This window comes from Engystomops pustulosus, chromosome 1 (assembly GCF_040894005.1).
Source record: "Engystomops pustulosus chromosome 1, aEngPut4.maternal, whole genome shotgun sequence".
In the NCBI taxonomy this organism is placed as follows: domain Eukaryota; kingdom Metazoa; phylum Chordata; class Amphibia; order Anura; family Leptodactylidae; genus Engystomops; species Engystomops pustulosus.
The window spans coordinates 260,233,425-260,377,603 of NC_092411.1; the positions used below are offsets into that span (position 1 = coordinate 260,233,425).

General features: G+C 41.8%; 2 protein-coding genes across 2 annotated transcripts in view; one reads left to right on the forward strand and one right to left on the reverse strand.

Annotated features, from left to right (window-relative positions):
- Positions 1–16,300: 16,300 nt before the first annotated feature.
- On the reverse strand, positions 16,301–95,454 carry TBC1D19 (TBC1 domain family member 19). The gene is made up of 21 exons (XM_072125984.1): positions 95,233–95,454; positions 80,258–80,330; positions 77,200–77,245; positions 75,540–75,615; positions 73,657–73,731; positions 72,980–73,043; positions 72,278–72,324; positions 66,789–66,899; positions 61,529–61,601; positions 60,140–60,178; positions 59,154–59,266; positions 45,239–45,313; positions 41,474–41,536; positions 35,601–35,685; positions 33,500–33,544; positions 31,276–31,308; positions 27,208–27,317; positions 26,366–26,457; positions 24,418–24,533; positions 19,780–19,850; positions 16,301–17,067 (listed from the first exon to the last, which is right to left on the reverse strand). Exons 1-21 carry the CDS (start codon positions 95,329–95,331, stop codon positions 16,993–16,995), a joined length of 1,581 nt encoding a protein of 526 aa, XP_071982085.1. The 5' UTR covers positions 95,332–95,454; the 3' UTR covers positions 16,301–16,992.
- A 27,255-nt stretch (positions 95,455–122,709) lies between these two features.
- CCKAR (cholecystokinin A receptor) overlaps positions 122,710–144,179 on the forward strand; it is a 59,428-nt gene continuing 37,958 nt past the window's right edge. Inside the window, exons 1-2 of the mRNA XM_072125985.1 lie at positions 122,710–122,979; positions 124,107–124,358. Of these exons, the coding sequence (XP_071982086.1) occupies positions 122,847–122,979; positions 124,107–124,358 (385 nt within the window). The 5' untranslated portion in view covers positions 122,710–122,846. The remainder of the gene's footprint in view (positions 122,980–124,106; positions 124,359–144,179) is intronic.

Consider the following 144,179-nt stretch of genomic DNA (forward strand, 5'->3'; position numbering starts at 1 on the left):
CTTATATATAATACATGATAGGGGGCTCCTGATATCTGAAGCCCCCCACATAGGAGGGCACCACACTTATATATCATACATGATAGGGGGCTCCTGATATCTGAAGCCCCCCCACATAGGAGGGCACCACACTTATATATAATACATGATAGGGGGCTCCTGATATCTGAAGCCCCCCACATAGGAGGGCACCACACTTATATATCATACATGATAGGGGGCTCCGGATATCTGAAGCCCCCCACATAGGAGGGCACCACACATATATCATACATGATAGGGGGCTCCTGATATCTGAAGCCCCCCACATAGGAGGGCACCACACTTATATATCATACATGATAGGGGGCTCCGGATATCTGAAGCCCCCCACATAGGAGGGCACCACACTTATATATCATACATGATAGGGGGCTCCTGATGTGCGATTTTCAAAAGTGACTTACAATAACATTAGAGAAATTCTCGGCATGAAGTTTCAGCAGTTCTTAATTCTCGCCCTCAATCCCACATAAAACTTTGGATTTATGGCGGTGGTTGTAGATCAGCTCGTCATAATAATTATGCACATTTACTAACCTTGCATAAAACCTCAGATTTACGGAGCCACAATCCTATTTATGTGCATAAATTGAAGTAACATCTGTTCCCTCTATAAATCTAGAAGAATCTGCGATGGACCTGAGCTCCGCGCCTCTTGTGCACTCGCTGTAATCTTGGCACCTGATGGTGACAAACTGCTGCCACCTGCTGACCACCGGGAAGCCTCACCCGGCCGGCTGAGTGTAACGCTGCCCCATGTCCTGGTACACACTGGGCACATGTACATCGCCCCAATTATAGGACTGGAATATACACAGTATTATCATGTGGGTCATAAGCACAAAGCAACTTTGTGTGGTAAGAGGTCACAGGTTAGAGAAGCAGCGGATCTGGAGCAGAGGATCTGTATCAGTAGTAACATAAGGCCATGTTCACACGGCAGGGTATGAAATACAGCAGGTAGTTCCAATTTGGCAGTTTGTAACGACACAGAGCAGAACGAACATTTTCCTCACTGTCTCAACAAGGCAAATATTCAATTTTTTCCGGAAAAAAATGAGAAGGTTGGTTATTTGCACTCTCAGAGGTCGCACTAACATTTTTCCAGAAGGGTATTAATACTCCTCTCACATTTTTTGAGGAGTATTTTTAACCCAGAAGGAGTACGAAATTTTCACTAATAAATGTATAACTCCTAGCGTATATATATAGTGTTAAGAGACTTCTATTAATACAAAGAAAAAGTTACAGCTCCTGTTTTCTGTGATTAAAACGGTTTTCCCACAAATTAAAGTTAGGCCCTATCCACGGGATAGGGTCTAATCTGAATTCTCGGGGAAACCCCTTTAGGGAGCATTCACACCTTTTTTTATGTGTTTTTGACATGTTTCACATGTTGAAGTAACATTGCGTTTCAGCATATGCAATGGAAACAGAATGTGACATCAACATGTGATCAAGGCTGAAGCCTTTGTTATGTAATAACCTCACCCTTAGGCTACATTCACACTACCATATGGGGGACGTATGTACGGCCGCAAGCTTGTGGCTGTACATATGTCCCCAATAGATGGCAAAGGCCGATCGGATACCGCTCCTTACACGGGAAAATGACATGTCTTTCCCTGTGTTACGGCTAGTACCCAATGCATTTCAATGGAGAGGGGTGGGGTGACCCCCTCCTCCTCTCCATGGCACCGAACGCATGCCTGCACGGCTACGGCCTGGCGGGCATACGTTTGTGTGAATGGAGCCTTATTGTCTACAGAGCGGACTGTGGCTGATGGCGGCCCCCAGACCAGTCTGGGGCTGATGCTGCTGAAATTTTATTTAATTCATTTTCAGCGGTTTGGGAACATAACTCTTTTTTGTTTTTTATTTTTTGTTTACAGATGCACATTTAGGGAGGAACACATAATATATGTGTTCCTTGCTTTACTCAAATATAGATGACAGATAACAGTGATCTAATGGTAAGAGCCCATTGGATCACTGTCATCAGTTATCTGTATACAGAGACATGCGGAGAGGGTGCATACAGCACCTTCCCTGCAGCCTCTCACTGTATACAGGGGCTGCTGTGACAGGAGACTGATAATAATCGGGCCCCTGTCACATAGACAGCACGATCCTATTACTGGCTGTGTGCACGATCGCACACAGATCAGGAGCACAGCCCCGGCAACAGATATGCCTCTCCGCCCCAACCCCTCGCTCGGCTCCACCCCCACCCCTAGCTCGGTTCCGCCCCCACCCTAGCTCGTCTCCGCCCCCACCCTCGCTCGGCCCCGCCCCCACCCCTCGTGATTTTTTGGGGGAGTAAATCAGCCTCTAAACGCGTCTATGACGCGTGTAGAGGCGTTATCGCGACCTCTGTGCACTCTGATTTTATGGTGGCCACTATGTAAATATATGACACAAAGTATAATCTGCTCAGCTCCTCCTGCTCTATAACATGCTGCCTGCAGATAGGACACTATGTACAATCTGCTCAGCTCCTCCTGATCTATAACATGCTGCCTGCAGATAGGACACCATGTACAATCTGCCCAGGTCCTTCTGCTCTATAACATGTTACATGCAGATAGGACACTATGTACAATCTGCTCAGCTCTTCCTGCTCTATAACATGCTGCCTGCAGATAGGACACTATGTACAATCTGCTCAGCTCTTCCTGCTCTATAACATGCTGCCTGCAGATAGGACACTATGTACAATCTGCTCAGCTCTTCCTGCTCTATAACATGCTGCCTGCAGATAGGACACTATGTGCCATCTGCAGAGTGCCGGCGCTGTCCCGTCTGTGTCCCAGTTTGTCCCACCTCCTTGTCCCAGTCCTGAAATACTACAGAGGCCTCGGGACCAAGAGCAGGAAGTGGGAGCAGCTCCTTCTGCCTCTAGAGATCTCACCGAAGACGTGTGGGAACAAGGGATAAGTAAATAAAGGGGTTTTTTTGTTTAATACCCAGGAACACGGGCTACAAAAGGAGGGGAGGGGCCACAATATTAGAAAGGACAGGTGGCCACAATATGAGGGTAGTAGGCCACAATATGACAGAGGACAAGGGGCCACAATATGCATGAAGGAGGCCACATTAAGAGGTGGATGGAGGACAAGAGGCCACAGTATCATTTGTCCCAAATCGCATAGAGAAGGGGCTGGGGACTGTAGGGGATTTACGGTGATGGGTGATGGTGCAGAAGGTGGCTAAAAAGGCGATTGGCCCCTTCTTTAGGCGGTCCCAAAAAGGGGCTGGATTGGGGTCCGTTGTTTTAAAAGCTATGGGGGCACGTGGAGGGGCCCCTTTCCTTCTCCCACCCTTGCCCTCAGGTTAATTTTCGTTTACAGGTGGTTTTCCGGTTTCTGGCTGTTCTTTCTGTCTTCCTTTCAGATGTCACAGCATTGGCAGATTTTTCACCTGCCCGAAGGCAAGATGAAGGTGCCCACATGACGTCTGACGCCATTCGGGTGAAAGGTTTTTGCTCAGAAGAAGCGTTGGGCCCGGATAGGCATAAATTTTGTTCCAACTATTTTGCAATTTTTCTATTTGTTATTTAATTAATTGTTTCTCCAAAAATAAATGCTGTCCATGTTTTAGTCCATGTTGTCTGATCCATTTTCCTAGAACATTACATTATTATTACATCATGAGACATTTCAGCTTTCTATTGTGTTCCTCCAGGACAATTTCTTCCATCTTCCATTACACATTGCAGGGCTGCAGAAGGGATAAGTTTACAGGTTGCAGACAGGTTCTAATTTTACATCCTGTAAGAAAATTCATTTCTCTCAGAAACATGAAATATTGATTCCCCTCATGAATCCCGCTCTGTCCTGGCCTCTCATTTCTCACCGACATCCATCTGCTGTCAGAGAACTGTACAATGTGACTGCAGATCTGTCTCCTCGGTGATGGGGTAAATACGGGATGTGATAATACATACAATTCTCTCCCCATATCATTAAAGAAATTACTGTTCTGGACTCAGAACTCAGGGCTTGATAATGTATATATCATGTTGACCGGTGACGGCTCCCGCTGATTTACATTTGAGGGAAATTCTATCAATTTGAACCCATCATAACTTCAATTAATTTACTGCACCAGTGTATCTAAAATTATTGAAATATTCCTGATAAAATATTGACCGCTGTGACCTACATGACAACCCTGAGTGAGAATGGCCAAACTGTCCCCAAAGTGTCTTTGCTGGATGTAGCCATCATTTTCCAGCACTGTCTTACTTCTCTTGGGCTTGGAGGCCACTAGAATCCTCTCCTTCTCCCATGACATCATGGAGCTGGTGGGATTAGAGACCTTGTTCTCCTCCACTTTCCATTTGAGAAGGCCCTACAGCTGCTAAATAAGGTTGAGGTCTGGAAACATGCTTGGCCAGTCCAGTAATTTTACCCTTTGGTTCTTTAGCAAGGCAGGCGTGGGCTTGGAGGTGTTTTTGGGATTGTTGTCTTGATAGATACTGCCCTACAGCCCAGATTCCAAAGAGAGGGGATCATGTTCTGCTTCAGAATGTCACAGAACATGTAGACATTCATGGTACCCTAAATAAACTGTAGATACCCACAGCTGGCAGCACTCATGGAGCACCGAACCATGACACTCCATGCGTGACAGTAGACAAGAGGCACCATACATGCTTGACACCACCTGAGCCAAATGAGTTTATCTTCGCCTCATCAGACAACAGGACATGGTTCCGGTAAGCCATATCCTTAGGCTACATTCACACACATGTATGGGGGCATCGTACTGCTCGGTAGCCCGGGAAAAGATAGGACATGTTTTCCCGTGATACGACGAATTGTGCTGTATCTTCCTATGGAGAGGGGTGGGGGTGAGCAGTGCTCATCCCCTGCTCCTCTCCGCAGCGCCGATGTATGCCCGCCGTACTACGGTCCGGTGGGCATACATTGTGTGAATGTAACCTTAGTCTGCTCGTCAGGAAAATGTTTGCTGGCTTTCTTGTGTATCTATCGTCTTCTTCATTCATTGTTCTTTTGGGGCGACTGCCACTCAGACCAATTTCATGCCCCCCACCCCCACCTATGTAAGAACTACAGAAATGGTGAGGTCTTTACTAATTTCTCTAGGGTCTCCTCATATACACTTGCTTCCACATGTCCTCCCTCTTCCTGCTTCACCCTGCTGACCCTGAAGGTTATGAGAAAGGCCTACACCATGACTGTACTACCGTGATATCCGTGCATAAGCCATAACCAAGCCAGACATATACTGGTATCCTGCATACACCGTCAGCCTCCGGTGGGGACGTAGCACTGACAGATCTCATATATCTATATGAAAAGACAACCTCTGGATATGACGCTGAGCACAGGCACACAACTTCTTCAGTTGAACATGACAATGCCTGTGAGTGGAGTCTGGCTTGTTCTACCATCTTGGCCACCATGCTGCACCTTAGTTTCAGGGTGTTGAGAATCTTTTAAAGCCTCGGCCAGAGATCCTCAGAGAGTTCTTTGCCATGCGCCCCCATGTTGAGCTTCTAGTGACTAGTATGAGGTTGCTTTCACATGTGGAAGTATCGCATGCATTTTCAAACGCATCAGAACAACGAAGAAGAGGATATTAGCTTGATTACAAAGCTGTTAACATTGCGTTTATAAAATGCATGAGTTAGTTAACACTATATTGATGCATGCGTTAATATAGGGTTAAACTCATGCGTTTTGCAAACACGTTAATAACTATGTAATCAGATGTGAAAATGCATGCGTTACTGCCATGGGTTACCGCACCCTGAGAGTGCAAGAGCAATAACACCAAATGTAACCTGATCCCCATTCACACCCGAGACCTTGTAACACCATGAAGTCACATGGAGTTAAAGTAAGTGAAAGTTACTAATTTGGAACAATATGGCCATTGTGACTTAGTCTACGTGTCTGCATGAAAATGTGTGCTGGCTTTCTTGTGCATCATTCCTCTTTCATTCATTGTTATTTTAGGGTTGTACTTACATTTGATATTAATGTCTGTGTGTTGAGTTATTTCGAAAAGTGTGGGGTGTACTCTCTTAAAGAGAGTGTCCTTACCACTTGCAACCTACCCAATGGAAGTTAGAAAAAAGATGATTCATATGATTAAAGGGCCTCTACCACCAGGATGAAGGACTGAATGCCAATGAGCCGGAGGGGCTCCAGGCTCCATCGGTGGAGCCTGGAGCCCCTCAGGCTCATTTGCATACAGTCTTTTATCCTGGTGGTAGATGCACTTTAAGTTTCAGAGCCTCAATGAAAACATTTGAGCAAATCCCCTTGCTACAATGTGTAAATAATATTCATTGTCGGACTGTAGTGCATATGGCCCACTAGTAAAATCTTTTACGGGGCCCACAACTGTACACCTTTATAAAAAAAAGCCGAATTTGTAGCTTGTTTCTAGCCCTTGCCTTGGACTATTATGGTCTGAAGAGCCCTGTCATTAACCTGCTGACTGGCTTTTGCCTTTAACTTTGGCCCTCTTAGTTCTGCGAGTCATCAATATATGCCCATAAAGTAGGGCCCACCAAGCTCTGGGGCCCACTAGTGGATTCACCTGTTGACCAGTTCGAGCCTGATAATACTACATGCTATGTAGAGGCGTTCTGGGCCCAGTACCAACTGGCCCCTATAGATACCATACAAGCAGCAAGAAGTACAGGATGATTGAGGGGAGTATGACTGCAGGAAGCACGACACAATGGTCTGCAGAGAAGCTGTGTACACCTACAAGCAGCAGACTATTCTGATACATACATATATATATATTTATATTATTTGATTAAAGGGATAAAAACTTATAAAGCACCACCATAGTTTCCTTGTTTTTCCTAGGCTATACATACAATATTTAATATCAAAATAATTACCACTTTTAACATTATTTGGTGTAGATTTTCCAAAAAGAAATATTTTAAAGAATAGTAATGCCTAGCCCAAACTAAAAGTAAAGCATTAGATGCACGTAAGAATATAAATTATTAAACAGTTAAAAAACTGAAGGGCAAAAGAAAAGAGAAAAAGTAACTGGTTATTATGGCTTTTTCAGGCCTGGTCATTGAAGGGTTAACATATAACATTTCTCAGTCAGTGAGTTAGTGAAGAGTGAATAAATTATTCTCTGTATATGACGTACTATTGATATTCTATACCCTTGCATAATAATTTACTATAAATGTGTCTGAATATCAGTATAAACACGCAAAATGCTTTTCTCACAATATCCGGTGTCTGGTTCGATACTCGTGCAGAAAACTGATCCCTCCCTGTATTGTTATTGCTGATATATGTCTATACACACACCTGAACAGCTGCACAATGGCCGCCAACAAGAATAATCTACGCTTATATATATTCCCATTATTAAATTACAATTACTGGTTAAGTGTGGAAAATTGGTTATGGGATATTTACCTACAGGCACAATAGGCCTGTGCCTAAGGAAAGGAAATATTACATATAAATAAGGCTTCATACAGATTACTGTAATTACAATCCATATTACATCCATGATTGGGGACTTATATTTTGGTAATAATTTATTGTGCAATTCACATGTGAGATTTTTTCACTTTCGTATTAGTATGTACTAGTCCAGTGATGGCTAACCTATGGCACTGGTGCCAGAGGTGGCACTCAGAGCCCTTTCTGTGGGCACTCAGGCCATCACCAGAGATGACTCCAGGTATCTTCCTACAGTCCCAGACAGCCCAGGATTTTCTGTGCACAGGGCTATTTTGAAGTGGGACTTTTTTCTGCTTTATTGCTGTTCTCAGGTGCTGGTATAAATGAAAACTGTGACAGAGAAGGGAGTATAAATCACAAATTACATTTCTGTGTTGGCACTTTGTGATAAATAAGCGGGTCTTTGTTGTAGTTTGGGCACTCAGTCTCTAAAAGGTTCGCCATCACTGTACTAGTCTATGGGCAAGCTTACAAAATGAATGCATCAGTATTTGATCAGTACTAATATTCTGTAATATTATTATTAAAAAAAAAAGTATCAGTATAATAACACACACTTTAAATGTACACACAGGAGAAATCCTGATGCCTTCTGTACTATTATTTATATGTATTACACATGTGTTACAATATGCAATTTGCATAAAGTGGGGGGAGTATTAAGTATTAAACAGCTTGCCGATTTTCTAGGTAAATAAGTTTCTAAAATGTGCTGCTGGCTACAAAATCAAAACCATAGATGTCCATAAATTATGTGTAATAATGAGAAACGACATTGGAAAAAAAGTATTGAACACATGAAGAAAGAGAGGTGCAAAAAGTCATGACACCGGCTGAAATGTATTAGTAATAATAAAGCAATGCTGCCACTTTGTGAAAAATAATAGTAGTTGGTTCAACTGATGGCCTATAAAATGGGGTCTCATTACCAATGTGCCACACAAGAAACATCTCATGATGGGTAAAATACAGGGAGTTTTCTCAAGACCATTTCAAACGCATTGTTACAAAACTTACTCATGGCATTGGTTACAAAAGAATTTCTAAGCTACTGAAGGTTCCAATGAGCACTGGACCATAACCATAATCCATTCACGTGGCGTGTGCCCGCCTTACTGTAGCATAGTGGGCACACGGCAGGAAGAGGGCAGTTCACCCCTGCCCCTCTACATAGCGATATGTATGGTGCACGGCGCTGTATTCCGGAGAAAGATAGGACATGTCCCATCTTTCTCCCGTCCATGGGTATGTACGGTGCCGCACCGTACCGCTCCCATACGGTGTTGTGCGCCCATTGCAGTCTATGAGGGACATATATATGGCGTATGTACGTCCCCCATATGGTTGTGTGAATATAGCTCCACTGTTTTCACACCTGCCTAAAACAATATTGATTTGTGATGTTATGTTACAAAATGCTACATATGTGTACACGCTACACATGTCTACGGAAATTAAAGTTCTTAACCCACGTCTGGTGGATCAATCTGTAGGAGAAAAAATAAATCCAGACCCTATATTTCACTCTAAGCCTGATACTTCCTTTTTTTTTCTTGAAATGAGGTAAATGTCTGCGTCGTTAACAAGACACAGATTAGTACCCTCAGTCCCAAAGTGCATGAAGTCATTTGTAAGAAGGATCTGGGCTTCACTCTTTGGCTCCTGTTGTGACATGAAATGGAAATGGATTTTTACAAATCACAGTGGTTACGTCATGTTCCTGCGGCACGCACAGTCATCCTCATTACCATAGTATGTATCATCATCACCGACACCGTAAGCACAGCCTCAGGCCTCCAAGGATGTGCAGCTACTCCCATATCCCCAATTACATCACGTCTGTCCTGTCCTCGCACGGTAGGAAGCTACTGGAATATGCAGTGTATGAGTGGCACATGGAGAAGTTATGATAACATTCTGTGCCTCTCTCATTACACAGGTGACACGGGGTGTGAGATTCTTGGCTGTCCCTGAATGAACAATATCTGCTGATATCTGGTATCAGTGATGGATAACCCCGATACTGGAATCCAACACTGCATTATACTAGATATATTCAGTTCCTGATGATATCAGTGATGGATAACCCCAATACTAGTGCAACCAGCGTTGGACTGGTGTTCCTTCGGTCCACCAAGTAAAATTATTCTAGAAACCTGCCCCTCATCATCCTCCAGGAAATAGATTCTACCAGACTCCAAACTAAGTTGGCTTTTACTGTATCTTTGGGGTCCAGCATTAGGTTAAAACCAGGGCCCACCGGAGGATCCTCTGGTTCTCGGGTTGGCCCTCCAGACTTCCAGATTTGCAATATCTCTTGTGGCTCTAAAAATATCAACACAGAGATCTTCAAAAAGATTGGATGAAGAGCATTCAGCTCTGTGTAGCACAATGCACATCACTGAGCTGCACATAATAATATTAATATAATAATGAATTCTTTATTTATATAGCGTACACAGATTCCGCAGCGCTGCGCAGAGCTTGCCAGATAAGTCCCTGTCCCCATGGCTCACAATCTAATCAACCTATCAGTAAGTTTTGGAGTGTGGGAGGAAACCAGAGGACCTGAAGGAAACCCACGCAAACATGGAGAAAACAGATACACTCTTTGCAGATGTTGACCCTGGAACTAGACCCCAGATCCCCAGCGCTGCCAAGCTGTAATGCTAACCACTGAGCCACTATGCTGCCCCTACCTGCACATCACAGGAACCTCGGTTGTTTGCGCATCGATAACTTCTGAACTACAAGAGATATTGCAAATCCGATTGGAGCGATTCTGGATGTCTTTGATCTGCTACATGACCATCCTACCATTGGAAAAACCTGCCTGATCTAAAGTGGCGGCGTTCAATATGGCAGTCATGTGCTGCTTGGACCCCTCCACCATTACTTGCGGGAGTACCAGATATGTTATTTTCCCTTTTGTTTCTAAAATAAAAGGAACCTTTTGAAATGTTGCTGGTGGAGTAATGCCAGAGAATGGAAATATTCATACTTATATTTGCACGGCCAAAAATATTAACATCTCCAGTGCCATTAATAGTTAAAAAAAGTCAAAATGGGCTAAAAAATTAAGGCATGTCTAGATTAATCCACAGTAGGCTATTAGCATATCAGGACTGAGGCAATGTAGGGGGCATAGACTGTGTCATCAAGTCAACATGGATGAATAAATCGTGATGGGAGGTGATATTGATTTGTCTTCTGTGACAAACAGGAGAATGGAGGATGAGGTCATAAAACTATATAATGCCACCCAATGTAATATCTATTGATCCATGCCGATGGGGATAATACAAAGAAACATGGACTGGATGATCCATGGGGCACAGGAATGAGATGAATCACCATTACTGACATGTCCTATCTTTCTATGTGATACGGCGCCATGCGCTGTATACTCCTATGGAGAGGGGCGGGGGTGAGCTAGGCTCTCTGCAGCGCCGATGTATGCCCGCCATTCTACGGTGTACCTTGGCAAGTTCCGGGGGCCCAGGGCTGCTGGGGGGCCCACATATGGCTGTACATAAGGAATCCATAGAGGGCGAGGGGGGCTTTATATAAAATAGCCATGAGCGAGCTGTTTGGTATAATAAACTAGGGAATATTTTAGGGAATTTCTGAATTTTAATGCCACCATGTGAGTTCACTGTAAAAGGGCCTACTGAGGCTCTGTCACTCGGGGGCCCATTAAAATCTGAAGTCAACTCTAAGCGCTGGCCTGGTGTTCCTTGGACCCAACAGGTAAAATAATTCTAAAGAAATAGACGCTACCAGCCTCAAAACAAAGTTGCTTCATCTTTGAGCTCCAGTATTTGGTTAGAAGTAGGGCCTACCGGATGATTTTCTGGCGAGCCACTCAGACATTGAGTATGACAAAAGTGGGTGGCCTAGTAAAAGGAGTATTACTTTGTGGAAAAAGGGTGCAAATGTGAAGAAATCCTAATTTTTTTTTTTTTTATTAAGCCAACTAATAGGAGGTGCAAAATTAGACTAGACAGTTTTACACAACACCAGATTTCTCATCCACTATAAGACTCTTTGATAAATCTGCTGAAGCATAAGACTGTCGTATATAACTTTGCAATGTTTTAGTTGGCTAGAAGAAATCCTTAACATGTTTTCTAACCCTAACCAATGACTCATGTCATACTAAATAAGGTTCTGTTTGCTTTATGATGACCTGGAACACTTCTTTACATGCAATGTACATTAACAATTATTCCCAGTTACAGTAAAAGGTCTTAGACCTGATTTAGCAATAACTATTTTTTAAAAACTAATCCGAATAAGTCTAATTACCTGATTAGCCGTGGCAGCTCTAATTATCTGTCTGTACTCCACACCCTCTTTATTGGGCACACACCCGTCTCTTCTGGTAGCACGTGTAGCGGATTCATTATTACTATAGGCCTGTCTATAGAATACAGAACTTCCATATAAACAGAAAGGAATGTCATGTACAAATGACACAAAGTAAAACACTTACCTGAGACGCAGGTAGTTACTTGTATTTGTGACGAAGGGTCAGGGTGGGGGAGCACTCCACATTGGACTCTCTCAATCCTGACAGTGATAGGAATTCTCTTACCTGTAACATATTGATGGCCTATGCCTAGAATAGATGATTAATAAGAGAATGGTGGGGATGTGGCACCCAGTAGCTTTGCCAACTGATAGCTATAATGCTACATATTGGCCATAGTCAGAAGCAGGGAACCCTGTTCATTATATAGTGGTTGCACTCCTATTCACTTTAATGTTATCCAAGCCTGCAGTAACCCTGAACCACCACTATGGATCTATGGAGCTGTCTGCTTCCACTACTGTAGGGTTTGTATAAACGACTCATTAGAGGCACGGTACAGTAAATCAGAGCTGTGCAACATCACATGACTATGGATATAACAAGCCGTGGACCTGTGTAACACCACATGACTAGAGCCTGGATTTTATCCACAGGATGTAAACAATAAAGCTTCCTGTAGAATGACAGACAGCAAGCAGATATCTAGAAGGTCTAAGGATCCGAGGTGTAAGGAACTGCCAAAGGAGCTCAGAGACAGAATTGTGGCAAGCTACAGCTCTGGCCAAGGTTACAAAAGAACTCTGCAGCACTCAAGCTTCCTAATAACACAGTGGCCACCATAATCCTTAAATGGAATTAGTTTGGGACGTCCAGCCAAACTAAGTAATCGTGGGAGAAGAGACTTGGTGAGAGAGGTAAAGGAGAACCCCTAGATCACTGTGTCTGAGCTCCAGAGATGCAGTAGGAAGATGGGAGAAAAATCCACACAGTCACCTATCAATGAAGCCTCCACCAGTCGGGGGCTTTATTACAGAAGCCTCTCTTTAGTACATACAGTTTACAAAAACACATAAAGGACTCCCAGACTATGAGAAATAAGATTCTCTGGTCTGATGAGACGAAGACTGAACTTTTTGATGTTAACACTAAGCGGTTTGTGTGGGGAAAACCAGGCAGTGCTCATCACCTGGCAGATACAATCCCAGCAGTGGCACATGGTGGTGGCAGCATCACGCTATGGGGCCAGGGACAATATAGAGATATCCTCAATGAAAACCTCTTCCAGAGTGCTCTGGACCTCAGACTGGGCAAAAGGTTCACCTTCCAACAAGACATTGACCCTGAGCTCACAGCTTAAATGAACATCTCTGTGACCATTACTGATGAGGCAGAGCCCAGACCTAAACCCAGTTCCGCATCTTTGTTGAGAGTTGAGAATCACTTCCACCACGTTCCAACCTGAGGGAACTGGAGAGGATCTGCAAGGAAGAGGCAGAGGATCCCCAAATCCTGGTGTGAGAAACTTGTTGCATCTTCCCAAGAAGACTCATGGCTGTACTGGCTCCAAAGCTGCTTTTACTCAACACTGAGCAAAGGGGCCGAATACTTATCACCATGTGATATTACAGTTTTTCTAGTTTAATTAATTAGCAAAAATATCTACATTTCTACAAAAAAAAATTCTGTCAAGATAAGGAGCAGAGTGCACATTAATGAGCCAAAAAATACATTTAGGATCTTATCAATTGGCTGCAAGAGTGAAAAGTTTAAAGGGATCTGAATACTTTTCTTTACACAATTATTTGCTGAAAGTGATCCACCCCTGTAATATTAGTAATATCTATTAATATGAATGTATCATATCTATCATGATTTCTCATTCCTACTCATTTACCATTATGTACAAATAACCCAGAGCTTAAACTCATGTTCTTCTTGTCTCACGTAGCTAAACTTTTCTTAGTTTGGGGGAGATTTATCAGAAGTGTCTGAGAGCAGAACCGTTTTAGTTGCTCATGGAAACCAATCAGAGCTCAGCTTTCATTTTATAAACAGCTGTGGGAAAATGGAGGCTGAGCTCTGATTGGTTGCCATGGGCAAATAGAACAATTCTGCTTTCAGACACTTCTGATAACTCTCCCCCTCTGTGTCTTTTCGATATATATACATATAATTTTAGGATGCCCAGTAGCTTGGCCAGCGGATTAGGTTCACTTCACTGAAAGTTAAGAAATGCCAGTCTGATGCCCAGCGTTTGAAATGCTAGAATATAATAACCTCTGGAATGACCTGCCTGGATATATTAAGATAAGGAAATGCTTTGAAAAAGAATGTAAAGCTTTTTGGCAGAGATTAAGAATATCAGTGCAGACAGGACCCATGTATGTGGCTACTGACAGCCAAGGGAAGAAAGGGAAGGAATTCAAAGACGGAAATTCTTCATATCAAGATACAAGTGATGAAATTCTCACCCTCCTCACCTTCAGCCTGCAAAATAAGACATGACCTTGTATACACTGACATGTACCTCGCTATCTTATAACCGGCTTGTAGACAGCAATGATGGCCGGGACATAAGCTTTGGACTATACAAAGCTGCAGACAGAGTGCAATGTGCATGTATAGTTCAGGATTGCAGCAGGACTTGGTGCAATCTGAGATCTCACGGCACAGTATACTCTGCAGCACGGTCTCTTGGTAATGAAGATCACTAGAATCCTCTTTCAATCCTCCATGATGGCATCACGGAGCTGGTGCATGTTGGAGACCTTGCTCTCCTGCACCCTCTGTTGCCACCCACAGATCTTCAATAGGGTTTAGGTCTGGAGACATATTTGGCCAATCCGTACCCCCTCTGGTTCTTTAGTAAGGTAGTGGTGGTCTTTGAGGTGTTTGGGATCGTTATCCTATTGGATACTGCTCTGTGTCCCAGTTTCTGAAGGGAAGGGATCACGTTCTGCTTCAGTATGTAACAGCATATTCACGGTTCCCTTGGTGAAATGTAGCTCCCCACAGTTTGCAGCACTCATGCAGCTTCCAATTATTGACCCTTCACCACCATGCTGGACTTTAGGTAGGACAGTAGGTCCCCACAGGCGGCAGCACTCATGCAGCCCCCAATCATTGACACTTCACCACCATGCCGGACTGTAGGCAGGACTCCCTTGTCTTTGCCCTACTGCTTGACACCATCTGAACCAAAAAAGTTCACCTTTGTCTCATCGGAGCATAGACCATGGTTCTGGTAATCCCTGTCCTTACAGGATTTCCAGTGCATCATATTTAGAAGAGGCTTTCTTCTAAGATGGTTGACAAAGGTGAGGCCTGCTCTGAGCAGAACCGGTCGTGTTATACCACTGTATGGTCTTGACTATCGGGATGCAGCTCACTTTCAGAGAGTTGATAATGATGTTGTAGCCTCGGCCATCTTGTAAATCCTCAGATTCTTTGCCATGAGGTGACATGTTGAGCTTCTAGTGACCAGTATAGGTGTGAGGGGAAACCCCATATATAACACACCTGCTCACCTGTAAATGAGTTATGGTGCATATGCACGACTCCTGCTCCACTCATTTCATTGACCTGCACAAATATTAAGTCTTTGAAGTGGTGGACACCACATTGGGCACTTGCAGGAGCTCATGTCTACAGGAGGTTACAGTGATCACATCCCCAGTGATCAGACAATTTCCCCCAATAATCTCATTAGGAGATAAGTATCATTAATGGGTCAATTCCATTCATTTCATGTGGTGGTAGAGCACTGTAGATGATGCTTCTGGTGAGTAGTAGAAGACACGTATCTGATCATCCCTGCATTTCCCTGGTCTTACCATCGGCTGTTGTGTAAAAATCTGCTACTCCATGTAAAATTTGCTTTTACATTAGTCAATGCCAACTACATGGGGGAGGATTGACCACTACTGCAGTCATTTGGTCCCTTCTATTTTGGTGGAAGGACACTTCTTATGTACATAGGAAAAGGTTGTGCTCACAAGCTTGAAGGAACACTCCAGTCACAGATGATTCATTGGATTATACCATGTGCAGGGCCTGAAGGGAGGAGCATGACTCTAGGTTATAGGAGTACAAGGAGAATGAGTCATGCTCCTCCCTTTAGGCCCAGCACCATGGATTATTTAATGAATTGGTTTTTACTGGAGTGTTCCTCCTGATCTTGTGCACAGGTGCATAACATGGATCACCTCCCAGCTCTGAGCATGTGCATAATGAATTGTACATGCTCAGAGCTAGGAGACCATCTACTTTCTGCCTGCATGCAGGAAACTTGAACCATGAAGGGTGGGGGATGAAAATGGAGACGAGCGAAGGGTTTACTAAGAGGATGCCATGAAACGCCCCCATGTTATTAAGCCAGGTACTTTTACTAAGTTTATTTTCTGCTCAATGGACCAGAAGAACCTTTTCGTTAACATGTTTGATTTATGTGTGTTAGGAACCTGTCAGAAGGTTGTTAAGTCAAAACCTAATGACAGGTTCCCTTTAAAGTTTGTCAAAGTAAACCAAGCCATAAGCCATGTTGTACTGCTTCTCCGACATGTACCATGTAACCTAAACAACCATCACTCAGTTATCAGGAGACTACAATTACCACCGATAAGCCAGGTGTACCCAAAGAGTACATCACCCTGCATGACCCTTTACCACTAAAACCTAACTCAGTCTGTGAGAGAGAAGGTACCAGTGAGTGCTGCAGGCTTGGTTTCCAGCAGTATGAGGATATGGAGTTCTATTAGGGGCTCATGCACAATTTTAGATCAGCACGGGGGTAAGACTTTTCCTCAGGGTTCCCTAGCAGGGCCCATGGAAATGACTTTTCTGAACCAGACCACTGCCGCATGCAGTCACAAAATACAGCAACTAAGATTTCGGCCTATTACTAGAGGCGCTGGGTGTTATCCTTCTTTATTTACATTTCTGTTCCGTGCTAAATAATCCAAGTGCTTGAGAAATAATGATGTTCCTCAACCTGTTGCAGACGATGCATGCTCCCTGGCGTGTAAACCTGCAGAAGCGCTTTACGTAAATTGAGTGAAACCAGAGATTTACGAGCAGAGTCCCGCTTTGGTTGGCTTCGTGGAATAGCTCTTGTCTGGTTCCTTGTGGTATTGGAGCCTGATGGCGGAGAGATTAGGTGACAACTGCGAACAGAAAAATCTGAAGAAGAGGCATGACTTTCAGGGTGGATATATCAGCAAGGACGGCCTGGGGGAAGAGGGAAACAAGAGAGAATGATTTGGAGAATTTCATTATGTTTGCTTTAAAAAAAAAATGTACTTCACATTTTTTACATAATGTTTTCATCTGATCAAACAAGAGGGTGGGGTTTAAGTAGAAATGGGTGGGATTTAAGAGGCATCATCCTATGTTTTATATTCTATGAATTTTATGAATGAACTCTGCAGCTAAACACAGAAGGTTTCCTCATCATTGGGGTTACTGTTGTTTCCTCCGGTTTCCTCCCACAATCCAAAACATACAGGTAGCTTGATTAGATTGTGAGCCCCATTGGGACAAGGTCTGATCTGATTTGGCAAACTCTGTGCAGTGCTGCATAATCTGTGTGTGCTATGTAAGGAATTATTAATTATTACTGTAAAAATTTCATTTGATCAGGAAGTATCTAAACACTATTCTTTTCTATAAAAAGCTCAAAATGGGTAAAAGTAAGTAATACTCTTGTCTTACTATCCTGCGGCTCCCATTCCTTTTTCCACAGGGTGGGGAATGCCAATGTGTGGCTGATGGGGGGGGGGGATCTGCCAGGGATCAGCTAATGGGATCAGCATTCGTGTTGGGAGACAGAAAGAAGAGGAGACTGGTGAAGAATCCATGCAGAGGAGAGGTGGCGGGAGGGATCACTGGGGCGAGTATTGCGAGTATTTCAGATCTTTAACTCATTCCAAGAATTTCAGTAAAAGAGTTTTGTTAAATAAAATCTATTTGTAACCTACTTCCTCAAGAAGCTCCATAAGGGTACCCTTATGTCTCTGTCCATGAAATTCTTTTTTTATTTATGCTCCGTTTTTGGTAAAAATCCACTTATATATACATGAAAATGATCCAAATGTGCTCTGGGAGACATCACCAGAGCCCCTCCTGCCCCTCCACCACTGTCAATTACCTGTACCCCACCGCGTTCTCATCTCCTCCAGGCCGCTACATCACAGGCCGGCTGGCTTGAATACCCGTGCCAGCACACCAGTTTCCTTTCCTTGTTGGCTCCAGGGATACTGTGCACACATATATTCAAACCAGCTCTCCTGTAACATAGCCGTATGTCGCGAGGGGCATGTATCAGTGATGCCCCCAGAGAACTTGGGGATCATTTGCATATTTATAAAAGTGGATTTTTAATAAAAGGGGAGCATATAAAGAATTGTATAGACACATCCTGCATGAGGATGCCCTGAAGAATCTCATTAAGAAGCTGCTTGAGTCGATAGTTTCCAGGCAGTAGATTTCCTTTAAACGATACACACTTAAAGGGAGTCTACCACCTCCAAACTCACCCACAAATAAAACCAACCTTAAAAGACATCGACCATCAGAATCACTGATGACAGATGCTTAGAACTCACCTCCCTGTCCCGTGGTACTTACCTTTCCTGTTTCCCAACAATCTGTCATTTTAGAGAAAATTCTGTTTTATCTTTATGCAAATTAGGTTATCGCTGCGCCCGGGACATGGAATGGTGTCCACTGCACCGGTTTTCCTCCTTTCTATACTGATTCCTTTTACAAAATGAGTGACACCTGCTGCAAAAAAGTTTGGTAGAAAGAAGAAAAACAGGAGCAGCAGGAGACACAGCCATGTCAATGGTTCACCCGAGAAGGTAATTTACATAAAGATAAAAACTGAATTTTCTCTAAAATGACAGACGCTTTGGAAACAGGAAAGGTATATCTGAGAAGCTTCTAATGTACCCTACACAGTGATGGGTTTACTTGTTGGGCAATTCCAGATGTGATAGACTCCCTTTAATCCCTCTCTATAAGTTTTAGATCGGGGGGGGGGGGGAATCTTAACGCTGGGATCCCATAAGTCACCATATATTTTATATAATCTAACCTGCACTCTAGAGCAGCTGCACCAGCCCTAGTTACAGATATGACTATTTATTGTGGCATCTTAAAAATCCAGACAATGGTATGTGACCACCAAGTAAGCTGGCACAGACCCCACTGATGTAGTGGTCTAAATAGTCATCTCCTATATTCCAGACCTTCATAAATGACCATAAAGCCCCCCCAAATATGTCAATGATTCCAGCGCAGTCGGCTAAGGAAGTGTATTTTATTCTGGCCTTTAGACACGCTGCAGATACAGATGGTACCGTGAATGTTTAACAGGTCTAAAATTTCAAGTTGGGGGCTAAAAATACCGGCACATTATGAATCCTGTGCCTACGTCGTGAGCAATATTCATTTAACAGCTCAATCTCCAGTCTAGCAATGTGACTCATCAATGCGCTCGCTTCCCAGCTTAAATATATTTCATGAAAACAAAAGTGGAATATTTAAAAAAAAAAAAAAAAAAAAAAAAAAAGTACAAATCTTGGGGAGTGAAACTGAATAAAAAAGCAATATGGAATACAAAAAGTATTAAATAAATTGCAAAAAAAATAGTCAAAAAATAAAAAAAAAATATAGAAAAATAGAATTTGATGATAGAAACGGAAACAAAAAAATGTAAAGACAAGTGACGTGACAATCGGTACGTTATACAATCCCAACCACACGTCAACAGCTATAGGCCCTTTGCACTGGGGCACAGCTTGATTTCAATGTGTAGTCAGTAAGAATCTAGGCAGCGAGGCTTGCATTTCTTCAGAGGAACATGTGAAGCTTAGGTTTCCTTGCTTGGCAACGTCTCAGGAACTATTTCAATCTCATCGGAGTGTAACTTATCCTTACTTCAGCAGCGGCCAGTGATGTCACCTCCATCAGGTTCATTGCTCGGAAAGCAAACACAGCAGCTGCCAGCACTGGAAAAACAATGTAGAATATTTCAACTACTGACCTACTAATTACCTATATGAGTAATTTGTCATTACTTCGTGCCACATGCGACCCCCTCACCCCACCCCCCACCTTCATACGGATGCCGTATACCCACCACCAGTAGATTGAATATAATCCAGTAAAATAAATACTGCGGAGTCAAGTCCCAAGACTATGTGTCTCCGATTACAATGTGACTGGACTCTGCACGAGAATTATGAGAGTTGTAGTTCAATTGCGGAGACGTAGTAATAGTCTATAACGGGAGTCCAATGAACACCACAGGAATCCATATCGCTATCTTAAAGAGAAAGACACATTTACAAAAATAGTTCTTCATTTCATTTCTAGCAGGAGAAGGCTTTCCCGAATAGGAATGAAGCTGCTGTCACTGGAAGAAACACAATGCAGCTTCTGCACCCGAATCTAAGAACAGCTGATCAATGGGGGTCCGGGGTGACAGATATTACTAATCTCTCCTAAATCTATTTAAGGTTGGACAACCCCTTTAAGTGGAGTTATTTCAGTTCAGATTCCCGCTCCATTCTCGGGGCTAGATATAGTGACAGAGCTCTACAATCAGTGGAGGTATTGAGAGTTGGAACCCCAAATATCTGATATGATGACCCATTCTATGGAAGTATCTTCTCTGGCTTCTCATGTCCTGACTACACTACTGGTTAGGGATCATTCCTCATGTGCAAACTGTAACAATGTAAACATGTTGGTATTTAAACCAGGGACACTTACTCACAGATCCAGGCACTGGCAATCTTGTTATTCATGGCCTCCGTCCTTCTAAAAATTAACTTTTAAAAGTATGCTAATAAACCAGAAGTGCTCTGGGGGACGTTACCAAAGCCCGTCCGTGCTGTGTGGCTTCACAGGCTGTTACACTGTCTCATCCTTCTCCTCTGCTCCCTCAGCACTTCCCTCCTCCATCTGCGTGATGTAATCTTGCGGCAGCAGAGAAAGTGTCAGCACATAGTGCGAAAGGGAAGTGCTCCTTTACAGTGTTAGGTGGAGGCCATGGATAACAAATATAAGAAGATTCCCACAGTCATGGCGTCTGGATCTATTAGTGTTCCTGGTTTATCATGACAGATTTTTATGGTAGATTTCCTGTAAGGCCATAATGGTTACTTGTGTACCACTTCCAGCTTTAACCATTCCAATTAGTCTGGTGGTCTTTCATCTACATAGCAGGATTCATCATTGCTGACCTAATATCTGGGAGAGTATATACTATAATGCAAGCATATTAATATGTGCACATAATTCAATTGTTGTACATATTTTTATCAAATGGGTATTCCAGGGTTGAAAATAAAAAGCATACTTACGCATACCCCAGTTCCTGCGCTGCTCAGACACAACCAGGCTCTGTAACCAACTAGAGGTCCTGGGGCATCATGGGACCTGCTTAGTCCAATGCGTGGTTTCTTTGGGCCATGAGACGTCACTTTGTTTGTTGTTCTGGTGTTGTCCAATGAGGTCACTCATTGCCCAAAGCAGGCCCGAGACCCCTGGGAGTTTTTTATTGCCTAAAACAAAGTTTTAGAGCGATGAGGAAACAGAGAGCCAGGGCAGGTAGGTATAGGTTCTATTTTTTAACAACCCTGCCCCAGTTCCTTAAGGGTTTTCCTGATACCAGTAGAGAATAAAAAACAAAGTATTAAAGGGAACCTGACATTGCGATTTGAGACACTAAACCACCCTCAGGTCCTTATGAACCAGTGTTACAAATTGCCCTGTAGTATTTTTGAGCTGTGGTTTAAAAAAAAAACAAAAAGGAAAAAAAAAAAAGTAATACCTAGCTTGTTCCTTGTTGTGGCAAGTGATTACACCCCGACTTCACTGCACAAGCACGGTACTGTACCGTACATTTTTTTCGATGTACAGGCTTCAAGAAGATAGCTTTGAGACCCTAAACCAGAGGTCCATAAGGACCTGTAGTTAGTTTAGTGTCCCAAATGGACCGGACACGTCCTTTTTAAGTAAGTACTGGGGGAATTTTCAACACTAGTGTCAGGCTAGATAAGCCCTGGCACTGAGGTAGGAGAAGTCTAACATAAAAAAAATGTATTTGCTTCATAAATTATGTGTGTGGCCCTGGTAGGCTGTGCACAAAGAGCTGCATACTTCTCTCTTTTTGGAAGAAGCAAGAGCAGTGGAAAACCTCCATTTGTACTAACCCCAAAAACAGGACCTTAGAGGTTATCCTGCCAAATAATAAGCTCTAACCAAACTGTGAGCTGCCCAGCATGTAGAATACTTAGCCTAAGAGGCAAATAAGAAGGAAGAGACTGACTCTTAAAACTGCATCCCATCCCTGAATGTGAATATATCCAGTAAGATCGGTTACAGTGATTAAAATAAAGTTCTCCACTTTCAGTGACAGCCTCCCTATTCCTCACACTTGCTCCTACACGAATATCCTCCATGATTAAGTCTCTGCCTCCCAAAACCGCTCATATTTGCAAGGACCCTTCCTCTATATAATAAAATAGAACGCTATCCTATGTCACTTCAATGATGACCGAAAAGACGGTGTCATACAGAAGCCATGTACAAGCCAGCTAACAAAGTTAAATAAAAAGTTGAGTGCAAACTTTTTCAAGTAACTAACAGCCAGGATCCTTGCAAAACGTGTCACCTAATAAGTGACACATAAACCAGCCAGTGATGTAAAGCAAATATGTCAGAGTGTATGGTCACTAGTTTGGGACTTTGTTCCATGTATTTACTGTATATCTATAGGACGGGAAATGTTAGTAACACATCCAGTGTCTGACCTTGGAAAATAAAGTTTGGTCTACAATCATAGCACCAAAGTATAAAGCCAAAAGTTAGGAGGTCCAGTGAAGAATAATAAAGTCTCTGACAATTATATGTCTTATGTCTGAATACATCAAGATGCTTAGGCCTCCTGACATATGGAGTAGTTTTGTGCACAATCCACGCGCACATTCACGGTAGTGCACAGGTGCGCGTTGTTCACTAACCACACCGCCAGCCGTGTCCCCCTTCCCACCCCTCTAGGCCAGCATGGCATGGAGTTGGTGTAAAGGGAATAATAATCACAATGCTCCCTGAGTTGGTGGATAGAGAGACACCTAGCTGCTGTGACTCACTGTTCCCCCTCCCCTCTCCATAGACTGATATGTAGTCTCACACCTCAGTAAGAAATGTCCATATGGCCAGATATATGTTTTTAAAGGAAATCTACCAGGATGAAGGATTGTATATCAAGTACACTGACATCCTGGTGTAAGCTCCCTCTGGCAGGATCTGCTCTTCTTGAACCTACTTGTGAGACCTGGTTTTTAATTAAAGAAAAAAAAAAGACTTTAAAATTATGCAAATGAGTCAGAGGGGCTCCAGGCTCTATTAACACCTATGGAGCCTGGAACCCCTCAGGCTCATTTGCATAATTTTACAAAGGGACCATTAAAGGTTAAAGGCTGGAAGGAGTTTTTTCAGTTTATCATTCACATACAACCTAAACACGTGACATTGTAGGTGAGGTGCCCTGCATAAGCATGCCGTTCCTACAGGCATCAGGATCTTCCTTATTTAGATGTAAATTAGCATTTTAGTGCACAATAAGCGCGGCTGTGAAGTTCAGTGTACTGCCTAATGCGTCCAAGCCATGATTGTCAGTGCACAAGCTGGACAAGAGAGGGTGCCCCAGGCTGCGTGACCCCGCCCACAGTGCACTGAAATGCTAATTTGCAATAGGCTCACAGTGGTAAGCAGGGAATATACTAGGTGCAGAAAGTGTCCACAAGGGAACTAGTGAGGGAGTGCAGCAAAGAAACACGTAGCGCACACAGCAACCAGTGAAGACGGCAGCTCCCATCTGGAGAGATCATTCTCACGCTCCCACTGCCAACTCACATATGAATGAGATATGCAAGAAGATTATTGTAGCTCACAAGGCTAATGGAAGGGAACGGGATGCAACAAAAAAATAAATAAATCAAACACTGCCCCTTGTGGTCAAATTAGTGTGAAAAACCTCACTATATTAGAAAGTTTAACAAAGTCTCTCCAGCTGTTACATCTCTGGTCAGGACTGTGACTGTGTGTTTGTTATCCATGGCCCCCTTTCTCCTAAAATCAACTCTAACATTATGCTAATGAGCCAGAAGGGCTCTGGAGGGGGCGTTGCCAGAGCCTCTCCGAGCTTCCTCAGTACTTCTCTCCCTCCCTCTGCCTGATATAATCTAAAGGCAGTAGATGAAGAATCAACACACAGTAGGAGGCGGCTGTGCATTACAAATATAAGAAGATTCCCACAGTCACGGTGCCTGGATCTATGAGTAGTGTCCCTGGTTTATCATGCCTCATTTTGATGGTAGATTTCCTATTAACTTGTTGAATGCTAGCAAAACCTCTGAAGGGGGCACTTATTTGGTAGTGTGGACAGTGCTATATCCTGGACACTTGGCTTATGGGCCTATAGGACAGTATGACAAACCCTAGCAGATTGCATTATGTACACTGCCTCATCCGCTGTGTTATATACTTTATATCAATGGGTCTTACCTGCAAGGATCTCCAAAGAGTTGTATCCGAGGATCCTGTCCCACAACAGAAGAAGCTGGTCTGTAGCCAAGTAGCCGGAAAAACCTCGAACCATCCACTTAAAGGAAATGCGCAGCCTACATGACATACAAGTAACGTTCCAAAAGAAATTATTATTTTGTTACGATTTGTAACAATCGACCATATACTTGTGTTATGAGGAATATAATCTGAATTGAATAAAGAGATTTTCATGTTGATATATTTTACATGAGTAATGATAAGTGAGGGCCTTTTCACAGGAACCAAAAAGTTGGAAGGTCTTGATGCCTACATCAGGCATTGGCCACTCGATTACATAAATTGCCCATGTGCCGTGATGTGTAAAAATAATCCCTGAATGTTCATCAAGTGATTCAGCAGTCCTGCCACTTCCTTTTGTGCTCTCTACAGACTCTCTGTGATTCTTTGTTAACAAGTGTAAGCACTGATGAATAGGAGGAGCTGCAGGAGGAGATTATAACACATCCTGCTCCCTCCACCTCTCCCTGTGTCTGTCAGAGAAAGAGGCACAGGGGGTGAAACCATTAGGGCGGACAAAAAAAAAAAATGAGAGACAGGAAGTTGTGTTTATCTGCAGAGGGCAGCATGGTGAGAACAGGGAAAGACTGAAGCTCTCAAAGGAGGCAAAGGAACAGGTACAGAGACATGTCTAATTCATGACATTAAAAGTGGACAGCCCCTTTAATTCACTTCTCCCTTTTTTTTAACACTGGAGTGTTCGTGGTGAAGTATCAATAACAAGACAACTTAATTTCAGTAGACATCACATTTGTATTCATTTTTTTCAAATGTTTTAATTTTTTTGGCTTCTGCACAATAAAAAAAAAATTTATTTTTCTACCCGCGAAACTGTGTTAGGGCTTGTTTTTTTGCTGGTTGAACTCAAAATGGTAATTTAAGATGGAACCATTTATTTGACAAGTGGAGGCTAAAGGGAATCTGTCAGCAGTGTTGACCATATAAAGCTGCAGTCAGTGTTAAGTATAGGTCCTGGAGATCTGTATGGTCTTACCTTGTGTGTTGTTAGTAGTGACAGGACTGTGAAAAGTCAAGTCATAATCCAGTTGTGTAGCTCCTGTCAGGGGAGGGGCTGTCAAACAGTTCATTGCAAAGGGGAAAAAGCTCCTCAGGCTGAAAGACCCACCCCAGAGCACTTGCAGGAGCAACAAACCTTAATTAAAAGTTAAATGTTCGCAGTCAGTCATTCTAATACATACTATAACACACAATGGTTACACAGATCTCCAGGGTTTATAACTAACAGTGCCTGAATTTTATTATGGACAAAAGTGATTCCTTTTAAGTATTGTTCGGTTCGAAACTACGCAGTGGGATACGTTATTTTTAAATTTTTACCATTTTTACATATCTTATATGGAAATTCTAATTTGCTAGTTATTTTTTTCACTTATGTTAATAGCTTTCCTTAAAATAAAAAGTCATCATAGTACTACTGAGAGATAACATGTCAGCATCGCTCTCGATTTGATCAATTACGTTGCTGTCTAATCAAGGATAAACCAAGCACACTGACATACTGATGCGTCAAGGATAAAAAAAAAAAAAAATACTGGTGTGCGCCCCCTCTGGCAGGATCTGCTCTTCTCTTAGCTTCTTATTCCCTTGTTTTTAAGAAAAAAAGGTTTAAAAATTATGCAAATAAGCCTGTGGGGCTCCAGGCTCCATTAACATCTATGGAGCCTGGGGCCCATCACGCTCATTTGCATAATTTTAAAACAACTTTTTTTAAAAGGCATAAGAAGCTAAGAGAGGAGCAGATCCTGCCAGAGGGGGCACACACCAAAATGTCAGTGTTCTTGGTTTACAATCCGTCATCCTGGTGGTAGATGTCCTTTAAAATAGTAAATGTGACATAAATGTGAGAAATAATCGAGAAACAACATACGGTTGTGCGCCAATCTCCCGCAGGTGATAAAAGAGTTGTGGAAGGTGAGTCTGTAGAAGAGTCTCAAACAGCAGACACAGCGACATTATCCCCTACATGAGAAATCACATTGTTATCTTCAGCGTGTAATAACCGCACAACCCGTACTTCATCAAACGGCACAAATATAAGACAACTGAGCAATAGTCCCTGAGCAATGAACAAGCAATTGTACACTGTGTCCCTTCTTCAGGCAGCATGTTATAGAACAGGAAAAGCTGCATAAATAATACACTGTGTCCTATCTGCAGGCAGCATGTTATAGAGCAGGAAAAGCTGCATAAATTGTACACCGTGTCCTATCTGCAGGCAGCATTTTATAGAGCAGAAGGAGCTGAGCAGATTGTACATAGTGTCCCATCTAATGGCAGCATGTTATAGAGCAGGAGGAGGTAAACATACTCTGCATAGTGTTCTATTCCAAGACACCATGTCATGGAGCAAAAGTTGCTGAACAGACTAACACATACCATAATTTAGCTGCCAATTATTTAAAATGTAAATAATGTAATTTGTTCATTTTAATCCCTTCGAGTCCATATGTCCAGGGATGGGTCCATAGCTCTGCCAGCTGAAGCCATTACCAGCCAGCTGTTACCATGAGCTGGTGGTGGCTACATGTTCCTTCTCCGTCCTACTCACCCATTTGGTTTCTACATATATTTCACTGAAGAACTCGGGAATGGTTTGTATATTTCTTGCAGATGATTTCTTGCTGTGAGGTGACAAGCTTCCCGAGAAAATACTATTTTTATAGTAATATTTTTGATTCATAAAACAGAACCCACCCAGCGGTGACTTACAGATATATGTGAGGAGATGGAGTGGAGCCTGAAGAAGTAGCGCACATACATCTCGCGGAATACTTGATATAATTTGGCGGGCTCGTGATACAAGAAACATAATGGAGCCACTAAAATATACAAACAAAAAGTTAACAACCATCAGATCGCTATGCAAACGATACAAATCGTTCCATGATTAGCTGTAAGAGTGCAGGTAGTCACCTTGGTACTAAACATTTACCATCATACAATCATACTAAACTTTTCCTCATATTAAGTACATGATCAGTTAAAGGCATTCTCCACGTTCAGCAAATAATTGATATTGTTTGTGAAATTAAAAGTTATACAATTTTCCAATATATTTTCCATATAAATTCCGCACAGTGTTCTAGATCTCTGCTTGCGGAAGTTTTATGGTTTACTTCTGGTCGATAAACACTGGTTCCTGGTCATATGATATCACACAGGTGTACAGCTCGTTATATCCATGGTCATGTGATGCACCTGTGTGACATCACATTACCAGGGATATAACGAGCCAGGCGCCTGTGTGACACCGCATGAGCAGGGATATAACGAGCCGTGTACTTGTGTGACATCACATGACTAGGGATACAATGAGCCATGCACCTGTGTGACATCACATGACCAGGGATATAACGAGCCGCGCACCTGTGTGATATCACATGACCAGGAATATAACGAGCCGTACAACTGTGTGACATCACATGACCAGGGATATAATGAGCCGAGCACCTGTGTGATATCACATGACCAGGGATAAAACAAGCTGTGCACCAGTGTGAAATCACATGACCAGGGATGTAACGAGCCGTGCACCTGTGTGACATCACATGACCAGGGATGTAACGAGCCGTGCACCTGTGTGACATCACATGACCAGGGATGTAACGAGCCGTGCACCTGTGTGACATCACATGACCAGGGATATAACTAGCCGCGCACCTGTGTGATATCACATGACCAGGGATAAAACAAGCTGTGCACCAGTGTGAAATCACATGACCAGGGATGTAACGAGCCGTGCACCTGTGTGACATCACATGACCAGGGATGTAACGAGCCGTGCACCTGTGTGACATCACATGACCAGGGATATAATGAGCCGTGCACCTGTGTGATATCACATGACCAGGGATAAAACAAGCTGTGCACCAGTGTGAAATCACATGACCAGGGATGTAACGAGCCGTGCACCAGTGTGACATCACATGACCAGGGATGTAACGAGCCGTGCACCTGTGTGACATCACATGACCAGGGATATAACTAGCCGCGCACCTGTGTGATATCACATGACCAGGGATAAAACAAGCTGTGCACCAGTGTGAAATCACATGACCAGGGATGTAACGAGCCGTGCACCAGTGTGACATCACATGACCAGGGATGTAACGAGCCGTGCACCTGTGTGACATCACATGACCAGGGATATAACTAGCCGTGCACCTGTGTGACATCACATGACCAGGGATATTATGAGCCGTGCACCTGTGTGGCATCACATGACCCTGGAAAAAACGAGCTGTGCACCTGTGTGATATCACGTGACCAGGGATCATTTTTTTATCCACAGGAAGTAAACAATGAAGCTTCTTATGGAATGACATCATGCAGGGTTCTAGAAAATTTGGAGGAATTGATACAGAAAGTATATTGGAAAACTGTATAACCCTGACCATGGTTTGTGCTGGTATTACAGCTCCGCCAGATAGAAAAGCAATGCCACAAACTACCTGTGGTTTTTGGAAGAAAGAAGCCATTGTTTAAGCATCACATCCACCATAATCCTAAAGAAAGAAATCCAGTTACTTTATTGCTGAATCATAGCAGATTTCTTCTCCTATTCTCGGTTTGTCTGGCTGCACACGATCACGGTTGTTACACCTTTTCCACATTTCTTCAATCTATTCTATACTTACACCTCATTTTCTAGATTTTCCCCCTTCGCCTGCACCCGCGCACTATTGTCAGATAGTTTTGTGTTTATCCGTTTATTATTATTATTAGTGTAGTTCTGCTGATACTATTCCATTTCCATTGACTTGGAGACTATTTGCTTTTGTGCCGCTCTGTGTTTTTGCTCATTTTCTAGAAATTCCCGGCTTATGTCATACAAAGACAGGAAAGTCTAGAGATGTGAGCCATTAATCTCCAGTGTGTTTGTAGTTATGACACCTCCAAAACGCAGGAGCGGCACAGGAAGAGTGTGAGCTCTTACATAAACACGACTGGTGCCAAGGCTTTACATATGTGTCCGCAACAGGAAAGCTCCTCCATTAAAATTCCACACCCGTCCTCACATGAAAACATCACGTGATCTCATCACTGCTTTTCAGCATTAGTTATATCTGTTGTATTTTGTCATTGCTACTACATTAGGGTTTTTTAGCATTATATACAAGGGGTTAGATACAATTACCGTGTGTTTTATACGTTTATTTTTCATCATCATTAGAACTACAGGTCCATTATGAATCTATGAATGATGAACCAATTTCTTCATTGTTTCACAATATTCTTTATACTATTATGATTATGTCGATATAAATTTATATAGCTTTATTCTTCCACTTTAGGGGAGAGGGAATTTTTTTTTCCCTCTGCATCAACATTTTCTGACACCCCTAAAAAAAAAAGGGGAGATTCAGAAGTTTTCTTTCCCGTTATGATGTTTCTTGTATAGGATAATTATTTTTACATTTTTTATATTTCGATAGATAGGACATTTCGGTATATGTGGGTTCTGAACAGGTTACAGTATTTTTCGGACTATAAGGCGCACCGGAGTATAAGGCGCACCATCAATAAATACCTGCTAAAACGTCTAGGTTCATATATAAGGCGCACTGGAGTATAAGGCGCACCCGATTATAAGGCGCACCCGATTATAAGGCACACCTGATTATAAGGAAGAATGACCAGCAGGTGGCAGACCTGTGCACAGTTCAAGGCAGATGTTGTCTGTAAGTAAGGTTCATATATAAGGCGCACTGGACTATAAGGCGCACCATTGATTTCTGATAAAATCAAAGGATTTTTAGTTTGAAAAATACAGTAATGTGTTTTTTTTATAGTGACTATTTATTCTAAGAAAAGGAAGGGTTGGGTCTCGTCTTTGTTTTTTTCTTTACAGTTTTATTTATTCTTTATTCCCCATTTTTTAAGCCCCATCGGGTTCTTGAACTGCGGGGTCTGATCTCCCACAAAATATACTGCAATATAATTGTACTGAAGTGTAAGTGCCAAATTACCTCTGCACTAAAACAGCCTGGGTCCTGCCATTATAGTGATTGCTGAGTAGCAGTCTGTGGAGACTCTGACACTCAACGCATTGTCCGGCCTCTGTTCGTATACAGAGGCTCAGCGGTGATGTCACAGTCCGAGCTGTATGCCCGCTACAACCTTTGGCTGCAGTCTGTAGGCTGTATATAAACTGGTGGCGATAGAAGCTGCACCTGAACGCCTGAGTGAGGCGAGTAAATGCGGCTTGTTATTTTCATACCCACTGGGCATCTCAGACAGCCCCATTTACATCTACCATCAAGATGATGGATAGTAAACCAAACACACCGACATAGTGGTGTGTGCCCCCTTTGATAGGAGAAACTCTTCTTTAAGGTTCTTCGGCTCTAAATTTTACATGAAAATGTTTTTTTTTTAATTATGCATAGATGATGGAGACTGGAGCCCCACATGATCATTTTCATAATGTTTTAAAGTTTTCTTTTTCTTAAATGGGGGTATAAGAAGAGCAGATCCTGCCATAGGGGGCACACACCAGCATGTAAGTGTGCTTGGTTTACTGTCCTTCATCCTGATGGTAGATTTCCTTTAAAGAGTTTTCACTCTGCCAAGATCAGCTCCGGTCTTTGGTTTGTCTCATGATAACATTTCCTTATTCCATGAACAGAACATTACACTTCTGTGTTTGGTCAGCTAAGGGCTGTCAATATGGACTTTGTGCACATAATATATATATACACATACACACAGATATATATATATATATACATGCATGACTGTTTATGATATATTTTACTAGTTCAGGAACACACTTACCATACATAGAGAATCCATGAAAAGGTATCACACCTTGAAAACAAACAGATCACATAAAACGTCATTCAGGAGATAACAAGTCACATATAATACAGCGGGAGGAACATTCAGAATGTCTTCAGCTGTTCAAGTCGGAATCGGCTACACGTGTTATTTTATCAGCTTTTACAGACAGTAGAATAATTGTGTATACAATGTGCTCACTATTGCTATTGCCATCTAATATGATTATTTGTATACCATTTAGTGAGACAGTATCCGGTCCATAAAGATCATGTTTCCTCGCACCACAAGGTTTAGCGCTCAGTTCTTACAAACCTTTCCCTGTGATTAGCTGGTGGAGAGTGGAGACTGACATGTGAGTGCAGAGTTTGCCCACAGTATATAATGAGGATAATGGTGGTGCCCATTGTGTGTAGCGGTTATTTACTTTCCACCATATGGAATGATAGAAACGTTCGGATAGGGTACAGGGACTCGCAGGGTCCACAGAAGTCCAGTATTTCTTAATGATCGTCCATTTTTAGATACACGTGGCAGGTGTGATCAGCAGCAGTCAGACGAGTGGAGAAGTATCTTCACTTCTCATCAAGAACACCGCCATATATTGTGAAGTGGCTGTTCTCGCTATTGCAACTTGTGTGAATCAATTAGCTTCATTTTTCCTTCTAAAACAGGAGTTTTTAAATTATGCTAATAATAGCCTTAATAATGGCATTACCAAAGCCCGTTTTACTACGGATTCACAGGCTGTTACACCGTACAGTGAGTACTTCCCTCTCCCTCTGCCTGCTATAATCTCACACAGTGGGAAGAGGGAGTGCTCCTGTACAGTGTAACAGCCTGTGAAGCTTCAGCACAGAGTGGCTCTCATTAGCATAAATATAAAAGTGGATTTTAGAATGAAGGAGGCCATGGATAACAAGATTATCACAGTCATGGTGCCTGGATCAATGAGTAAGTGCCCCTGGTATATGATGCTTGAGGTAGATTTCCTTTAATGGTTGTAGGTGTGAATGCTAAATCGGTAACTGTCATTTCAGATCTTTTATATTATTGTGTGGGAGGAGGTATTTTGAACATTTTTCAAATATACTTTTTAAAAAATGTGGCTTAATTTGTAAAAAAACAGGCTGCACAATGCCCTTTACTAATGTCTTTGCTTCTCCGTTGTCAAGGCTGATCTGCCTACCAGCCTAGAACTCTCTCTCCTCTCCTGTTTCTTTACACAACTCTGAGCAGTGAGTGTTAACCCTTTCATCAACTGAAAATTGAGCAGTTACTCTTCAATTCTTAGAAATGGGTAAACATACACGGGAGGGAGATTAGATGTAAGTCATAGTAACCTCCATAGACACACGCTATACAGGTAGGAATATAGCTCTCTACAAGAGGGAGCATTGGAGCCGTCTTCTTTACAAACTAAGCAGAACTTCTTATTAAAGTGTATTGGAAAAATGCTTACAACACTCATAATCATTATAATAATCTTTATTATCAGATGTAATATCCTACTTTGGCTATGGTGGACATAACCTTTCATTTATTTATTAGTATACTTTCATGCGATCACACTCGGGGAGCTCAGAACCCCAATGTTTCTGTATACATCAATGTCTGTAGCATTCAGAAGAATGCAGCGCCAGAAGGAAAAGGAAGAATCCTCAACCATAGAGGCTTTTCTTGCAATGAGACATTTGTATAATAAAGGAGGCGGAGCTACAGAAAGCTGTTATTCCAGGCACAGCCACTACAAAAAGATCTTGTATCTACTGCCTCTCCTGGTAGAAATGAATCCCAGCTGTCACACTCGTGATGTTTTATCTGTAACCAATAAAGAAGGTTTTTATTGCAAGCAACCATGTGGAGGAATCCTAAAGTGCTGCTAAACCGTTTTGTTTGGTCACATTCGTGATGGTACATGTATTTTTTACAAAAAACAATGGTCTCTACTACTACACAGAGGAACATAATCTCTACACAGTTTTGAGGCACTTAGGTCTTAGCCACTAAATCCCCCCATGTTACCTATCTAGTAGAATGTATTATCAAGGTACTAGATACTCTTCTCCGTCCATCCTCTTAGAAACTGTGTCTGATATTATTCTTGTGCCAAAACATATCGAGAACTAAGTGTTGTATAACTGTTGTGTTCATTCTACAGGTTTATATTATGTGTGCATTCTCCCAGTGCACCACTAGAGGGAGACACAGCACAACGTACCGTTAGGTGGGTAGACCACAGCAAACTCTTCCTGGCCAAGCTTTCCTGTAAATGAAAGAAGTGAACATCAGATATAGAAAACAGATGCTAAAAGAGCAGAAATAACAAAAGAAACACTATTTTTTTTTTTACTAGCTTTACTAATACAAAGAAAACGAAAACACAGGTGCCAGCCTATGATGAAGATCACATTATATATGACGAAAAAAGGACAGATGTTGTGAAAGTGACTGTCGGAGCGCTCATATCCCATCCATTCAGATGGAACCATAAAGCAAAAAAACTATCAAATAAATGACTTTTAACCCATTCAGAACCCACATTTTTAAAAAAAATCCAAAAATGACAATCCTTTCAGGACAAAATCAATGCAAAATATATGTAATGAATCAAATGGTAAGGAAATCTACCATTAATATCCATCATGATAAACCAGGGACATTACTCACAGATCCAGGCAGCGTGACTGTGGTAATCTTATTATATTTGTTATCCATGGTATCCTTCCTTCCTCTGTATTGTAGTTTCACATACTGTTACACTGTACGCTTCCCCTTTCCCACTGTGTACAGAAACTTCCTCTGCTGCAGAGAGATTACGCCAGGTAGAGGAAGTGCTGAGCAGGCAGCAGGGTAAGACAGTGTAACAGCCTGTGAAGCTACAGCATGAATGGGCTCTAGTAACATTCCCAGGAGCCGTTCAAGCTCATTAGCATAATTCTTAAAGTTGATTTTAGAAGAAGGAAGCCATGGATAACAAATAGAAGAAAATTACCACAGTCACAGTGCCTGGATTTATGAGTAAGTGTCCCTGCTTTATTATGATGGATTTTGATGGTAGGTTTCCTTTAAAGGGAACCTGTCAGCAGAAATGGACCTAATAACCACTACAAGAATGTTGTTAAGCTTCTTTATACAATCATTTTAAATCTCACTTCAATGTAAGTCTTCTGGAATGAAGTCAAGGGGTAGAGAGTTTCGCAGTGATGTCACACTCTTCCCACCTCCTTATGCCCCTTCCACAGACATCTGGCGAGTCAGATCTCATCTTTCATATCACATAAGGCTTATGGTTTTGTGAGCTACGGAACCGGAGATGCAGGCCGCTAAAAACATAGATGGAACTGCAAGCTGCAGGTAAAAGGTCCTGTTCCAGCCTGTAGGTCCAGTTCTGTAGCTCATGGAACTACAGGTGGTCCACTACTTAAGAACACTCGACTTACAGACGACCCCTAGTTACAAACGGACCTCTGGATGTTGGTAATTTATTGTCCTTTAGTCCCAGGCTACAATGATCAGCTGTAACATTTATCACAGGTGTCTGTAGTGAAGATTTATTGTTAATCCTGATTCTTATGACAACCCAACATTTTTAAAATCCAATTGTCACAGAGACCAAAAAAGTTCTGGCTGGGATTACAATAGTAAAATATACAGTTCCGACTTACATACAAATTCAACTTAAGAACAAACCTACAGACCTACAGACTTGTATGTAACCCGGGGACTGCCTGTATATGCCTTGAATATGACATGAGCAGCATGTTTCTAGGTGCTACAGAACAGAAGATAGTAGTGAAAAAGATGATAGTGACACTACACCAGAAACCACAAAACTTGACTTGTCTCATGTGAAAATGAGGCAGGGAGAGTCATATTTGCTTGACTTTTGGGATTAAATGGGTCAGATTGGACACAAAAGAGGGAATTCTACAAAGGACATTTTATACCCGACCTGCGGGGACCTGGTGACAGGTTCTCTATAAAGCATTCAGCAGGAAACAAAATTTCACTATGTTTTACAACTCGGCTTCTGATTCTACGGTGGTAAACTGATAGTGTCAGATGGCCAGGCTGCCCTATTCAGCCCTGAAGCACCCAATTTGACAATATAGTGCCAAATTAGCATATAGGGTGCTGAAACTACCCAGAAACAGTGCTAATTCTACTATCAGATGGGTGGTCCTGGACTGGAGAAGACAGTTGATACCCGTAAATCTCGATTATTTGGCTATGGTGGGGACCAGAGAAATTTTTGCGCAAGAAAAAGTGGAACAATCCCTATGAAACAAGCTGAAGTTGGGGAAAACGTAGCAATTTACCTCGGATGTAAGACTTTGGTGGAGATGCACTGCTGTATGCAAAGTGTTCTAGAACGGACGTGTCCCTGGAGAAGCAGAGCAGGACCTAGGGAGGAAAAGGTTAACGAGTGAAGAAACACCTGGAGATCTTCATGATGGTCTGGAGCAGAAAAGAGCCAGAAATACATCAATGTACAGTAATTATAGGCTCCTAACTCACAGATATTGATGGATAAATTATCTTGGAGACATATCAGGGATGCCCTGCGTAACCTCTAGTCCCCTGTGATCTATTATCCCATGACATTTACATGCCGGCTGTATATAATAGTCATTTCCATGGCTAAATCGTGTTATGATTAGAGAATGGGCTACATAAAGGTTGCCTAGGAGCAATTATTTCTGGTGTGCAATTAGTTTCATTAGCAAAATGAATAGGACTGTGGCTGAGGTGAGAAGCACATGGACCATGAATCATCAAGTCATTTTCAGGTGGAGGACACGGCGTTACCCCGTTGCCTGCAATGTGATTACCGATGCTCCTCCACATGTCCATGTACTGGTCTGATCTCTCTTATTAGGGGGGAAAGGGGAGAGATCCAATAATTCACATAGAAAATTCCAAGAGCCATAACTATAGAACCTCAGGACTAGGGTGAGGTCTCCTGAGAAGGGTTTTTAAGGTCTTAAAATATACACATGAATGGAAACCCCCCAGGGGTCGTGGTTGTTTCTCTGTTCCTCCATTGCTCTGGTATTTCCAATTTCAGGCCCTGTCCAGAACCAGAAGATCTAAAGGGTGATGGAACCCGCTCCTTGTAATGACTGGCCTTCTTGCAGCAGGAGACAATACACGAAGTGAAATTCTATGGAAAACGGAAGTCATGTCCATCCACTGGATAAATTGGGACCAACAGAAACTCTTCTGGTTGGGTCTAGGACCCGAAATCGCTAAGGGCACACACTTCGAATTGCTATTCTTATGAACCGTGGCACCTAGAAACAAAGTTCTGGTGTCATTTTATATTCTGCACAAGGATTTTATTTCCATGTGCCATAGAATTTGAGATATGAACTGTTAACGTTACATTTGGGAGTCTTCACATACAGCTCCCACTCCGGACTGTAACTTTAACAATGGATATCTCAGTTTATGTGGCACCTAGAAACACAATGCTTGTTCTGTTCGATATCAGAGAAGATATTCTTTAGATGATGGCAGCATGGAGAAAGAGGGAGCTGCAGGGAAGAGGGAGCTGACAGATGCGATGGCTACAATCATCTGCATGGACAAGTGGGGCTTATTTAAAGAAATAGCAATAGACATGTGAAGTTGGGGTCAATGGTATGAAATTCAACAGGAAGAAAGGGAGGGATGGAGCAAAGAGAGAGTAAAAGGAGGGTGGTGTTTCAAAGTGAAGGATGACAAGTGTTTCCCAAGGGAAGGAGGACTCTGCTCCTTTCTGCACATGCCCCCGGGGACTCAAGAAACAAGCTGGCAGGGAGCCAGGTAAACTTTGAACTAATTAATTTTTTTAACAAAAAACATCAGAAATTTTATAAAAAACTGGGGATATGTGGTTTAGAGTCTGTGAGGACATGGAAAAATCCAAAAAAGGGCCTCTGGTGACAGGTTCTCTTTAACTCTTTGTAGCTCTGTATAAAATAAAAATCAAGCTCGAAACATAATAATGAGTTTCTAAGACAATACTATTTATTAAAGGCTAGAACGAAGAATGATGGCATACGGAGGGGGACATTCCCTTTAAATGTCTTCAGTATTAGGGACAATATTGAAAGGCTTTCAGCACTGCAGAGGGATAACAGCTGTGTACTTTAACTACTTCAATTTCCTGCAAGATCAAATTTGCCAACAGCAAGTTATAAACAGCAAACACATTGTGCGAAGGAATAACCATTTGTATCCAGATCCCCAGTGCTAAGCACTTCTGCTGCACTACCTTTATATTACTTTGTCTTGCCGTGGTGATAAGAACCAAACACAATATTCAGAGACATAAAGCTTCTAATAAAGCGAGTTATCGGAGTGATTCATCTACAGACGACTGTATCCTGGAGCCAGGTGATACAGAGATCATTACTCGCATCACAATCTTCATGGCGTGTATTAATACTACCCATTATACCTCGCTGTATAACTAAAAGTTGTAAATGCGTTTTGTATTTTGGACCTTCTAATCTATATTCTGATAGGATCGGTGCTAATGTTTACATTAAAAAAAAAAGTTTAAAGGGCCTGTCAGCTCTAGGGTGACATGTAAGCTACACATTATGTCCTCTCTCTTCTTGAAACTTAATCTAAGACTGAATTTCTTGTCTTTCCACCATCTACTAACCCGACCCATCTCCAGGATTTCTCCTGAGCTCCACAAATTTTCTGGAATGATCTTCCCCGGACTCTCAGACTAATACCCATCCTCCAAAGCTTCAAAAGTGCTCTTAAAATCCATCACTTATGCAGCCATCACACTCGCTAACTGCATGAAATGTCAAGTCTCCCTTTAGTAATCCATCCTATGTCCTATCTCCCGTCTGTTATCTGGCAAACACCAGATATGCACCAGGCTCCTGGCTTCTCTGCAGTCACTTTCACCTTGGACCTTGTATATTAGATGCGGTTGATGGCTGGTTCTAGCGGCAGAATTTTTATTTATTATTTTATATTGTTCCCTTGTCAAGAATGACTGGACCATCATACAAGCTCTTATGCCTCGTGTCACCCCTTCATCCTCATAGACTGTAAGCTCTTGTGTCACCCCCTCATCCTCATAGACTGTAAGCTCTTGTGTCACCCCCCTCATCCTCATAGACTGTAAGCTCTTGTGTCACCCCCCTCATCCTCATAGACTGTAAGCTCTTGTGTCACCCCCTCATCCCCATAGACTGTAAGCTCTTGTGTCACCCCCTCATCCCCATAGACTGTAAGCTCTTGTGTCACCCCCTCATCCCCATAGACTGTAAGCTCTTGTGTCCCCCCTCATCCTCATAGACTGTAAGCTCTTGTGTCACCCCCCTCATCCTCATAGACTGTAAGCTCTTGTGTCACCCCCTCATCCTCATAGACTGTAAGCTCGTGTCACCCCCTCATCCTCATAGACTGTAAGCTCTTGTGTCACCCCTTCATCCTCATAGACTGTAAGCTCTTGTGTCACCCCCTCATCCTCATAGACTGTAAGCTCTTGTGTCACCCCTTCATCCTCATACACTGTAAGCTCTTGTGCCACCCCCTAACCCTTATAGACTGTAAGCTCTTGTGTCACCCCTTCATCCTCATAGACTGTAAGCTCTTGTGTCACCCCCTCATCCTCATAGACTGTAAGCTCTTGTGTCACCCCTTCATCCTCATACACTGTAAGCTCTTGTGCCACCCCCTAACCCTTAGACTGTAAGCTCTTGTGTCACCATCTCATCCTCATAGACTGTAAGCTCTTGTGTCACCCCCTCATCCTCATAGACTGTAAGCTCTTGTGTCACCATCTCATCCTCATAGACTGTAAGCTCTTGTGTCACCCCCTCATCCTCATAGACTGTAAGCTCTTGTGTCACCCCCTCATCCTCATAGACTGTAAGCTCTTGTGTCACCCCCTCATCCTCATAGACTGTAAGCTCCTGTGTCACCCCCTCATCCTCATAGACTGTAAGCTCTTGTGTCACCTCCTCATCCTCATAGACTGTAAGCTCTTGTGTCACCTCCTCATTCTTATAGACTGTAAGCTCTTGTGTCACCTCCTCATTCTTATAGACTGTATACTGTTGTGTCACCCCCTCATCCTCATAGACTGTAAGCTGTTGTGAGCAGGACCCTCACTCCTATTGTTCCATATGACTGCTTATACTCTGTGATGTAATATTATATATGTATATGTCCCCTATGATTTGTAAAGTGCTGCGGAATTTGGTGGCACTATACATATAAATATTGTTATTGTTATATATGGGGACATTAATCATACACCGGCACTATGAAGTATATAAACCAATGTGGTCATATCCTTAGAGGACACTACGATAATTAATGACTAATTACTACCTCAAAAAAAAAGTCGAGTTCATGTATCTCCACGTGTACTGAACACGGATTCGCTCTCTAAAATCGGTAAATGCTAAAACCTCAGTAAAGTTCAGAATGTTCTTCACCCGGTCAGAAGTTTGTTGTGGTTTATCTTCATCCCTGATTGTTGACCTTGTGTTCCAATCACAAGAGGACATGAAGGAATGTGCGGATATGGAGGTAGACGGGAGGTCTCCATCACACGTAAGCCTTCATAATGCCGGCGCAGGGAAGGCCTTGCCCTCTCTTTAGTGTAACACATCCCAACCAGTGTGACTAATTTACATTTAATCAAACAGAAGGGGAAGGAGGCGCTGTCATTTTCTTCCATGACATTTATATTGACATTGCAATCTAATTCATCATTAAGACACTGAAAAATGCAATTTACTTCCCGTAGAAGAAATTTCAAGGAAGTCGTGTAATTTCACTTAAATTAGTTTCCTCCTGTGCGAACAGTTACAGCATATCCAAAGATGTGGTAATACACAAGGTGAAAATGGCAGTGCCCCCACCCACCTCCCTGTTACTTACCTCAGACTTACTTATTAAAATCAGACTGGGAGAATAGCCCTGGGAATTTATGCTAAAATGTTCATAAAGAAAGTTATCAATCTAATAATTGAAAGAATTAATTGCGCGAGAGCCTGGCGCTTGTTTCATTTGTCCGGGAGTTATCAAATCCCAGGACAAAGCCCTTCTCACAGCTCATACACTTCTTATGACAGCAGTGATATAGTGTCTGGTCATATATTAAATTGGGATAGTCAGAAAGATATAATGATCCGGGATAGAATCAAACATTAGGTGATCTTTGGGTGTTTGATTAAATTTTTACAGGTAAACGTAAAAAAGGTGATTCTAGAACTTGTCCTCATTCTTATGAGATTTAAAGGGAATGGGTGATATTGTACTATACAATATATACAATGTATTCCGTCTACCATACAGTTGTGATGACGGTAGCTGAAGTCCTCTATATTAAATTCTGGTGCTGGGAGACTAGCTGTTATGAGGTCTCCAATATACAGCACACAGACAGTAAGGAGATCCAAAACTCTTTGTCACTCACAAGCAGAAACGTGATCTTTAAGGGACATCTCTCACCCGGATTAAGGATTGTCAAACAAGTACACTGATATACTGGTGGGTGCTCCCCCTAGCAGGATCTGCTCTTTTTCTATCTTCTTATGCCCTGTTTTTTACAAAAAAAAGGCTTTTTAAATTATGCAAATGAGCCGTGGGGGCTCCAGGTTCCATAGGTGTTAATGAAGCCTGGAGCCCCACAGGCCAATTTGCATAATTTTAAAAAGGTTATTTTTTTAAAAAACCATAAGAAGATAAAATAAGAGCATGTTAGTGACCATTTGAGAAGACATTACTGTTCTATAAATCTATACCATATTTTTCGGAGTATAAGGCACACCATTAATAAATACCTGCTAAAACGTCTAGGTTCATATATAAGGCGCACTGGACTATAAGGCGCACCTGATTATAATGATGAATGATCAGCAGGTGGCAGACCTTTGCACAGTTCAGGGCAGCTGTTGTCTGTAAGTGCGGTTCATATATAAGGCGCACTGGACTATAAGGCGCACCATTGATTTCTGATAAAATCAAAGGATTTTTTGTGCACTTTATAGTCAGAAAAATACGGTACATATCATGTACATTTTCTATATATTTGCAGCATCAAAATTATTTCCAAATGATGTCTAAGCAGTTGGTTATAAAAATAAACATTATGACGTGAGAAACATAATTGCATCCACATAATCCATACAAATGAAAAAAAAAAATATAATTTAATATGACATACCTGATAAAGATAATCCTCAAACACAAAATAGTAATCATCGTTGCTAGCCGTCAACTTAACATCCTATGAGCAAACATACAACATAGAAATGACATGTCACATAAAAGCCCTGTATACACATTTGGGAAGCAAGGGAATAATATTATAAAACAGCAACATAAAATGATTGTTTTCTTGTATTAATAAGTATATACATAAAATAATTAATGACAGTAAAATCTGTTTTTGGCATAGCGTGTGTAGTGACCAGTATATACTTGACAGTGTTTTCATGTGGTTAAAGGAAGGGATTAGATTGGGATCAGGGATACATTTTGATACAAGGGCAGATTTCCAAATGTATCAGAGCCAGGAAAAAATTATATTATGGAAAGAGACGTGAGAAGGAAGAAATCCAAGAGAGTTCTTACTCCAGAATTAACAACACCTAGGAAGAATCTAACATAGGTCAGGAGAATAGCTACAAGACAAGGTAACATTTTCCTATCTGTGGCAAAATAAATTTAAAGGGAACCTGTCAACCAGAGAACTCATTTTCTCTAAAGACAGGTTATAGAAGCCTATTACAGCGGCATTGCACAGACGTCTTTCTGCTTTCTCTGAGTATTCGTATTACAATATAATTGAATGTTATAACTTACCTTGCACCCTGACAGTATCCTCTATGTAGTCCTAGGGGTTGGACTTTGGTTAAGATGCATTTCAAAAAACAACATGTGCTCTTGTACAGCTCCTCCCACCTGCTCCTGCTGAGCAGTCTGCAGCACAGAAATGTCACATGTTTTCAAATGCATCCAAACCAAAGACCAACCCCTGGGACTACACAGTGGATTCTGTCAGGGTGCAAGGTAAGTTATAACACACAATTATATTGTAATGCAAATACCCATTTGTGCAATGCAGCTGTAATAGGCTTCTGTAACCTGTCTTTAGAGAAAATTATTTCTCTGGTGACAGGTTCCCTTTAATGCACGAATGATCAAGTTAATAGTGCCATGTGAAAATTATTCTTCTGTTAGTATGTTATATACAAGAGAAACAACTGTGCATCAAAAGTAATACACATAAGTTCACTGTACTTACTGCCCACTCATGTTTTCTCTCTTTCTCTGTCTATTATGGAAGTTATGAATGTATTATACAAATAATAACCTCTACTATATCAGTAGTTAGAGCGGTGTGCAGATGCCCCTCCAACTACGGAAATGGCCGTTGTTATGGCGGAGGGGAGGTGCAGACAGTAATGACTGTATGGCCCCTTCCATCTGCCGGAAGCCAGCAGGACACGGGAAGTCAAAGGAGGTACTGTATCCTGTTGGCAGCAGGTCACGTTATGTCTGCACGGCTCCCTCCACCCACCGAAATGCAGCAGGACAGGAAGTACCTGTCACAGCAAGTAACGATTCCTGCTGGCGGAAAGTCATGTTATGTGTGTACAGTCCCACGACATCGTGGCAAGTCACGCTGTGCTTGCACGGTCCCCCTCCATCCATCGGAAGCCAGCAGGACATGGGATGTCACAGGAAGTACCTCTTCCTGCTGGTAGCGGGTCATGTAATGTCTGCATGGCCCCCACCTAGTCCACTGGAAGCCAGCAGGACATGGGATGTCACAGAAAGTCCTAAATCTTCCTGGTGGCAGGTTATGTTATGTCTGCACGTTCCCCCTCCATCCGCTGAAACCCAGGTGGACACTGGATGTCACAGAAAGTCCTGACATCTGCTGGTGGCAGGTCACGTTATGTTTACATTGCCACCATCAAACAGTAAACAGAAGAAGTCCGGAGTCCCACAGATCCGATAGCGAACAAGTAACTTTATGAGAAGTAGTATAATATGGGCGACCTTAAAAGGGTCTTATACTTGCCCTGTTTCAGTGGCCAATCCCTTTAAGTCATTGTGCTATATAAATCTTTAACATTAAGGATTAAGATTCCCACTTAAATTGAAAAGTATTTTACATATTAGATTCTTACACAATAAGAATTCCAGGGGGGTGACTATAGATGAGGTACATTTGCAATGCATACAGCGTATACTAGATTGCCTGCAGCCCATATGCATTAATAAACCTACATCTAAAACTATCCTTATCTCTTGCACCTTGGAGCAAGATGTTCAATTACCATATGCTTTATATTCATAAGTGACATCCTGAGAGAAAACAACACTAAACGCTCTGGGGCTATGAGCATTGTTTTTTTGTGTAGGTTGTTCTCAATACAAAAACGGTGTCCTGACAGGTGCCTGAAAGTGCCCTTTTTGTCATCAAATGGTTAATAAGATGTAAAAAAAAAAATTTGGATCACCGAATTACACATCCCTCTACAATCCAAACCACAATATATTTTTATACATCAGTACACTTTAAATACAATTTATCTTCAATGATCATTGTCTCTGACATTACCAATTCAACTACTATTATTCCTTTTGATGCATAGGAGTTGGGGACCAATAGCTATAAAATATTAAACTGATCCCGACTACAACATAGCCTCCTTTGTAGTCAGGAGGGAGGGAGGCTCGGTGTATGATAAAACAAAATGTCAAACAACCTGAGAGAGGGAATATCTATGGCACACCCATGAGATTAAAGGAAATGTACTACTTTTTTCTTTAGATAACCCATGTGTGGTTCATGTGGGGATCTTTAATGATTTCTTAGAGAGCAGCCTATTGTGTTATAAAGGTTAATGTGTGATTATGCAAATTACCTTCAGAGGATACTCGGAGTGTGGAGTAGCCTCTGTGAACTTCAGAGGCACTGCAATGCCCCCTGCACGTCCATGCTGACTGTGAACCCAGTGGCATGGACCGGGTGCATGCGCAGAAGCTCCTCTAGCTCACAACTCTGGCTGAAGACACTGCACTTGCACGCTCTGTGCCGCCGTCTTCGTACGGCATGGAAGCGCAGGCGGCGTTGCAGAGGCTACTTAGGTCGTCGAGTAGCCTTAGCCCCCTGTATCATTTGTAATCTTTAATAGTCGTAATATGCAAATTTAACAAAGAGGCTACTGGGGCATGGAGTAGCCGGAGCTGAGGCTACAGGGCGCAGCTACTCCACGCCCCAGTAGCCTCTTTGATCCTCCTACCCAGACATCTTTAGTGCACAGCTACGAGGACACCACAGCTGTGGAGCCTAAGACAGGGCGGACAAGTGAGAGCCTCTTTGGTAAATGTGCACATTACAACTATTAAAGACTACAAAAGATACAGGGGACTAAAGGATAAGCCCTTAAAGGGCTACACTTACATACATTAGATGCACCTACCACCGGATTTACCTTAATAGGTAGATCCGTGGAGGTAGGTTTCCTTTAAGGTGGACCTAACCTTACCAGTAATCTAAAAGATGGAGACAAGACTCAGACAGGTAGGATTTTAACATGCGCAATCCTTTTGTACTCATAGGAGGCAGGTACCTAAATTGAAAGTCTAGCCAAGGCTTATATCTCTCGCTCTGTTAAAATATGTAGATAGTGGGAAGGAAAATGGCTGGCCATTAACACTTTTGCTCAGCCAACTACCAAATACATGCACAGTGGGTTTGGTTTAGTTATCACCATAGAGTGACAGAATTGCAGTGACCCAATTGAATCCCGTCCTATTTTTTAAGAAATAAATACAGAAGAGCAGCAGGGTTTCCGGAATGTGCTTTATGACAATATCTTCAAATCAGTATAAATACATTGAGTCATATGAATTGATGGAATATGAATGTTTCTTGACTTGTGACAGAAAGCAATAAACCCAGATTACCAACCTTGTAAATCAGGCTGTCGGATAAAAGGTCATGCTGAATCACATTCGATTTAAGCTGCTCATAGTACAAGGTGTCCTAAGAAAAAAATAAAATGAGAGACATATTGGTATCAAAGGAAAATCCTCCGAATATGCAGACACATCACAGTAAAATAAAAAAAATATTTATGTTATACAAAAAAGATACCGATACAAGTATGTTCCTTCATCCATTATGTATCCATTTTAAGCGTAATTTAAAGCGGAAACCTCTTAACCACAGGGTGGCAGTATGTGAGAAACACATACCGTATCGAAAAACGAGAAGAGCAACAAAAAAAAAAAAGCCAATGTGGTTAGCTAGTACTTTAAGGCGAGCAATAGACAAGAAAGATAAGGTAAATGCAAAGGTAGCAATGAGGCGTTACAGGATTATAGGAGTGAAAAATAAATTCTGTAAAAAAACAGATAAAGGCAGCAAAAATAGGGACTGAAAGAAATACTGCTGAGGGTAGTAAAAGTAATAGATTTTTTTTCAAGTATATAAATTATAAGAAACTAAAAACGGAGAGTGTGGGCCCTGGGGTCATGGTGGAGGGAGAGAAGGAAAGGGCCAATCTACTAAATGTCGCCTTCTCAACCATCTTTTCCAAGGAAAAATCCTATAGTCGAAGACAGACAGACAAATCACCAGGCCCAAATGGTATACAACCCCAGGTACTGCATTAACTATGTACCGTGATAAACAGACCATTATTTTTAATATTTGAAGACTCCTTGGAGACTGGTTCTGTTCCAAAGGACTGGTACATAGAAAATGTGGTGCCAATATACAAAAAAAAAAGGATCAAAAAGTAATCCTGGAAACTTCTGTTGTAGGAAAAACAATTGAGGGGTTTGTTAGAGATGCTATCCTGGAGTATCTCCCTGTACATAACCTTAAAACCCAGCATCAGCAAGGTGCTGTCAGACTAATCTGATTGGTTACTACAAAGAGGTAAGTTCTAGTATGGGCCTTGGGGAGGCTGTGAATGTTGTATATGTGGACTTTTCCGAAGCATTTGAAACAGTAAAAGGTTGATACATAAAATGAGACTGCTGGGACTAGGGGAAAATCTGTGTAGTTGGGTAAGCAATTGACTAAGTTATGGAAAACAGAGGGTCATCATTAATGGCACATTCTCAGATTGGATTGATGTTGCCAAAGGAGTGCCACAAGGACCAGTATTAGGCCCCTTTAATAATTTTATTAATGACCTAATAGAGGATTTACACAGTCATGTTTCAATATTTGCAGATGATACTAAGCTGTGTAAAGTAATAAATACTGAGGTCGATAGTCTAGCGTTACAGAAAGATTTGTGGAAGCTAGGGGAATGGGCAGCGAAATGGTTGATGAGGTTTATTGTAGATAAATGTAAAGTTATGCACTTGGGCCATGGAAACAAAAAGTATAATTATGTTCTAAACGGTCAATTACTTAGTAAAACTGAAGCTGAAAAGGACTTGGGGGGATTGGTGGATGGTAAACTTAATTTTAGTGACCAGAGCCAGGCGGCTGCTGCTAAAGCAAATAAAATTATGGGATGTATCAAGAGAGGAATAGATTCTCATGATAAAGACATAGTTTTGCCCTTATACAAATCCCAGGTCAGACCACACATGGAATATTGTGTACAGTTTTGGGCACCAGTGTATAAAAAGGATATAGTAGAGCTGGAACGGGTGCAGAGGAGAGCAACCAGGATTATTAGGGGAATGGGGGAACTAGAATACAATGACAGATTACAAAATTTGGGATTAATTACTTTAGAAAAAGACGACTGAGGGGAGACCTCATTACAATGTACAAATACCTGAACGGACAGTACAAGGATCTCTCCAAAGATCTTTTTATACCTCGGCCTGTGACCAGGACAAGGGGGCATCCTCTACGCCTAGAGGAGAGACAGTTCTACCATCACCATAGAGAACATCCTCTACGCCTAGAGGAGAGGCGATTCTACCATCACCATAGACAAAGGTTCTTTACTGTAAGAGCAGTGAGACTATGGAACTCTCTGCCGCAGGAGGTTGTTATGGCCGACTCTATGTACAGGTTCAAGATATCACGGGTTATGGGGAAAAAACATTTGCTTAATTCTTAAAGGTTGGACTTCATGGACTTTTTCCAGCTTTATATACGATACTATGATACTACAGTCTCCCTTCCTCAAGACAGTGGTTGAAATGTGTGCAGCCCGTGGAAACCGACCCAATCCCATGGACTTCACATCTTGTAAGGGCACCTCATTTACTGGCAGAACTGCAGAGCCGGCATTGTAACAGTTAATACATTGCGGGTCATATTTCTGTATAATGCAAGAACTCCAGTCCTGTGCAAGGTGTAAAGTCGGGCGACATATGGTCCTAATGGTCTGTCACGTCTTGCAGGCAGTATGAGGCTGAGAGGTAGGCAGAGGTTAAAACATGGAGATCAGGCGTTCGTGGTTTGACCACATATATTTCCTTTCGGACCTTCCTCAGCTGCCAGTTCATTTTCCTAGCTGAGAATCTGTTGGTTTTGGATTGTTCTTGAGCCCTTGCCTAATCTTGATGATTCTTTGTACCTCTGTTTTGGACATTTGGTTATTCCTCTTGTGACTTTTGGTGTGGATCTGATTAGTCTGTATTTTAGTGATTTTGTTATTAACCTACAATCCTGGTACTGACATTGGCTTGCTGACTCTTGTAGTGCACCTTACAAATGTCATACATTTGGGGACCATCTTTGAAGGCTGTCATCAGGTGAGCAAGGATAGGTGATCAGGTGAGCTGGGGGGTCATTATCCCATTCCCATCCTTTCTTGACACAGTTAAGACTCATGCACACATCCATATTTGGGGCTGTGATACGGACACACAATTTCCGGTTAAGTTGTGGCCCCCATAGTGGTCTATGGCACCCGGTCACAGAGTGTCTTACCGCATTGTGAATGAGCTGCTTGGCCATCGTGTAGAGTATGGAACCAGGCAGTCGCCTGGCTTTCTATGGAGGGGGAGCAGCGAGGAGCACTCAACCCTCCTCTCTCCTCCTCCCAACTGTGTGCCCAGCTAGGTTACGGCCCGGGTAAGAACTGTCTGCATGATGCCTTAGCAAGACTAGGCAGTCAGAAGATGTTTTATATATAAGAAGCACCTCTCCTAATACTTTTCTACTATTCTCTAGATATAAACCTTTTGTGACATATGTTCCCCCTGTTAAAGATATTACACTGGACTCAGACGCCATCTTACGTATTGTCGGACATTTTAAAGATTCAGTATTTATTTCATATAACTTTGTGTAGTGATAATTAAGTTTGGGTGTTTCCCTCAGCACACAAAGGACTAAGTGCTCACTAGCACCACCTAGTGGAAAGTATCCAGGTGCACATCTGGACATTTGGTTTATGAGAAGACAGCCAATAGTATTAGATTCCTTTGTGTACTTACATCCAATAGTGTTACATTTCCTGGGTGAGAACACCCAATTATAGTTGTTGCTTTCCTAATTACACGCCTTATGTAAAGTGCCTTATGGTTTTCTATAAATGTCCGTCCCTCAATAAATTTATCAGTCTTGTCTTGTTGCGAACTTCCTGCAAGGACAGGTCTTGTCTTTTCTTTCAAGTTAGTCAATTCCAGCGCTGGACACAGACTCATTTAATTTGAAAATCACCTTACAATGATTAGGGGTTTGAGCCCCAGATATAAATCTATAAGACCCCTATCCTTTATACGTGGGGTGGTGGCCCCTCTACCACAAGAGGTTTTACAATTTTTTTTTTTTTTATAAAAACTTCCCTTCTTGGCTCTAGGGTTAAAATCCATACGTAAACCTGTTCCTCTCTTTAATACTCATTTTATTATATTAAAGGGGTATTCTCACAATGGCAAGATTCTTAAATATACTCGGGATAACAAAAATACAGCATTTCACCGATAATTTCAACCTGTCCCTTTGGGTCCTGGTGTACACAAATCAGTTGCCCCAGCATCTGACTGCTAATCTTCTTACTTTAGGGTGGGGAAGACTTATTGTTCTTCTGTCTGATGCTGCACTGAGCTCCTCTCTGTCTGCAGCCGCCACCCTTGCATTCCAGGACGAGCTCACACACACTTCCTGCTGGCAAACAGCAGTGTGAGGAGAATAATTCTACAAGCTACAGGCAGATAAGGGAGGGGGAGGGAGGCACAGCGGATCTGTGATGTGTAATATGCATCTCATGGATCTCAACATCTCTCATCTCTGATCTGTCTCATCTCTCTTTCTATGTGTCAGATACTAGTGAATGTTCAGATGCTAAAAGAAAGTGTATATAAACCTTGTACCCTGATAATCTTAGCACACCGTCGGCACACAGAATCTCATAGCCCTAGAGGGATCATAATGAGACTTATTTACCAAGAGTCCGTGGCTGCACTTTTGTCGGATTTTCCAAAGTTTTCAGGATTTGCTCTGCTGTAACAGGCATTTAACTGGGGATTGTGTCACGGCTGTGCTGGCTTTCAGGAGGCAGAAATCGGGGGCGTGCTGTCAGACGATCCGACTGATTTGGACTGAGCGCGGGATTTGACTTTCAAATTGTGTTGCAAGATCAAGCACTTACATGCACCAGGAAGAAGAAGTTGAACTCTGTCGGACCTGAGCGGGGAAGCAACACATCCAGGATATTGGGCACGTGATCTTAGTGAAGCACGGAAGAGTGCATTAGGGTTGGACAATGCACTTTCGGGGAACGCGCCAGGATGGGTAACTTAATAAGCCCCAATGTATCTGCTTAGAGAGACCCCGCACACACTCTGGAATCTAATACTGATCATCACTGAGTTACAGGAGCTAAAACGGCAAAGAACTGAGTTAAACATCACTAGGGGATTTAGATTTGAGAATTTTCAGTCATGGGCAAACCCCTTTAATAATATTTATCAAATGTCATTGTTTGGTCTATATATTGCCACGATAAATGCATGCAACAATGTGTTATTAAGGGATTTCACTGCCTTTCCTCTACTTTTTGGACACTGCACTGGTCACAGTCCATTATGCCGAAAAAGTCCTTGACCGCCTTCTCGCTGGTATCTGCAAGATTGGCGCTGGGAGGTAAGAGTAGGAAGCAGGTGACTTTAAGCGGCATTACAAGGGGAAAAATGGTGCACTGTGCAGAGAAGCCCCGCCCACAGTGCACTGAACTACTCATCCGTTTAATGAATAAAAAACGATTTAATCCGCATTAGCAGCATCGAAATTCACAACAAATTAGACCTAAACTTTTTCACATTATGTATTATAAAAGGATTCAGATAGAGGTGGATATTTCCGTTTCTCTCCTGTTCTTAGCCCCGGGCACCTCTGGTGATATCAGTCAGGATTTGTGCTCTCATAAGATCTGAAGACAGTCATGACATTAAAGAAATTGCCTCTGTGCTCTTCAAGTGGCTTCTCTGATTAACATCACATACTGAGGACACATTATCCACAGAGGACTCCCGCTGCAGGTTCCCATGAATTCATTGTCCTATTTGATCCCATAGTGTAACGTGTTCAGAGACCCTCACTGTTACTTTATGAAGATGAATGCAATGAAGGTAAATTCAGGATACATTTAACATGACAGTAGAGCTGCATAAAAACTACATTTTTATAAAATGCGCAAATTGCTACTTTTCATGACTCCTCTTTTCACCATTTTTTCATTGATGCTGTAGTAGTATACTGCCAAGACCTGAAGCTGTTCCAAATAGATATGGTATGCGGGAATTTTAATAAAACAAAAGGGTCATTTTTATATATAAAAAAAAGTACGGACTTCCCCTATGTTACAGTGAAAACACAGGGTTGCCATACATGCACTTTCTGGGTCTTAAGATGTTGGGATGTTGCATCAGAAACTGGCAAAAGCCTTATCTGGTTCTTGATTATAAAATTGGATATGGATCAAGGGCAGTAGAATCAAGGATAGATCCCTGTACTGTGACATCACTGTGTCTGTTATTATCCCTGTACTGTGACATCACTGTGTGTGTTATTACCCCTGTACTGTGACATCACTGTGTCTGTTATTACCCCTGTACTGTGACATCACTGTGTCTGTTATTACCCCTGTACTGTGACATCACTGTGTCTGTTATTACCCCTGTACTGTGACATCACTGTGTGTGTGTTATCCCTGTACTGTGACATTACTGTGTGTGTATTATCCCTGTACTGTGACATTACTGTGTGTGTATTATCCCTGTACTGTGACATTACTGTGTGTGTATTATCCCTGTACTGTGACATTACTGTGTGTGTATTATCCCTGTACTGTGACATCACTGTGTGTATTATCCCTGTACTGTGACATTACTGTGTGTGTATTATCCCTGTACTGTGACATCACTATATGTATTAATATTGCTGTGCCATCACATCGCTATGTGTGTATTATTATCCCTGTACCATGACATCACTGTGTGTATTATCTTCCTACTGTGACATCACTGTGTGTATTATTCCTGTACTGTGACATTACTGTATTATCTTTGTACTGTGATATCACTGTGTGAATTATTATTCCTGTACTGTGACATCACCGGGTGCCGGTGTAGTTTTTTCTATGGTTATTATTTAGAATGGATACACAGATACATGTGCACAGGATTATAATATGAATGCTACAAATTACTTTACTTGGGTCTTATTAATGGGCTTATTTAAATACGCAATTTCAGAAGACTGTCGAGACCAAGTCTCACACACACATACATACATATATATATGTACACTCACCGGCCACTGTATTAGGTACACCTGTCCAACTGCTCGTAAACACTTAATTTCTAATCAGCCAATCACATGGAGGCAACTCAGTGCATTTAGGCATGTAGACATGGTCAAGACAATCTCCTGTAGTTCAAACCGAGCATCAGTATGGGGAAGAAAGGTGATTTGTGGCCTTTGAACGTGGCATGGTTGTTGGTGCCAGAAGGGCTGGTCTGAGTATTTCAGAAACTGCTGATCTACTGGGATTTTCATGCACAAACATCTCTAGGGCAGTTCTGTGAGCAGCAGTTCTGTGGGCGGAAATGCCTTGTTGATGCCAGAGGTCAGAGGAGAATGGGCAGACTGGTTCGAGCTGATAGAAAGGCAACAGTGACTCAAATCGCCACCCGTTACAACCAAGGTAGGCAGAAGAGCATCTCTGAACGCACAGTACGTCGAACTTTGAGGCAGATGGGCTACAGCAGCAGAAGACCACACCGGGTGCCCCTCCTTTCAGCTAAGAACAGGAAACTGAGGCTACAATTTGCACAAGCTCATCGAAATTGGACAGTAGAAGATTGGAAAAACATTGCCTGGTCTGATGAGTCTCGATTTCTGCTGCGACATTTGGATGGTAGGGTCAGAATTTGGCGTCAACAACATGAAAGCATGGATCCATCCTGCCTTGTATCAACGGTTCAGGCTGGTGGTGGTGGTGTCCTGGTGTGGGGAATATTTTCTTGGCACTCTTTGGGCCCCTTGGTACCAATTGAGCATCGTTGCAACGCCACAGCCTACCTGAGTATTGTTGCTGACCATGTCCATCCCTTTATGACCACAATGTACCCTGTAACATCTGATGGCTACTTTCAGCAGGATAATGCGCCATGTCATAAAGCTGGAATCATCTCAGACTGGTTTCTTGAACATGACAATGAGGTCACTGTACTCAAATGGCCTCCACAGTCACCAGATCTCAATCCAATAGAGCATCTTTGGGATGTGGTGGAACGGGAGATTCGCATCATGGATGTGCAGCCGACAAATCTGTGGCAACTGTGTGATGCCATCATGTCAATATGGACCAAAATCTCTGAGGAGCTTCCAGCACCTTGTTGTATCTATGCCACGAAGAATTGAGGCAGTTCTGAAGGCAAAAGGGGGTCCAACCCGTTACTAGCATGGTGTACCTAATAAAGTGGCTGGTGCATGTGTATATATATATATATATATATATATATATACACACACACACACACACATACATGTATGAGCCACTTATTGTAGAAGGATTAATGTATGCGGCTTCCTGTATTATGATAGTTTATGCCTCAGTCTATTTTTATTGGACTAAAACATTTTTGGTTTAACAATGCTATAGAAAGTCCTCGGAGAGCATACGTGTTCGATAAAATTGTAAAATGCCAATCATACATTTGCTGCAATGAATTTCAATAACAATATAAACCTGTACAAATGCAGTGAATAAATAGACATCATAAAAGATACAGACATGCTCATTCCCAGTACAATAGGTTGTAGGAAAGTTGTAAAAATTACATTTGTATTCCATGAACCGGCTTTCAGCACGACGCTATACTACTCAGGTACGGCTCAAAACAGAGAATCCCAATCCTAGCTATTTAACCCCTCAGGAGCCGATACTAAAGGCAGAATCTAGTTTTACAGTGGAATCGTTCTCCCTCTGCAAGTCAATATGTTACTGCAGGGTATTAACCATCATAAAAGACAAAAATCATCTAGTATGAAAAAAAATAGCTAACAATGTATGTAATTGATGGAAAAAAAAATATCACCCATGAAATGAAAAAACACAAAACAAAAAAATAATATATATAAAAAAAATATGTATGGTCCAAAAGTAAAAAGGCACAAACAGCAAACAGATGGGTTAATTTTAACACTAAATTTTTATTATACCACGTTGGGCAAAGCAATGTCAAATTTTGACATTGACCTCACCGCCTACATGACAGGTAATTTGGAAAAAAAAAAAAAAGCTTTATTACTGTGTAGTAAAACTATGTCGAAATGTGAATTGGCTACGGTGAATTGTCACTGCTGGCATGAAATCAGCCGAAATAACACATTTCAAAATCAGCTGTTCAGTAACTACTGTAAATTTCCGCCAGACATCTGCACCCTAGTGGCCAAATATTTTAAAAGGCAACCCAAGAAATATTTAAAGGGTTTTTTCCCACGAAGAAAAGGTAGGCCCTATCCACGGGATAGCAGGAGAGCGGCCTAACTTTCTGATCACTGGGGGTCTCAGTGCAGATCGCGAAAACGAGGGGTCCTTCGGCTCCGTCAGATTAATGGAGCAAACGGCCGTGCAAGGCCGTTCTGCTCCATTGATCTGTATAGAGCTGGCGAGATCGCGGAGCACGGCGCTCGGCAATTTCCGTCAAAAAGAGGCCCAGTGATATGTACTTTTAAAGTTGGCTTCCTAAACCTTTTTGAAGAAAATCTAATCTTAATGAAATATTAGGTTTCTGCACTTTGTAACTGTCTATCGCCTAAGAAGTCAATATTCTGGAGCAAACACTAAGTCACTGGCCCATATTGCATCTACACACGTTTTTTTTGTACATGTATTTATTATGTATTTATTTTGTACATGTATTTATTATGTTTCAGTGCCACTAACCCCTCAATAACCAGTTTGTCAGATGTAGTCTCTTTACTGGCAGATGCCAAACTGGGCCTCTGGACAATCTGGAAGTACCAAAGGATGTGTCACCAAGAGTTCTCAGAGGGTCTCTTAAGCCAAAAGAGAGCTATTAGAAGGACCCTGGCTTGGTGTTGTCAGATTTTCTTTATCACCTGAGGGATTAGAAGCAGGGCTGGGAAGGCATAAGCTGAATTCCAAGCCCACAGCAGGGAGAATGTGTTGATCACCAGAGGTTTGTCCCTCTGATGTAAAGGATCCATCATTAGCATAGACTTGACCTTCTTCCTCGCCTGCGACAGAGCTTTTACTCAAATCGTTTTCTGAAGATGTGATAGGACAGACAAAAACTTGGGGTTTTGTAGCCATCTTAACCTCATCCTTGATCATATTTTGCAGCGATTCCAACCACCAGACAGATTTGTCTCAAAAGATTCTCATATGCTGATGGTAGCCCTGCACTCTCTATGGTGGGTCTTTTTAACATCTTTTCTGTGTTTATACTAGTGTAGAGGTCCTCAAAGGGGCTCCAGGGGGAACCCTCTTGCTGCTCTCAGCTGTAGAAGTCATCCGGCCAAACTCAACTCAACACTAGAGATGCCAAAAAGAGACAGAAGCAGACTATGGGGCACACAATGGCCCCTACCCTCCTCTACTGTCTTCATCCCCAAAAGCACTCTGGTCTCTTTTAGGGACAGGAAACCACTGAAGCCTGGAGAGAGAAGTGTCCTTTTATACTCCTGTCCCTGATTGGTAGACCTCCTCTCAGTGGGTGCCATTGTTGGCAATGGGGAAAGCATGCTGCAGATTTTGCAATGTAAATTTCTTTGCTGACTTGCTCAGTAGCACCACTTCTGGCCCCTGCCCTTTACTCGTATCCAGCATAACCCTCTGTGTATGACCCTGACTTGTTGCTTACTACTAATCCTATGCTTCCTGCCTCGACCCTCTTCTGTTTTAAGTACTTTGTTTATTTGAAGCCTGCCCTGACTTTGGACTGATCCTGACTCTTCTCTTCCGGTGTCTCTGTGCACAGAGGTACAGCTGCTATCCACATCAGGGCTACTGCTATAGGTAGTGGTTTTGCAATCTTGTCACAGTGAGAGATCCCTGTATAGGAGTAAAAGGAAAGGTCCAGGGAGAAATCCCTTAGTGGTGGCCCAAAGTCAGACCAGTAACAGACAGTACAGTGGGCTTACAACCTGCGGTCTGTTACACATACTTAGCTTTTCTTACACATATCTACTTGGCTTATGCTCATGAGATCATAGTACATGCGCAGGCAGTGTACATAGACATGTCCCTGCTCGGGACACAGGAGAGAAGTACAAAGTTTATTATTATGGGGAGGCTACTGGACATGTTATTAAAGATTAACTGCTGCATTTCCCACCCTACGCTTGTACTTGAATCAATAAGTTTTCCCATTTTTTTTGTTAAAATTAGATGCCTTGGGTTATACTGGGGTATATATACGGTAGGTATAAAACCCGGTGATGTCATTTCATTTCTACTGCAATGAAATGTACACAATTTGTTGTTTGCAAAAAAAACAAAAAAGACCTATTTTTCTTTAGCTGGAATCTGCATTGAAATTCCAATGTATAAAAGAAAGTATATTCTCTCGTTAAAATCAGCATTAAGAAAAAATCTATTTGGGCTTTTTCTGGCACAGATCGTTTTTTTTTTGCTGCCAAATAGTTGTGGATTGACCGTCGTAATATGGATTATTGTATGAAGTGGCTGAACACGAGCCTTGAGTCTAGGCATATGAATAATAGTCCTCTAATCTATCTTGCTTTTTCATTACTTCTTGTTATCCTTCTGAGGATCAATTAAAGTAGAAACAGCATGACAATAAAAGTTGCCAGAGTTAAGCAACGGTTCCAGACGATTATTAAATTAGCCCTGAGAGACACATTCTGCGGATAACGTATCGGCGCTACGAGCTGCTGGAATAATTAACAAGTCGCCGCTCTCCTGCTATCAGCGGCCAGCTCCTCAAGTGAGTGATGAGCCCTGGTAGAACTGCCACATGCCCTTTAATTCCCAGCGATAGCTTTTTTTGGGTAATAGAGTGCAAAATTAAACACAAAGGTGAAATGTTCATACACTTTAAGGTCGTGCCACCTCTTTAGCGGAAGCCCCAAGATATCAATTTGTGGGTTGACAGTAAATGGAGGATGTAGGAACATGTGTTAATGGAAAAATGTACCGACCGGCCTGGAGTTTTACAAAATCACAATGAGTGTACGGTGGGAAATAAATTGAAAAAAAAAAATATATATATACAGATTGAACATTTCGATTAACTTTCATGACGGGATTCATGAGACGCTTCTATCTTGTGGTCATAGTCTGACATTTGGTGCACATTCTGCATCAGGGAAATGGTCAGGATGATTTATGTGCCAAATATATACCGAAACCAACTCGCATGTCTTCTGTCTTCTGTCATTATTATGTCTGCTACTCACCCCAACCCAATCATTCTGGCGGGATATAGACTTAATTTCACACCAATGTACAATGGTGGAGAAGAAGGGCGTCAGACTCTGCACCTCTTCCACCTTATATTGCACACAACGTACATGAGATTTATGAAAAAATTTCAGGCCCAGCCTCTCCGTCCTCCAATGGAAGACATTGTACCGCTCTTAATGTTGGTTGTCCTAGGCATAGGTTTTGTCTATTCTAGTTACAAATTAATAAAGAATCCTTCCGGCTGTCCCAAAGCCAATGGAATGTGGCTGATTTCGAGTTCTAACTGCTGTCGTGGGAAGCGGGAGGTATGTCCTGGTATTTAGATAAAGTTGAATGCAAAGGTGATGCAGGGAGTCATTGGCTCTCTGCTTCACCACTGAGCCTCTGCCACTGATGTGTGTGGCAGAGGCCTTAATGCTTTATGCGATGATGTCACTGTGCCAACTAAATAACTGAATTAAATTAGAGTTAGTATCTACTGTGCTTTGTTTTGCTATACAAAAGGGGGGGTGTGATTAGTGGGGTCTAAAATGAAGGTGGACGTTATAAGAGAGGGGACTTTAGTACGATAACGTCATATGCTTGGACACAAGGGCGTGATATATGCTGTCTACAGGGATGGCCAGAGGAAAGGAGGCATTACATAGCGGAGGCCAGAGGAAAGGGGGCTTTACACGGCGGAGGCCAGAGGAAAGGAGGCATTACAGGGCAGAGGCCAGAGGAAAGGAGGCATTACAGGGCAGAGGCCAGAGGAAAGGAGGCTTTAAACGGCAGAGGCCACAGGAAAGGAGGCATTACACGGCAGAGCCCACAGGAAAGGAGGCATTACAGGGCAGAGCCCACAGGAAAGGAGGCATTACAGGGCAGAGGCCAGAGGAAAGGAGGCATTACAGGGCAGAGGCCACAGGAAAGGAGGCATTACAGGGCAGAGGCCACAGGAAAGGAGGCATTACAGGGCAGAGGCCACAGGAAAGGAGGCATTACAGGGCAGAGGCCAGAGGAAAGGAGGCATTACATGGCAGAGGCCAGAGGAAAGGAGGCATTACATGGCAGAGGCCACAGGAAAGGAGGCATTACACGGCAGAGCCCACAGGAAAGGAGGCATTACACGGCAGAGCCCACAGGAAAGGAGGCATTACACGGCAGAGCCCACAGGAAAGGAGGCATTACAGGGCAGAGGCCAGAGGAAAGGAGGCTTTAAACGGCAGAGGCCAGAGGAAAGGAGGCATTACATGGCAGAGGCCACAGGAAAGGAGGCTTTAAACGGCAGAGGCCACAGGAAAGGAGGCTTTAAACGGCAGAGGCCACAGGAAAGGATGCATTACATGGAGAGGCCACAGGAAAGGAGGCATTACATGGCAGAGGCCACAGGAAAGGAGGCATTACATGGCAGAGGCCACAGGAAAGGAGGCATTACATGGCAGAGGCCACAGGAAAGGAGGCATTACATGGCAGAGGCCACAGGAAAGGAGGCATTACAGGGCACAGGCCACAGGAAAGGAGGCATTACAGGGCACAGGCCACAGGAAAGGAGGCATTACACGGCAGAGGCCACAGGAAAGGAGGCATTACACGGCAGAGGCCACAGGAAAGGAGGCATTACAGGGCAGAGGCCACAGGAAAGGAGGCATTACATGGCAGAGGCCACAGGAAAGGAGGCATTACATGGCAGAGGCCACAGGAAAGGAGGCATTACAGGGCAGAGGCCACAGGAAAGGAGGCATTACACGGCAGAGGCCACAGGAAAGGAGGCATTACACGGCAGAGGCCACAGGAAAGGAGGCATTACATGGCAGAGGCCACAGGAAAGGAGGCATTACATGGCAGAGGCCACAGGAAAGGAGGCATTACACGGCAGAGGCCACAGGAAAGGGACATTGTACTGTGTGGAAACACTAGAGTGTGAGGAGGGGCAACGGTTGTGCAGCATCTTATGTCCATACGTAGATTGTTTTTAAAAAAATCTTAACTTCAAAACTAAACCATTAGATCACGTACCTCAGGTTGGTCTGAGATGTTTAGAATGAGCGCCCATAAATCGGCCCGGAGAGCTGTGGGACATCCCTGCCGCACATATTGTTGGGCAGCTGCACTGTCATGTTCTGCTAGGACTGAAAGAGAAAGTGTGTGATAAATGATGTATAATGTCAACTTTTTACTTTAAATCTGTTCAAACTTTTTTCTAAAAAGTTATGCAGAAAGAACAGAGCGCGCCCCAACAATACATGAGATGATATAGATGTTTATTTTGATCCTGAATTTGGAAACATCTGGCAGGTATAAAAAGAATTTGTTGGCTCTCCATACGTTATTGCTTTAGTAGATAACATATAGTAATAGTACTTCTGGAGCATCATGTCTGCTGTGCAGTTACTCAGTTACTCCTCCTAGCAATCAGTGGGAGCTCGTTCATACAGTGCTGCATTGTCCACAGGACACACTTCTATGCTTAGGGGAATGGCAACATTCATTTCTAGGTGGAATAACCAAGGGAACAGCAGAACACACAGATTTACATTTCTTCTTTAAAGGGCGTGAATAACCTCCACTATGTGTTATCATTTGCAGACAAATATATACAGAGATTTCCATCATACCTTTATTTCTGTCCATTATAACATTCCTAAGATATTCCCATTGAGATCTGTAAGCAAATGAGGCTGTTGCTGCTCTAAGAGTGTGTCCTCAGCACCCTGAGCACTTCTATTCCTGCCTATATCACTTGCCTCTTCATCAAGTGCTGCCCCATTCTTCTTACTTGTTTATGTGACAGAAAGAACAGTGGTCAAAGCAGGAATAGCAGTTATCGGGCGTCTCATTAGCAACTGTCTCATTAGCATATAGATAATAATGGGAATTTCTTAGAAACAGCATAATGAACAGAAATAATAAAACACATTCTTTAATTCATAATGCATTTCTACAACAGATTATAATACTTAGTTGTGTGGTTGGTTCCCTTCACAGATATGATAGATACATACCTTTTTTGCCCAGTCGAAAGTGTTCATTCTCAAACATTTCTATAATAAAAAAAAATGAAAAAAAAGCATAAATCCATTCAAAAACAGAAGTGAAAAATGTTTTCTACTGTAAATAAGAGGGTATCATGTGTAATCTATGCAAGGCTGCACCCTTGGATATTACAAAATATTTATTCAAAAATTGAGGTTGAATAAAAGATGACACATATATTAATAGAAAATAGCTTTAAAAATAATAAAAAAATTAGAGAAAAAAGTTAAAAGACACCACGGATCTACCTAATAAGACAGTATAAGTAGAAGAAACCACGGATCTACCTAATAAGACAGTATAAGTAGGTTCCTGCGATAATTCTCCCCCTCATTGTGTTGTTGTATAACCATCACATTCAGTACATTCACATAAAATCCTGATCGTTGATATATCAGGATCAGCAGAGGTTACTGGGGCGTTTAGTTGACTTGCTGTGGAGTCAGAGTAAAGACTACTCCACGCCTCAGTAAACCGAGTTGACCCCTCCTACCAGCGCATCTTCGGCGTGCGCCCTCCTTGTCCTGAAGCCAGTGATATGCGCATGCGCCCGTTTCATTTGCCTCTATTGCACATGCAGATGAGGCCGCACACCTTAAGAAAAGAGCGTGCTGAAGATGCGGTGGCCAGAGGGAAGAAGTCAGGCCACTGCAGAGTGGAGTCGTTTTTACCAACGCTCCATGCCCCACAGTAGCCAATCATTTACATATATCAAATATTAGAATATTAGGCGAAAATATGGAATGTGACTGTTATACAAAAACACTCGGGGGGGGGGGGGTTTGGAGAATTATAGCAGGAGCCCATCATCGGATCTATTTTATTAGGTAGATCAATGTTGGTAGCTTTCCTTTAAGGATAAGGGCAGGATCCACAGGATAGGGGCTAACTTGCTGATCTCAAAGATGGGACTCCACAGATCATGAGAACTGTTGGACCCAAGATAAAGTGAGTAGCCAGTCGCGCATGTACTCCTCCTGTTTTCATTACTATGGCGGTCAAAGATATAGCCGAGTATGGCCCTCATCTATCGCTGTCAGCCCAACAGAGATGATCATGTGTTCATCTGGGGTACAACAGGTGTACTATGGATCACCATTGTCATGATCCGTGGGGGTCCCATCACTAAGACCCCCACCAATCAACAAGTCAGCCCCATCCTGTGGATGAAACCTAAAATTGTTGTCACCGGATAACCCCTTTAATGGAAAAAAAAAAAAAAAGTAAAATAGCCTGGGCATTAAGGTGGAAAACAGAGATAAGGGGTTAAAGAAACCGCACATGCTCAGTACACCTCTAAATCCAAGCAGAATATTTGCATCACTACTCATTGGCTTTGTAGAGTAGGGAGTTGGCACCTGGGGGGACTGGAGTAGAGTCATCCACACCGAGCTGTCCTGTATTTAGACTCAGTTCACTGAAAAATTCCCTCTGGAAAAGAAAGGGTCACCAAATGAGAAAGTTTTAGTTAGTACAGGCAGCTACATACAAGATAAGTTCCATAGGTTTGTTCTTAAATTGAATTTGTATGTAAGTCGAAACTGTATATTTTATAATTGTAGTTCTAGACAATTTTTTTTTTTGCTCCAGTGACAATGGGAGTTTCAAAATGTTTTGCTGTAATGGGACCAAGGATTATCAATAAAGCTTCAGTACAGACACCTTACAGCTGATCATTGCTGCCTGGGACTATAGTAACATCCAGAGAGCTTCACCAGAGGTCACAGTGGGCAGAGGGGTCCATCTTAACTAGGGATCGTCTGTATGTCGGTTCTCCTTAAGTAGGGGACCACCTGTAATTCTTAAATCAATTGTCCATTACATCCCTGTTGCCCTCCATTCTTTTGCTTTATTCTATGGCTCATGTATGCAAGTGGCAGACATGGTCATCTTCACAGTCCCGGTTCAGACCAGTAGAAGGACTAGTACTTGTAACTTATAGGCCTTACATGGCTCAGTGATCATTTTGGAAAATTGACTATTTATGACCTAATTTTGTCTTTTCTGAAGTCGATCACTTTAAAGGGATTGGTCCAATTTAAAACATGCCTTTGTCAGAATTCTGAATCATTTCAGTACTTTATAAAATTTTAATAAAAGTTTTATAAACTACTGAAATTATTAGGCATTTTTAAAATCAGCAGAGCACAGGCTATTGGAACCGGTCACCAGCTAAAAATGACAGACCTGGTGACAGGCTCACTTTAAACCCAGCTTCCTCACACAATCCAGCTTTTTCTTTTGTATGGTGAATAGCGAGAAATCTGTCAATCAGCGGCGGGTGAGCATGCAGCGCAATGAAATTTCGGATGTAGTTTACAGTGAATCAAATAAACTTGAACCTCCTAAATAAAATCATGTTAATAAGCGACTCTCAGCATCCCGAGGAAACAAAAACTAGTGACTGTAAGAGGAGGGGCTTTTTAAACGATTCCTGGTATTTGCTTCCTGTCCCTAGGGGCTGGTGGGAACCCTCCAGTAGGGCCCCTGTGGAGACATGGTGGATATTGGGTTTTTATTTAAAAGCTATCCATCTTGAGATATGTTGAGGCAATAAGATAAATACTACAAGAGACGTGGTGCCTTATAGAATTATTACATTTTCACCATCAGAGCTGATTTGTACCTACAGGGGTAACCACTGACACGGAACCCCCCTTTAAGATCAATAGAAGAACGTGTTACCACCCCGATCTTCAATATGGAGTAAAAGCGACAAGTAAATCCAAGACCATCACAACCATTGTGGTTTTTCAGAGGTTAAAGGAAAATGTTATAGAATAATATGTGCTTCAGGAAGAATCCGAGCCAATTATCGCAGTCTGTGACCTTTGAAGATCACTACACGGAGTCGAATCGGGCTAATTTATAGAAAAGGAAAAAAACAGCCTAATCCACGGCGAAGAAAAACACCGAGTGTGACAAGTTGTCACTGGCAACACTAAGTGACCTCCAACACGAAATCTCAACTCAATTATTTTTTTTTGACCCTACGCAGTACGTTACTATTTACCAGTAAGGATGATTTGCAGAGGATTTCTATGTATAATGTTAATCCCTACTAGGAAGCAGAAGGTCCCAGAGGACCTCAGTGCATGAAGGGTTACTCCTATCCAGTATAATGACATGCACAGATACATGGCTGCTGGAGCTTCAGTGCAGGGAAAACCCGAGATGCTGATCCAGCGTTACATCGCCTTCTAAGTTTTCCCTGCCCGACATTCTCCAAATATTTAGAATTGGTGAGGACCCTCCTAAATCATAAAGCGATGACATATCCCAGCAATAGAAATAGGATGGAGCTGGATTGTAGCCTCCGCATTCAGAACCAACAGAATAGGACACACTGATTTATTACAAGTTACTACAATGTATAAGGCTCCATTCATATGAACGTAATGTGTGGGCAGATCTCGGCCAGAATTGGCTTATATTATACCCGGTCACTGTGCGGAGAGCACATGGGGCGGAATTTATTAAAGAAAATTTACCATGACTGGGGTAATCTTCTTGTATATGTTATCCATGGTCTCCTTCCTTCTTAAATAAAAAAAAAAATTATTATTATGCTAATGAGCCTAAAAGGCTCTGGGGGCGTTAGTGCTGCAAATACACAGGCTATACACAGGCAGAACATGTCTCATCCTTACCCCCTGCTCTCTCTCCCTGTGTAATCTAGCAGCAGAGAGAAGTGCAGGAGGAGGGGGGGGGGCTGCTCTGCTCATTGTAACAGCACAGAGAGGCTCTGGTAACACTCCCCAAAGCACCTCTAGCTCATTAGCATAATTGTAAAAGTTTATTTTAGAAGGAAGCAGGCCATGGATAACAAATATAAGAAGATTACTACAGTCACAGTGCCTGGATCTGTAACATTCCCCCCGAATGGGTTATATTACGAAATTGTGAACCTTTACTGGCTTCTAGATGTAGAAGAAGTATGGCCAAATAATCATGTAATCTGTATAGGTTTCATATGGCAACCCCCTTTAAGAAAGAGTATTTTTCCTTTAATAAGAGATGTCCCCCCTTAGCTGCCATCTACTGGTTCCATGGTACTGCAGCTGCTTATTATCTATCTGAGAGTAATGTTAATTATTGTGACCAATCAAATGTATTGTTATGATTGTATTGTACAGATGTGCTGGTTGGATAACCTGAACTGGACACTCCCTAGGGAAGGTTATAGAAGCCCTTGGGGTGGAAGGCTTTGGGTCTTAGCGATGGGAAATCCGGCTCTTCTTAATGAGCAGGATCATTAGGCTCTGCTCACTAAGAAGAGCTGGCTCTTCTGTCCCCTGATCGGCGAGTCACTCCATTCCACTCTACTTTTAACCCAATTTTATCTGGTTAAAGGGGGTATGATAGCAGTCTCTTCGTGCCAGCTCGTTCGCGAACGACCCATCACTACTGGATCTTTCTCCTGAGGTCTCTTCTGAGAGAGTCCATAGGGCACTGAGACACAGCACTGCTGCAGGACCCTTAGCTATACCAGAGCCAGCCTTGGAGTGCTGCATAGTCGCTCCTCACCTCCAGCCTGAAGTCCCTATACCAAGCTGTGAGCCACCTCTGCCGAACACCAACCAACCAGTTGAACTAGTTGAACTGTTCCTTCTGTTGTGGCGTGTTCCAGAATAAATGAATTGTGAATTTTATGATTGACATCTCTGGACTCCAAGTGATCCCTGTGTAGAGCTGTTAACATTAAGGGCGCCCCACTTACCATCACCCAGGGATCCCTACACCTACATCAGGGTCATCCTGCACCTGCAGTCTCTCCCTCCTTTCTTACGAATCCACCTGTCAGATACCTGCCAGGTGTGGACGAGGCCTGTTCCTCCAGTACCCAGCACCATGACCCAGCGCTACGCCGTGCTCAGCCAGCCACTCAGGTATCAAAGGAAATCCAGCTGCCCCCAAGTCCAATAAGGCTAGGCCCTGGTGGGGGATGTTGCAGATCTATGAGCAAGTGTCCCTGACCAGATTTGTGACGGAGTCGCTCATCTTTCTCTGGACAGGGGAGGTTGAGGAGCGTTCACCCCCTTTCACGTTCCAGCTCAGGTTAGCAAACGGTCCTGTGAATGATGCCTTATACTGGTCAAGATTTATCAAAGTGCCTGAAGCTGCCATAGTTTAAAGGGATCTTGTTACAAGATTTTTGGAAGGGTATGAAAATATTACTTTTAGAATTCCGTAACTCCATGTGAATATGAGCAGGGAAAAGTCATATTTTGCATGAAACAAGACCTTTTTAGAGGCTGCCGGTGTGGTATCAATTCCGATACCTCTATTTTTCGTTCTGTAGGATTTTGAAACATTCTCTCTGTTGTATTATTGTTATATCTCCGGGTTCTGCCAGCTACAGACCCAGATACAGGCAGTTCAATAAATCGGTGGGATAGCTGGTTCTTTATCTGCAGATCTAAGTTACCAACTTTGTCATTAACTGCTTCTAGTTCCAGTTGTGAATATCACAGAACCACAAGACTGATCCACGCCGAGAGTGTAGACTCTTATATTACATTAAAAGCACGTGTATCGGTATTATAGAGCAAAAGATAGAGACAACTGAAGGGACACTGCCACTGCGGCCTCTAATAGTGGGATAACTCAGGCAAAATATGACCGTTCTCTGCTCATTTTCACATGACTTTGGAGGATATCTTTTATTCCACATAAAAAGAGGAAAGACTGATTGTAGTTTACGGGGGTAAAAGACCAATAATGCTTCAAAACTTCCAAAATTATACTTTAACGAACGACAGTACACAGGCAAGTGCTATTTACTATGCTACTACTCCAAGGAAAGTAGAAGTCCATATCTGTATCCACACTTTGACACATGTTTATGGGCTGGCTGTGATGTTTAAGAGGCTCCTCCTCCTTCTGCCTGCAACATTTTAGAAGTTCCTGATACTACTGCCTGCATGTTTTGGAGGTTCCTCCTCCTTCTGTCTGCACGGTTTCATAGCCTCCCCCTCCTTGTGCCTGTAAGCTGTGACTTTTCAGAGGCTTCTTCTATCTACAACGTGGCGATAGACTTTCCCGCTGGAGTTAAAGGTGGCCTTATCGCTGAAAACCAGCCTGTAAGTGAACGTGTCCTTTTGTCATTCGGCCCTGCAATCATCATCACCGTAACTCGGTTATCCATCTAGTATCAACTCCTGAAGAAGATGCCATCTGTAGTTCACCTGTTTGACCTAAATCCAGTACAGGCCTCAAATCCTGGTAACCGTCTAGTATGAATTCTTCTGGGGCCAATACTTCACCCATGACATAGAAACCTGGAGGGTCTGAGTAGATTCACCTAATGCAAAATTTGCTTGCTTTGCATAAAATTTACAGAAAGTTTAGAAAAGTAACATGATAAAATACCCCATTCTGCCAAATTCCATCATTTCAAAATGTTCTTTGGATCTTGAAAAATAATTGTGATCAGTTGCCATGGGCTTTAAATATCTTTCATTGGACATGTAGCACTTGCAGAGCAAAAAAAATTTAATTTTTTGAAACAAAAATAACCACCAAAAATAAAAATTAAAAAAAAAGCTAAAAAGATATAATAATCCAGAATTGCATTCACAATATGAGAATGAGAATGTTATAGCGATTGCTACTTACCAGTTCTGGAATATCCTTAATTTTTAGTGGCACTTGGATTAAACCGAGATGAGTTCTAAAAGTTGTCTGTTCCCCACTTTCATAATTCGGGTTGCGAAGGTTAATTAGTACCTACAAGTGAATAACAAGGTACTCATTCATATTTGTTATTAGGATGATAAAAAGTTCACCAATCTGTTTTCTCAACTCGAGCTTACGCTCAGATTTCCCCTACTCCCTATTGATAAAGCAGATCATATATGATGGTTTTTAACCCCTTAACGCTGAAGCCACTTTTCACCTTCCTGACACGGCCCATTTTTTCAAATCTGCCCTGTGTCACTATAAATGGTTATAACTTCGGAACGCTTTAACATATCCAAGTGATTTTAAAATAGTTTTCTCCTGACACATTGTACTTCCTGTTAGTTGAAAAATTTTGGTGGTATGTTTTGCATTTATTTATGAGAAAATCAGATGTTTGGTGAAAATTTGGAAAAATTCTTGATTTTCGAACTTCAAAATGTTCTACTTTTTCCATACATAGTCATAACCGCAAAAAAATGTAATAACTAACATTCACTAAATGTCTAATTTATGTGGACATGGTTTTTTAGGCATGCTCTTATTTTTGTAGGATGTTATGTGCCTTTGAACGTTAGGTGCGATTTTTCACATTTTCATAAAAAACGCAAAATCTGCTATTGAGGGACCTGCTCGGGTTTTAAATCACTTTGAGAGGCCTAAATAAAAGTAAAACCCCATAAATTACCCCATTATAGAAACTGCACCCCTCAATGTACGTAAAACAACTTTTATGAAGTTTATTAACCCTTTCATTGTTTTACAGGGGTTAAAACAAAATCGGATACAATTTTGAAAGTAAACTTTTTTGGCTAAATGAATGTGTTTTTCAAAAAATTTACAAATTTTCAGTGGAAAAAAATACCAAAACGCTCCACAAAATTTGATACCCAATCTCTTCCGTATATAATAATACCCCATATGTGGTGGTAACCTGCTGTATGGGCACACGCCAGGGCATCAAAGGGAAGCTGCGCCATTTAGAGCAGATTATGCATTGTCACTTTTTATTGGCTATACAATCTTTATTTTTTTGGCAACTTGGACGTTTAAGGGCTTATTTTTTGCGACATGAGATGCACTTTACAAATATTTCATTTTAGTGGGTCATTAGCTTATTGATGAGATTTTATTAACTCTTGAATGTATGGGTGAAAAGAAAATTGTCAATTTTGGTTTACTTTTTTTTCGTATTTTTTGGGGGTCGTACACCGTACACTAAAAATATTATATTATCTTTATTCTATAGGTGATTACGATTATGGTGATACCTCATTTATACAGTTTTTCATTTATTTTTACAATTTTACTGGATAAAAACTAATATAGAGGAAATCTCATTTGTTTTTGCATCGCCATCTTTTCGGAGACGTAACTTTAATATTTTTTGGTTGACAAAGCTAGTTTTGGGCTTATTTTTTACGAGTTGAGTTGTTCTTTTCAGTGGTACCATTTTGGCGCACATAACTTTTTTTGATCACTTTTTAGAACATTTTTGTGTAGAGATTTTATGAAAAATGTAAATTTTTGGCGTGTTTTACGGGTTTTGTTTTTACGGCGTTCACCGTGCGGGTCCAATAATGTTTCTGAGTTATTGTACGGATTGTTACGGACGCGGCGATACCAAATATGGGGGTGTTTTTTTGCGATTTTGTGGTTTTTTTCACTTTATTGCATGTGTATAGGGAATATTTGTGTTTAGGGGACTTTAACTTTATTTAATTAATACTTTTTATTAAAAAATGATTTTATGTAGTGTTTTTAACATTTTTTTATTAACTTTTACAGGTTAGCTTGAACAAGTGATCCACTGATCACTTGTTCAAGCTCTTCTTCACATTACACAGTGTAATACAGATGTATTACACTGTGTAATGTAACACACTGAGCATGCTGCGCACAGAAGAGGATCGCGCAGCCCCAGGGCTGCGATCGGAGCAGCGGACCCCCCCCCTCCCCCCCCCCGGTAAGCGCCGCGGGGGGGGGGGGGGGTCCGATTCTTCTCAAATGCCCCTAGCACGCCACGGTCAGCGCGACCGCGGCGTGTCAGGGGTTAACATCCGCGATCGGAGAAATCATAATATAGTATAATATATAGCCGACACCCGCAGCTTCTGGCGCGGGCTCCGTTCTGGAGCCGGCCCCAGAAGCATGACGTACTATAACCGCATTTTGCGGGAACGCACCTCCCGCCATGCAGTAATAGTACGTCAAATGTCGGGAAGGGGTTAATAGAAGGTTCACTATAATACACTTTGACAATAGCCTATATTCATTATCCAGAAGACCAGGACTGAGATGAACACATACTTGAATTCCCGTGTCACTCCATTACTTCCACCTCTGCCTCCAACTGAAAGATCTGGGGTACTATGGGACCAATTTCCTCCTGGTCTCATCGGACCAGGGGACAACACAGTGAGTGATGTCCGTTGGAAAACGGAATTGGATGAAGATGGTCCTGTGACCTCCGGCAACTTCTGATGGGGGTCAGAGACTGAATTACAAAGCAACGAGAGAGCCAGAGCGGGGGTAAGTACGTGTTCTTTTTCTTAAGGACATCTATCACCAGATCAAGGATTGCAAACCAAGCACAATTTGATACTGGTGTGTGCCGCCTCTGGCAGGATCTATTCTTTTTTTAGTTTCTTATGCCCTGGTTTTTACAAAAAAAGGATTTAAAAATTATGCAAATTCGCCTGAAGGGCTCAGGCTCCATAAGAGTTAATGGAACCTGGAGCCCCTCAGGCTCATTTGCATAATTTTTACAGCCCCTTTTTCTTAAAAACAAATGCATAAGAAGCTACAAGAACAGTAGGGTAGGTAAGGTTCCAGCACTATTAAATTACACATTAGGGCAGAAGGAGTTTACAATAAGATCAACTTCTGATGGTAGAATCCTAATGGGAAGTTTCTTTTAACCCCTTCACGCTCCGCGGCGGATATATCCGCCACGGAGCGCAGTGACTTAGCGCTCAGTGGCGGATATATCCGCCACGGCGCTTATGCCGGCTCGGCTCTGGATCAGAGCCGAACCGGCATCGGGAAACACGGGGTGCCGGCTGTAACTAATAGCCGGCACCCCAGTGTAACACCCGCGATCGGAGTTGTCTCCGATCGCGGGTGCTTAACCCTTTAGATGCCGCGGTCAGCGCGACCGCGGCATCTAACAAGTATCTGGGGGGTCTTTCCCCCACGATCGGCCCCCCCGAACCGTTTTCGGGGGGCGCCGATCGTTGCTATAGTAACTCTGGGGTCCGATCTGGACCCCAGAGTTACAAGCAAGAATTGCCAGTAAGATGGCGTCTGTGACGTCATCTTACTGGCAAAGTGCCAGCCTATGCAAGTGCATAGGCTGACACTGATAATACTCTGCAATACATGAGTATTGCAGAATATTATCATGAAGAAGCAATCAGAAGATTGCTTCTTCATGTCCCATGGTATAAAAGTGAAAAAGTAAAAAAAAAAGTTATTCAATAAAAAAATAAAGTCATAAATCACTAAAAATGCCCCAAACCCCCAAAACATATAAAGAGACATATAACTCAAAAAAAAAGTCTAAATCATAACACAAACCCCACATATATAGTATCACCGCGTCCGTAACAACCCGTAGAATAAAAGTAAATCATTATTGAACCCCCACGATAAACGCCGTAAAAAAAAACTGTTATAAACCCTCCAAAAATTATGATTTTTACCTTTTCAATCCCACATAAAATGCTATAAAATGCGACCAAAAAACCATATGTACTCAGACATGATACTGGTGCAAAGTACAACATGTCCCGCAAAAAACAAGCCATCAACCAGCTCCGTAGCCAAAAACGTAACAAAGTTATGCCATTTGGAAGATGGCAATACAAAAATTATAGATTTTTCCCCACATTAGGGTTTTGTTTGACAAATTTAGTAAAACGTAAGAAAATATATACATGTCTGGTATCCCCGTAATCGTATCAACCCATAGAATAAAGCTAACATGATTATTAGTCTATACGGTGAACACCAAAAAAAAAAAAGTCAAAAATCCAGTACAGAATTGATGCTTTTCTACTCCTGCCCTCAAAAAAAGTTCCTAAATTTTCAACAATAGGTGATACCAACCCCAAAATGGTAACAATGGAAAAAGCATCTCATCCCGCAAAAAAAATGCCGTCACATGGCCCAAATAGCGCAAAAGCGAAAATTTTATAGCCTTCAAAAGGGGCCAATGAGGAAACTAAAATCCTGGCAGCTGCAGCGCCCTCCTTCCCTTCTGCGCCTTGCTGTGCGCCCATAAAACAAGTCACAGCCATATGTGGGGGGTCTTTGTACTCAGGAGAAATTGCAGAACAAATTGTATGGTGGGTTTTCTCTTTTTATATTTTGGAAATGTGTAAATTTTAGTGCTAAATGAACGTATAAGGGAACAGTATGACCATTCTAAATTTCACCTCCATTTTGATTCAATTACTATGAAGATCTCAAGGGGTTAACAATCTTCGTAAAAGCTGTTTCTGATAGCTTGAGGGGTGCAGATTTGAAAATGGGTAGATTATATAGGGGGTTTTGATGCTAAATATGTAAAATTTCATTCAAAACTGTATTTATCCCCAAAATAGTCAATTCTGAAAATCCGGAAAAGCGCTATTCTATTTGTAAGCCGCGTGACATCAAAATAAATTATCCAGACATTTCAGAAATTATGAAAATGTAAAGTAGACAAATGGGAAATGTTATTCAGCAACTTATTTAGGTGGTAAATCTATCTGCCTGAAAACGCAATGATTTAGAATTTCGAAAATGGCAAATTTTTCAAAAAATTTATCATATTTTCTTTTTTTTGTAAATAAACGCAAAACTTATCTGCCAAAATTTACCACTAAAATGAAGTACAACATGTGGGGAAAAAACTATCTCAGAATCGTTTTGATAAGTAACAGTGTTCAAAAGTTATAACCATATAAAGCGAAGCAAGTCAGAATCCAAAAAATCGGGCTGAGCCTTAAGCTGTAAAATGGCTGCGTCCTTAAGGGGTTAAAGGAAATCTACCACCAGGATAAAGGATTGTAAACCAAGCACACTGGCATACTGATGTGTGCTCCTCTGGCAGGGCCTGCTCTTCTTTAAGCCTCTGATACCCTTGTTATTAAGAAAAAAAAGGCTTTAACATTGTGCAAATGAGCCTGAAGGGCTCCAGGTTCCATTAATGCCTATGCTCCTGAGACTCATTTGCATGATTTTAAAAGCCTTTTTTGTAAAAAATCAGGGCATAAGAAGCTAAAAGAAGAGCAGATTCTGCCAGAGGGGCACACACCAGTATGTCAGTGTGCTTGGTTTACAATTCTTCATCCTGGTGGTAGATATCCTTTAAGCACAATTAAGTTTTATGTCAATATGATTCACTGTGAATGATTTTAACTATAACAATACCTACATACCTCAAGGAAATCCTTAGGTGCATAAACAGGTCTAAAGAGACTCAAGTCTTCAGAGGAAGAAAAAAATTAGCAACAATTAAATTAACCATGGTAACAACAAATAGGCAAAAATACAGTCATCAACAAAAGAGATAACAAACTTATATTATATTGGGGTGCTACCAGACTTTTTGGCAAATCCATGGGTGTCCATGGAATAAATCACAGAACTAGTTTGTCAGTAATACCACGAAACTTGTGCGGTCACTGGTAGCCGGGGACAAAATGTGTCTGACTTAATTAAAATATGACATGTGTTGACATTTCTCAATTTTTACAAAGGGGAAATAAGCAGTGACAACTCAACAGATTTGGACCTGCAATCATGGAATCTGCACAATACAAGCAAGTGAAGAAGTTTACATATAATACTCCAACAAAATCAATGATTAAGGTGCAAAGTCAATGTCACTATAAATGATCATGACACTGACATCACATTTACTGTGCCAAAATAAGGGGCCACATTGAAGATTGATTACCATATAGTGGGCTTTTCAACAGAGAGTTATACAATTGAAAAGCAAACTCATAAGCAAATGTTTTAACATAGTAAAAATATGGATGTGACGTGGTATAAAAGTGCATTGCACTGTGTATGTATTCTAGATTCGGTGTTATACATTGTAAGAATAGTTGACTGCTCCTCATTATTAGCCGTACCTGGTTCATCGGTTCCCATTTCGTTCCACTTATTAAGCAATTCTTTCTGCTCATCAGGAGGCCTCTGGAAATGATATTAAAAGTCAAAACAAAGTCACTATATACTGCATACAGTAACCCCATCATATAGAATATTGCCACTGTGGTTTACAAGAGGCAAGTCCCTGTATAATGTATGTATAACTCCCAAATTCTGCAGTGCAGGAAGAGGGACAAAGGGTGCGGCTTGCACAAATTTTCTTTGTTCTAAATCCCACCTTTTGCCCCACAGAGTATAATTCCCCCAAGGTTGTCATCCGTCCCTCCAAGTCATTAGCTTTGCTGTCATGTGCCCTGTACTTTGGGAACTAAAGCGGATCCAGGCCCGGTAAACTGGTGCGCAGGTTTATAGAGGTAGATGTGTGCAGGCAGCGTGCATAGACTTCTGCTGCTGCTCCCTATCTGGTCTCTATAAGTTACCATTATAATGTTAGGATCACTAAGGGACTAAGATTTGAGAACTTTCTTTTATGGGCAAACCCTTTTATGTGATGTCTGTGATTTTAAAGTAATAACTTGAAGTACATCAATGTAATAAAGCATAAAACAATGTAATAACAGACAATATATAACAGACACAAGCAATGATGGTCACTAGAGATGACACAGTGAACACTCCATGCAGGCTGACACTGTACCTTATGTGCAAGAGGAACATTGAGCTCTGTACACATACTGTTCAGGCTCTTCAGGACCCTCTTCTCCCAGCTTGCCTAAAAAAAAAAAAAAAAAAAAAGGAAATAAAGATAAAACATATGCCAATAAAAATAGTCACAGGTAATAACTAGTATGAATAATAATTACAGCATCGTATTGCTTGTATACATATCAGATAGTTTATTGTACAGATATTATATTGACATTTCCAAACATCAATTATTGAACTTTTCATATGATTACTCCTGTCTCATTTGAGAGAAGGCTATAATAGAGGAAAGCAGAGTGTTTCCATATAGAGTCCTGATTACCCCGCCCACACACAGTGATTGACAGTGAGAGTCCTGATTACCCCGCCCACACACAGTGATTGACAGTGAGAGTCCTGATTACCCCGCCCACACACAGTGATTGACAGTGAGAGTCCTGATTACCCCGCCCACACACAGTGATTGACAGTGAGAGTCCTGATTACCCCGCCCACACACAGTGATTGACAGTGAGAGTCCTGATTACCCCGCCCACACACAGTGATTGACAGTGAGAGTCCTGAATGCTCCGCCCACACACAGTGATTGACAGTGAGAGTCCTGAATGCCCCGCCCACACACAGTGATTGACAGTGAGAGTCCTGATTACCCCGCCCACACACAGTGATTGACAGTGAGAGTCCTGAATGCTCCGCCCACACACAGTGATTGACAGTGAGAGTCCTGAATGCTCCGCCCACACACAGTGATTGACAGTGAGAGTCCTGAATGCTCCGCCCACACCCGGTGATTGATAGTGAGAGTCCCTATTATCCTGCCCACACACAGTGATTGACAGTGAGAGTCCTGATTACCTCGCCCACACACAGTGATTGACAGTGAGAGTCCTGATTACCCCGCCCGCAGACAGTGATTGATAGTGAGAGCCCCGATTACTGCGCCCACACAGAGTGATTGATAGTGAGAGCCCCGATTACCCTGCCTACACCCAGTGATTGACAGCGAGTCCTGATTACTGCGCCCACACACAGTGATTGACAAGGAGAGTCCTGATTTCTGTGTCCACGTACAGTGATTAATAGTGAGAGTCCTGATTACCCCAACCTCATACAGTGGTTGAGAGCGAGACTCCTGATTACTGGGCCCACACACAGAAAGGCTACATTCACACAAAAATTTTGTGATTGCAAATACGATGGCGCAAATTCCTTTAGCGGACTTAAATACACACACTCAGTCTTATACATTAGATTTTTCCCCATTTTAGATCCCCAATTTTAAAATAAAATGCAAGATTTGTTTTGTTAAATGTAAAATAGTAACAGGAATAATGTATCAATTTTTTTTTATAAGTTTAACTTGACTTAGTTTGTTTTCTGATGATACAGAGGGGAAAAAAAAAACTTTATCAAAGTTTAACAAAGTCACCTATATACAGGGAGAGCTGCCAACCACTGACGGAGGGTGAAGACTTGCTGGGCGCTGATCAGTGAAAGAAATGACTGAAAAGCCTAATTAGAAAATAATTCTGTATAAAGCTATATACAGGTGCCCCCGCTTCCTGCTCTACTACCGGCTGCCCTCAGATCCGGCAGCATGACCCAGCTGACAGGTCCACCTTAATCTCTCTAAGAAAAACACAAAAAAGCAGAAAACAACAATTTGGATAAACAAAACTGTTCTTTGGCCAGTCAGTCGGAAAATTGCATTTTCACAGTAAATGATTATATTTTGTTCCGCACCTTCATACGCTTAGTACTGGGCTTCCATTTTTAATTAAGCCATGCTCCAAAAATTGCTTAAGCCCAGGAACACGGCGTAGAAGTGAACAATACCTGAGTAATGATAAAACCAATGGCGTGTTCACTACCTACCTGAGCTTTCCTCATATACGCCAGGGGTTCCTTAATATGTTCTGCAGGAGCAGCCGGATGGCAGGGAGCCGGGAGCCTGGAGCACGGAAACAAGGAGGAAAATCCATTTTATTCATGACCTTTAACGTGGAAGGAATTACCTGAATTCAACAGATTTTTAGAGAAGTTTTCAACAATTTACCATTTAACCTCTGAACATCCTGGCACTTTTTTGTTTTTGGGTTTCTGTTTGTAACTCCCTACCTTACAAAATCCATAACTTTTTAAATTTTCCGCACACAGAGCTCTCTGAAGGATTGTTATCTGCTGGATAAATTGTACTTCCAGGTGTTAGTAAGTTAATACATTTTTAAATGTACAATTAACAAAAAAACCCCAGTTGGACCTTTGTCTTAGGGGGTTTCCTGATTAGGTCTCCCACTGTGAGCTCCAAATTACATCTCTGACACCTTTATTCTTTGCGTTGGTAACATCACATGCTAGTTTACGCTAAATTTAAGTTTTATTATGCTTGGGCACTTCCACCTCCTACTGTATGAGTTTACATCAAGCTGAGGAAGGATGGGGGGAAGGGGTGGGATGCTGTGGGAGCAGAGGGGTTGGTCAGAAAGTGTAACAGCCTGTGAAAGTGCAGAGCGGAGGGGCTCTGTTAACAGCCCCAGAGCCCTTCTGGCTCATTAGCATAACTTTAAATGTTGATTTTAGAAAAAAAGAAGACCATGGATAACAAATATAAGAAGATTACCATAATCACGGTGTCTGGATCTAGGAGTAACTGCCCCTGGTTTATTATGTTTGATTTTGTAAGGATTCCAGCCCTTCAAAGACGCCACCGGGGGCGCTGATTGCCTCCAATTTAGCACCACCTTCATGTCGCTGACATTTCATCGCGGTTCACCATGGCACTTAAATGATTAATTCCCACAATCATTGACAGCAGTAAGTGAGCAGCCCATGAACCCCTGTGCACATCCTCTGGACAACATGACATACTATTCTTGGGTTTTTATGGATTTTCAGTGTTTCAGTGGTTAAAATGTGTCCTCAGGTGATCATCTGTAATCTGCCAGAACATTAAATGTGACATGGACAGGCACACCTGCTCTGTGGAATATGATGGCGCTATCCAAAAAATATCTATTACTATTTACTATCTAGGAGTAATCCATTCCCTTGTCATTCCCCCTTACGTCCTGTGACCACCCAACCACCGCAGACAGGATCACACTGGTCTTCACATTGTATCACTATTTATATACAATTCCTGGATTGAGTGGTCAACTGAATGGATGTTTAGTGGTTTATCTCTAGTTTTACATACGGTAAATATATATCAATTCCAAAAAAGGCAGCTCTCCAATAATTTCATGCTAAAAAAGGTGGACTTTATTTCCAAGACCATCTTCTTTCACTCAAAATTATTGGAGTGCTGCCATTTTTTAAAAATTATTTATAAAAGGCCATGCCTGGCACCCACACTTTTTGGCACTTATATCCAGTCCACGCTATGGACTTTTTGGTATGTATACATACATATATACACATATGATATATATATACATACACACACACATATATATGTGTGCATGTGTATGTATACATCAGATATTCTGCATTGTAAAAACCCAGTAACTATAAGGTACACGGAGGAGATACATACACGCTGAGTTCACGATACACAGCATTCTGAAGCTTCTTCTCCCAACCTGTAACAAGAAAATGCATTGAGATCTAGATAAAAGCCTACTTGCTTACAGCTACTTGTGCTATCTGCATATTTCCTTATGTTGTTTTAGTTCAACAAAGGTCTCTTATAGTGTAAGATGCGCATAGATAGCAGATGAGGGTCTGTTTGACGGGAACCTCTGCAATCACGAAAACAAAGATTCCAATAAATGCACGACCCCTACTCCATTCACTGGGACTGAGCGAGAATAGCTGAAGTGCATGCAGTGCTGGTTGTGCATGTGCGTTATTGTCCCTTTTCCACAGAGTACAAAACCCCTGATCTTTATCAGTGGGGTGCAGTCAGACCCCCATTGATGTGGTGACGCAAGTCAACCAGAACAGGGAGGAGCTTGGCCCCATCACATCTGCATTTTACCTGAAATGTATGTGATCAGTAATGAGCGCCACATATGCGAGGCCAAGCCCGTCCTTGTTTTGCGTGGATGCAGCCTAAGTGCTTTCACACAGCACCAAAAACATTAATGGTAACTTGTCACCAAGGCCCTATTTTTGGGGTATTACAGCTTCCAAAAGCCCATAACATGACAATAGTATATGCCCTTTTTTATGTTTGTGTGCTGTATACATCAGATAATAAAGGCATTAGAGTACAGTACATGGCTCCCTGCCAAAGTCCCCCCTGAAGTCCCGGGGGCTGGGATTAAAATTAAAAAATGTCTGCTCATGGATCACGTTAGGCCACCTGCCGAATTCCATCCCTTCAGAGAAGCAGCTCACCACTGCAAGCATTGCCGGCCCTTGTGCAGTCACTGCACATGTCAGCGATATACAGCTCACCGGGCAAGGTCTGGCAATGATCAGGCTCATTTGCCTAATTTTAAAGCTTTTTTTAAAAAAAAAAAAAAAAAAAAAAACAAGACCATAAGAAGCTAAAAGAAGATCAGGTCACATTTATAGTCCTCAAATTTTAATCCCCTGGTGATGTTTACATAATAAAGATAATTTTTAACCCATTACTTTACAATTTTACTATGTTTTATTGCAGTTTTAGCTCCTATCACTCAGTGATGCCGGGACTCTCTAAGTAGACACTTCATGATCCCTCTGTGCTGTGAGATGCTGTGTGCCGACAATGTGCTTAGATCATCAAGGTACATGATTTATCTACACTTTTATTTAGCTTCTGGACATTTTACTAGTATCTGACACACAGTCAGCTCTGCTATAAAGACCTTATCTGTCTGTAGCTTGTACAGTAACCTCTGCACGCTGCTTGCCGGCAGGATGTGCCTTTGTCTGAGCTTGTCTTGTAATGCAAGCAGGAGCAGGCCCGGCATCGGCACCCGGCTGACCCGGGCAAGTGCAGGGGCCCCAGAGAGTACAGGCCCCCTGCCCTACCCACCTCACATGTGGCCCGCCCTGTGCAACTTGCGTCCGGCCGGCCTGCACACCTCGCGTCCCGTCCGACCTGTGTGCCTCATGTCCGGCCTGGCCCAGTCCGCGCGCCTCACAGGGCAGTCCACCTTCTCCTATGCAATCCCCTTCCGGACTCTGCCACCACGTTCCGACCGAGTGACATCCAGCTGGGGTGAGTATATTTGCTACATATGTAAATGCATGTATATGTGTTTGTGTGTATATGTACTGTATATTTGTGCTTATGTGTTGTATATACTGGATGCGTGTGTATATCTGTGCGTATGTGCTGTGTGTATATATTGGATGTATATGTATATATGCTGTATATACTGGATGTGTTTATGCTGTACATACTGAATGCGTGTGTGTGTATATATGCTGTACATCTGTGTGTATGTTGTACATTTGATGTGTATAACCTGTATGCGTGTATAAATCTGTAGACACGTGTATGAGTGTAAAAATGATTGTGATTGTGTAAAAACATGCATGTGTTTTTAAAGGGCACCTACCACCACAAATCTACCTATGAAGGTAGATCGGGTGGTAGGTGGATCAATGGGAAGTGAGGATACCCCTTTTAAGGGATAATCCTCACGTCCCCGCACTTTTTTGATAACTTTTATTAGATATATATTCAAATTTACTTATGCGGCTACTGGGGCGTGGAGTAGCCGCATCTGAGGTTACACGAGGCGGCTACTCCACGCCCCGGTAGCCTCTTTTCCCCTCCTACTCACCCATCTTCTCCGTGTAGCTGCGCGCCCTCGTCCGGCGATCCTGCCGTCTGCGCATGGGCAGAAGAGCAGGCCCGCGCCTGCGCGGTCACTGCTCCGAAACAGGCGAGGGCCTGCTCTTCTACGCATGCGCAGACGGCATGATCGCCAGACGAGGGCTCCGCGTAGCTGCGCGCCGAAGATGGGCGAGTAGGAGGGGAAAAGAGGCTACCGGGGCGTGGAGTAGCCGCCTCGTGTAACCTCAGATGCGGCTACTCCACGCCCCAGTAGCCGCGTAAGTAAATTTGAATATATGTCTAATAAAAGTTATCAAAAAAGTGTGGGGACGTGAGGATTAGCCCTTAAGAGGGCTATCCTCACGTCCCATTGATCCACCTACCACCCAATCTACCTTTATAGGTAGATTTGTGGTGGTAGGTTCCCTTTAAGGAAATGGTCTGCTACAGAGCCCAGCCTCTGCTGGTTACGCTCCTGATCAGAAAATTTAATTACATCAGCGATGGCATCCTTGTTGCCGATGTAATTGAAATATGATTGTCTTTTACTGTGTCTGAGCTCAGATGGCAGGGTCATGCCGCCACATGAGTTTGCTGTTAAGGGGCCCACTGAGGCTCTATCGCCCAGGGGCCCACTGAAACCTGTAGCCGGCCCTGGGCAGGAGGCAGAGTGTACTGCAGTGTGCAGACACCAGTTGCTAATCATAAGAAGAATCTGACCATAGTCAGAAGATTTACAGTCGGATCCAGGGACAACTGAAATTGTATACTCCAGGACTGAGTTGGAATTAGATCTGTGAAATGATGTATTTTTATTAATGACAGTGGAATAGAGAATGTGTTATTTTGTTATCCTGTCTATAGTGGAATGACCTACCTGATGTCTTCAAGAATTCTTTGACATCCTCCTTAAGCGTTTCCAGTTTGATATCTGGACTGAGAAGACTTCGCTGTAAAATACAAACAAAATTCTGAGAGAACTTACTGATAAACAATGCAATTAAAGTGGACAGACGTTATTGTCATTACACCCCCAAAATGTCAGGACAACAATAAAGAGCACCTGTCACCAAAATTGGGGGGGGGGGGAGCTATTTACTCACATAAAGATACATCCATAAGTAATGGAGAAGCCGTATAATTACAGGAGAGTTAGGCTAAAAACTGCAAATCATCAGCTAAAGGAGTGGGGGAGGGGGAAACTACTTTTTCTTTGGGAAAAAAAAGCAACCAAAATCGTGTAGTATAAAATGTTATATTCTGATTATACAATCATGAAAACTTTTTATAGCATTACAAATTGTAACTATTAAATGGCTTTTGTTGTTCATATTGAAAGCAACTCAGTAGGAGCAGAGCTGTGAATAATGTATTTACAGTCCTGGGTTGTAGCAGGACTTGGAGCACTGAGGAGTCACTACTGTGTTCTTTGGTCTCTGCATTCAAACTGTTCCCACAGTCCCCCCCACCCCCCTCTTCTCTAACCAAAAGCTTACTAAGAGCAGGACGAGGAAGCTGTGCTCAGTGAAAAAATCTCACACACTAGTGCAATAGAGTGCTCCAAGTCCAGCTACAATCTGGTAATACTATCTAATATTTAAAGCTGAGTGTGTATGTGTACATGCGTACGTGTGTAGTTGTGGGTGTGCATATATATGTGGATGTCTATACAGACTCGTCTACCAGACCAAACACTACACTCCAGTTTCTGCCAATCACTGCACTGGCTACCTGTCTCCTTCCAAATTCACTTTAAAATAATAACCCTCAACCACAAAGCTCTGCATAATGCTGCACCTCCCTTCATCTCTTTTCTCATCTCAGTCTATCGCCCTTCCCATGCTCCTCGATCTGCCAGTGACATTAAATTAATCTCTACCTTAATTCGAACCTCTCGTGCACGTCTCCAGGACTTCTCCCGAGCCGCTCCAATTCTGTGGAATGCCCTTCCCCGGACTCTCAGACTAATACCCATCTTCCAAAGCTTCAATCGTGCTCTTAAAACCCATCTCTTTAGGCAAGCCTATCACACTCGCTAACCGCATGAATTGTCAACTCCCTTTACTAATCCATCCTATGTCCTATCTCCCATCTGTTATTTTGCAAACACCAGATATATACCAAGCTCCAGGCTTCTCTGCAGTCTTTTTCCCCTAGGACCCTGTAAATAAGATGGCGGCTGATGGCTGGTTCAAGCAGCAAAATTTTTATTTATTAAATTATTTATTTAATTATTTTAGATTTCTCCCTTATAAAGAATGGCTGGACCATTATACAACCTCTTATACCTCTTGTGTCAGTCCCTCATCGTCATAGACTGTAAGCTCTTGTGTCACCCACTCATCCTCATAGACTGTAAGCTCTCGTGTCACCCACTCATCCTCATAGACTGTAAGCTCTTGTGTCACCCCCTCATCCTCATAGACTGTAAGCTCTTGTGTCACCCCCTCATCCTCATAGACTGTAAGCTCTTGTGTCACCCCCTCATCCTCATAGACTGTAAGCTCTTGTGTCACCCCCTCATCCTCATAGACTGTAAGCTCTTGTGTCACCCACTCATCCTCATAGACTGTAAGCTCTTGTGTCACCCCCTCATCCTCATAGACTGTAAGCTCTTGTATCACCCCCTCATCCTCATAGACTGTAAGCTCTTGTGTCACCCCCTCATCCTCATAGACTGTAAGCTCTTGTGTCACCCCCTCATCCTCATAGACTGTAAGCTCTTGTGTCACCCCCTCATCCTCATAGACTGTAAGCTCTTGTGTCACCCCCTCATCCTCATAGACTGTAAGCTCTTGTGTCACCCCCTCATCCTCATAGACTGTAAGCTCTTGTGTCACCCACTCATCCTCATAGACTGTAAGCTCTTGTGTCACCCCCTCATCCTCATAGACTGTAAGCTCTTGTGTCACCCCCTCATCCTCATAGACTGTAAGCTCTTGTGTCACCCCCTCATCCTCATAGACTGTAAGCTCTTGTGTCACCCCCTCATCCTCATAGACTGTAAGCTCTTGTGAGCAGGACCCTCACTCCCATTTATTTGTGAGAGATGTTGGCTGGGTGTGACTCACTAAGCAGAAATCAGTTCCCTCTTTCCCCCTCCCTGATGCAGTGGCCGTGGTGGGGGAAACTCATGAATACACCGGACTCAGCTACGAGGAAGATGCAGATCGGACTCATATAGGGTGATCTCCATACATGGCGACATAACTTTGGGAACAGAATGTGAACGTTTATAGGCATAAGGAGGAAAAATGTATGAATGGCTGCACTGCTTTCTAATAGAATCTTTATTTAGTGGGGATTACATTTACTGACAGGTTCCCTTTAAGTGAATACCAATTCTACGGGGTTTTGTATACTGCCAATTACAGACAACAATGCCCCATTTTATTCTGTTATAGCCAAGAGCAATTATTTCCTATCGCGAGCAATGACAGGTACTACAGCTAGAATACTATATACACAGGCAGTGTTTGTTCTTAAGTTGAGTTTGTATGTAAGTCGGAACCGTATACTTTATTATTGTAACCCCAGTCAACATTTTTTTGGTCTCTGTGGCAATTGGATTTTAAAAATGTTGGGTTGTCATAAAAACCAGGAGTAACAATAAATCTTCATTACAGACACCTGTGATAACTGTTATAGCTGTTTATTGTAGCCTAGGACTAAAGTACAGTAATTACCAACATCCAGAGGTCCGTTTGTAACTAGGGGTCGTATGCAAGTCAGGTGTTCTTAAGTAGAGGACCGCCTGTAAATACTAACAATACACAGAGGTAATGTTACAAAGCTCTCCAGGACCAATACCCAACACTGTCTGCAGAATGTGTGATCAGAACCGAGGAGACAGATTTGTAAGGCTATACAATGTAGCTGACCTATCTATAGGTACAGGAACATGTGAACGGTCTCCTTTAAATATGGTGAGTGCACATATTACTCCCCGAGTTGATAAGAGAAAAACGCTCAATACCTTTCCTACTGCTCCATCAAGTCTAAAAGGCACAGAAAACACTGAATCACTGAACAAATAGAGTAATGAAATGGAAAACGGCTAATAAGGTAAGAGACGTAGTCACAGATCAGAGTAACAATGTCCATCGTATAATGTGCGATGTCATTACTGGATATTTTTAGGATGGAATGATAAACACAGGAGGGATAAAAAAAACTTGATTAACAAAGGGCACCGATGATTAAAAACACCAACAACATAAAAGCAAAGCAAATAATCAAAAATACCAATAATTGTCCACTTTTCTAAACCCTTATAGGGATTGTCTAGTAGAATCAAATCTTTTAAAGAAAGGCTCAAAATTTCCTAAATAAAATAAAGCAATAACAACCAATAATACATATAATAATAAAAAAACATATAATAATAAAACAAGCAATAATAAAGCAATAACCTTGAGGGTGCTGTCACGTGGGGAGTTTACAAACGCCCAGGGGAGGTGATTGGCCCAATTGCATATGAATTTCCATTGAAACCCATACGATTGGCAACAAGCACCGGTACCTTGCCTGTAAACAATGCAAAATACATGCAATGTAATTGCCCTGCATGACGGCACTCTTAAAGGAAATTTACCACCAGGATAATAGATGCTAAACCAAGCACACTTACATACTGGTGTGTGCCTCTTCTAGTATGATACAATCTTCTCTTAGGTTCTTATGCCCTTGATTTTACAAAATATGGGTTTATTGTGCAAATGAGCTTAAGGGGCTCTATAGATGTTAATGGAGCCCGGAGCCCCTCTAATACTGTCCAGGTCCTCAGCCTGCTGCCTGTTAAGCAGTCTTAAAGGGAATCCGTCATCTGAAATTGGCCTAATAAACAACTACCAGTAAGTTGTCAAGCAGTTGAACAGCTTCTAGATGATGTTTCTTTCATGTCCCAATTTAGTGGAATCATCCAGAAAATCAACTTTGAAGTCAGATGTAAATTGGTTGTATAAAGTCAGGGAGGCGGACACTTTAATACTGAAGTCAAGTTATCCCTGCTTCTGAACACCTCCACCTCTGTGATTGACATCATGCGCTGGGCTTCAGGAGATCTGGTCAATGATGTCTTTGGACCATCAATTACATTAAAGGGGGTGTTCCAAGGGAAGGAAAGCTTGACTTCAGTGTTAAACTCTCCACCTCCTTGACTTTATAAAACTAAGTCACATCTCACTTAAAAGTTGATTTTCTGGATGATGCCACAACACCAGGCCATGAATAAAACATCATCAAGAAGCTGCTCAGCTGCTTGACAACATACTGGTAGTGGTTTATTAGGCCAATTTCTGATGACAGGTTCCCTTTAAACTGCTGCATGGTTAAAGGGGTTGCCCACTTTCAGCAAATAATTGATATGGTTTTTGTGAGGAAAAGTTATACAATTTTCCAATATACTTTCCGCTTCAATTCCTCAGCGTTTTAAGATCTCTGCTTGCTGTCCTTATACTGAAAGCTACTATGTTTACTTCCAGTGGATAGAAATCTGTCCTTGGTCATGTGATGTCACACAGGTGCTTGGCTCGTTATATCACAGAGAGTAATCACAGTCATCTTGTACCTGTGTGACATCACATGACCATGGACAGGTTTCCATCCACTGGCATACATAACTTTCCCTTATACAAAACCATATCAATTATTTGTTGAAAGTGGATAACCCCTTTAACCTTGCAGCAGTTTAAGGCTGCGTTCACAGGGAGCAGAATGAGGACTTGGGCAGTACGTGGACAGTATCAGAGGGGCAATACTGGAGACTCTAATGTACTTGTTTTGTTGTGCAGTGGAGCCTCCCACTTGTCTTTCTACTATGGTAAGAGTCTGTTTTTGATATCCTCTGAAGGGAGTATTACACAAGTTTTTTGGCAATGTGTCCCATGGAATGGCCTTCATTTCTAAGAACAAGAAAAGGTTCAAGTCAATAGATCAAGTCCTTTTTTTCTGGCCATTGTGAAAGTTTCATAGAACAAACAAATGTGATGCTTCGGATTCTCAACCAGCTCAAAGGAAGGTCAGTTTTACAGCTTTTCTAAACATCCATTGGCCTTCTTACACAGTTAGCAAACACCATTAAACACACACCTAGACGTGATAGCACATCCTTGAAGGATGTTACTTCCCACACCAGGACGTTCTATTACGTCCAGCTTCTGGAACCAGCTTAACAACGGGGCTGTATATTACAGCTGACACCGCACTCAAACACCCACGATTGGAGAGGTCTCCAATTGCTAGTGTTAACCTCTTACAAGCCAGAATCATGCTTGGGTCTTCTCCCTAAGGATTGGACTCCCCATGCCGCTGACCAGTGGATTCGATGCACTTCAGGTCAGCTCCAAGGACCACCGAGTGTCCTGGGGCTGCCCTTTGTCCCTGGCATTCAAATAACTTCTGGGTCGTACTGTAAACTGTCAGCCGAAAAATAAAAAAAAAGTTATGCCTCTGGTGATGCTAAAATTTACAGGATTCGTTTTAACCCCTATAAAATACCTAAAGGGTTAACAAACTTCTTAAAAGTGCTTTTTCATAAGTTGAGGTGTGTAGTTTCAATAATGGGGTAATTTACGAGTCTTGCTATTATTTAGGCCTCTCACAGTCATTTGAAAATTGATCAGGTCCTTCTAAATACAAGTTTTGGTCATTTTCCAAAAAATTTTAAAATGGCACCCAAATTCTGAGCCTCTTAACACTCTAGTTAATTATGTGGAATCTTAAAAAACCATGGCCACATAACACAGACATTTAGGAAATGTACGTTATGAGTTAATATGTGTGCTATGACTATTTGCTTCAAAAGCAGAGAATTTAGCACTTTGAAAATGAAGAATTTTTTTTACATTTTTGCCAAAATTCCATTTTTTTCATAGCTAAACACAAAAGACGTCATCCAAATTTTTCAAACGAATTGGAAGTACATCACGAGGAAAATCCCCTGGATATGTTAAAGCGTTCCAAAGCTATAACCACTTATAGTGACACAGGGGAGATTTGAAAAATGGGGCTGCATCCTTGAGGCCAAAAAAGGCCTGAAGGGGTTAAACCACTGGAGTGGTGGTTGTTGGAAATGGGCCTATTTACACCTATGTCAATATTGCATTAAAAAACAGACGTTTGTAGCTAGAATAGTCAACAATGTATAGAGTGTATATAGAGTATATACAGTGAATAGAGTGTAAACAGTGTACATAGAGTGATTTATTTAATGTTAGCTTCATTACAAGAAAATGTGCTGTTCATTCAAAAATAAAGAAATTTCTAAGTGACCCCCAAACTTTCGAGCGGTACTGTATATAGTGTAATGTCCTTGTTAATGACCCAGAAGCATGGCTTTGTATAGTGATAGTAGAGTGGTCATTCTCTTTAAAGGGCATCTACCACCAGGATGAAGGACTGTATGCAAATGAACCTGAGGGGCTCCAGGCTCCATATGTGTTTATGAAGGCTCATTTGCATAAGTGGTGGTAGATGTCCTTTAAATAATGTAAAATACACTAACTAAAGCCAAACTTTTATCACAACATCAATGCTATAACCAGAGAGTGCGGTAAGCGCTGCCAGTCATACCATCTAGCTTTAATCTTGCACTATAAAAACAGATGGAACCACAGATTCAAAGGCAAGAAAACCTTTCAAACTTTCCCGACCATTCAGATCTAATGCACTTAACAATAGAGTCTTTGGTACTTTTGTAAGGTAAAAAGGGGAATAAGCAATAAAGACTAAAAGCCCGAAGCAGAGAATCACTGAAGTTCTACGCGGCACGGACTCTCCAGCGTTCTTACACTGCAGGAGGTCAGGCTATAAATGCATCTCCACCTCCCTATAACAAGTGTCTGCTTCCACAAAAAAAAACTTTTTTGGAGACTGAAACATAATTTGAAGCTTTTGGATCCAGTGCAAAATCTGCAGCAGACTCCACAACTATAATGCTACAATTTATAATGTTACATTTATGTATTCAGGATCATTTATAAATGTTAACGTTTCTCATAATCAGGGAGCAGACCGACAGTTTTGACCATACAATGAACAGTATATTCAGTACCTGTATACCTGTGAATGAACAATGTTCTGAAAGTGACAACAATCTTTCTCACCAGAGGTGAAGTGGGCGGAGACTAATGTCTGTTTGTCTATGCACTCAAGCTGAGGCCAGTTAGCTTGCCCACAGATCCCAAGATGCCTTGTGTTATGTCTCAAAGTAATTAAGCATTAAATCAATTTAGTTTTCCACAAGTAAATCTACTGTACACTGCATAGTGCACATACAAAATGTATATGGTGACAGCCTGGCAACTTCCATCACATGGAAGAACAGTGGACATGTAATAAGTGGTAGAAAGCATAAGCACACCAGTTACATGAAGTCTATAGCCTGTGCTAAGAATTAGTAGCTTAACTTCACAGAGCTGATACTGCCGATGACAAGGTGGGGGAAGGAAGCAGCATGAGGTGCAGAGAGAGACAGAGAAAGTTCTGTAGAATCACAGACTGTAGTGATGGGTCCACGAATGAGCCCGGCACAAAGAGCCGGCTCCTTAGCGTGAACGATGGGAGTGAGCTCTCCTTAGTGAGACAATGGCTCACTTAACCCCACCCTAAAGGTCTCCCCAGACCCACTTTAACATAATAAAATTGGGTTAAAAGTGGTGTGGAGTGGGCTGAATGGCTGGACTGAGGCTCACGATTATTTATTTAATAGGGAACCGTTCCGGAGCCAGAGGACCCAGCTCTTCTTAGTGAGCAGAGTCTAATGATCCAGCTGACTAAGAAGAGTCGGACTTCACATCACTAATAGACTGGGATGGAGGGACTGATAGGAAACAAGGGAGATCTTGTATCTCACTATTATGTGCAGAATACATCTGTATCCACTATCTGGGAACACATCCAGCTCTGCTACATACACAGAGAGAGCTCTGTCATATGACCTCCTCCTCTGTAAGCAGGGAGCAGCAGCTCCCCCCCTCCCATGAAACCGGCTGATAAACAAACTATAAACAAAGTACAGACTCACAGGGCTTGTCAACATAGGGAAAGGAAGCAGCCATTGCAGAATTTGGATTACCTGAGGGGGATGGCAAAGAAACTAATGCATATAGGTCACAAAGATAATGGCCAAGTTGATTTACATCCCAAGAGATATTGATTTGTAAAAAAAGAAAAACCTTTACATTTAATTTTTAAAGGGGTTCTCTGTTGACAGCAAGTTAGACGCCATCTATAGCTGAGCGCCTAGATAGGCAACTACAGCCAAAATGTTTTGTCACTTTGTGACAATTGGATTTTAAGATTTATTTAACAATAAGGCTTCGTCACAGACATATTTCATAACTTCTACAGTTGAACATTGCATCCTTGGGCTAAAGTACAGTAAATTACCAGCATTCACAGATCCGTCTGGAACTAGGAGTCATCTATAAGTCGGGGACTGCCTGTATATGACTTGTTCTCTTCTTGTCTCCCTGTCATTACAGATGTCCCCAATGCAATTTCTATGAATTCTATAACAAAATTTTAAAAAATGTATCCTTTTTATGCCTACTTTTCAATTCACTACTGATTTTCTCCATAAAGTGAAAAAAAAAAAAAAAAGAATATGCAATCAACATAAATAAGGAATAAATGAAGTCAGCTTCCAGCCAAAATACCATTATGGCACAATACAAAGCCATAAAGGTCTATCGTAGTGTGTGCAAGGCTTGTGCATCAATAGAAGTAAATGGGGAAGTTCTGTCCTGTTCTCCTTCTGCACAGCAGTCACACAAGCCCCCGACATCTGGAATCATTCAGCCGAAATCATAGTCTAGTCCAAGGCTTTAGAGCCGACCTGGCACACGTCTGGCAGACGGCTGGGAGTAAATTGCTCCCACGGACAAGAAACAAGAAAAAGAACACAAAGTAGATCAATACTAATACAGACCACTGAAAGGAAAATTCTGCAATGCTGGGGAGTGCCCTGTGGTGTAAATCACAGGCCTAGCAAAGCACATAAAGATACAAATCCATAAGACGCACAGAATTATTCTCCTCTGTATTATTATACATCACATTCGACACATTGGATTTACTCCCATTAATATTAGATAAGGGCTCAGTACACAAAGACTGAGGACACGTTTATCTAAATGTTTCCTCCGGAGGTATAAATATTTGAATATCTCTGTATACAGAATGGAATGTGTCATTTGTGGAGCACAGATATGATCATTTCTTTGTAAATTGTATCGTCTTTGTTATTGTTATAAGAGGACACATGGGCGGCAATGAATTTCCATGATTTATCATACGGGGTCCGAGATACACATAACAGAACAGAACTGTGTTACCTAAAAAAACAGAAACGGATCAGGACCTTGGAAGTGGCAGTGTTATAAGGCTATAATCACAATGTACTGGAGTTGTATATGAGAGACAACTTTACTAAAGGTCTGTCCCAGGCCTCCAACTAAATTATATTGTTTACAGTACATATAGAAAAAGAGGCCCCTAGGACTCCCTCGCCCAGTTTTTGTGCCCCATTTACTCCCCCGCAAACTTTTACCCAATTCCCAGTAAGGCCATGAGACTTTGTTTAGCATCCGTTAAGCTGATATTCTTTAAAGGGAACCCGTCACCACTATTTTCACAAATACAGGTAGTGACAGGTTCCTATAGAGCTCCAGTAACTATGTGACACCCTGCTTGTAGCTAAAAATTATTCCCCTGAGATTCCCATATATTGAACTTTATAGTTTTATCTGGTAACTAAGCATGGCAACAGCGAGTCCAGGTGGGCGTGGCCTCCTCAGGCTGAGTCCAGCAGCGTCTCTCCATCCCTATTGCTGTATGCTGCTATAATGTCATGTGACCAGGGTGACATCATCGCAGGTCCTATAGCTTTTGTAGCATTAGGAACTGTACACTAAGCATATATGTCATGAAATCACAGCAGCCTGCATGGAGAGGAGTAGGAGTCCATGGAGGCTGCTGTGATTGTTTTATCTGGTCAGATATGTACATGGGGTATAGTTTGCTAATATTAAGTAGCTTGAGGACCTTTGATGAGGTCACCCTGGTCACATGACATTGGGCCACGTCCACTGGACTCGCTACAAAGCTGCATAGTTACCAGGCACGATTATAACTCTGATTTTATGAGGATCTGAGGGAAACTACTTTTAGCTACAAGCATGAGGTCAGATAGTTACTAGAGCTCTATAGGAACCTGCCACTACCTGTATTTGTGAAAATAGTGGTGACGGGTTCCCTTTAATACTATCCCCTTACAGAGACTTTGCCAATTAAGGTGCCGCGTATGCACCAACATTGGGAAAAGAGACCCCAGATCAGAAGAGACCCCAGATCAGATTTCGTTCTTTAAAGGAGTTGCTCTGCCAGATTAATGGAGCAGACGGCCGCGCATGACCCTTCTGCTCCATTAATCTCTATGTAGCTGACGGAAATTGCCGAGCGCTGCACTCGACTATGTCCTTCAGCTCCATAGAGATTAATGCAGCAGAAGGGTGGATAGGGCCTAACATTTCTTTGTGAGAAAACCCCTTTAATCTGATAGAGGGATTCAGGCAGTGCTAACAAAATAATAAACATTGTAATTCAGATTTTTTTGAGCAAAAAAGTAACAATTCAGTTACATAACAAGGGAGGATAATTGGCCCAAACATTTGTGAAAACAGGAAATGTTTTTTTTTTTGATGTTTCAATTTGGATGTAAAAATTCTTTGTATATCTATAATCGATGGAGATTCATCCAGCATCTCTGGTCCTAGAGCAGTGGATGAGAAATCAAATAAACTTTTGGTACATCAGAGATTTCTCCATTTCGTTGGTGCTGGACATGAAGCAGCATCACAATTTCCAAATTATGACATTAATTAAAGCCAGTACAGATTGTAAAAACCATACAATATCTAGAAAAATGGGCTGCAATAATAACAGGTTACAGAGCTACCACTACCAACCATATCATATATTATAACTCTACAGAACAATATTAGTGCTGCCAGAGAAGTGCATGAGGCCATACAATTTCATACGGAGATAAAAAGAAGATTATTCTGTCTTTTTCCATGCGTACGATATGGAAGCATTCTCTCCGCCATCGGAAATATTATGACTCGAAAATTATCTGTAAGAAGGATGGTACTTTCAAAGGAAAAAAAAAGTCCTAAGTTTCACAGAATAGCAATCGCTGTCTGAGACCACCAGAGAGAATAGTGTAATATCTGCCTTATCACCAGCTTGTTTCTGGGAGGTAGAAATGAGAATTTACAAAACACAAGAAATGATAAGGTTATATTTATAAAGAGCTCAGGAAATCAGGGACCCACTACGTGGACAAAGCTTATACTAAAATTGAATCAACACCTCCATGACCATTTTTCTTTGAAGCCTCTATTTCAACAGCTAACGACTAGTGTTGAGCAGACCCAGACCAAAACCCAAACTCGGAGAACGACAATCACAGGGAACAACAATCCTCACCACAATCGTGCGGCACTGTGATTTAAATACTCTATAATGTTGCGTTGGCCCAAGTCTATCCAAAGGCTCAGGGTAACCACTGGTACCACCTCTGATCCCGAAAACAGGGGTCCAGTTTCCCCAAATGTTCAGCAGGGAAATTGCTAAACACAGCCGTGGGCTATCTATGGCGCTCCATAAAGTTGCATGATTGATTGATACTTTTTCGATACTTGGAAGCCTAGAATGGGTCAGGGTCCTATCATTTTCAGTACTGAGTGGCTATACTGTTCTTGAGATTCCCATTGTTGGTTCTCACACTGCTCAAGGGAAATGTCATCGGGAAATCACATTACCGGTCCATGGGGCAGATTTACTTACAAGGTCCGTTCGCGATCCAGCGGCACGTTCTCTGCGCTGGATTCGGGTCCGGCCGGGATTCACTAAGGTAGTTCCTCCGCCATCCACCAGGTGGCGCTGCTGCGCTGAAGTTCCCCGGAGGCACGCTGGAATGCACTGAAATTCACCGGCCTATACCTGGTGAAGGTAAGTGTAATTTTCGCAACACATTTTTTGTCTTAAATGCGGCGGTTTTTCCGAATCCGTCGGGTTTTCGTTCGGCCACGCCCCCCGATTTCCTTCGCGTGCATGCCACTGCCGATGCGCCACAATCCGATCACGTGCGCCAAAATCCCGGGGCAATTCAGGTACAATCGGCACAAATCGGAAATATTCGGGTAACACGTCGGGAAAACGCGAATCGGGCCCTTAGTAAATGACCCCCCATATATGCCAATTCCACATCTCAGGTTACCCCTGAGCACGTCGTATGATAAAGTCCACACCGGCCCACTCCGCCACACCCACTAGACATGGAGGTGGCATAAAGGGGCAAATAATCACAAATACTGGTGGTTTGCTAGCAATTGCAATCATTTTAGGATTGTAAATAATAATAATTCTTTATTTATATAGCGCACACAGATTATGCAGCGCTGTACAAAGCATGTCAAATTGGTCCCTGTCCCCATGGGGCTCACAATCTAAACTTCCCCGGAAAACTGGCATCGAAGTCAAGATAAAGGTCCCCCGTTGTCTCTAAATAATTTAATTTTATTAATTCAATTTCTTTTTGGTCAGCTGGGATCCAAACTCTTTCGTTTGCAGGTAAGAGCTTTACCACTGAGCTGAACACTTACTTGCAGCCAATGGGGGGATTTTTTGAAACTAAGAGCTTCAATAGTCATACAGTTACATAAGCTTTGTAATGTAGCATCTTAATTAAACTTAATTGTTTGTGTTTAGATCTACTTCGTGTGTTTAGCACGACTACTTCCCTTACCGGGAACCCTCCCCCCTCCCGTAGCTTTGCTTAGCTCCTAATAATGCATGCCCGCAGTATTAGAAACCGTCTACTTCCTCCACTTGCCGAGAGCTGGTGATGTCGCACAGTTCTTGGGAAGGGGAGTGGCTGGCCAGAATCTAATGCACGCTAGAGGCGTGCATAATTAGTAGTCGAACAGAGCGCCAGGGCCTAATTTGCATAATGTATAAAGACATGTGGTCACAGCAATCTGACCTTCACCAATCACCTTGATAGAACCGCTTTAAGGCCATTTTCACACAAGTATTCAGGTCCATTTCTTTAGCCGTAGGACTGGAGCTGATACCATCATGAGGTTTGTTACTTGTGTGATGCTATCCTTAGCACACATAAAAGTGATACATCTTCTTTAAGATATGAATACAAAAACGTAAGTAAGGTTAGAAATGACAAAAGCTAGAAGTGATATTGATAGAAAATGAAAGGTACCACACAAGAAAGTGATTTAGGTGCCATTTCCCCCTAATTAGATCTTGGAGAGATGACACTTTTCTATTTAATAATACGGTAACTTTGTGATCGGAGGAATGAGGGGAAAGAAATCAGGCTCCCTTCAAGGATGTGTCAAGGAGACTAAAAACTAGAAAGAAGAGCAAAGGTTTTATGTCATCCCCATAACTGCAGTTCATCTAGATGTCAACAATTATGTCTAAGTGGACCTGGTACTTGCGTCACTGTATGGTCTCATAACAATACAAGGTGCAGCACAGAGCCTATGCACCTCTATGGCGCTCATAAAGGGGATACCCAAGATTGCTTTGAAGCACATAATGTACATAGGAGTAGCAGAAGCTAGATACTGACAGACTATAGGACGAGCACATTAAAGGGGTTCTATCATCGTAGCAAGTTCGGCCCTATCCACAGGATAGTGCCTAGCTAGCTGAGTCATAGATCAAGATGACAGGAGTCTGATGTACCCCCGTCACATCCCGAGATGACCAGTGCAGCCGGTCGCCCATGTGCAGGCTGCCCCTTTCATCTCTATTGGGCTGACAGAGATTGCGCTCGTCTCCATCAGCTCTATAGAGATGTACATTGGTAGCACACGCATGCGTGACCGGCTGCAGTGGTCATCTCAGGATGCAACAGGGATACAACAGACCCGTGTTCTCGTGATCCGTTTGGGTTCCATAACTGAGACCCCCACAGATCACCAAGTTAGGCCCTATCCTGTGGATAGGGCCTTACTTGCTACAATGGGACAACCCCTTTGAGTCTTAAAGGGTCAAAACCTTACGATTTTACCCTCGGTTCATGGGCAATGGGACTTATTAATATAATCACGTGCACAGGAACTGTAAAAGTACATTTAAACACAATAAAACTTATAGAAGTTTTTTAAAAGAAGAGGTGTCATTTGTGAAAGATGTGAAAACACAGAGCCCACCAGAAAATAGCGCAAGTGCATTTTTCCCATTTCATTGCATTCATCATTATTTCCAGCTCTCCAGTGCATGGCAAGGAAATATTATATACCATCGCTGCACAGTACAATTTGTTACACAGATAACACGCCTTCATAAAGTGGAAATTAAAAAAAATATATATATAGATTTTTAAAGGAGGGGAGATAGTTCGCTCTTGGGCATTTTATGATGATACTTTCATGTAGACATAGGCTACACGCCTTCATCTTTCACATTTAGGGGGTGAGATACGGATTTATTTTCTGCTTTGGGCACCTTTATGCCCAAAAACAGTAAGTTTTAAAAATGTGGAGCATGATTTCAGACAATCTGTGGTTATAGGGGGCTTAGTAGGATTTGTTATGGTGTAATGTAGATTTACTCCTCCCTCTGGCAGGGGGGCATTAGGGGCAGTTATATAGGCACACCTGTGTATAGTACCAGTGCCATGGAGTATACAGCTCCACAATACAGGATGCACCCTCTGACAGGTCTACGCTGTAACATATGGCAGCGCTCACTGCGCCTCCAGCGGCCACAGCGTGACATGACATGTAGTGATGGCGGCTCCGTCTGCGCAGTACTCACCCGCGCCTCCTTCTCCAGTCGGCAGTGGAGCGCACTGCCCTTCAGTTTCTGCACGATATGTGCGATGCTCACGGACAATTCCTCCTCGTCTCCCTGCATGGTTCTATTAGCCTCATGAAATCCAACACAGGCCACAATGGAGGATAAATGGTTTCCTAGCAACTTGTGGTGTGCGCTGCAAATATCCGTCCTACCCGCAACAGTGAGCACAGATACTTAGTTCCGGGTTGTTGCTCAGTGCCGCACACTTTCTTACAGGGGCAGATAGCTAATGGCAATTATTTGTACATACTAAGCTACAATTACCACTGTGTAAAGTCTTATCTGTATACACTTTATATACACATAGCTACTATATACAATAATGCCTGAATAGTACCGGCAGAATTTAGTCACAGTACATAAATAATACACATAATGATGTCACAGTACAGAAATAATGCACACAGTGATGTCACAATACAGAGATAATACACACAGTGATGTCACAGTACAGGGAAACCACACACAGTGATGTCATAGTACAGAAATAATGCACACAGTGATGTCACAATACAGAGAAAATGCACACAGTGATGTCACAGTACAGGAGTGATACACACAGTGATGTCACATTACAGGGATAATACACACAGTGATGTCACAGTAAAGGGATAATGCATACAGTGATGTCACAGTACAGGGATAATGCACACAGTGATGCCACAGTACAGGTATAATACACACAGTGATGTCACAGTACAGGGATAACACACACACAGTGATGTCACAGTACATGGATAATACACACAGTGATGTCACAGTACAGGAATAACACACACACAGTGATGTAACAGTACAGAGAGGGAGGTGGCGAGAGGCGTTAATAATTAGCTTCCCAGGCTTCCAGACATCACGTCCGCTGCTTTTTATAAGTCTTTTCTTTTTTTCGTGCGACCCTAATGTATCAAGATTCAAGAAGACCAGTGCCGCGATCAAGATGAAAAGGACGTTAGGTGACTATGTTTAGTTTAATTTTGGTTGTACTCCATGGTAGATTTAAAAGAGTTCTCCATTTTCAGCAAATAATTGATATGGTTTGTATAAGGAAAAGTTATACAGTTTTCCATTATAATTTCTATATCAAGATTGTATGTAAGGCCTAAACAAGAGGTCAGAGTCCAGCACAACCTCAAGACAACAAGCCTGCTGCCTTGAACTTATGGTGATACCACCGATGGAAATGGAGATGTCAGGGTTAAGTAGGAGATGGTGAAAAGACAGGAAGTTCAATCTTAGAAAGATCACCATGGGTTAAATATGGGAATATGAACGTCTGATACAAAAATCCATAATGCTATAAATAAATGAATATAACAAAATTCAATGTCATTAGTCACAAAATGGAGCTTAAATAGTTTGATTTTATGATTATGGGCTTCCTAAAATAGGCATAGTTATCACCAGGATGGTCGCCACTGGAAACTACAAGTCCCATGATCCTTAAGTTCTCAGTAACTCCTCCTCCCTCTTATGCTCTGCTCCCAGTGATGATGTAACAGACTGTCCTGCTCTGTTACCATAGTAATGATGTGTAACTGCCATCACTGCACATTACCTCACTGAGATGGGTGTCTCACCACAACACCATAGCTCCCAACCGTCCCGATTTTGACGGGACTTTCCCGTTTTTCTTACCTCTGCCCCGCGTCACGGGCAGCTATGAGATTGTCACGGATTCTCCCCCCAGGTCCCGCTGTGTCCCGGCGCTGTGTCCGCATAGTAAATACTTTGAAAGCCAAACTCACAGTACAGAATGGCTTCTACAGACATCGGGAGGGGATCCTTTTCAGAGAAGTGTCGGGCTTAGCGGAGAGAGCAGGGACCACGTCATCAGCTTCAGATCAGCATCTGTCCATATATGGTCACTGCATCTCCAAGGGTTCCCCAGAGCAGACATCGGGAGGGAATCCTTTTCAGAGAAGTTTCGGCTTAGCAGAGAGAGCAGGGACCACGTCATCAGCTTCAGATCTCTATCCATTTCTGGTCACTGCATCTCCTAGGGTTCCCCAGAGCAGACATCGGGAGGGAATCCTTTTCAGAGAAGTGTCGGCTTAGCTGAGAGAGCAGGGACCACGTCATCAGGTTAGATCAGCATCTGTCCATATATGGTCTCCAGGGCTTCCCCAGACACAAGCTCTTTATATAATTAAATTACATAAAGTTTTGGCCAGGCTGAGATTCAAACCTGGGACCCTCTGCACTGCAGACAGGAGTTTAACTAACTGAGCTATAAGCCCAGTGATACAGAGCTGAGGATTTCTGGTAACTAAGGGTACATTCACACAGCGGTATGCCCGCCGTGCGGGCATACCGCCGTGTGCTGGAGAGGAGGAGGAGGCAGCCCCTCCTCCCTCCATAGAGAATAGCGGCGCACGGCCGCACACACGCCAAAAGATAGAGCATGCTCTATCTTTTCGTGGTGTGCGGGCCGGATCGGTGCCACACATGTGTGGCACCGCATCTGCGCCGCGCCGCTATTGCCGTCTATGGGGACGTACATGCGGCCGCAAATTTGCGGCCGTATGTACGTCCCCACAGACGGCCATGTGAATGTGCCCTAAGACATGTTATCAGCCAGTGTTACACTGTGATATAGACTAATGCACTGATATATAGAGAGGGATCTTCTCAGAGATTATTATTGTAATTATTGAGACTATTATTATTATTATTATAAATTTTATTATTTTTATTATTATGGAGATGATTATTAATAATGGTAAAAAAATTAATAATCATCTCAATAATAATAATAATAATAATAATCTCCATAATAATAATAATAATAGTCTCAATAATTACAATAATCTGAGAAGATCCCTCCCTATATACCAAGGCAGTATATAGTCATAGTTCTTAGTTACCAAAATTCCACACCTTGTTAATCACAGAGGCTATAGCTCAGTTGGCTGGTGCATTGTGACATTATTGTACATGGACACTGTAGGTTCTGGGTTCAAATCCCAATGAGGATAATTTTTTTTTTTTTTTATTGAGATGATTTTTATTATTTTAATATGGCTAAAATTTGGGGCGTGGCCAGGGAGTGATTGGGGGTGTGGCTTAGGGGGATCGCCACACGTGCCGCCATTTTGTCCCTCTTTCCTTTTCACAAATGTTGGGAGGTATGCAACACTGGTCATACTGGATGCACTGAAACCAACAGAATACAGCCAAACCTAGCGGTGATCACATGACCTGCCCAGGAAAGTGCAGGACATGGGATATGGGCATGTGACCAGCTGACATCTTCTGTCCTGTGTCTGCTAGTGAGGGGAATTATGGCTATTCTTAGTGAGCTGGCTCTGTAGGCTCCCCTGGTCAATCAATCACCCCACACCACTCCACTTTTAAGTGGTTAAAGGGGGCCAGGTGAGCCGGTTAGGGGCGGGGTTAAGTGAGCCAATGGCTCACTGAGGCGAGCCGGCTCACGCCGTTCAAGAACAAGGGCTGGCTCGTTCGCGAAGGACTGATTAAAGGCCCAGTAGCATTTTAGTTCCTCATTACAGGGTATGTCAGCAGAATTTTTCTCCTATGGGGAGCAACATTTTTAACAACAACTGATTACACATTAGCTTATATTTTAAGTACCCATTTGTATATAAAATAAGCTTATTTCTGGAATACCCCTAATACTACTGGAACAAGCTAGGCTGCAGGACAGAAACAGGTGCGGTGCGGAATCAAAGCAGCACAGGAAATTAACCCATGTTCACACTACAGAAAACAAGCAAAACAGAAAATCAGCATCTCCTCAGTCTCACAGTAAGGGTGAAGACACACTTGGCGTTTTTAGGCTGTTTTTGGGCCGTTTTTAGTTAGTGCGTTTTCAGATCGTTAAAAACGCATGCGTTTTTGGAAAACGCATGCGTTTTTGACAGGTTTGACCAATTATCTTAATCCAAACTGGTCAAAAACACATGCGTTTTCAAAAAATGCATGCGGTTTTCAAAAACTAAAAATGGCCCAAAAACGGCCTAAAAACGCCAAGTGTGTCTTCACCCTAAGGATGTTACAGGTCCTCTGGTGAATTTGCTCCATAGAACCTGCCTCAGGGTAGGTTCAGTTTAATGTAAGTGATAGCTGTAACAGCAGTAAGCCTGCATGGCCACTATACTACAGACATAGTTTCCTACTTCTGTATTGTCAAACAGTAATAGATATTGCACCTATTTCACTTATAAAGGCGTCCCCTATTAAAAGGGTTGTACCAAATTAGCATCTTATTCCATTCTCACCAACGTTTTGAGCACTGTTCTTGTCAATTAAGACCCTCCCTTACTTTTGAATAGAGTGGCAGGCATATGGCTTGATGAGTCTCTCTACGCATTACTGAGAATAGGACGAAGGTAACCCCAGATTGCTGGGGGTCCTCTCCATGAATACCAGGCACAACCCTTTTTAATAAGCTATAAATGGGCAAATGAACACAAAAGAGGTGGGACTGCTGGTTCAGGACCTCCTTCTATGAACCAGACAAGAGAAATGCTACAGAAGTCTCCATATTACATGAATGGCCTAACACTGCAAATGCCCGGCTGGCTGCAGCTCCCCCCAAATATTTGTTAAGGGTCATGTGAGTGTAAATGATCCAAGCAACCCCACAGCCCATACACTTCAGATACCACAATACGCTTAAAGGACAAAAAGGTAGATATACCGTAGTAACACTTTTTATTTCAACACTTGTAAAGTAAAAAAACAAGTAGAAAATGATCCAAATGTCATGATGACACATAGAAACACATAAACGATGTAATATTAGTTAGGGACAGAATTTAATGACAAATTTTAAAAAATAATCAACAACAGGCTCCAAAAAGAAAATTAAATTGTTGAAAGAAGCTTGTTCAATTGGTCAAAATTCAATGAGCTTCCCATAAATGAATCCTATGAGCTAACAAGCAGATGTCCACATGCTGAGCAGTGATTATCTTGTCCGTGTCATATTTATGCCAGCAATGATTTCCTGACTGTTTATATTAATTAAGCCCCGTTTCTTCTGTGTTTTTATATGTCATTTCTTATAATAAAGCAGTAGTTTTATCTTAATTTATATTAACTATCACTTTGTTATACAAACTGTATAGATGTATATATTTACATACTATACATGTGTATGAGTGGGGTTATATGTTATTTGATATGTTATTTTGTAACTGAATACTACGTCACAGGCTGGTTCGCTATTCCCCAATCCCATGAATATTTCTGGACAAAATGTTCCCTTGTTCCAGAAACACAAACCTTTTAAGTTCTTAACATGAAACAAAACATCCTTTTTTTTATTTCTTCAAATACGGCAATTATTTCGTTTCGCATGGACATTCCTATTAAATATAGTAAAAGCTTCTGATTTGTATCATAATGAAATATATCTGAAACTGGTTACAGTGGCTATTGTTTCATTATTCTCCAAGATTCAGCTCCGTTATCATTCTGTGCAGTTCTGTTTAACCCCTTAACTCCTTAGCCCGTTTCCCTTTTTTGTGCTTCCATTAAATGGACAGAACAAAACTCACTATTTTTAACAGAACCTTTGACTTTTTTGTTAAAATAATTAAATAAGTAAAAAGTCTAAAGCGCTTTTACAGACATCAGAAGTCTAATGTCTGGAAGCTGAAAAACAAATGGTTGGTAGAATACGTTCTTGAAATGCAGCTTCTCCACTAAAAATAGACACACTGATGCAAATTGGCCTTTAAAGTTCTTATGTGAAATACCTTTAAAGTAATTAAAAAACATTTAAAATTAAAAAAGGTATCACCATACTCAACCCCTTACTCACTATCAAGTGTGATCCGTCCAAATCGCAGCATGTGCTTGCTGGAACGTCCAGCCTGAACGCTAACAATTAGAACTGACCGGACATGCTGAGTGCAGTTCTTAGGGTATTAAATCACATATACAATACAATATATACTGCAATACAACTCCAACTCTCTCAATACAACCATAAGAATGCTGCCACATAATATTACAAAAAAGAAAGGGAAATATCCGCTCACTCACGTTGTTGCTAGCAGCGTGTTGAAGATCACATTCTCCTCTGCAGCCCCCGGTGCAAGGAATCAATAAGTCCTGCCGGCCGACCGGAACATGTTTGAAAGGTAGGGAAGTATTCCAGCACTCGCAAAATCTTCTAAAATCATAGCATTTTATTCTTTACATTAAAAACGTGCAGCCAGATCTTGTGTGACCACCGATACACGATCTACGCATTTCAGACTAAATTGTTAAGTCCTTAGTCATGAAAAAAGGTTGAAAAAAATGACTGCTTTCTCCCCAAAACAGCGCCACTCCTGACCATGGCTTGTGCCAGTATTGCAGCTCTGCTGTGTATAGATGAATAGAGCTTTGTTACAATGCAGTTCACTACCCATGGTCAGGTGGAGAGCTGTTTTACACATTGCAACATTTGGTGTGGAAATAAATGTAAAACATAACTTTTAATAGATAAGTAATAAAAGACTGCTAAAATTGGCAAATATAGAATGCCACCAACAATAATAATAATAATACTGGCTGTAGAAAAAGACCTTACAGTTAGTAAATACATGGTTAGATTTTACAGGCTCAGATGTTTACACGGAATGAACAGGTAGCAGGGGTCCTCTCGGAATAGGATCTCAAGAACGCATGATCAGTAGGCCTAGTACGCCCCTTATACAGCAGAGCTATGCCCTATCACCCCAATAGCTCCTGTCTGACAAGGACAGTCCCAGTACTCACATTAAGGGACATTAAGGTCCCTTTCTAAATCCAGGTATAACCCGATGCGTTTCTAGAGGCAGGACTCTTGCCTCCGTCATCAGGGGATATCTTAATCTGTGATCTGACTGCCTGCTGTAAACTAGGACTAAGACAGTGGTTTGACTATCCCAGGGCATCAACACAGTGGTGTATGGTATACCGATCGCAAGACCCTGACAGGGTCAGTAGTTAACCTGACAGGGTGAGTTTTCACATTCCGATTGGCGCCGCATTTAGAAGGGGTTTTGGGCGCACACGATCGGATCGGATTTAGCGCCGACTTTTATGCGACTTTTCATGGCGTTGGACGATCCGACGGATTCGGACAAGCCACGGGATTTAACTTCAAAATTGTGTCGCAAGCCATGCACTTACATGCACCGGGAAGAAGAAGGTGAACTCCGGCGGACCTGAGCAGGGAAGCGACACATGCAGTAAATTGGAGGCACGATCGTAGTGAATCGCGGCAGCTCCGAATCCTCGTTGGATGACTGCGCAATATTCTTGTGGTCTTCATTGTACAGCTTTCACTGCGCTTATAATGACACCTCAGCTTTATCCTTTGGGTCAGTACAATCATGCATATACCAAATTTAAATCAATTAAAAACTTTTGTACGAAAAAATATTGTTGTGCCCTATTCTGATGCCAATTACCTTTACAATATTTTAGTGTATGAATACATGCTTGTTCTTTGCTACCATTTTGGGTTTTCTACAACCTTTTGGTCACTTTTTATTAAATTTTTATGTGTGGTGAAATGTCAAAAAAGTAGCAATTCAGACATTTGCACAAATTTTTCTTTGTAGTGTTCAATGTTCCTTTTTTATATTTTAATAGATTGGAAATTTTGGGATGCTCGGATACCTAACATGTTTATGTTTGTAACATTTTTTAAATATATTTTTTACATATTTTTTTACTGTATTTCTACACCCCCCAGGGTACTAGAACCTAAGGGGGTCTGATCACTCCTTCACAGACCGTGCTCTGGCGGGCATGGACCTTCAGTAGGACTTTTGACTGTCATAGCAGCTGGTTATTGCCCTCCGATGACGTCAAGAGGGAAACAGCCAGGTCAAAGGTAGAGAACAGCACTCGCATTTAACCCCTTCATGCTCTGCACCATACGTGTATGGCGCAGAGGTGCGGGGAGTTATGAAGAAGGCTCACGGGCTGAGTCCTCTTCATACACATATTGCAGCAAACCCCCACCGCTAATGACCGCGGTCGGTTCTTGCACCGATTGCAGCTATTAACTCTTCCGAAGCCGGTGGCATTTAAAAGACGGCGGCTCGTGGGCCTCGCCATCTTGGATCCGAACGTCGCCGGGGGGCGGTGATCGGTTGCCATGACAGCCTTGAGTCTCCGTGAGACCCAAGGCTGTCTGGTTTCTGCAGATTTGTTACAATGAGCCAGTGGCTCATTGTAATGTATGCTGTGCAAAAATGCCATATACTGCAATACAGTAGCATTGCAGTATATGGTAGGAACAATGAGACCATCTGGGGTTAATGTACCCTAGAGGGTCTGAGAAATAGTAAAAAAAAGTTTTGAAAATAATGAAGAAAAAAAAAGTTAAAAACCTGAAGTTCAAATCATCCCCCTTTCCCCAGAACTGATATAAAACGTAAAAAACAGTCACAGACACAATAGGTATCACCTTGTCTCAAAATGCCCGACCTATCAAAATCGGTTATTGCCAGCGGTGAACCTCAAAACGGAAAATGGCGCCCAAATGTCTGAAATGCGACTTTTACACCATTTTAGATAACATAAAAAATGAAATAAAAAGTGACCAAAATGTCGGACAGTCCTCAAAATGGTAGCAATTAAGCCTCCGGCTCATTTCACAAAAAGTGACACCTAACACAGCTCCGTGCACCAAAGTATGAAAAAGTTATTAGCATCAGAAGATGGCAAATTTTTTTTTTCTTTTTCATACACATTAGTTTAATTTTTGAAAATGTATTAAAACACAATAAAATCTGTATAAATCACCGTGATTGTACCGAACCAAAGAACAAAGTAGTTATTTGGAGCACACAGTGAAAGTCATAAAAACTGAGCCCACAAGAACGTGTCGCAAACGTCTTTTTTTCCAATTTTTCCACATTTGTAATTTGGAACACGGCATGGAATAATAAATTACGCCACAGAGAAGTAAAATTTGTTATGCACAAATATAAATAGGCTCTCACACAGCTCTGTACACGGAAAAATGAAAAAGTTATGGATTTTTGAAGGTGGAGAGTGAGAAATGAGTGAAAAAACCCTGCGCCCTTAAAGGGTTAAGTTCCACCATCAAAATCCTTTGCAGGTGTCAACAGCGGTTGTTAGCTGCATTTTGCATCAATGTATGGAGCGGCTTAGCTCTTGATCCCGCTCCATACATCCTTAACAGACATGTGGCATACAGTATTTTTCCGTTATAGCGTTTAATGACATATAATTACATTTTGGTAAGGTGATAAGCATCATGCAGTACGCTAAGCTCCCTCTAGTGGTGTCTGCTGACTGTCAGAATAATGGGACAGATTTACTTACCAGGTCCATTCGCGATCCAGCGGCGCGTTCTCTGCGGTGGATTCGGCTCTTCCGGCGATTCACTAAGTCAGTTCCTCTGACGTCCACCAGGTGTCGCTGCTGCGCTGAAGTCTGCCGAGGTCCGCTGGAGTTCACGATCCGTTGCTGGGTGCAGGTAAGCGTGTGTCCAGATACACTTTTTTTTTTAGATGCAGCGGTTTTTCCGAATACGTCAGGTTTTCGTTCGGCCACGCCCCCGATTTTCGTCGCGTGCATGCCAGCGCAATGCGCCACAATCCGAACGCGTGCACCAAAAACCCGGGGCAAATCAGGGAAAATCGGCGCAAAACATTCGGGTGACCGGCCGTAAAAATGCGATTTGGGCCCTTAGTAAATGACCCCCATTATGTTTTATATCCATTATCATTCAGGTAAGTCAGAGGTCAGTGAAAGCTTAGACTACGGAGTGACATTTCAAAAGGTATTTGAATTATTATTATTATTTATAATTAAATAGAATTTAATTCTTTAGAAGAAAAAAAATTAAAAAGTATGGTATTTAAAGGCGTAGGTTAATTTTTAGAATGAATGTAATGTATCCCGCCAAGTATGCCGTAATATCTTCTAATTTACCACTACAGTATACAAATCTAATTTGGCCATTACATAGTAATGCAATACGATATGTAGATGGACATTACACTGCTTGTATTTCCAGTTCATTTCCTCCCATACTAAACATTTAAAACATTGAAACTATAAATGTTACTAGTTCCATTTCCTATTGTTAATGTTTCATGTTGTTCTTACTGAAAAATGAAAGAGTTCCTGTCATTTGTGAAAGATTGGACCCGGTCACTAAACTAGCAACAACCAGAGATGATCAAAATCCCCAAGAAATACCTGAAAAAATTAACACTGTATAACTATAATATTATTACTATGTCCCCCATGATTTGTAAATGCTGCTATATAAATTAAGATTCATTATTATTATTATTATTATATTATTTCATGTGGCAGCTGTTGCACAGTGCCTGCTGTGGATGGTGTAGAATCTGAACCAACCTTGCACTGTAGATTTACATGGCTTGGTTTAAACTACATAGTGCAAAGACTGTCTATATAAGGGGTTAAACACACATATACATGTAATCACTTTTTTAGAAGTTGCTGAAACTGTCCAGTTGTTACAATTAGGATTGTATAATTTGCACCAGTTGCTCAACAAGCTTAGGATGCTATAGTAGTTCAACTCAAGGTGCTTTCACACACTTTTTCAGATGTAGTTTTTGATGTCCAAATCAGGAGTGGAGTTAAAAAAAAGAAGAAGGGGCAATTCTACTCAATGATACGTTTGTACCCATTATGATCCACACCTGATTTTGGCTTAATAAGCTGCATCTGAGAAAGCAAATGTGTGCAATTTGATTCACTTTTAATAAATGTGGCTCAATATGTACACATCCATACATTTATAAACATGTACAGCATATATGCAACACCCCTGCCAAAGCAATGGTTAATAGGTGTTGCGAAACTCCAAATATTCCTCCATAACAAAGGGTTAATCTGTGAGAGTGATCCACTCCTTGAGGGCCTCCTCAGCCAATTGAATGCTCCGTCTCATTGTGATGGGAAAAGCAAGCTGGTTGAGTAAGGGAGCTCCCATCACAAGGGGGGGGGGGGTTATAAACCCCTTGTGCATGTAATGTTTCAGGTCTCAGTTCAGGGTCTTTCCCAGGATGTCAGTCCAGGATGAATATTTTGCCTCAGGCGGCAGATGAGTCTCTGGTGGAAGGAGGGGCATCCTACATCTGCTCAGTATATGTCATATCCAGCAAGATGCACTGGATGGAAAAATGCAGCAAGCTACACTATATCATCCTTCATCCTGCTAGCATATATTCATTATAGATCATAATCGCCTTTGGAGGATGTGACTATATTGCATCCATCTCCAGCCTCTGCTGAGCATATGCTCTGTGATGTAACTGTCCATGTACAGACAGTTATATCATTAAGTAGACACCCTGAATATCGGCAGCAGTGAATAACTGGCTGCTCCCAATTTTCACTCCTCTTTCCGCTTTTAGGGGAGAGGAACAGGGATAAGTATCCCACTGTATGAGCATACAGTCTGAGATGTCCGATCCCTCCGTTATAAGGATACGTAGGATTTGGAGACTTGTTGTGACCTGACTGACAACTTGACTCAGTCTCAAGTCTGAAGACAAAGGAGAAGGGGCTACAGGGGGCTACGAGAAGCCAAAGTTGCCTTCTCGTCAATTTTTGGAACTCTGTTTGATATGAATGGAGGTAGCTGTACATCCGTATCCATCTCTCCATCCTATCAGGTGCTCAAAAGAAGTTGGTACTTCCTATTTCACAGGATATGTGAGATGGAAGTACCCCTTTAAAAAAGTTAATTTTGGAGTGATCTCCCAAGTCAAAAGTGCTTGGTCATTTATTTTACAGAATATTTTATGAAGGGTTATATATTGGAGTTTACGTGAAGATATCTGTCAGGAATATCACTGCAACCTATATAAATGAAAAGGACCCTTATGTCTTGTTGAAGGGAAGAATCATGACTGTGAATATAGAGTTATACTAGACGGGTAATATTCTAGTAATTAAATGTCCTCAAAGCCCTTATCTTTATTTCTCAAATGAAACTCTTTATTAACTATTTCTTTCTTTAAAGCTTTTACTCTGCCCACTGGGACAAGGTAAGAGCGCTCCGCAATGAATCTGCTGCCCGAGTGTTTGGACATGTTTATTACCTGTAATATATTCCCGACAACTCGTCGCTTTAATGTGCCTGTGACCCACCATTACAAGGCGCTCCGTTATGATTGCGGCTCGTCTCCTGAGTTTACATTTGTTCATTGTTTATAATGACGATAATAATACAATACAGCACTTTCCGTGAACCCGTCCCTCATACTTACAATTGTAGAAAGCCCCGTAAGGCTGCAGTTATTTTAGGCTATTGTTACAGATATTTATTTGTGTGATTGTTGAAAATAAAAGGGCGAACCTTGTCATTTATTGAAATCCATCGTTGGGGGAATTACTTCCGCTGTTGCTGCAAAACTGTGAATCATAATCATACTGAGCACAATAGATGTACATGCATAAGGGATGGGTCGTAGAAAAGGTAGCATAACAATAGCAAAGGAAAAGCAAAATACAATACAGCACAGACTGGGAATGTATGTCTATGGTTTATGCATTCCTCGAAAGTTATCATAAGTAGCTTTTATTCCTCCAAAGCAAACCTGTCAGCAATTTTAACCATAACTGCAGATAGCATCTTGTGTGTATGTATGTGTATTGTTAAAAGCAGCAGAACTGAAAATAATGGATTTATATATCAGGATTGTTGTTTCATACAGGGGTGTAACTACAGCGGTAGCAGCCATAGCAGCTGCTATGGGGCCCGCAGTGTCAGGAGGCCTCAGCATCCGACCTGACACTAAAAAAATGGAGGATGTGCACCATTATATACATATTTTGCACATTGTACAACGTAGTATATATTCAACAGAGCACATCTTCCACAGTACGCAGCAAGAATTGGCAGCTCAGATAAGAAATGTCCAGGGAGAAGGAGGGGACAGCAGAATGTCAGGACTAGGGATCTCTCATCTCTAATTCCTGCCATATACTTCTCCCATATGGTCAGCAGCTACTGGGACAGATCTGTATACAGATGTATTTATCAGTGTATAAATATGTGTATAAATAACTATACAAATATATATATTTTCTAGAGGGGGGGGGGCATTCAGAAGTCTACTATGGGGCCCTGTCGCTTCTAGTTATGCCACTGGTTTCATACAATTAAGGTGTGTCCTTACACTGCTGTGCTCTCTAACAAATTCAAAGGTATGGTAACACAGCTTTGTACAGTCAGAAATTCAGACAAATTGCTCTTAAAGGGAACTTGTCACCAGAAATGTAATTTTTAACTACTGACAGGTGCTGATACCCTTTGCTATGATGATTAATATAAGTTTAATTACTTGGCTCCCTGCCAGTAGGCTATGGTGAGTCCCGGGAAAGGGCAACTGCAGCCTGTGTGTGCCTGTGTCAGTCTCCTCTCCTTCACAATCATTCATCTCCTTCCCCTCTTTCAATCATGGACATTGAGCAGGCAGGGAGAGGGAGGGGGATGGGGTGTAGTAGAGGAAGAATGCAAGAGACACGGGCTGCTGCAGTTTTAGAGAGCCTGTCAACAAGAATGTCACCTTTTTGGAGAATCTCTGTCTTATCAACTTTTGGACCGAATTGATATTGCAAGTCTGAGTACGGCAGTTGATTACTGAGACAATTGCTAGTGATACATTACTGAAAAAATATTATAATAGTGACTGGCAAAATAAGAAATTCAAGAGAAGCAAAAATCTTCTGTACCTCTAGATGCACCCACATAAATACTTTATTAAACCAGAGGTCCCAGTCAAGTGATATTTTATTCCACATTAATTTTAGTCTGTAGAAAGCAGTTGGCATATGGTCATAGAATAGCTACACCAGATGGCTTTAGTGTACCTGCAAGCTGTTACATTACATTACTGCTGACAACTTCCATCCTGGGATATAGCACTCACATTGTCCTCAGGCATGGTCTGCAAGCTAACACAGGCTGGGCACTAACACGGGTTTTATAGTAGCAGAGACTTATAGACTAAGTACCTGCTCATGATATATGGTGGTACATGGTGCATGCTAACACATCAGGCAAGATGACTCTACCGTGGTACAAGCTAAATGGATGTGTATTGTGGTCCACAGTAAAATTACAGTAAAATATGTGACACATCTAATTATAGACCACTATGTCCAGGTAGTTGCCTCTCCCACCGAAATAGAAGATGTGAAAATGTGATTTTATATTGTAATGCATAGCTGCAGCATTTACATTAAAGGTTTTGGCGCATGCTCCAGACCAGAAATACACCAGAACTTCTGCTTACATAGTGGTGGTCCCACTTGCTGATATTCAATTCATCAATGGCATTTGATTTGTATCACTTAGCTTTTATATCCATTAAGAATTCCTTGGATGCTCTAATGGTGCATTGAATTTTGGTCAATTAGTTTGGTTCATTAAATTTTTGGGAAAATATGCATAAGGGAGACAGAAATAAGAAGAAGGGTACATGGGGGAAAAGCAATATCATACACTCTAATCTGCATATAGTATTTGTATAACAGTAGAACAGGAAACCAAGATGCAACTATAGTCAAGCCCCCACCAGCAAAAACTTGTATAAGCAAAGAAAGATCTACAGCATGTTAGTAATACAGCAATACAAAAAAGATGAAATCTCATTCCAAACCAGTTCCCTAAACTGTACTGAAGAGATGCAACCACATCAAAACAGCGCTGTCTACAGTTGGAGATCTGTTCCTTCTGGAATAGATGGGCTGGTTTGCTTTAATCCCACATCATGTCATTAGGCTTCTTGAAAGTCATGCTTGATGTTAAGGGGGCTGCCTTTCAAGGTAGCAAAATGAGGCATTGTTTTCCTTGTCCCATCCTGGAAAACATATTTGCATATTTTCCACAATCACTAGTGCACTAACACCTAAATTGTAAAGGTGCTCCTGTCAGAGAATAGTGTGTATGAATACCTGGATTGAAAAGGTGCTTCCAACACTGAATACCCTGCACTAATACCTAGATTGAAAAGTGCTTCTGTCAGTAAATAGTATGTACTGATACCTAGATTGAAAGGTGTTCCTGTCAGTGAATAGTACACACTAATACCTAAATACCAAAAAACAGCCTAGAAACACCTGATGCTCCTGATGTTTCCCCACCACCATCACCAAGCCTGTCCAAAATAATGGAGACAAAGCAGAAGTTTAAGAGATCTGATGACATTGGCTGTTCAACAGTATGAATTTTCCAGAATACTGGGGCAGATTTATCAAGCCCATGGCAACCAATTACAGCTTAGCTTTCATTTTACCAGTGCTCATAAATATTTTAAAAGTGAGCTGTGATTGGTTGCCATGGGCAACTAAGAATATTCTGACTTTCAGACAGCTTGATAAATCTGCCCCATTAAGTTGAAATTTTGACTCTCCATATTCCTGGAACTTGAACTTGAAATTTTTACAAACCACATTTTCAGAAATTTAAACCTAGTGTGAGAAAGGGTGTCTGTTTTTTCCATTTCCACTTAAATCCTCTATTTAAATAACTATGTCTGAACCTTTAACCACCGTGAGAAGGTTTGTAGTTTTTCCATTTCTTCTATTAACACAGAGAGAATACCTGGGTCTGAACACCCAGAACACCTTTAACCACTGTGTTTTTTATATTAATTTTTTAAATGATTTTCTCTTTGTCTATTTTTTAATATTATGTTTTTATTTTAAATACTTTTCCTGGCCACTGTTATTGGCATTATTTTTCAGCCCTCCAACCCTCACTACCCGCATTTTACAGACATATTTACCCACTGACTACCATGGGTTTCGTGTTCCGTGTTTTGAACTGAATGTTTAATCTGACTGCCTTTCTTGCTATGGGCCAATCACCATCAACCTTGTAGAATTATTTTTTTTTTTTGCGTTTTCCTAGATCAAAACCTTCCAGGCTTGATAAAACTTTCATACATTGTAACAATTATGGGGCACATTTACTTACCCGGTCCTATCGTGATCCCCGATCTGGACTGTCTGACGAGGATGAAGTCCGGCGCATATTAGATGAGCGGCTAATAATTCAATCAAATATTCTGCTAAATAAATTCTGACACTACACATATGTTAAGATGAAAACGCTGCAAAATAAATTATTATTCTCCATATTTATTAAAACAAATCATGACAAATTGTCACTGACTGTATCATTACTGATCATAATAACAGGCATATATGCTAATGATGGATGCCAGACAAGACGACAAGATGTGACAAACAGGGGACATTTCTACATACAATTACATGTACATTTTATTAGCTCCTTGAGATGTTTCTGCCATTGTACATGGCACATGTAGCCTTTGCCTTTTACGTTTAATTAGATTTTCATTCAGAAATTACATCCGACACACAGTGAATTCTGGCGTATATCTCCTCTTTATGTATATTGTATAAATAGTCATATATCTGTTCTATATTAATTCTGTGCATCGTCCCTCCTATAAACAAGAGATTTGGTGTCATAAAATATCCCTGCTTTGTATTCTGTAGTAGTGCTCTGGCTTTATGAGAGCAGCTAGGTGATGCTTTCATGTTAAAGCCTTAGCTTACATTCACATTTTGCAATATTGCGCGTAGTGATTGTAAGACTACAACAATATTTCACCTGTTCCCTGCCATTGGAGGAGAGAAGAGGCAATGTAATGGATTGGGCTTGATGCAATTTGAAACATCATTGCAGACAAGAAAGGAGATGAGATGCAATACCAAAAACAGTCTATGTGTGGTGCTGTTTTGAAAAAGCAAAAGTCTCTATATTGATATAACTAGTGACAAGGCAATGGGGCTTCCGCCTCTTGATGTATCGGGTGCAGCATTTATTCTACGCCAGGCCCTGCTGGCCCAAGCACAGCCGGCGACTTTTCACATGGTTTTCCTAGTTTTTGGTGGTAAAATTAGGGGCCTCGGCTTATACTTGGGTCGGCTTATACTCGAGTATCTATCTGTCTGTCTATCTATCATCTATGTTCTATCATCTATCTATCACTCATCTTTCGATCTATTACTTATCTATCTAGATACAAAGAATTCAGCAACAATCCATGTAGTGAATGAAAAAAACAAGTGGATTTATTCCATTCTGCATGAAGCCTTTGTCAAGCTTGGAATAAATCCACTTATTTTTTCATTTACTACATTGATTGCTGCTGAATTGTTTGTATTTGAAGTATTAAGTATTTTAAGCATTTTTGCAGTGCAGTTCTGTACTTTGGGCCAGATTTTTCACTGGTCTGCGCTTTAGGCCCCTTCTCCACTGGCGTTTTTCACGCGCGAGTTCTGCGCGTGCATTTGACGCTCAGAACTCGCATTGCACTCTGTCCCATTGTATTCAATGGGTCTTTCTCCATTAGCGTGGTTTTTAACGCGCGTGCTTGCGTTCGTTTGCACGCGCGTCAAAATCGCAGCATGCTCTATTTTTGCGGGTCACGCACGTTTTTCACGCCCCATTCAAGTCTATGGAGATGCATCAAGAACGCATTGCACTCGCAATCATTGCAAGTGCAATGCGAGTGCAATGCGTTTTAAACGTAAGGGTTGCTAGGTGACCAGAATAACATTATTTCCCCTGCTCGCGAACGATCATTTAATTAATAAAACACAGTGAAGAACAGTGAAGAATAGAATAAAAACAGTGAACACAGTGAACACAGTGACCACAGGATCATTTAAGATAAAAACACAGTGCAGAACACAGTGCAGAATAGATTACAGATGTTCGGCACATCTGCTTACTTGTCGGGAGATACGCGCGGAACGGCGCGAACAAAATAGCATGTGAAGAACAATATATATGTGTGAAGAACACATTGCAGATGTATTTAAACATCTGCAATGTGTTCTTCACACACATATATATTGTTCTTCACATGCTATTTTTTGAAACTTTTCTGCGGCATTTCATTCCAAGTGAAATGAAGAAATGAAGCAGAGCTGAGTCTGTTATACGGCACACGCGCAATAGATTTGTAATCTTGGAATTACGGCGCCGCTTTATCGGATTCCACAATCTGTTTATTATTTTTCTATAAAAAAAAAGACATTTATTTTTACAATTTCTCTGATATTTCGATGTGCAGCCATGTAGCAGTGTTGGGTTTGTTGCGTGGCACAATTATGACATCACAGTAGGTCTGACATCGGGCGCCGCTCAGGAAGGTCAATCCGAATTGACTATTCCATTATTTATTATTAGAGTATAAGGGATTTTTTTTTAATTTGCTGAACTCTATGAACCGTGGTGCGTGGCTGAGAGTATTGGGATGTCGGGTACCACATCGCACCCCCTGAGTATACGCCGTGTCATACAACCATCAAGTTTGTTCGCAGACACTTCCCATGAGTGACAGTAAAACTACGACATAGAAGCAGATACAAGATGCAATAGATATAAAGATGATGTAGGATTGATGAGTTTGTCGTCGGATACAATGTATCAAAATATTATATTGTATCAAAGACAAATTTAACACTGCTACATCTGTATTTGACTCTTTCAGCTCTGCTACATATTTTTTTGCAATGAGTAAACCCTGTTCCTTTAGTTTTTTCTGCATTTAATTTTTCGGATAGTCGCAGTCGCGTCTCCGGTCGCTTGTTGATGCGCTTAAAAAGTCATCGACTTATTCCCATAAAATGAAAGTTCTGCAAACTTTACAGAGAATAAATAAACCGAGGCGGCCACTGATTTATGGCCCCGAGTACAGGGGGGGCTGTGGACCCGTGTAGCAGAGCTGAATGTGTCATTACACGGCAGATGTGGGTTTGTCAGATGTACAAAAGTTAAATATATCTGATGCAGCAGAGAGGCGTTAGTAAGAATGTTGATGTTTGTAGTTGTATTTAAACATCTGCAATGTGTTCTTCACACACATATATATTGTTCTTCACATGCTATTTTGTTCGCGGCGTTCCGCGCGTATCTCCCGACAAGTAAGCAGATGTGCCGAACATCTGTAATCTATTCTGCACTGTGTTTTGCACTGTGTTTTTATCTTAAATGATCCTGTGTTCACTGTGTTCACTGTGTACAATGATTTTATTCTATTCTTCACTGTTCTTCACATCTGCTAAATTGTCGGGAGATAATATACGCGCGGAACAGTGAAGAATAGATCGCAGATGTTTGCAAATTATCAGAAGACATTATTTTTCAATTAAATAACACATTTTAATCCCAAACCATGGTCCCTTTGAAAACTGCTCGAGTCTCCCATTGAAACGCGCGTCAAAAATGCGCCGAAAACGCAAAAACAACGCTAACAACACGCGCGTGAAAAACGCAAAAACGCAAATTACTCCAAGGAAAAATGGAACAAAAACGCAGCCAAAACGTCAGTTTTTCACGCATTGCACCCGCACGTGAAACGCAACGCTAGTGTGCAAGAGGCCTAAGTGTAGTAGTTGTGCCTTAATTCTCACAAGCTACAACCATCTGTGCTGAGTGGAGTTCCTGCCTCTTATTAATCACTTTAATTTAGGTGCAGTTTCGGCGCAATGTTAGATTCGGTCTCTTACATGTGATCCTCCTATAAGCTCCTCTGTGCTTCTCTCCCGCACCCCAGCATGAGAATGACCCTCACAGCAGCACCCAGGTGTGTGACACCCTGCACCCAGTGATCTCCTCAGCAGGGGCTTCTCCTTGAGGGGATCCCCCAGTGCTGATCTCCTGCGGCACCCCTGTAATTCTGGCCAGTATCCTCCTCAGACACCAGTGTGGTCATCCTGCTACACGGGACACTTCTCTGTAGTATCTGCAAATTCCTACAAACTAGTGATGGGTCGTTTGTGAACAAAGAGCCGGCCCTAAATGGCACACCACACCCCTTTAACCCAATAATATCGGGTTAAAAGTGGACTGGTGCGGGGATCCTGACTGGCCTGTGGAGCCATGCAGGAGCTAGAAGAACTGGCTCTTCTTAGTGAGCGGAGCCTAATGAGCCAGCTCACTAAGGAGAGACGGAATTCCCATCACTACTACAAACTCACTGCACCTTCTGTGAACTCCGTGGACCAGGTTTGTAAATGTGCCCCTGTGTTGCTTCTCAGTTTATGCCACCTGTGGGCTGGAGTGTTTTTGCGCCCATTTTTGCACCTGAAGGAAAAGTCGCAAATGATGAATATTATTAGGCGCAGTAAAACATCTGGATTGGTAGGATAAATGAGGGGAACCTGGTTATTTTTGCTACAAGGCGAGTTTGGTCTTTAGTCGCAAAACTGCCGCAAAAACAGTGCAACACTATGAAAAGGTGCAAAAACAACAGAAAAACAAGTGATACATCTGGCCCTTTGTTTTTTTTTAATCTATCTATCTCTCTCTATCTATATATCACTTATCCATGTATCTATTGACCAGTATATCACTATCTATATGTCACTTATCTATGTATCTATTGATCAGTATATCACTATCTATATGTCACTTATCTATGTATCTATTGATCAGTATATCACTATCTATATGTCACTTATCTATGTATCTATTGATCAGTATATCACTATCTATCTATATGTCACTTATCTATGTATCTATTGATCAGTCTATTACTATCTATCTATAAAAACAAACTGATGTTTTCTTCTAACAATCCGTCTCCCTTTGATTTCAATGTAAGTTTAGAACATATTAGAACCTTTATGCATGTGTTATTTCAAACAGAAAATAAGTCCTACAGTCACTGTAATTTGTCTGTCAAAAAAAAAGGAAAACATGCATGACAGATGATGTGAAATTTACATTTATGTCAATGGGATTTTTTAACTGATGTGCTAAACCTTTAATTTTTAGTGGAGGTAATTAACAGAAGTTTAAAAGGTGGTGTGAACTTGGTCTTAGCATTCATAAAGTGGTTTTCTAGGTTAATAATATTATAATTTTTCAGGGGTTATTCCAGTTTATTGATAGAGATGAGATTAGATCCCAGATCAGACCAGCGGGGCATCTGGGTATCTGCCTCAGAATCTTCAGAGTCTTCAGAATGCACACAGAGAATGGAAGGAGAACCCAAGTTCCTTTGTGTGAATAGTGGCCAGGCTGAGTAACTGAGTTCCCTCTCGAATGACCATAAACATTACTATTATTATTATTATATATTATCAATATCAGTAACCTTGAAATCCCCATCAACTAAAGCTATAAATACATGAACGTGCAAGGTCTGTATGGCGGTCGCTAGCACGCTGACGAGGATGGGAGTCCAAGCGTCATAGTTATACATAATGCAAGGATTCCCTGCATCCCCGTGAGACAACATGTCACACAGAAAACTTGGTAATAGTACAGCACAGCAATATTCCCACCCCCGAGGCAGCGTTCAATCTTTTTTTTTTTCTGACAATGATGACAGGTGGTAGCCATAGATTTAACACTACATGAATTGTCTATACATCATTGTTATCCTTCAAGGCTTCACAGCTAGGAAGGGAGTTGTTCAGTATGATAAGTGCCTTAGTAATTATTGAACCTTTTATTCTTGGCTGCATTTATAATAAAGAAACCTTGACTCCTCAACTTGCTGAGGCTTATTATCTACCAATTCTTTAAAGGAAAGCTACCATGAAGAATCAGAAATAGATCTAATGGTAGATTCCTTCTGCCCGTCTCTGCCCTAGTCTGTAATTTAATAATCCTGGAGCCTAACTTGTTAAAAACTTTATTACAGTAAAATGTAAATTAACTGCAGGGGCTACTAGGGCGTGTACTAGCCTGGCCGGGCATGGGGAGGCTTTTCCACGCCCCAGTAGCCCCTGCAGTTAATTTACATATTACTATAATAAAGTTTTTACCAAGTTAGGATAGGTTCCAGGATTAATAAATTACAGATTAAGGCTACATTCACACACATGTATGGGGGACGTATATACGGCCGACGTATATACGGCCGATATACGTCCCCCATACACTTCTATGGGCTCACGGCCCTGTACGGGAGCGGTACGGTGCAGCACACGTGCGGCACCGTACCGCTCCGTAGCCCGGTAAAAGATAGGACATGTCCTATCTTTTCCCGTGATACGGCGCCGTGCGCTGTATCTTCCTATGGAGAGGGGCGGGGGTAAGCAGCGCTCATCCCCTGCTTCTCTCCGCAGCGCCGATGTATGCCCGCCGTACTACGGTACGGCGGGCATACATCGTGTGAATGTAGCCTAAGGCAGAGGAAGGCAGGAGGAATCTACCATCACATTAACATCTAATAGTAGATTCCTCATGGTAGGTTTCCTTTATGATAAAATTGCACATAAAAGCTTGTTTTAATACAATGATGTTTTTTGTGTTAACAATCAGCATATCCCATCTTTTTATATCTACTGATTTGTTTTCTTTTAAGCATAGACTTTTTATGATTTTTACTTGGACAAAAGGTTTCTTACACATTCTATAAGTAAAATAGCTCGGTTATTTCAGTGCTTCCCATAGGAACAAATGTAGCGATCTGCAAATGCATAGTTATTGCACCTGCATGGCAGAGGTCAGGGCACTTCTCTTCTTGAACTAGGTGCTAGGTGGTTGTTGCATCTATGCAGCATTGATGTCATATCCTTTAGATATTTCATTTCCAACATGGGAATACCCCTCCCCCCTACTCCTCCGACAGTGGGGAAGCATATCCTATTTATATCAGTAGTCAATTTTTACATGAAAATAGTAACTCAAACGTAGACTGTGATACATCTGAGATCTCTTTCTTTTTGTAATATGGTTACGTTGTTTGGATGTATTATCGTTACTCCATCTATTCTATGCATTAAAGAACTATTCTAGCAATTATATTCCTAAATAACCCTAGATACTCTTAAGCATTATGTACATGAATGTTTTAATACGGCCACATACTGAAATAGGTAGCACACAGCCTCATTCACTTTAAAGGAAACCTACCATATGATTTGATGCATTATGAAGCAAACATACCTTGAGAGTGCTGTAGCTACACTGATGTGGGATCAAATCTTGGTTAATCTCTGAGTTGAGTGGTTTTGCTGAAAAAACAATTATAACATTCAGGACCTTGGGAAAGCTGGATGAGACTGGCTGCCTACATATACACATTACATACGGAGCTTGCCATTACACATGGAGCTTAATCAAGACATGACTAATCAACCTGAGCAGGATCACTCATACACAGCAGATGGTGCAGCAATTGATTATTCTGCCTTCAGGCACAACCCAGGGATTACATCATCCTGTGCAGTAGTAAATAACTAATGTGAGAGGAGAAGCACCGAACCAGCCATAGAAGCGAGGGAGCTTCATAATTTTATAATTGTTTTATCAGCAAAACCACTCAGCTCAGGGATTAACCAAGATATGATCCTGCATCAGTGTAGCTACAGCTTTCTCAAGATATGTTTGCTTCACAATGCATCAAATCAAATGGATGGTTTCCTTTAATGGGCAATACATATGGCCATGTTGCCCAACCTACCATCAGCGGTAATAAGATAGAGCATGCTCTTTTTCTGTACATAAGGCCCTGCTGCATTCGGCTCTCCAGCTGAATGGATGCTACGCCCCGGTCCAGGCCTGAACGTAGCACAAGTTTACGTGCAGTGGAAGTTGGGGTGTATTAATTGGTTAAGAGGAGAATATTACTTGTATACAGTGTTACCATTACGTCTAATGTGAACCTGCTTAAAGGGAACCTACCACCATGATTCTACCTATAAAGGTAGATCGGGTGGTAGGTGGATGTAAGGGACGTGAGGATAGCCCTTTTTAGAGCTAATCCTCACGTCCCTGCTAACTTTTGGGAAACTTTATTCCACTAATATGTAAATTCTGTTATGCGGCTACTGGGGCGTGGAGTAGCCGGGCACGAGGCTACACAGCGCGGCTACTCCACACCCCAGTAGCCACGTTAAAAAGAGCTATCCTCACGTCCCTTACATCCACCTACCACCCGATCTACCTTTATAGGTAGAATCGTGGTGGTAGGTTCCCTTTAAGGTGGTATGCAATGTATAAGTTGTCCATGGCATTCTTGATTCCCTTTTTGATGGTTTTGATATTTACTTTCTATTCTACAAATCCTATCTAAGGGCAGCAGATGATAGAGCAGTGACATAGAACATTTATTTATTATCAATTTATTTCAAAGTGATGCAGCTTCATCCCCTCTTCCCCTTGATTGGTTTCTCTATGTCAGCTCTTACAAGCAGGAGGTAGGAGAGAGCACTGGTAAGGTACATCTCATGGAAGAAAGCTGGAGATCATTTGGAAGAATGCATTGCCCATGAGCTGAGATGGAAATATGGAAGGATCAGAAGAACCAGATGCATACTGCCATGCCACGCATTTACACGCCAGCACTATGGTGATCTGGATCCTGTGCACACGCTGAATAGTATACAGTTAAATAAACTATTGGGGGGATTTACTAATTCTGGCGCAAGCACAACTGTCAGCATCGGAGATCAGTCTCCAGAAAGCACAGCCCGATGTATTAAAGTGGCACACGGTTGTAAGTAAATAATGGGTAGACAGTAATAATCAGTCGTGCACCAAAAAAAATGCTGACAACAATAAGAAGTGCGCCAAAATCTTACATGGACTGTACCTCAATTTTTCTTTCTGACCATTTTATTCCTGGTCTATTGTGCGCCAAAAATTGCGTCTAAAAATGCCTACAAAATACACATAAATGTGATGGATAATGTGGAAAAGTTAGGCCATGCCCACTTGCGCCAAAAAAAAAAAAGATCTAGGGGTCGGGATGGTCGGAAACATCTGTTCTTTCAAATTCATTATAAATGATCGCCAACATTTTTTAGGCGCAGATATGATAATACATGTCCCCCTATGTCTCTATTTGCATCAAAAATCTGAAGCCTTAAAGAGAACATGTCCCATTAAATCACTCAATAAATCCTTCAATGGTTTTAGTTTAGATCCTCTCTTTTCGTATGCTTTGCTCCAAAAATGACTTTTTCCCCCTTGGTTTTCTGGTTTCCTTCAGAGATCATTTGAGGAGGCAGGAGAGCACATGGGTGCGCACAAGCTATGCCTCATAAACCTGCCCCTAGCACACCCTTTCAGCACTGACGCCAGCTCCACTTCACTTGAATCCTATTTGAAACTCCCGCGCATGTGCAGTGTGTGCCTGAGAGTTTGGCGCCAGCCTGCTCTTCATGTCCAGATCCATAGGTGCATCATATATGCACCAGTAATGTGTAAGGCATCGGTAAGAGTAAGAAGCAGTAGCTGTTACTCTCACCACCACAGCGCACATTACAAGCGCATGCACGGCCAGCATGGATCTGGCAGGAACACCGCACATGCGTGGGAGTTCAACAGAACAGAATTCAAGTGACATGGAGCTGGGGCCAGTGCAGATTTAACTAAGCAGACCTCCCCATCTCCTTGACTGAATCTCTGAAAGAAATGTTTTTGGAGCAAAGCAAAAACACAGAGGACTTCCTTTTCTGTGACTTCTGGTCATTATTTTACCTTTAAAGGGGTTTGCCCATGAAAGACAGTTCTGATGTTTACACAATAAAGATCATGTTTAACCCCTTACTTTACAATTTTACTCAGTTTTATTGTTGTTTAGCTCCTATCATACACTTCATGATCCCTCTGTGCTGTGAGATGCTGTGTGCTGACAATGTGCTTAGATTATCAGGGTTCAGGTTTATAAAAACTTTTATAAAGTTTTGCTTATGCTTCTGAACATCCTACTAGTATTTGACACATAGAGATGAGAGAGAGATGAGACAGATCAGAGATGAGAGATGAGATATATATGGATGGATATAAAATACAATGACACTCTCAGCTCTGCTGAGCTCACCTATAGCACACACAGAGTCAGCTCTGCTATATGCCTCCCTCCTGGATAAAGACCTCGTCTTGCCTGTAGCTAGTAGAGTAAGTCTATGGACTTACGTAGGAAGTTCTTGTGTCTGAGCTGCTCTTGTAATGGAGGGGGAAGTGTCAGGAGACAGAGAGAACTGCAGTGTGCAGATAAGAGAAGCTATTCATGAAAGGAATCTGACCATAGTCAGGCAACCCAAATTGTATACACCAGGACTGGTAGAGGCAGGTTGGAATTATATCTGTGAAATGCTGTATTTTTGTTAATAACAGTGAATTGGAGAATGTGTTTTTCTGTTATTCTGAATATTTTTAAAAATCTTTTCTTTATTGGAATAGCCCTTTAAGTAAATCTAAGTGACCAAGACGGATACCAGATTTACAAACTCCCTTATCACTGATATCAAGACTGAAAATTTGGCTCGTTAGCCCCTGTGACTGCACCACCAAACAATGATTACAATAGGGAGGCCACCACTCAGTCTGACAGCCACACCGTTGTCCTTGTAGGTTGTCAGCTGGCTGCAGTGGAGAACATGCTGTGGTATGGTGACCAGGCTATTGTTTTTCCATGTCTCAGCTACCTATAATAAAGGGCAGGGGTGCACCAGCCATGAGGCAAGTTGAGTATCTTGCCACCGGAAGCGCCAATTGCAGCAAGATGGGGGGCAGCATCAGGGGTGCAGCCATCTGCTACAAAGCAGAACTTGACACTTAAAAATAGAATTTCTGCACGCAACATGTAAGCATGGATGTGAGACCTACATACTAAAAAAATAACCTGATATATTACCACTGGATGGGGCGGATGAGTTGCCATTCTATAAGCAACAGAAAGTTAAGGTTCAGCTCTGATTAAGGAGATCAAAATCTATGGATGTTGGGGTAAAACCGTTTGCACTGCTAGAATAGACATTGTGGGGCTTATTTACTAAGAGTCGTGGATCGCACTTTCATTGGTTTGTTCACTATTTTTGGGTTTTGCGCAGCTTTGACAGGTATTTAACGGGTTTGCCCTGGGATCGTGTGGCACGCAATTGGATTGTGGCGCGGCTGCGCTGGCTTCCATGCACCAGAAATCGGGGACCGTGCCGTCGGACGATCTGACTCATTCGGACTGAGCGCAGGATTTAAGTTTCAAACTGGGTCGTAAGACAATGCACTTACATGCACCAGGAAGAAGAAGGTGAACTCTGTCGGACCTGAGCGGGGAGGCGACACATGCAGGATATCGGGCGCACAATCTTAGTGAATTGCGGCACAGTGCATTATCGTTGGATAATGCACTTTCTGTGAACTCCGCGGGACCGGTTAAGTAAATGTGCCCTAATGATTTAATAATTTATTTACAAGAAAATCCTATAAAATCCATGTCAATAAGGATTTCCTCTTATTTTTTTTCGTCAACTTCTCAGTAATGTGCACCGTAAGTGAATGATTACATAAAGAGACCAGGAGGAAAGTGAGCAGAACATGTCAGGTGCTTCTTCTACCTTTTGATAACAGTTTTTTTTTACCAAAAGTGAGAAGATCCTGACCAATAACCAGAGAGGGTGGGACACTGCAGAATATGAGTTCCACTTCAGTGTATGTGCACTCCATTCAGTGTGTGGAGTTAGAGCCTGGATACAGGACTGCTCACACATCTCTCTCATAGGAATCCTGCCAGCAGACCTCAGCCAGCATCGGATCACAGGGAGACATGGCAAGACACTAGTTATTCTTCTATCACACCCAGAGAACATTGTCAGACATGGAAACGCTCTATAATCTTCATGCGGACAATTATACAAGTGACAATGGGATCATTTGTGAGATCACAGACAATGGAGCCATCATCAGCTGCTTAGGGGACTATTCACACAACACTACTGTCCCTAGCAAAGGTAAGGTGCCTTTACTTTTTTTATAGATATTTTGATAGAAATTGCTTTGACTATGAATAGAGCAATGTGGAACTACAAGTCAAAGCAAGACAACTAGTTTGGAATACTAAGACATATATCTAGAGCAAACTTGATTGCATGAACTCACATTTGCATGAACTCACTGTGTGGATTTGTATTTTTATTAATAATCATAATAACATTATAATTAAAAAAAATGTTGAACAATTAATATGTAATATGAAATAATAATATAGTAAATAATATAATTATATTAAATAATAATAATGACGTAGTAATATAACAATTTAATAAAGAAATATTATACAATTAATTCTATGATATAATAAATTAAATATAATAATAATAATAATAATAATAAATAATGTTTGAAATGATATACCGGTAATAACACAAAATAATAATGCTGAATAAAAATAATAAATAATATATAATAATAATAATAATAAATAATATATAATAATAATAATATATAACAATAATGACAATAAAGTATAATGGTATATTACAATTAGTGTAATAATTTGTAAAACTCATATTGAGTAATTAATATTAATTAATAATCATCATCGTATAATAATATTAAATAATGTGCACTTTAATAAAAATTAATATTTTTGGTATTCATATACTATAAGTTGTATTTTTCATGCTGTAGTTATTACTGTATCCTGTCTGTGGATAATGTAATAAAAATAATAAATCTTTAGCATTACTTATGTATACTGACTACAGATGAAAAACTTTTATGACTACATATGGGGAGGATATTAAATTATTATTCGGTAGGCAGTTATAGCAGAGCTGAGTTTGTCGTATCACAATTGATATCTGCAGTTTTACAGAGGACCGCAGTTAAATCTACTACATTATTTAACCCATGATGCAAAAGCAGCCTGAATGATATAGGAAAGCTGAGTATATCAAGAGGAATGTCACAATCTAATGCACAAATGCAATACAGTTCCAAAGAATCTCTTAACACATTAATTATTAATTATTATTACATTATTATTAATATTGTTTCTGTAGGTAAGTATTATGACTAAACAACAATGCATGGTAAGAAATATATATCCAGCAATGAATACATTTTTCTCTTGCAGATTTGCATCAGGGAGTGAGGATCTTCTTGTATTCCTTGATCTTTCTCCTGGGTGTCCTGGGCAACAGCTTGGTAATAGTGGTCCTAATAAGGAATAAGAGGATGAGGACGGTCACCAACATCTTCTTACTGTCACTGGCAGTCAGTGATCTCATGCTGTGTCTTTTCTGCATCCCCTTCACCCTTATTCCTAATCTGCTGGAGGACTTTATATTCGGCAGCACCGTCTGCAGTGCTGCTTTCTATTTCATGGGTAAGTGAGCAGTTAGCTGAACCATAAATTTACAAAGACTTGACCTTTTTTCTGTTGCTCGAAAGTTTGGAGTAAGAATCTCACGAAATAAATTATGTATTAAACTGGCGATAAAACTGTGATTCTTAAGGCAGAGCAAGGGCTTCCTTCACCTGGGTCAATGATTTATGTGACAGAGTGACTAGTCCGTGGCAAGTGTCATGGCAGTTTCCCCCTAACTTATGGGTACAAAATTTCACTACGTAATATGGGATCATGCATCTGACAACTGTACAGAAAGGAAATCATAGTCTAGCACAAGCCTGTTATCTACATTGGAGATCAAAATTAGAGAACAATGGGGCTCATTTACTAAGGGTCCGAATCACGCATTTTCGTCGGGTTTCCCGAATAGTTCCGATTTGCGCCGAATTGCCCCGGGATTTTGGCGCATGCGATCGGATTGTGGCACATCTGCACCGGCTTTCACGTGACAGAATATGGGGGGCGTGGCCGTTGGAAAACCTGACGGATTCGAAAAAAACACTGAATTTAAAAAAAAAAAAATAGCACTCACATGCACCGGGACGAAGAAGGTGAACTCCGGCGGACTTCAGCGCAGCAGCGACACCTAGTGGATTTCGGACGCACGACCTTGGTAAATCCCGGCAAGCTCCAGATCAACGTCGGACAACGCACCGCGGGATCGCGGATGGACCGGGTAAGTAAATGAGCCCCAATGTGTGATCACATATGTCCTCTCTTGCATTTGTCTTTCGAGGGTGACCAGCCTTTGGACTTGAATGAGTTTGTGATGTTGTAGAGATCTGGAAGACCACCTCTTCTTGCTACGGTTGATAGGGTCATCTCTTTGGCCTTCATCTGGACATCCTGCTGCTGGAGGGTTTCAGTCACTTTGGAAGAGCTCAGTATTTTAGCAAAGTCAGTGCAAGCTAGCTATAATTAAGGAAATTAGTACTAGGTGTCAGATTAACAGCAACAACTTGCAAGTATCAGTTAGTAGTACCCCTCTGGTAGTGTGGGCAGAGGGGTGTCTATGCGTTCTGTCTGCACAAATGCTATAATGCTATGATGTAGCGATGTGTTGATGCGCCTTTGCCCACACTGCCATTAAGACGCCGGGAGCTGTGAGTGATATGCCATGGTAAGCGCTAGAGGTAAGCCTTAAGTTATTATTTTTAAGGGGTCTGCTGCAGGGAATTTTATTACTTGGAGGGGTGGGTCTGCTGTAGGGCAGTTCATTACTGGGGGAGAGCTGCATGGGGCATATTATTACTGGGGGAGGACTGCATGGGACATATTATTACTGGGGGAGAGCTGCATGGGACATATTACCAGGGAAGGGCTGCATGGGACATTATTACTGGGGGAGGACTGCATGGGATATATTATTACTGGAGTAGGACTGCATGGGGAATTTCATTACTGGGGGAGGCTGCATGGGGCATATTATTACTGGTGAGGGCAGCATGGGGCATATTATTAATAGGGGTGGAGAATAGGGGATTTCAGTACTGGGGAGGCTGCTGGGCATTTTCGTTAATGAGGGAAGGCTGCTGCGCTTTTCATTACTCAGGGAGACTGTTACCAATGCATTTCCCACCCTAGGCTTATACTCAAGTTAATATGTTTTCCCAGTATTTTGTGCTAAAATAAGATGCCTCGGCTTATGCTCAAGTATATATGGTATCTTATTTACATTTTTAGTCAGTTGCTATTTTACTTATGTTAGGATAAATTCACATCGGACTACACAATGACCTTGACATTTAGGAAATTGTGTGTTCTCTAATGTTTATCTCCTGTGTATATTGCAGTGTATGTGTTGTGCTGCTCTGCTTATGGGAATATAGTCCACACTGCAACAGGTTTCTGACTTCCTGCTGGTTATCATTATCTTCATATGGGATAGTGAATGCAGTCTTACGTCCATTACAGAAACAAGACGATGAAACTCACAAAGCAAATTAGACAAGAAAAAAAATAATTACATGCTTCAATGGCAATGGGACGTTTCTGTAAAGGATATTCTGTAATGATTTACATAATGTGCCTATTACATTAACCCACTTCAGCCAATGCAGAATAGTAATGATCTCCATGTAGTGGATACAATTATCAAATGTACTCAAACAGCCAAGGGGGCGGCACCATACAAAATGACTATACATCCATATTCACCCCTATGTTACAAGCGATATAGTAGGTCTATATATAAATCCACTTGGGCCAAATTAAATAATGACTTCATTGCCTGTTTTGTTGCATGGTGTCTGATGGAGCACTTCATCTCTATATGCACTTAATTATGGCTTTATACCACTCTCAGGTTGTACTCAAGTTATGCAACCAATGATCCTCTAGTAAGGGAATAGGTATCCAATCCTTGGGGGTATAACCTCCGAGAGATACAGGAGCCCAAAGGTACCTTTTATGTATGGAGCACTGGTGCACAGGCCCGCCTTACACCTTGTTCACCTCTATGGGGCTGCATTGTGCATTGTGCACCCACATGTGCACCAAGGGGGAGATTTATCATTAGGTAGGAATTTGAGCAGTTGTCTATGTGTTAGACTGGAAGGTTTCCAACAGTCGGATTTATAGTCCAGTGTATGTGCAGTGTTAAATGCCTTCCTATGTGATCAGCTGTGTGTGCTCTATGCGAAAAGACTGCACCACTCACACGTATGTTTAACATCTGCTCAATTTCTGCCTTTTTGCAATGTTTTTGGGCAGGAAATTCTCAGATACCTCAAACATAAAATTGAGCAAAAACTTCAAAATTAAGCAAAAAACTAAAAATTCTGCAAGTTTGAGACAAATCTCCCCCCTGTAGTAGCTGTGGACCCACATACACCACCTCCTATGTGGTGTAGTTTTGCGATTAAATTTGCAGCATTAAAACTATGAAGTAACACATGTGGAATTATATGCTTAACAAAAAAGTGTGAAACAGCTGAAAATATGTCTGATATTCTAGGTTCCTTTTGCTTTGATTACTGCTTTGCACACTCTTGGTTTCTCTTGATGGGCTTCAAGAGGTAGTCACCTGAAATGGTCTTCCAACAGTCTTGAAGGAGTTCACAAAGATGCTTAGCACTTGTTGGCCCTTTTGCTCAACCCAAACCATCTCGATTGGGTTTAGGTCTGGTGACTGTGGCGTAGGTCATCTGGCGTAGCACCCCATCACTCTCCTTCTTGGACAAATAGCCATTACACAGCATGGGGGTGTGTTTGGGGTCATTGTCCTGTTGAAAAATAAATGATGGTCCAACTAAACGCATGCTTCACGGTGGGAACCGGGTATGTAGAGTCCATTCATTCACCTTTTCTGTGTTGGAACAAAAGATCTAAAATTTGGACTCGTCAGATCAAAGCACAGATTTCCACTGGTCCAATGTCCATTTCTTTTGTTCTTTAGGCCAAACAAATCTCTTGTGCTTGTTGCATGTCCTTAGCAGGGGTTTCCTAGCAGCTATTTTACCATGAAGGCTGCTGCACACAGTCTCCTCTTAACAGTTATTGTAGATATGTGTCTACATATAGGTGACAATCTTCTCCTTTAGGTCCAGAACTTCATGGTTAATTTCTTCCAGCCATGACATATTGCTGGCCTGTTCTGGGCTCTCGGTCACGGCTCTAAAGAAAGGGGTCTGCCCTCTATTCTCATAACGGTGATCAGGCTCCGCACAGTTGAGCTGCCAATACCGCCCTGATGGTGGCCCTACATAATACTGAAATCATAGTGGTGATATTGCTCTTCATTAACTTATTCCATGATAGTACATTTTTACTGCATACAGTGTAAATATTTTTTAAGGAGCAAATTGCATCTTTTTAAAGAAGTTTACATAGAGGTTGAACTTTTTGGTCTTTTTCTTTTCCTGGTTGTTGCTTGTCAGCAGGCACATTTTAACAATGGGACACAGGGTGCTGCTTCATCAGGCCATGTGGCACCAGGGGACCTGTAGTTAGTTCCAACATGGTGACATGGACTTGGTTCCCTGGTGTGTTAGATCTATTCTCTGAACATATCACTGCCCCTCCCTTAGAGTAGATGCCACAGTATTAAAACAGAAGCCGGATGCAGCAGTTACTCAGAGCATAGGGACAGGGAGGCAATGTAAGTCTCACACACCAGTGCACCAAGTTCAGCTTCATTCCTGGAATATAAATGCATTTCTTATGTCCTTCTGCTACTGATAACACATACAAAGGTATGGTTACCAGGGCCAATACCTAACACTGCTTACTAATTCCCTTTAAATAAGATATATACATTAATAGGTTGCACAAAAGGGTTGCTTTGGCACTGTCACACTCATTTCTCTGTGTGTGGAGGAATCTGGGACAGTTGGTATGCTAACAACATACATAAAAGTATAATTTAACAATTTTAAAATATCCACTTTGGTTATCCACTTCAGAACTGTGGAAAATCTTTTGTATGGATGATTTTCAACAAGCTCTGCACACAGTGAATCATTAGCACTCCTGAATATAAAACACTTTGCAATCTATCTTGTAGCAGGTGCACCCGTGTGCCTCCCTGTGCTCCTGGATCATGTCTGCAGCCTCACTTACATTCCCCTCGGCTCTGATAAATTGCCAGCCCCTTCTTGTGTCCCCTGATGGATTTTTAAGCCTTGTGCCTTAGAAAAAGCTTGTTCCCTATGTCCTGTGCGTTTATAGTGATTTCCCATTGTGACCGCGATTCCATTCCTGACTTCACTCATGTGCTGCCTCTACTGACCTTCTGCTATGTCCCTGACTCTGATCCCTGCTTGTCCTGACCTCCAGCCTGTCCCCAACTGCGTCTCTGCCTCATGATTCTGCACCTCGCCTTGGCCACCACCGCGGACAAAGTTGTGCCCGTGCCTCTGGAGCGACCTGGTGGTACCACCCTGCAGCAAGTCCAACCCGTTTTTTGTCGGTAGTTCAGTGGGTCCATTACCCCTGAATCCTGACAGTAAGATCTGGCCATGGATCCCACCAAGGTACCGCTATCAGTAGTGGCCAATCTCACCACGATTGTGGCCCAGCAGATTGCCATGCAGGATCACCAACTTTACCAGCTGACTGCCATTATGCATAAGTTACTGGCACCTAGCAACAGCTTCCAGTTCCTGCGGCACCTCCCGCTAATTGGCCTCACCATCTTCAGCAGATCCCACACTGCAATTATCCAAGCCCTCAAAGTATGACGGAGATCCCAAGTTGTGCAAAGGCTTCATCACACAGTGCTCTCTGCACATCAAGCTGATGTTTACACAGTTTGCCAGAGAGAGGTCTAAGGTGGCATTCGTGGTCAGTCTGCTCTCCGGGAATGCCCTGGCATGGCTACCCCCTTCTGGGACAGGAATGACCTGGTCACGGCTTCCTGTCCATCTTTGAGGAACCAGTCTGGGCTCCATTGTCGACACCTGTGGAACGACCTGGTGGTACCATGCTGCAGCAAGTCCAACCCACTTTGTGGCTCTGGTCCCAGGTGTTGGCTTACGTCATCGTTAGCAGTGGTTCATTGGGTCCACTACCCCTGAATCCTGACATATCTTAGCAGATATGACATATCTTACTTTAGCTCTTATGATCCTTCGCCCCTAATCAGGGGTGTTATCATGAAATACAGAAATCACTGTGAGTCACAGCAGCGAGGTCTCCATCCACCAGTAAATGCAAACTAGAGAAATAAAGACTATTAGTAATATAATGGCTAGAAACAGTGTTACTCCTGCCAAATGTAATGAAAGGCTAGGTATACTACAAAGTATTTCATTACTACCTTGTGAACACCAATATGCAATTGTAGCGACTTACCATTTAATTACAATGTCATATATCAAGTACCTGTTTAATAGCATATAACTTCACATAGTAAGGCCAGAGATTACTATTACAAATGATTTATCAATATTCTCATGAACTGACCTATACAGATTTAGAGCGTCTGTCACATAGATTGAAAAAAATCAATGCCCTTTATTACCAAAATTAACTACACCCTGTCTTGGCCTTGTGGTAAGGTCATGGGGTTGTGAGTAGGGTCAGCACTCTAATGCTATTGCATTAATATTTATTCATTATTATACATTAATCAGTAGATTTTTAAGCCTCATACCTTGTATCTTTACATCCTTGACAAGTGCATAGTTAAAGTAGCAGTTGAATCAAGTCAGGATGCCTAATGGGGGACACAAAGGTATCTCTATCGGAAGACATCTGTGTCTCGGTCTTCTACAGTTTGCACTGTCACACTGAGCAGGTGCTGAATTCCATCTGGTGCTTTTCAATCAGCAGTCTGAACAGTGCTCCATTTGCTGGACTGCTGATTTTTTGAAATCCTTCTCTGAATCATCAAGGTTCATGGCTCACACACCTTCAGAGCCCTGCCTCTATCACCTGGAGCACTCTGATATAAACCATCCTCTTTTGCTGATCAGACAGTTTGCATTGCTAGCTTTCTGTCACTTACTGCTACTATTTGTTATTCTGAGTTTTCGATATTGGTTTACGCTCTCGACTATTGTCCTATTTGTTCAATTTTTGGTTTGTATTATTTGTTTGTCTGTCTTGTCACTCTTTTCCAATTTGGCAACTGGGAGGGAATCACGACCAGTTACTGCCCATTGTTTGGTGTAGACACAGTAAACATACAGGGACTGTAGGAAGGTCTCAGAATTAGGGCTCGCTGTCCTTGTCCGTGTCCTGCCCTTACAACACCATTATCACAAATGGACTTGGGAATGGTGGCTGAGGCTTTTACAGATTTGGACTAGAGACAACGCCCTTTGAGATACTTTAGGTGGAATCATTTTGCAGAATTCCATATTTCACTTGATCAGTGATTGAGATTGATATTTTCATTGCTGTTTTGAACATTATGATTTGCCATAAACTTCAGTAAGTTGGAGTAGTAGTCAAACACCTCCCTGAAACTACTATTACAACTTACATACATTTGTTTAATTACTTTTCTAGCTTTAGGCAACACATTGATAAACTAAAGGTGCCCTTGTACATAGCATTTGTGCCTTGTGTTTGAAAAAGACTCATCAGATCTCCAGAAAAGAATATTTTAGCAATTTTTTACATTCCCCATAATATGATAATTCATGATGATCCTTTATTATAATACTGTGTTACACTTAGGAGAAGTTGCAGTACCACACACAGCCCCTGGTCACGCGTGGTGCTGTTTCTCTACATAAAAAGGAACATTCTTATTATTAAACCCTGGATGGTCGTACATTTTTTTGGTTATGACCTATCAGCACTTGATCAGTTACTTTTATGAAAATATTAGTTAGCTGCTTACACTGTGACGATAGCCCTGATGACTATGACAGATCTTCATGAATGATCCAGTAGTATTGATCTCACCAACTCTCCTAGCTCTCCAGAATCCTTAATATGTTTAGGCCATTGATCACCGGTATTGACGTTTCCCGGTCTTGTGAAGGTTTGCTAGTTTCACTACATTAAGCAAAGGGTGATAAGACTTATTGATATGCAGAAACAGGATTTCCAAAATAAAAGTGGAGGATTATTTATTTAGTTTAATTACACCAGTCCACCTTAAAGGGGTTGACCACTTTAAGTACATTACAGCAAATAATTTATATTGTTTGTGTAATAATGTGTTATTTAATTTTCCAATATACTTACTGTATCAATTCCTCACGGCTTTCTAGATCTCTGATTGCTGTATTGCTATAGGAAGCTTCTATGTTTACTTCCTGTAGATAAACACCGGTTCATGGTCATGTGATGATGCACGGCTCGTTAGCATCACTCAGCTTTGTGTGTTATAACGAGCTGTTCACCTGTGTGATACCACATGACCATGGACTGATGTTTATCCACTGGAAGTAAACATAGAAACTTCCTGTTGCATGACAGCAAGCAGAGATCTTGGAAACCGTGAAGAATTGATACAGAAAGTGTATTTGAAAATGTTATAACTTTTCAATGTTCAAACAATATCAATTTTTTGCTGGAATGTGCTAAAAGTGGACAACCCCTTTAACTTTAAAAACCTTACGTCCCTAGTATTGTTGTGCTCTATCAAGGCAAGGACACCCCAGGTCATGCATGGACTTTTATGTACAAATCAGTTATTATAATGCTGCAGCTACTTTATCACTTTTATATATTTAAAGGGGTTGTCCACTTTCAAGTAATTGATATGGTTTGTGTAAAGAAAAGTTATACAATTTATATTAATAAATAGCATTGATATACTTTTTGTGTCAATTCCTCATAGTTTTCTAGATCTCTGCTTGCTGTCTTTGTGTAGGAAGCTTTTATGTTTGCTTCCAATAGGTAGAAATCTGTGCATGGTCACACAGGTGTCACAGAGCTGTGTGATATAGCGAGCCGTGCATCCGAGTGACATCACATGACCATGGACAGATTTCTATCCCGTGGAAGTAAACATAGAAGCTTTCTATAGAAAAACAGCAAGCAGAGATCTAGAAACCAGTGAGGAATTAATGCAGAAAGTATATTGGAAAAGTGTATAACTTGTATAACACAAACCATATCAATTATTTGCTGAAAATGGTCAGCCCCTTTAAATGGTGCAATTGGTATATCTGTCACTGACACTCCTTCATTGTCACACCTGTCACCCATGTCTCGGGTCGCCCCTCTCTGTGCCCCAAGACCCCCACGGCTGTCTGCCTCACCTGGCCATGTTCCAGCGCTGACTACGGTGGCCTTGTGCTCACCGATATTTGCCGTTGGCCTGCTGCCCTTTCTGTCAAATTTCTGGCCCCTGTGTCCCCTGCTGGATCTTTGTGCCTTTGAGAAAGCTTTGTTCCTGATGCTCTGTGCTCATGTTGTGAATTCCTTTTGTGACCCTGATTCCATCCCTTTGCTGCCTGCCCTGACCTTCCGCCACGTCCCCATCTCTGATCCTGTGCTGCCTGTCCTGACCTCCTGCCTGTCCCAGACTTCGATTCTGCTGAATGACTTTGTACCTCGCCTTGGCTGCCACCGCGGACAAAGTTGCACCTGTGGAACGACCAGGTGTTACCATGCCTCAGCAAGTTCATCCTTCTTTGCGGTGGGATCTGGAACAAACCGCGTGCCACTTAGACTCTGGACCCAGCTGTCGTTACCAAGTGGTTTCCTGAAGTTTTCAGAGGCTGTAGCTAAATGTGTTTTCATTCTTTAAGTTTCCCTGAAGACTTGTATCCACAGTTATCTCTCTACTGAGTGCAATATATAAAGAGACTTTTATTGCAGTTTGATTAGTATTTAATGTAGTATGTTTTCTCTTTTAGGACAGTGGTTGTAATAAGTGCTGCCATAACATCCACTTTAGTAATGATATAAAAAAGCTTAAGAGGTTGAGTTAGTGACAGATGGAAAGGAAAATATCACTTATTTCTTTGGATCCAATTAAATGCGTTTTGGATGAGACAGCAGCATCCGATGGTGTTCATGTGCCATGGGGGCCCGTATATCAATCAGTTTATGATGGAAATCTGTTGTAGTTTGCACAAATAAGACTGCTTAAAATGCCTCATGCTACATTCATGCAGTGTTTTAAAAGTTTGCATGAGACAAGGTGAATAGTAGCGGCTTAAAATGGCCACATTGGTTCCAAAAATGTTTTCTAGCATGAAATATTTTATTAAGGAATCTTTTAGGGGCAGGGGTGGGAAATAAAAAAGAAAGCATACTTATCCCGCCCCAGTCTCCAGATCCTGTGTTAGTACTTCCGGTTTTCAAAAAACTTCTCAAACCACGGTATAACAAATAAAGTGAGAAAACGTGGTCAGGTGGGTGTAATGTCACATGGTCCAAGGAGGCCACTCTTTAGCCGACGTGAGTACAGGCAGTCCCCGGGTTACATACAAGATAGGGTCTGTAGCTTTATTCTTAAGTTGAATTTGTATGTAAGTCGGAACTGTATATTTTATCATTGTAATCCCAGCCAGAACTTTTTTGGTTTCTGTGACAATTGGATTTAAAAAATGTAGGGTTGTCATAAGAACCAGGGTGATAACTGTTATAGCTGATTATTGTAGCCTGGGGCTAAAGTACAGTAAATTACCAATACCCAGAGGTCCTTTTGTAACTATGGGTCGTATGTAAGTCGATGTGTTCTTAAGTAGGGGACCGCTTGTATTATGAATTCCTGGAATTTCCAGCATTGCCAAAAAACTGAATCACCCGAAGTAAGAATATACAGTAGGTAGACAGACAGTATAGGCATATATGTCCCATTATTTTGGCTTGTAGCTCGAGAAGCCAATGCACTGCTCCGGCAGAATGCACCATTTTTTACTTCATCCTGCAGAATTGTGGCGCACATCCGTGATAAATGTTGCTTATACTCCTACTAAACAGTAACAGCCCCTTTTGATGCACATTTTTCTTGTCTTGTCAGTAATAAAAGAGTCTTTAAACTTTAGACTCACAGAGGCAGGAGGATATCCGGCATTACAACTGATGTCTCCGGACCCAATAACATTCCCACATATGTTCATGATATAGATTTTGTGGTTGGCTTGATTGTGTTGTACTCTTTGGATGCCATTAGCTGCGCTTTCTATGAGAATCAGTTCCATCATCAGTTCCCATCTGTTTTTGACAACGTCCAGGGAAATCATGATGGAGGGGCCCCTCATACTATGTGCCATAATTTTCGTGACACACAAAAATGTCCTCATAGTAATCCATTGGGATTGGTTTCATCATCAGTTTCCATCTGTTTTTCACTATGTCGGAGGAAATTTAGACTGAGGACCCCCTTTTACTACATTGTGCACCTTTGTATGTCTTTGCACGTGACATTATGTGTATCTCAGAATGGGTTAAACATAGTTAAGAGAAGTTTTTCTTCTATCCTTGCCATGGGGAAGTCACAGTTTTCTGAGATTGTCTCTGCTTAATGAGCGCACATCCCCCTAATATTCTGTTTGTATATGATAAGTAGACATATGGTTGTATTTGTGCAGAACGATGCTGCGCGCCCGCTAATGGAAAGTACTGCTCATCCGCTATCAGCTGCCTGAAGACATGAGGAATCATTTCCCTTCTTCTACCCGTCCCCGTCACATTCACATCACAGCAAATCTTTACCATGTATTAACAGTTAATCATTTTCCCCCTCTCTGAAGCATCATTATATCAGTAAATACTCAGGGAGGTGACGGAGAGGTCCCTTACCATAATACGAGCCTCTGTTGTGTGCAGATATTTATTATAAAGACATAAAGCAATTACAATACGGTATCCCACTACCATAGCAACACGTGCGGGATCATTCACTTTCTGACTACATGCACATTGCTATTCATAGGAAACCTCTAAATCCCTGTTTACACAAGGACCTGTATATGAATTTGCACAAAGTGCTGAGGCTTTTGTGTGTTTTGTTATATTTCTATTGACAGTTTTATTAGACTGTGTGGACGGCAGATTGGATGCAGTTTTCTGCATTCAGATATAGTATTTTTAGCGAAGGTCAGGCTCGCGTACAGTCCGTCACGGGCAAAGGCTAATTAAATAGATTCACCGACCTTCTACTATGGAATCTATTCACACTTTGCTTTAGATAATTAAATTGCATACAATTGTAATATAGCGGTATATCATTTGTATGACTGTAAAAAGATTAATCATCCTCCGTTACTTACAAATTCAAATTGAGATAAACATAATTTTGCCAGTTTTAAAGAAATTTGCTCCTTACTTGTATGTTCAGATGTAGGATGTGATGAAAAAATACATATATTCCATGTTTGATGTTTCTTTTTTAACTATTGGCTGCAGGAGGTATACTCACCTCTCTCTGAGGCTATAGTCCAGTGCAGCACCTTCCACCACCATTAGCATTGACAATGTTTGCATGGTCGCTACAGCTAGAGGTGAGAGTGATTGCTTTATAAGCTTGGTTCTGAGATTCAGGTCCCCCGCACATCCAGGACATATTGTCATTTTGGTGGTCGTGCAGCCAATCTGCAATTTGATGCCCCTACATTCTAGCCATGGCTGTGATTGGCCAAGGGGAAATCCGGCAATATGTTCCAGTCATGCGGGATGCACAAGAATGCACCCGGCTGCATGGTACACACATGAACTTTAAGTTGATTTCCACTCAGCTCGAGACAATCACAGACTGCAGCAAGAGGTTGTAGAGGGTGCATTGGGTGATGTCTCCACTGACACGGGTGCCCCTCGCCACGCTAGCCGCGCAACTCGCATCCAGCGTCATGTCCTGCGGCTCCGTGCACCCATTCCAGCTGCCTAGGGCGCGCACGTGCCAGCTCTCTCACATTTAAAGGGCCAGCACACAGATAATTGGCGCTGGCCAGCTGCACTTCTTGATAAATTCCCAGCCCCTTCCTGTCTTCCCTGCCAGGTCTTTGTGCCTAGCAGCCTTAGAAAAAGCTTTGTTCCCATGCCCTTTGCATTTATAGTGATTTCCCACTGTGACCCCAGTTCCGTTCCTGACTACGCTCCTCTGCTGTCTGCCTTGACCTGTTGCTACGTCCCCGACTCTGATCCCATTCTGTCCGTCGTGACCTCCTGCGATTGACCAACTACAATTCTGCCTAACGTCTATGTACCTCGCCTTGGCTGCCACTGCAGACAAAGTCGCACCTGTGGAACGCCCTGGCGGTACCACATCGTAGCATTAGGGTTCTCAACATCCAAGAAGATATTTTTACTGTTGAATTGGTCATAACTTTTTCTTATTTTTCTCTTAAAGTTGCTGTGCGAGGCCTTGATTTTCATAGAACAAGTATTTTTTTATCGGGACTGGTTGGGAACTTAAAATGTTTTCATTGGCTTTTATTATTTTCTTGAGAAAGATTGTATGTAAAGTAATGTTCATACTGTACTTGTTTTGGTGGAGATAGGGGTAAGTTAGCCCTGGCAGTAATCCATCTGACTGTTCCTGACTGCTTGACAGAGGCTTTGTAGTGATGAAGTGTAACATATTCATACAATTAACATTTATAAACTTGGTAATTGCTAATTTTCTACGAAGGTGAATAGGTGACAATCTCCAAATTTTATAACAAAATTATATTACACTACTTTGAAGCTAGAGTCGAGTACATTTCTACTCACTACTAAACTGACTTTAATTCCATACAAAACCTGTCCTCACTCTAGCTACAGATCTTTTGCAAAATCTGCAGGGCACACAGGTTCAAGTTCTACCCCTTGGACTGTCCTCCTGGTCCCTCTTTAACCCCTAGACAATAGGCACTATACAAGAATTGTAGCCAGTATTAGTTTTACAGCACCAATAGCCAAACTTTTGGTATCATATTAAAGATAAGACTCTCATCTTTCAAATCCCATCATTTTGGTCCTGGGAGCTACAGAACCAGAGATACAGGATGTTAAAGGAAATCTACCATTTTAAAATGGTCATTCTGACCTAAACGTACTGCTCCACAGCTCTAGGTAAGCCGATGCTGGAGGTGATCGGGATAAAGCCTAGAAATCCCCAGTTTCAATGAAAAATCGATTTATCAACCGGCATATGACCCCATTTGGCGCTCCTGGGCCTTTCACACAGGGCGCTTGGTCCCGATCATAACAATGCACGCGCCTTGCGTACTTGAAACTTCACCCCCCTATCCTCCCTCGCTTGATCCCGAGAGCCGGTGACATCACCAAGCTCCCGGAAGCACTGGAGCATGCACACTGTATCTTAATTTCGCATGGCCGAAGATACAGTATGAAGATACAGTGCGCATGTGCCAATGCTCCCGAGAGCTCTGTGACGTGAATGGCTCTCGGGAGTGAGGGGGGAGAAGTTTCAAGCATGCAAGGCGCATGCATTGTTATGATTGTGCCCGAGAGCCAAATGCCCTGTGTCAGGGGCCCAGGAGCGCCGAATAGGATCATGTGCCTATTGGTCAAAATGACCATTTTAAATGGTTGATTTCCTTTAGAGACCTAGTTCAGGATGCTAGCTGCAGATAAAATCCAATCGCTGCCTATGTCTTTAAAGGACACCTTTTATCAGGTTTCTGTAACTTATTGTGTCACCACTACCTGTTGGAGCAGCTCACAAGGATTGCAACTCAGCCTTTATCTATTCAATTCATACATTCATCATTATAAAATCATCTTTTCCTTATTATGTAAATTCACCTGGGCACATGTACAGAGTACAGGAGTGTCTGTGCTTTATCTGCTGCCTGTGAGAGACACAGACATCAGCTACACAAGTAACTGACATGTTCTGCTGTAAACATGCGAGAGATACAGACATCATCTACACAAGTACCTGACATGCTCTGTTCTCCTATACACATGTGAGAGATACAGACATCATCTACACAAGTACCTGACCTGTTCTACTATACACATGTGTGATACAAAGACATCAGCTACACAAGTACCTGACATGTCCTGCTATACACATGTGAGAGACACAGACATCAGCTACACAAGTATCTGACATGTTCTGCTATACACATATGAGAGATACAGACATCATCTACACAAGTACCTGACCTGTTCTGCTATACACATGTGAAAGGCACAGACATCAGCTACACAAGTACCTGACATGTTCTGCTATACACATGTGAGAGACACAGACATCAGCTACACAAGTATCTGACATGTTCTGCTATACACATGTATGAGACACAGACATCAGATACACAAGTACCTGACATGTTCTGCTATACACATGTGTAATACACAGACATCAGCTACACAAGTTCCTGACATGTTCTGCAATACACATGTGAGAGACACAGACATCAGCTACACAAGTAACTGACATGTTCTGCTGTAAACATGCGAGAGATACAGACATCATCTACACAAGTACCTGACATGCTCTGTTCTCCTATACACATGTGAGAGATACAGACATCATCTACACAAGTACCTGACCTGTTCTACTATACACATGTGTGATACAAAGACATCAGCTACACAAGTACCTGACATGTCCTGCTATACACATGTGAGAGACACAGACATCAGCTACACAAGTATCTGACATGTTCTGCTATACACATATGAGAGATACAGACATCATCTACACAAGTACCTGACATGTTCTGCTATACACATGTGTGAGACACAGACATCATCTACACAAGTACCTGACATGTTTTGCTATACAAATGTGTGAGACACAGACATCATCTACACAAGTACCTGACATGTTCTGCTATACACATGTGTGAGACACAGACATCATTTACACAAGTGCCTGACATGTTCTGCTATACACATGTGAGAGACACAGACATCAGCTACACAAGTACCTGACATGTTCTGCTATACACATGTGAGAGACACAGACATCAGCTACACAAGTGCCGGACATGTTCTGCTATACACATGTGAGACACAGACATCAGCTACAAAAGTGCCTAACATGCTATCTCCTCCTATACACATGTGTAATACACAGACATCATCTACACAAGTACCTGACATGTTCTGCTATACACATGTGTAATACGCAGACATCAGCTACACAAGTACCTGACATGCTATGTTCTCTTATACACATGTGAGAGACACAAATATCAGCTACACAAGTGCTTGACATGCTCTCTTCCCCCATAGCTGCATTCTGTAGCAGTTGTATCTCTCATACACACACAGGCTGCAGGGGGCACCAGAACCAGTAAGCACATAGTGGAGCCAGCACCAGGAGCGTCACATCACACACAGGCTGCAGGGGGCGCTGCATCTCCAGTTATGTAACTCCCAGAACCATAATCTTAACGAGATTTGAAAGATGAGATACTCATCTTTAATATGATACCCTAAAATGGTTCTAGGTACTAGATACCATAGAGCAGCTTCTCTTCCAGTTTTTAAAAGTGACTCATCTCAGGAAATACATGACTCTTCTTTTCTTATGTGCATATGACTTTGGAGATTATGGGGGTCATTTACTAAGGGCCCGATTCGCGTTTTCCCGACGTGTTACCCGAATATTTCCGATTTGCGCCGATTTTCCCTGTATTGCACGCGATCGGATTGTGGCGCATCGGCGATGGCATGCACGCGATGGAAAACGGGGGCGTGGCCGAATGAAAACCTGATGGATTTGGTAAAAAAGCCGCATTTAATTAAAAAAAAGTGTCGCAGGACTCGCGCTTACCTTTACTCGGTCCGGCTTGGTGAAGATCAGTGCATTCCGGGGAACTTCAGCGCAGCGCCGCCACCTGGTGGACATCGGAGGAACTGCCTTAGTGAATCCCGTCCGGACCTGAATCCACTGCAGAGAGCGCGCCACTGGATCGCGAATGGAGCGGATAAGTAAATCTGCCCCTATATTTTTTTAATTGTTAAACCAGCTACTTTTATTTTTGGAGAAGGATTGTTAGAAAGCATTTTTCATACCATGTTGTTAGTTTAGAGGTGCAAAAGCTAGAAACAGCGTCCCTTTAACACAAAGACCATAAATTGAAACAATGGTCCTGAAAAATGATCTACCTATTATAACTACATATTAATTCTTTGTATATTGTAGTTAGATGAAACGCTTGTAGATTTGCGTTAGTTACAATGAAGCGCTACTGTGTTTCATAGCTTTGTTATATGAAACAGTAGCCACTCCTATGGGGTCCAAGCACTGAGCTTTGGTGTGATCATGAGGTTTTCCAGTGTGATGTTCCATCTAATTCATCTCTTTCTAACCACACGACAATGCTTGATTTATGTTACTTTTCTAATTTGCGGAGGTGTGCTCATTTGGGATTCGGAAGAGCCATTAAGTTTATCCCTATAGAAATCAATGTATTTTTTTCCAGAGGTGTTGGTATATTTGCAGCGTCAGATAGTATTTGACTTCCAGTATAGATTTCTTTAAAATGGATCCGAACTACAAAGTCATCAGAAAAAAGTTACAATAGTATCATCTTCTTTCTTATATTTTACAGGGTTACATACTAGATAGGTTCTTTCGGTTTGTTCTTTAGTTTATTTTGTATGTTAGTCATACCTTGTATAAATTAACATTGTAGTTCCAGATGAAAAATTTTTGTCCCACTGACAACTGGATTTTTAAAATTTAATGGGAACAAGGATTATCAATAACGCTTCATTAGACACCTTATAGCTTATCATTGCAGCCTGGGACTAAAATAAAGAGCTTCACCAGAGGTCACTGCAGGCAGAGAGGTCCGTCTGTAACTAGGGGTCGTCTGTAAGTTGGGTGTTCTTAAGTTAGGGACAACCTGTATACTCTATTTCTGTCAGCACTGTGGGGAATTGCTCTGGTATTTGCTTTATAGCAGTGCAGGAAGCAGGGACATACGCAGGGTTAAAGTCCAAATAAAGTGTTTTATTCACACTTACAAAAAAACAACATAAATTCAGCCTTGGTTTTGAAACATATAAAGCAACACAAAAATAAATCCTGCCCCGCTAAGCACTGCCTAATACAATTTCAGATCCTAGCTATACGGGTACCAGGCTGCCTGGCACACGCTCTTGGCCAGCAGTAGTACTGGAGGCAGGGCCGGCGCTATGGGTAGGCAAAGGTGGCAATTGCCCAGGGCCCCTGAAAGGGGAGAATCTCTTCTTTCGAATGAATCTTGAATTTTGTTTCTAGGTGCCCTGGATCCAGAGATATTCAGGTTTAAAGTGAGAATATCAGGTGCCATTTTTATATATAAAAATCACTCCCAACGGCAGTTTAACAGTTATTATCTCCGTTTTCCTAAAACTTAGGAAAACAAATTTAGATTCTTATAAAAGAGGAGACTCTCTCCTTTCATAGGAAAAAAGAAGTGAGGTTCTATGTGTCACAGAGCCAGAGATACAGCCCCCTGAAATTAACCCCCCCACTCCAATCCAGATTCTTAGCCATCAGGCTGCAGGGAGAATTTGCTGCACACAGGAGCTGCTGCACCTCACAGATAATGGAAATATTCACTTTATATGTTACTACATTTTGAGAAGGGATAATATCAACTAATATTCATGTTTTTAACCCTTCTCTATGCAGAACTATCTAAGAACACACTTTGGGCCACATGTATCAATCGTTTTCGTTTTTTTCTGTTGTTTTTGCGCCTTTTCATTCAGGCGCACCGTTTTTGCGCAATTTTTGCGACTAAATGGCAAACTAGCTGCGCAGCAAAAATAACCAGCTTTCCCTCATTTATCCTAGCAATCCAGCGCCTAATGATATTGATCACTTGCAACTTTTCATTTAGGCGCAAAAACGGGCGCAAAAACACTCCAACCCGAAGGTGGCGTTAACTGAGAAGTAAGCACTGAGCCCCTTTGCAGAACAGCTCATTTCTAGCAACAGAGCTCAGCCAGACACTAGAACAGATCATACAGACATTAGATACTCTGCAGACACTAGAACAGATCATACAGACATGAGATACTCTGCAGACAGGAGCTGCAGACTCTAATTACAGCTCATCACCTTCTATTTACAAAACATTCTGCAGACTCCTGAGCTCAAAGCAAGAGCTCAGAACTTTGCAGAATGTTGCAGATATCACAGACAAGTGTCCCCCGTGTAATTCTGCACAGTATCCCCCTCAGACACCAGTGTGTCTGAGGGGGATACTGTGCAGAATTACAGGGGTGCAGCAGAAGATCAGCACTGGGGGATCCCCTCCAGGAGAAGCCCCTGCTGAGGAGATCACTGGGTGCTGGGTGTCACACACCTGGGTGCTGCTGTGAGTGTTATCTTCATTCTGGGATGTGGGAGAAGCAGAGAGGAGCTTGTAGCAGGATCAGTAAGTGCCCGAATCTAACATTACGCCGAAACTGCGCCAAAATTGCGCCTAAACTGTGTTAAAGTAAAGTAATTAATAAGAGGCAGGAAATATACTTATCACAGATGGTTGTAGCTTGTGAAAATTCTGGAAAACAGTGCGCCAGAATTGAGGCGCAACTACTACACTTAGGCGCACAAAAGTGATAAATGTGGCCCATTCTCTCTTATTCCCTTTTATTTTGTGATAGTTATTTTTTGTTGGGAAAATTGACTGATACGATGAACATTCGATCCTCTTCGCCTAATGTGACTACACCGTGACCAGAACATGTCCATAAAGTTATATGTAACACCAAAAACACACACATGTCCGGGAATAAAGTTTTTATTTCCCATCATCCTCCATTATTTACACCTATGTTATGACGTTCTCACTTTCATTCTTATGAAGCGCTGAGGGTTCTGTTATTGTGCGGCTAATACAATGGCGCACATCTAAACGTGACTTATTATCTCATTAGAGAGGTTTATGGATATATAGTTATTTATTTGGGTGACCATTGTCTAAGGAACAGACAATGATAGATCTGTGTGAATTTTCTGCAGTTCCCTTTGCTGCATATTTTGGCGGATATACACATGTGTGGTATGTATGATCTCCTCATATCTTACTGTTTTAGGAAAGTATATTTTCTTTATATAAGTATCTGGATTTGTACATATTTTAGAGGAAATTTTGAATGTTAATTGCCAAATGCATCGCCTGATCGTCTGCTTTCAAAATTCTATAGGTTTTCTATAGGCGCCTTTACCTTTTATTCTGTTTTATTGCTATATTTTGCAGGTTGTGACTGTCTAAAAATGTCTAGCTGAAAAGTAGATATCTAGTTGATACAGTTTTAGTGCTATTATGTGGATTTATTCATGTGAACATATCAATAGGGCACGTTTGTGAACTCTACAAATGTCCATGTTTGGATCAAATTTTTTGCCATCAAAGTCAAATTTTAAGTATTTTTAATAAAATGTTTCAATTTGAATCAAAATTGCATGAAGGCGCCTATGTCTATAAAATCTTTGATGCAATTTTGAAAATGGGGCAAGTGTCTGCTTTCAGAAAA

Excerpts from the sequence above, each read along its gene's own strand:
- TBC1D19 (XM_072125984.1), bottom strand. The coding sequence starts at position 95,331 with ATGCAGGGAGACGAGGAGGAATTGTCCGTGAGCATCGCACATATCGTG. Across the intron at positions 77,246-80,257 it reads AGAATTCTTGAAGACATCAG|GTTGGGAGAAGAAGCTTCAG; the intron begins GTAGGTCATTCC and ends TTCTTGTTACAG. Across the intron at positions 35,686-41,473 it reads TTGAGGATTATCTTTATCAG|GTCCTGCTCTGCTTCTCCAG; the intron begins GTATGTCATATT and ends TTTCCTCCCTAG.